The sequence below is a fragment of the Aquarana catesbeiana genome, linkage group LG08 (assembly GCF_042186555.1).
Source record: "Aquarana catesbeiana isolate 2022-GZ linkage group LG08, ASM4218655v1, whole genome shotgun sequence".
NCBI lineage: Eukaryota > Metazoa > Chordata > Amphibia > Anura > Ranidae > Aquarana > Aquarana catesbeiana.
This window is the reverse complement of record NC_133331.1, coordinates 300,879,699-301,021,692: the sequence shown is the minus strand read 5'-3', so window position 1 is coordinate 301,021,692 and position 141,994 is coordinate 300,879,699. Positions and strand designations below refer to the sequence as shown.

At 42.8% G+C, this 141,994-nt stretch overlaps 3 protein-coding genes and 1 pseudogene across 3 annotated transcripts; all 4 read right to left on the bottom strand.

Annotated features, from left to right (window-relative positions):
* Nucleotides 1-32,560: 32,560 nt before the first annotated feature.
* LOC141104965 (uncharacterized) lies at nucleotides 32,561-56,659 on the bottom strand. Its single transcript, XM_073594775.1, is given in 7 exon segments — nucleotides 32,561-35,012; nucleotides 35,015-36,414; nucleotides 51,815-53,524; nucleotides 55,182-55,305; nucleotides 55,390-55,560; nucleotides 55,691-55,810; nucleotides 56,419-56,659. Coding segments are annotated over 6 exon segments (3,618 nt in total). The 5' UTR covers nucleotides 55,787-55,810; nucleotides 56,419-56,659; the 3' UTR covers nucleotides 32,561-34,895.
* LOC141104920 (uncharacterized) lies at nucleotides 38,079-40,119 on the bottom strand. Its single transcript, XM_073594725.1, has 5 exons — nucleotides 40,026-40,119; nucleotides 39,479-39,598; nucleotides 39,180-39,350; nucleotides 38,896-39,093; nucleotides 38,079-38,783 (listed from the first exon to the last, which is right to left on the bottom strand). The coding sequence occupies exons 2-5, from the start codon at nucleotides 39,560-39,562 to the stop codon at nucleotides 38,499-38,501; spliced, it is 738 nt and encodes a 245-aa protein (XP_073450826.1). The 5' UTR covers nucleotides 39,563-39,598; nucleotides 40,026-40,119; the 3' UTR covers nucleotides 38,079-38,498.
* A 10,126-nt stretch (nucleotides 56,660-66,785) lies between the features above and the next one.
* On the bottom strand, nucleotides 66,786-81,824 carry LOC141104922 (uncharacterized). The gene is made up of 5 exons (XM_073594728.1): nucleotides 81,580-81,824; nucleotides 76,536-76,689; nucleotides 72,805-72,924; nucleotides 72,504-72,674; nucleotides 66,786-68,728 (listed from the first exon to the last, which is right to left on the bottom strand). The coding sequence occupies exon 5, from the start codon at nucleotides 68,382-68,384 to the stop codon at nucleotides 67,665-67,667; it is 720 nt and encodes a 239-aa protein (XP_073450829.1). The 5' UTR covers nucleotides 68,385-68,728; nucleotides 72,504-72,674; nucleotides 72,805-72,924; nucleotides 76,536-76,689; nucleotides 81,580-81,824; the 3' UTR covers nucleotides 66,786-67,664.
* A 5,549-nt stretch (nucleotides 81,825-87,373) lies between these two features.
* Nucleotides 87,374-138,055, bottom strand: LOC141106862 (uncharacterized; annotated as a pseudogene).
* Nucleotides 138,056-141,994: the final 3,939 nt, after the last annotated feature.

Sequence of the window (141,994 nt, the reverse complement as noted above, 5' to 3'; positions counted from 1 at the left end):
CTGTTCATAATGAGCAGAGGAGGTGTGCAGAGTTGGGAACTCCCTGGAGGACTGGTGGGAACCCTCATAATGGATATTGGAGGTCTGCAGGGTTTACAGGAGGTGTGCATTATAGCAGGAATCCTTCATAATGAGCACAGGAGGAGTGCAGAGTTGGAACCCCCCTGGAAGGCTTGTTGGAACCCTCATAATGGGCACAGGAGGTGTGCAGAATTGGGAACGCCCTGGAGGACTGGTGAGAATCCTCATAATGGGCACAGGAGGTGTGCAGAGTTGGAACCCCCCTGGAAGGCTGGTTGGAACCCTCATAATGGGCACAGGAGGTGTGCAGAATTGGGAACGCCCTGGAGAACTGGTGGGAACCCTCATAATGAGCACAGGAGGTGTGCAGAATTGGGAACGCCCTGGAGAACTGGTGGGAACCCTCATAATGGGCACAGGAGGTGTGCAGAGTTGACAGGAGATTTGCATTATGGCAGGAATCCTTCATAGTTGGCACAGGATGTGTGCAGAGCCAGGATGCAGGGACGTAAAGGGATGGTGGGATAGGGTAACCAGATGTCCCCAATTTCAAGAGGCTGACCCCAGCTAAAATGTGTCCCCAATATTGTGCCTTTTTTAAAAACAGCATCAACAATTCGGGCTGTGTGTAAATTTAACTAGGAACTATTGCTGCTTTCTCATTGTTTTTTGGAGAAGGAAGGAAGGGGAGGGTGCGTGCATTACCACCCAGCTGCTCCCAGCCACCACACCAGTCCCAGTGTCACCGGACCAGTATAAGCCAGCAACAGTGCTCCTGCTAGCTGTCACACCAGTGCTAGTGTCTTTAGACCATTGCAAGCCAGAAACAGAGTTCATGATCACCACCACACCTGTACTGTGTTACGAGACCAGTGCAGCCAGTAACAGTGTTCCTGATTGTCCCCACACTAGTTTAAGTGTCCCTAGACCAGTGCAACCAGCAACAGTGTTCTTGGTTACTGGCACACAAGCCCCAGTGTCACCAGACCAGTTCAGCCAGCAACAGTGTTCCTGTAGCCCATAGCCAGTAGCCCAAATGAGTGCAGCCAACAGTGTTCCTGATCATGGCCTCACATTGTGGCCAGACAAGTTTAAACCAACAACAGTGTTCCTGATAACAACCACACCAGCAGCCATCAACAGTGTTCCTGAGTGCTGCCACATAATAGCCAGTAGCCCAAATGAATGCTGCTAACAACAGTGTTCCTGATTGGAACCATACCCGTCCCATTGACATCAGACCAATGAAGCCAGCAACAGTGTTCCTAATTGCTGCCACATCAGTCCCAGTGTTGTCAGACCAGTGCAGCCAGCAAGAGTGTCCTTAAAGACAGCAAAACCAGTTCCAATGTTATCAGACCAGTTTACGTCAATAACAGTTTTCTTGGTCTCTATCCATGCCAGTGTTAGTGTTGCCAATCCAGTGTAAGCCAGCAATAGTGTTCCTGGTCACTGCCACACCACAATGTCCCAAGATGAGTGCAGTCAGCAACACTGCTCCTGATCACCGCCAGACTTGTGTAGTGTTGCGTCTGCCTGTATTGACCCTGGACTGTTTATTGACCACATTTTTGCCTACTGCCTGGATCAATCCTTTGCCTGTTTGCTTAGCACATCTCTGCCTGCCACCTGAACTGAACCATTTGCACCTCCCACTGACTAAGTTCCTGAGACACCAATCCCAGCCACCCCCTGCAGAAAACTGCACTTCTGGAACCACACCCTCTGTTCAGCCTCCTGTACTTCCTGGCCAGTAAACATAGCATTCCTGGTGGCCACGGACCAGCAGGCTAAGTTTGCTTGGATTATAGGTATGAGGTGATGCTACACTAAGATATATTCCCTGAGAATTCATACAGAAGCGACCATTGCAGTACACTGTTTTTGATACAATTGATTGATTTTTGTGATACACAGACACAATGTCCAGTAAATAATCAGTCCAAACATAGGAAAAGTCTCACACATGTAGTATCCTCATACTCATCAGGAGTAGCAGAATATGTTTTGGGGTGAAATTCCAGGTATGCTTATGCTGTGAGAATGATCTTATTACACTGACAACTTTGTATAAAAAATACATTTTCATTTTCTTTCTGCATTTTCCACAAATTTGTGGCAAAAAATGAAATCTTCAAAAGACTCACCATGCCTCTTAAAAAATATCTTGGGGTATTCACTCTCTAAAATGTGGTAATTCTGTGGTTGTTTCTACTGTCCTTGTACTCCAAGGCCTCAAAAATATGAGAGATATTCAGGAAATTAAATGCCTAATTATGCCCTTTGCTAGTCTAAAGGTGCTCTATGGATTTTGAGCCCCTGCCAGGAAACTAATAAAGCTGCTGTTCATTCTCACGCAGCTAATGTTCATGAACAATTTAGGGAATGGCACCAAGCTGCTTATTTAAAGGAGGTCTTGATGTGTCCTAATTGCTGGATGTTATTCTGTTTCCCTGTGACCCGTGTTCATGTTTTAGCTGAGACTTCTAGCTGCTGAAGTCTCAGCTGACTGCTGCTCCTGGCCTTGCTCTGTGGATTCTAAATACTGACCTCAGCTCATCACTGACTACTCTTTGCTTGCTTCCCTGGTACTGACCCCGTTTTGCTGCTGGACCTCGCTCTGCCTGCTTCCCTGGTACTGAGCTCAGCCTGTTACCTGACTATGCTTCTCTCTGCCTTACCACGTATGACCCTGGCTCATCGTGACTATGTCTCTGTCTCTGGTAGTTACCTGTTACCTAGCTATCGGCTCTTGTTCTTCTTTGAGCTTTGTACCTGTAACCCCATTCAGGGGTGCTCAGAACAGAGCCACAAGGGAAGGCCGCTTGTTAGCACAGCCTCCAACCAAAATATGTAACAGCCCCTCTATGCTCGAGAAAAGTAGTAGATGGTGTTTTTGGGGTGCAATTTTAAGTATGTCTATGCTGCGTTGTAGGAAAAGCTTATAAGTTGACAACCTTTTGTAAAAAAACAAATATTATTTTCTTTATTTTACAAAATAGTGTGACAATAAATGAAATATTCCAAAGACTCACCTTGCCTCTTGAAAAAACATTTTTGGTGTTTGCTTTCCAAAATGTGGTCATTCTGTGGGTGCTCCAGGACCTCCAAAATGTAATATGTTGTAAGGGAATCAGATGCATAATTAATGCCCCTTGCATTACATGGTTAGGCCTGAAAAGGTCAGTTTATTGTCAGTTTCCTAAGCTCTGAAAAGATCTCACACATTCGGTGTCACCATGCTCAGGAGGAGTAGCAGAATATGTTTTGGGTGAAATTCTAAGTGTGCCTATGCTGTGTGGTAAAAATATCTAGACAATATATAGAAACATTAAATACTCATAAAACTCATGTTACCTCTTCAAAAATACTGTGGGGTGTTTACTCTCCAAAATGGGGAGATTTTGTGGGTTGTTACGGACCCCCGTCTTCAACAGGATTATGTCTGCCGTATATGCTTCTTTTGCCTGGTACCAGAAGACGCTTTGCTACATTGAGCCGACCGGCTTACTTTTTTTACTTGATTATTATTATTATTATTATTATACAGTATTTATATAGCGCCAACAGTTTACGTAGCGCTTTACAACTTGAGGGTAGACAGTACAAATACAATACAATTTGATACAGTAGGAATCAGAGGGCCCTGCTCCTTAGAGCTTACAATCTAAGAGGGGAGGTCAAGAGATACAAGAGGTAATAACTGTGGGTGATGTGCTGATTGAGAAGATAAATGTACAGTTGTTAGGTGGGGGCCAGATAGGCTTCTCTGAAGAGATGAGTTTTCAGGGATCGTCTGAAAGTGGATAAAGTAGGAGAAAAACGGACGGATTGGGGTAGAGCATTCCAGAGGATGGGGGAGGCTCTGGAGAAGTCCTGAAGGCGAGCATGGGATGAGGTGACAAGGGTGTTCGAGAGCAGGAGGTCTTGGGAGGAGCGAAGAGAACGATTAGGTTGGTATTTTGTGACTAGGTTAGAGATGTAGCTAGGGGCCAAGTTGTGGATGGCTTTGTAAGTTATAGTTAGTATCTTGAATTTAATTCGGTGACTGAGTGGCAGCCAATGGAGGGATTGGCAGAGGGGTGTAGCAGACGCTGAGCGGTTTGTGTGGTGGATGAGTCTGGCCGCAGCGTTCATGATGGACTGAAGTGGGGATAGCCTATTTAGAGGTAAACCAATGAGGAGGGAGTTGCAGTAGTCAAGGCGGGAGATGACCAGGGAGTGGATTAGAAGCTTTGTGGTGTCGATGGTTAGGAAGGGGCGTATCTTGGAGATGTTGCGAAGACAGAGGCGGCAAGCTTTGGATAGTGATAGAATGTGGGGTCGAAAGGTTAGTTCAGAGTCCAGGATTACACCTAGGACCTTGGCGTGGGGAGATGGGTTGATAGTTGAGCCGTTGATCTTGACAGGGAGATCAGGGGAAGTGGCACCTGAGGGAGGAAATATCATGAGCTCGGTTTTGGATAGGTTGAGTTTGAGAAAGTGATGTGACATCCAGGCTGATATGTCTGCTAATAAGTTGGTAATGCGTGAGGAGACAGGTGGAGAGAGCTGGGGGGTGGAGAGATAGATTTGGGTGTCATCAGCGTAGAGATGATATTTAAAGCCGTGGGAGGCAATCAACTGACCCAAGGAGGTGGTGTAGATTGAGAAAAGGAGAGGTCCGAGAACAGAACCTTGGGGGACCCCAACGGAAAAAGGAAGAGGAGAGGAGGAAGTAGAGTTGTAAGTGACACTGAAGGAGCGGTGGGATAGGTAGGATGAGAACCAGCGAAGAGTACAGTCACGGAGACCAAAGGAGTGGAGTTTTTCGAGGAGGAGGGGGTGGTCCACTGTGTCAAAGGCAGCAGAGAGATCCAGGAGAAGTAGTACAGAATAGTGTCCGTTGGCTTTAGCCATTAGTAGGTCATTTGAGAGTTTAAGGAGAGCAGTTTCCGTGGAGTGTTGAGGGCGAAAACCGGACTGAAGGGGATCAAGAAGTTTATTCATGGTCAGATGGTCACTTAATCGGTTGTAGACCAGTCTTTCAAGAAGTTTGGAGGAGAAGGAGAGTAAGGAGATGGGACGTAAGTTGTTGAGATTGGTGGGATCCAGTGAGGGCTTTTTTAGTATGGGGGTGACTAGCGCATGTTTTAGAGAGTTTGGGAAGATGCCACAAGAGAGGGAGAGGTTGAAAATGTGAGTTAGAGAGCGTAGAATTGAGTCAGAGGGTGAGCATAGCATTTGCGAGGGAACAGGATCCAGGGGGCAAGTGGTTAGATGAGTGCTAGATAAAAGTTTAGCAACCTCAGTAGTAGTAGCAGGGTTGAATGAGGGAAGTAATGACTGTATCTGTGGACATGGGGTGTTGCATGGGGGGGGTTTTTGCGCATTGGCGATCTCCTCATGAATTGTATCAATCTTAGTTTTGAAGTGATTGGCAATCTCCTGGGCGGTGATTGAGTTGGTGGGTGGAGGCAGTGGAGGACAGAGTAGAGTGTTGAAGGTAGAGAAGAGTTGACGTGGACTGGATGAGAAGGTGTTGATGAGTGTGATAAAGTAGGTCTGTTTGGCAGTGTGAAGGCAGGAGTAGTATTTTAGGAGGGCAGATTTATATTGTGTGAAGTCTTCCTGGGTCTTAGTCTTATGCCACAGGCGCTCAAGAGCGCGGCTACGTTTTCTGAGACTTCTGGTGTCATCTGTTTGCCAGGGTTGTAGCAGTCGGGGCCTAATTCTGCGTGTAGTGAGGGGGGCCAGCTTGTCTAGGGAGGAGGACAGTGAGCTGTTGTAAATGAAAGTAGCTAGGTTGGGGCAGGACAGGGGGGAGATTTTGTCATAGAGGTGATCAGTAGCAGAGTAGAGAAGAGAAGGGTTGAGGTGGCGAAGGTTTCTGCGTGTAACTGTTGGGCGGTTGGAGGGAGAAGAGGTGGAAGACAAGGAGAGAGCAAAACTAATAAGGTGGTGATCAGAGAGTGGGAGTGGATTGTTGGAAAGGTTGCACGGAGTGCACAGATAGGAGAAGGCAAGGTCAAGGGTGTTGCCGTTGGAGTGGGTAGGAGCCTGTATCCATTGCTTCAGGTCAAGCGATGAGGTTAGACTGAGAAGTTTAGAAGTAATAGTAGTGTTAGTGTTGACAGGGATGTTGAAGTCCCCAAGAATAATTGTGGGGATTTCAGAAGAGAGAAAGTAGGGTAGCCAGGCAGAGAAGTCATCAAGAAAGGCTGATACCGGTCCAGGGGGCCGGTAGATGACAGCAATTCTTAGAGAAATGGGAGAGAAAAGACGAATGCAATGTGCCTCAAAAGAGGAGAGTGTCAGAGAGGGAGGTGGGTGAAGAACCTGATAGGTGCTGCATGGGGCTAGAAGGATTCCCACTCCACCTCCCTTCCGTCCACTTGGTCTGGGGGAGTGAGTCCAGAGAAGGCCCCCATGGGAGATGGAAGCAGGAGAAATAGTGTCCGATTCATGAAGCCAGGTTTCAGTAATGGCAAGAAGGTTAAAGGAATTTGTGATGAAGAGGTCGTGGAGGGCGGTGAGTTTGTTGCAGACAGAACGTGCATTCCACAGGGCACAGGAAAAGGGGGGGCTGGTTTTGGAAAGAGGAATATGGACCAAGTTCTGTGGGTTGCGGCTCCTGCCAGAGGGTGTAGGGGAATGGGAGCGTTGGGCAAAGACAGATGATGGTGGCCCAGGGTTTGGGGATATGTCACCAGAGATTAGGAGAAGCAGGAGGGTGAGGGAGGTAATGTGGGACTGTGATTTATGTGAAGGGGCATGTCTCAGAGTACTGGAGGTTTTATCAGTGTATGGATGTAGAATGAGCGAGAGTTGGTAAGAGCAGTAGTAGGGGGAAGACAGAAGGCAGGGTGATATGTATAAGCAGGTGGGTGGAGAGGGGGGGTGAAGGTAAGAGAGTTTGAGGAGAGAGGACAGGAGTGTCAGAAGCAGTGGTAGAGAGTGCATGTTACAGAGTGGAAGGAGAGCTTAATAGAGAGACAGGGTCACCTGCAGTCTGTTAGCTGCTTTCCAGTGCAGATTGCTGTATTTGTTTGCTTCGTGCAATCGCTGAAGTGCAGAGAATGAAGTGCATAACACTTGTAGAAAGAAACACTTAGAGATAGAAGCCTTAAGGATAGAAGCCCCTGCAATGTGCTCCCCAGCAATGTGCTACCCCCTTAAGGATGCTCAAATATATACTGTTATAAGGGTGGGGTTGAAGTTCGTTAATTAATCATGAGTGACTATAAGAGTGCCTAGCAATCAAAGTGAACTTTTTGCTTCAAAAGTCAGAATAGCAAGAGGCCAAGACAAGATCAACACATAAAACTTAGGTAAGACAGTTCAGAAAAACAAATAATGTCATGGTTGTTCGCACAGGGCAACAGATAGAGAAGGCCACATACCAGAGAGACACACACACACAGAGACAGCAAGCAGATCCCAATTGCAGTTAACGGTGGAAGATGTGGATGAGCTGACACATACCAGAGAGACACACACACACAGAGACAGCAAGCAGATCCCAATTGCAGTTAACGGTGGAAGATGTGGATGAGCTGACACATACCAGAGAGACACACACACACAGAGACAGCAAGCAGATCCCAATTGCAGTTAACGGTGGAAGATGTGGATGAGCTGACACATACCTGTAAAGAGACAGAAGGAATGATCAGGTGAGGCAGAACTTAGTGCAGAGAATGAAGTGCATAACACTTGTAGAAAGAAACACTTAGAGATAGAAGCCTTAAGGATAGAAGCCCCTGCAATGTGCTCCCCAGCAATGTGCTACCCCCTTAAGGATGCTCAAATATATACTGTTATAAGGGTGGGGTTGAAGTTCGTTAATTAATCATGAGTGACTATAAGAGTGCCTAGCAATCAAAGTGAACTTTTTGCTTCAAAAGTCAGAATAGCAAGAGGCCAAGACAAGATCAACACATAAAACTTAGGTAAGACAGTTCAGAAAAACAAATAATGTCATGGTTGTTCGCACAGGGCAACAGATAGAGAAGGCCACATACCAGAGAGACACACACACACAGAGACAGCAAGCAGATCCCAATTGCAGTTAACGGTGGAAGATGTGGATGAGCTGACACATACCAGAGAGACACACACACACAGAGACAGCAAGCAGATCCCAATTGCAGTTAACGGTGGAAGATGTGGATGAGCTGACACATACCAGAGAGACACACACACACAGAGACAGCAAGCAGATCCCAATTGCAGTTAACGGTGGAAGATGTGGATGAGCTGACACATACCTGTAAAGAGACAGAAGGAATGATCAGGTGAGGCAGAACTTAGTGCAGAGAATGAAGTGCATAACACTTGTAGAAAGAAACACTTAGAGATAGAAGCCTTAAGGATAGAAGCCCCTGCAATGTGCTCCCCAGCAATGTGCTACCCCCTTAAGGATGCTCAAATATATACTGTTATAAGGGTGGGGTTGAAGTTCGTTAATTAATCATGAGTGACTATAAGAGTGCCTAGCAATCAAAGTGAACTTTTTGCTTCAAAAGTCAGAATAGCAAGAGGCCAAGACAAGATCAACACATAAAACTTAGGTAAGACAGTTCAGAAAAACAAATAATGTCATGGTTGTTCGCACAGGGCAACAGATAGAGAAGGCCACATACCAGAGAGACACACACACACAGAGACAGCAAGCAGATCCCAATTGCAGTTAACGGTGGAAGATGTGGATGAGCTGACACATACCTGTAAAGAGACAGAAGGAATGATCAGGTGAGGCAGAACTTAGTGCAGAGAATGAAGTGCATAACACTTGTAGAAAGAAACACTTAGAGATAGAAGCCTTAAGGATAGAAGCCCCTGCAATGTGCTCCCCAGCAATGTGCTACCCCCTTAAGGATGCTCAAATATATACTGTTATAAGGGTGGGGTTGAAGTTCGTTAATTAATCATGAGTGACTATAAGAGTGCCTAGCAATCAAAGTGAACTTTTTGCTTCAAAAGTCAGAATAGCAAGAGGCCAAGACAAGATCAACACATAAAACTTAGGTAAGACAGTTCAGAAAAACAAATAATGTCATGGTTGTTCGCACAGGGCAACAGATAGAGAAGGCCACATACCAGAGAGACACACACACACAGAGACAGCAAGCAGATCCCAATTGCAGTTAACGGTGGAAGATGTGGATGAGCTGACACATACCAGAGAGACACACACACACAGAGACAGCAAGCAGATCCCAATTGCAGTTAACGGTGGAAGATGTGGATGAGCTGACACATACCTGTAAAGAGACAGAAGGAATGATCAGGTGAGGCAGAACTTAGTGCAGAGAATGAAGTGCATAACACTTGTAGAAAGAAACACTTAGAGATAGAAGCCTTAAGGATAGAAGCCCCTGCAATGTGCTCCCCAGCAATGTGCTACCCCCTTAAGGATGCTCAAATATATACTGTTATAAGGGTGGGGTTGAAGTTCGTTAATTAATCATGAGTGACTATAAGAGTGCCTAGCAATCAAAGTGAACTTTTTGCTTCAAAAGTCAGAATAGCAAGAGGCCAAGACAAGATCAACACATAAAACTTAGGTAAGACAGTTCAGAAAAACAAATAATGTCATGGTTGTTCGCACAGGGCAACAGATAGAGAAGGCCACATACCAGAGAGACACACACACACAGAGACAGCAAGCAGATCCCAATTGCAGTTAACGGTGGAAGATGTGGATGAGCTGACACATACCAGAGAGACACACACACACAGAGACAGCAAGCAGATCCCAATTGCAGTTAACGGTGGAAGATGTGGATGAGCTGACACATACCAGAGAGACACACACACACAGAGACAGCAAGCAGATCCCAATTGCAGTTAACGGTGGAAGATGTGGATGAGCTGACACATACCTGTAAAGAGACAGAAGGAATGATCAGGTGAGGCAGAACTTAGTGCAGAGAATGAAGTGCATAACACTTGTAGAAAGAAACACTTAGAGATAGAAGCCTTAAGGATAGAAGCCCCTGCAATGTGCTCCCCAGCAATGTGCTACCCCCTTAAGGATGCTCAAATATATACTGTTATAAGGGTGGGGTTGAAGTTCGTTAATTAATCATGAGTGACTATAAGAGTGCCTAGCAATCAAAGTGAACTTTTTGCTTCAAAAGTCAGAATAGCAAGAGGCCAAGACAAGATCAACACATAAAACTTAGGTAAGACAGTTCAGAAAAACAAATAATGTCATGGTTGTTCGCACAGGGCAACAGATAGAGAAGGCCACATACCAGAGAGACACACACACACAGAGACAGCAAGCAGATCCCAATTGCAGTTAACGGTGGAAGATGTGGATGAGCTGACACATACCTGTAAAGAGACAGAAGGAATGATCAGGTGAGGCAGAACTTAGTGCAGAGAATGAAGTGCATAACACTTGTAGAAAGAAACACTTAGAGATAGAAGCCTTAAGGATAGAAGCCCCTGCAATGTGCTCCCCAGCAATGTGCTACCCCCTTAAGGATGCTCAAATATATACTGTTATAAGGGTGGGGTTGAAGTTCGTTAATTAATCATGAGTGACTATAAGAGTGCCTAGCAATCAAAGTGAACTTTTTGCTTCAAAAGTCAGAATAGCAAGAGGCCAAGACAAGATCAACACATAAAACTTAGGTAAGACAGTTCAGAAAAACAAATAATGTCATGGTTGTTCGCACAGGGCAACAGATAGAGAAGGCCACATACCAGAGAGACACACACACACAGAGACAGCAAGCAGATCCCAATTGCAGTTAACGGTGGAAGATGTGGATGAGCTGACACATACCAGAGAGACACACACACACAGAGACAGCAAGCAGATCCCAATTGCAGTTAACGGTGGAAGATGTGGATGAGCTGACACATACCTGTAAAGAGACAGAAGGAATGATCAGGTGAGGCAGAACTTAGTGCAGAGAATGAAGTGCATAACACTTGTAGAAAGAAACACTTAGAGATAGAAGCCTTAAGGATAGAAGCCCCTGCAATGTGCTCCCCAGCAATGTGCTACCCCCTTAAGGATGCTCAAATATATACTGTTATAAGGGTGGGGTTGAAGTTCGTTAATTAATCATGAGTGACTATAAGAGTGCCTAGCAATCAAAGTGAACTTTTTGCTTCAAAAGTCAGAATAGCAAGAGGCCAAGACAAGATCAACACATAAAACTTAGGTAAGACAGTTCAGAAAAACAAATAATGTCATGGTTGTTCGCACAGGGCAACAGATAGAGAAGGCCACATACCAGAGAGACACACACACACAGAGACAGCAAGCAGATCCCAATTGCAGTTAACGGTGGAAGATGTGGATGAGCTGACACATACCAGAGAGACACACACACACAGAGACAGCAAGCAGATCCCAATTGCAGTTAACGGTGGAAGATGTGGATGAGCTGACACATACCTGTAAAGAGACAGAAGGAATGATCAGGTGAGGCAGAACTTAGTGCAGAGAATGAAGTGCATAACACTTGTAGAAAGAAACACTTAGAGATAGAAGCCTTAAGGATAGAAGCCCCTGCAATGTGCTCCCCAGCAATGTGCTACCCCCTTAAGGATGCTCAAATATATACTGTTATAAGGGTGGGGTTGAAGTTCGTTAATTAATCATGAGTGACTATAAGAGTGCCTAGCAATCAAAGTGAACTTTTTGCTTCAAAAGTCAGAATAGCAAGAGGCCAAGACAAGATCAACACATAAAACTTAGGTAAGACAGTTCAGAAAAACAAATAATGTCATGGTTGTTCGCACAGGGCAACAGATAGAGAAGGCCACATACCAGAGAGACACACACACACAGAGACAGCAAGCAGATCCCAATTGCAGTTAACGGTGGAAGATGTGGATGAGCTGACACATACCTGTAAAGAGACAGAAGGAATGATCAGGTGAGGCAGAACTTAGTGCAGAGAATGAAGTGCATAACACTTGTAGAAAGAAACACTTAGAGATAGAAGCCTTAAGGATAGAAGCCCCTGCAATGTGCTCCCCAGCAATGTGCTACCCCCTTAAGGATGCTCAAATATATACTGTTATAAGGGTGGGGTTGAAGTTCGTTAATTAATCATGAGTGACTATAAGAGTGCCTAGCAATCAAAGTGAACTTTTTGCTTCAAAAGTCAGAATAGCAAGAGGCCAAGACAAGATCAACACATAAAACTTAGGTAAGACAGTTCAGAAAAACAAATAATGTCATGGTTGTTCGCACAGGGCAACAGATAGAGAAGGCCACATACCAGAGAGACACACACACACAGAGACAGCAAGCAGATCCCAATTGCAGTTAACGGTGGAAGATGTGGATGAGCTGACACATACCTGTAAAGAGACAGAAGGAATGATCAGGTGAGGCAGAACTTAGTGCAGAGAATGAAGTGCATAACACTTGTAGAAAGAAACACTTAGAGATAGAAGCCTTAAGGATAGAAGCCCCTGCAATGTGCTCCCCAGCAATGTGCTACCCCCTTAAGGATGCTCAAATATATACTGTTATAAGGGTGGGGTTGAAGTTCGTTAATTAATCATGAGTGACTATAAGAGTGCCTAGCAATCAAAGTGAACTTTTTGCTTCAAAAGTCAGAATAGCAAGAGGCCAAGACAAGATCAACACATAAAACTTAGGTAAGACAGTTCAGAAAAACAAATAATGTCATGGTTGTTCGCACAGGGCAACAGATAGAGAAGGCCACATACCAGAGAGACACACACACACAGAGACAGCAAGCAGATCCCAATTGCAGTTAACGGTGGAAGATGTGGATGAGCTGACACATACCAGAGAGACACACACACACAGAGACAGCAAGCAGATCCCAATTGCAGTTAACGGTGGAAGATGTGGATGAGCTGACACATACCTGTAAAGAGACAGAAGGAATGATCAGGTGAGGCAGAACTTAGTGCAGAGAATGAAGTGCATAACACTTGTAGAAAGAAACACTTAGAGATAGAAGCCTTAAGGATAGAAGCCCCTGCAATGTGCTCCCCAGCAATGTGCTACCCCCTTAAGGATGCTCAAATATATACTGTTATAAGGGTGGGGTTGAAGTTCGTTAATTAATCATGAGTGACTATAAGAGTGCCTAGCAATCAAAGTGAACTTTTTGCTTCAAAAGTCAGAATAGCAAGAGGCCAAGACAAGATCAACACATAAAACTTAGGTAAGACAGTTCAGAAAAACAAATAATGTCATGGTTGTTCGCACAGGGCAACAGATAGAGAAGGCCACATACCAGAGAGACACACACACACAGAGACAGCAAGCAGATCCCAATTGCAGTTAACGGTGGAAGATGTGGATGAGCTGACACATACCAGAGAGACACACACACACAGAGACAGCAAGCAGATCCCAATTGCAGTTAACGGTGGAAGATGTGGATGAGCTGACACATACCTGTAAAGAGACAGAAGGAATGATCAGGTGAGGCAGAACTTAGTGCAGAGAATGAAGTGCATAACACTTGTAGAAAGAAACACTTAGAGATAGAAGCCTTAAGGATAGAAGCCCCTGCAATGTGCTCCCCAGCAATGTGCTACCCCCTTAAGGATGCTCAAATATATACTGTTATAAGGGTGGGGTTGAAGTTCGTTAATTAATCATGAGTGACTATAAGAGTGCCTAGCAATCAAAGTGAACTTTTTGCTTCAAAAGTCAGAATAGCAAGAGGCCAAGACAAGATCAACACATAAAACTTAGGTAAGACAGTTCAGAAAAACAAATAATGTCATGGTTGTTCGCACAGGGCAACAGATAGAGAAGGCCACATACCAGAGAGACACACACACACAGAGACAGCAAGCAGATCCCAATTGCAGTTAACGGTGGAAGATGTGGATGAGCTGACACATACCAGAGAGACACACACACACAGAGACAGCAAGCAGATCCCAATTGCAGTTAACGGTGGAAGATGTGGATGAGCTGACACATACCTGTAAAGAGACAGAAGGAATGATCAGGTGAGGCAGAACTTAGTGCAGAGAATGAAGTGCATAACACTTGTAGAAAGAAACACTTAGAGATAGAAGCCTTAAGGATAGAAGCCCCTGCAATGTGCTCCCCAGCAATGTGCTACCCCCTTAAGGATGCTCAAATATATACTGTTATAAGGGTGGGGTTGAAGTTCGTTAATTAATCATGAGTGACTATAAGAGTGCCTAGCAATCAAAGTGAACTTTTTGCTTCAAAAGTCAGAATAGCAAGAGGCCAAGACAAGATCAACACATAAAACTTAGGTAAGACAGTTCAGAAAAACAAATAATGTCATGGTTGTTCGCACAGGGCAACAGATAGAGAAGGCCACATACCAGAGAGACACACACACACAGAGACAGCAAGCAGATCCCAATTGCAGTTAACGGTGGAAGATGTGGATGAGCTGACACATACCTGTAAAGAGACAGAAGGAATGATCAGGTGAGGCAGAACTTAGTGCAGAGAATGAAGTGCATAACACTTGTAGAAAGAAACACTTAGAGATAGAAGCCTTAAGGATAGAAGCCCCTGCAATGTGCTCCCCAGCAATGTGCTACCCCCTTAAGGATGCTCAAATATATACTGTTATAAGGGTGGGGTTGAAGTTCGTTAATTAATCATGAGTGACTATAAGAGTGCCTAGCAATCAAAGTGAACTTTTTGCTTCAAAAGTCAGAATAGCAAGAGGCCAAGACAAGATCAACACATAAAACTTAGGTAAGACAGTTCAGAAAAACAAATAATGTCATGGTTGTTCGCACAGGGCAACAGATAGAGAAGGCCACATACCAGAGAGACACACACACACAGAGACAGCAAGCAGATCCCAATTGCAGTTAACGGTGGAAGATGTGGATGAGCTGACACATACCAGAGAGACACACACACACAGAGACAGCAAGCAGATCCCAATTGCAGTTAACGGTGGAAGATGTGGATGAGCTGACACATACCTGTAAAGAGACAGAAGGAATGATCAGGTGAGGCAGAACTTAGTGCAGAGAATGAAGTGCATAACACTTGTAGAAAGAAACACTTAGAGATAGAAGCCTTAAGGATAGAAGCCCCTGCAATGTGCTCCCCAGCAATGTGCTACCCCCTTAAGGATGCTCAAATATATACTGTTATAAGGGTGGGGTTGAAGTTCGTTAATTAATCATGAGTGACTATAAGAGTGCCTAGCAATCAAAGTGAACTTTTTGCTTCAAAAGTCAGAATAGCAAGAGGCCAAGACAAGATCAACACATAAAACTTAGGTAAGACAGTTCAGAAAAACAAATAATGTCATGGTTGTTCGCACAGGGCAACAGATAGAGAAGGCCACATACCAGAGAGACACACACACACAGAGACAGCAAGCAGATCCCAATTGCAGTTAACGGTGGAAGATGTGGATGAGCTGACACATACCTGTAAAGAGACAGAAGGAATGATCAGGTGAGGCAGAACTTAGTGCAGAGAATGAAGTGCATAACACTTGTAGAAAGAAACACTTAGAGATAGAAGCCTTAAGGATAGAAGCCCCTGCAATGTGCTCCCCAGCAATGTGCTACCCCCTTAAGGATGCTCAAATATATACTGTTATAAGGGTGGGGTTGAAGTTCGTTAATTAATCATGAGTGACTATAAGAGTGCCTAGCAATCAAAGTGAACTTTTTGCTTCAAAAGTCAGAATAGCAAGAGGCCAAGACAAGATCAACACATAAAACTTAGGTAAGACAGTTCAGAAAAACAAATAATGTCATGGTTGTTCGCACAGGGCAACAGATAGAGAAGGCCACATACCAGAGAGACACACACACACAGAGACAGCAAGCAGATCCCAATTGCAGTTAACGGTGGAAGATGTGGATGAGCTGACACATACCAGAGAGACACACACACACAGAGACAGCAAGCAGATCCCAATTGCAGTTAACGGTGGAAGATGTGGATGAGCTGACACATACCTGTAAAGAGACAGAAGGAATGATCAGGTGAGGCAGAACTTAGTGCAGAGAATGAAGTGCATAACACTTGTAGAAAGAAACACTTAGAGATAGAAGCCTTAAGGATAGAAGCCCCTGCAATGTGCTCCCCAGCAATGTGCTACCCCCTTAAGGATGCTCAAATATATACTGTTATAAGGGTGGGGTTGAAGTTCGTTAATTAATCATGAGTGACTATAAGAGTGCCTAGCAATCAAAGTGAACTTTTTGCTTCAAAAGTCAGAATAGCAAGAGGCCAAGACAAGATCAACACATAAAACTTAGGTAAGACAGTTCAGAAAAACAAATAATGTCATGGTTGTTCGCACAGGGCAACAGATAGAGAAGGCCACATACCAGAGAGACACACACACACAGAGACAGCAAGCAGATCCCAATTGCAGTTAACGGTGGAAGATGTGGATGAGCTGACACATACCTGTAAAGAGACAGAAGGAATGATCAGGTGAGGCAGAACTTAGTGCAGAGAATGAAGTGCATAACACTTGTAGAAAGAAACACTTAGAGATAGAAGCCTTAAGGATAGAAGCCCCTGCAATGTGCTCCCCAGCAATGTGCTACCCCCTTAAGGATGCTCAAATATATACTGTTATAAGGGTGGGGTTGAAGTTCGTTAATTAATCATGAGTGACTATAAGAGTGCCTAGCAATCAAAGTGAACTTTTTGCTTCAAAAGTCAGAATAGCAAGAGGCCAAGACAAGATCAACACATAAAACTTAGGTAAGACAGTTCAGAAAAACAAATAATGTCATGGTTGTTCGCACAGGGCAACAGATAGAGAAGGCCACATACCAGAGAGACACACACACACAGAGACAGCAAGCAGATCCCAATTGCAGTTAACGGTGGAAGATGTGGATGAGCTGACACATACCTGTAAAGAGACAGAAGGAATGATCAGGTGAGGCAGAACTTAGTGCAGAGAATGAAGTGCATAACACTTGTAGAAAGAAACACTTAGAGATAGAAGCCTTAAGGATAGAAGCCCCTGCAATGTGCTCCCCAGCAATGTGCTACCCCCTTAAGGATGCTCAAATATATACTGTTATAAGGGTGGGGTTGAAGTTCGTTAATTAATCATGAGTGACTATAAGAGTGCCTAGCAATCAAAGTGAACTTTTTGCTTCAAAAGTCAGAATAGCAAGAGGCCAAGACAAGATCAACACATAAAACTTAGGTAAGACAGTTCAGAAAAACAAATAATGTCATGGTTGTTCGCACAGGGCAACAGATAGAGAAGGCCACATACCAGAGAGACACACACACACAGAGACAGCAAGCAGATCCCAATTGCAGTTAACGGTGGAAGATGTGGATGAGCTGACACATACCAGAGAGACACACACACACAGAGACAGCAAGCAGATCCCAATTGCAGTTAACGGTGGAAGATGTGGATGAGCTGACACATACCTGTAAAGAGACAGAAGGAATGATCAGGTGAGGCAGAACTTAGTGCAGAGAATGAAGTGCATAACACTTGTAGAAAGAAACACTTAGAGATAGAAGCCTTAAGGATAGAAGCCCCTGCAATGTGCTCCCCAGCAATGTGCTACCCCCTTAAGGATGCTCAAATATATACTGTTATAAGGGTGGGGTTGAAGTTCGTTAATTAATCATGAGTGACTATAAGAGTGCCTAGCAATCAAAGTGAACTTTTTGCTTCAAAAGTCAGAATAGCAAGAGGCCAAGACAAGATCAACACATAAAACTTAGGTAAGACAGTTCAGAAAAACAAATAATGTCATGGTTGTTCGCACAGGGCAACAGATAGAGAAGGCCACATACCAGAGAGACACACACACACAGAGACAGCAAGCAGATCCCAATTGCAGTTAACGGTGGAAGATGTGGATGAGCTGACACATACCTGTAAAGAGACAGAAGGAATGATCAGGTGAGGCAGAACTTAGTGCAGAGAATGAAGTGCATAACACTTGTAGAAAGAAACACTTAGAGATAGAAGCCTTAAGGATAGAAGCCCCTGCAATGTGCTCCCCAGCAATGTGCTACCCCCTTAAGGATGCTCAAATATATACTGTTATAAGGGTGGGGTTGAAGTTCGTTAATTAATCATGAGTGACTATAAGAGTGCCTAGCAATCAAAGTGAACTTTTTGCTTCAAAAGTCAGAATAGCAAGAGGCCAAGACAAGATCAACACATAAAACTTAGGTAAGACAGTTCAGAAAAACAAATAATGTCATGGTTGTTCGCACAGGGCAACAGATAGAGAAGGCCACATACCAGAGAGACACACACACACAGAGACAGCAAGCAGATCCCAATTGCAGTTAACGGTGGAAGATGTGGATGAGCTGACACATACCAGAGAGACACACACACACAGAGACAGCAAGCAGATCCCAATTGCAGTTAACGGTGGAAGATGTGGATGAGCTGACACATACCTGTAAAGAGACAGAAGGAATGATCAGGTGAGGCAGAACTTAGTGCAGAGAATGAAGTGCATAACACTTGTAGAAAGAAACACTTAGAGATAGAAGCCTTAAGGATAGAAGCCCCTGCAATGTGCTCCCCAGCAATGTGCTACCCCCTTAAGGATGCTCAAATATATACTGTTATAAGGGTGGGGTTGAAGTTCGTTAATTAATCATGAGTGACTATAAGAGTGCCTAGCAATCAAAGTGAACTTTTTGCTTCAAAAGTCAGAATAGCAAGAGGCCAAGACAAGATCAACACATAAAACTTAGGTAAGACAGTTCAGAAAAACAAATAATGTCATGGTTGTTCGCACAGGGCAACAGATAGAGAAGGCCACATACCAGAGAGACACACACACACAGAGACAGCAAGCAGATCCCAATTGCAGTTAACGGTGGAAGATGTGGATGAGCTGACACATACCAGAGAGACACACACACACAGAGACAGCAAGCAGATCCCAATTGCAGTTAACGGTGGAAGATGTGGATGAGCTGACACATACCTGTAAAGAGACAGAAGGAATGATCAGGTGAGGCAGAACTTAGTGCAGAGAATGAAGTGCATAACACTTGTAGAAAGAAACACTTAGAGATAGAAGCCTTAAGGATAGAAGCCCCTGCAATGTGCTCCCCAGCAATGTGCTACCCCCTTAAGGATGCTCAAATATATACTGTTATAAGGGTGGGGTTGAAGTTCGTTAATTAATCATGAGTGACTATAAGAGTGCCTAGCAATCAAAGTGAACTTTTTGCTTCAAAAGTCAGAATAGCAAGAGGCCAAGACAAGATCAACACATAAAACTTAGGTAAGACAGTTCAGAAAAACAAATAATGTCATGGTTGTTCGCACAGGGCAACAGATAGAGAAGGCCACATACCAGAGAGACACACACACACAGAGACAGCAAGCAGATCCCAATTGCAGTTAACGGTGGAAGATGTGGATGAGCTGACACATACCTGTAAAGAGACAGAAGGAATGATCAGGTGAGGCAGAACTTAGTGCAGAGAATGAAGTGCATAACACTTGTAGAAAGAAACACTTAGAGATAGAAGCCTTAAGGATAGAAGCCCCTGCAATGTGCTCCCCAGCAATGTGCTACCCCCTTAAGGATGCTCAAATATATACTGTTATAAGGGTGGGGTTGAAGTTCGTTAATTAATCATGAGTGACTATAAGAGTGCCTAGCAATCAAAGTGAACTTTTTGCTTCAAAAGTCAGAATAGCAAGAGGCCAAGACAAGATCAACACATAAAACTTAGGTAAGACAGTTCAGAAAAACAAATAATGTCATGGTTGTTCGCACAGGGCAACAGATAGAGAAGGCCACATACCAGAGAGACACACACACACAGAGACAGCAAGCAGATCCCAATTGCAGTTAACGGTGGAAGATGTGGATGAGCTGACACATACCAGAGAGACACACACACACAGAGACAGCAAGCAGATCCCAATTGCAGTTAACGGTGGAAGATGTGGATGAGCTGACACATACCTGTAAAGAGACAGAAGGAATGATCAGGTGAGGCAGAACTTAGTGCAGAGAATGAAGTGCATAACACTTGTAGAAAGAAACACTTAGAGATAGAAGCCTTAAGGATAGAAGCCCCTGCAATGTGCTCCCCAGCAATGTGCTACCCCCTTAAGGATGCTCAAATATATACTGTTATAAGGGTGGGGTTGAAGTTCGTTAATTAATCATGAGTGACTATAAGAGTGCCTAGCAATCAAAGTGAACTTTTTGCTTCAAAAGTCAGAATAGCAAGAGGCCAAGACAAGATCAACACATAAAACTTAGGTAAGACAGTTCAGAAAAACAAATAATGTCATGGTTGTTCGCACAGGGCAACAGATAGAGAAGGCCACATACCAGAGAGACACACACACACAGAGACAGCAAGCAGATCCCAATTGCAGTTAACGGTGGAAGATGTGGATGAGCTGACACATACCTGTAAAGAGACAGAAGGAATGATCAGGTGAGGCAGAACTTAGTGCAGAGAATGAAGTGCATAACACTTGTAGAAAGAAACACTTAGAGATAGAAGCCTTAAGGATAGAAGCCCCTGCAATGTGCTCCCCAGCAATGTGCTACCCCCTTAAGGATGCTCAAATATATACTGTTATAAGGGTGGGGTTGAAGTTCGTTAATTAATCATGAGTGACTATAAGAGTGCCTAGCAATCAAAGTGAACTTTTTGCTTCAAAAGTCAGAATAGCAAGAGGCCAAGACAAGATCAACACATAAAACTTAGGTAAGACAGTTCAGAAAAACAAATAATGTCATGGTTGTTCGCACAGGGCAACAGATAGAGAAGGCCACATACCAGAGAGACACACACACACAGAGACAGCAAGCAGATCCCAATTGCAGTTAACGGTGGAAGATGTGGATGAGCTGACACATACCTGTAAAGAGACAGAAGGAATGATCAGGTGAGGCAGAACTTAGTGCAGAGAATGAAGTGCATAACACTTGTAGAAAGAAACACTTAGAGATAGAAGCCTTAAGGATAGAAGCCCCTGCAATGTGCTCCCCAGCAATGTGCTACCCCCTTAAGGATGCTCAAATATATACTGTTATAAGGGTGGGGTTGAAGTTCGTTAATTAATCATGAGTGACTATAAGAGTGCCTAGCAATCAAAGTGAACTTTTTGCTTCAAAAGTCAGAATAGCAAGAGGCCAAGACAAGATCAACACATAAAACTTAGGTAAGACAGTTCAGAAAAACAAATAATGTCATGGTTGTTCGCACAGGGCAACAGATAGAGAAGGCCACATACCAGAGAGACACACACACACAGAGACAGCAAGCAGATCCCAATTGCAGTTAACGGTGGAAGATGTGGATGAGCTGACACATACCTGTAAAGAGACAGAAGGAATGATCAGGTGAGGCAGAACTTAGTGCAGAGAATGAAGTGCATAACACTTGTAGAAAGAAACACTTAGAGATAGAAGCCTTAAGGATAGAAGCCCCTGCAATGTGCTCCCCAGCAATGTGCTACCCCCTTAAGGATGCTCAAATATATACTGTTATAAGGGTGGGGTTGAAGTTCGTTAATTAATCATGAGTGACTATAAGAGTGCCTAGCAATCAAAGTGAACTTTTTGCTTCAAAAGTCAGAATAGCAAGAGGCCAAGACAAGATCAACACATAAAACTTAGGTAAGACAGTTCAGAAAAACAAATAATGTCATGGTTGTTCGCACAGGGCAACAGATAGAGAAGGCCACATACCAGAGAGACACACACACACAGAGACAGCAAGCAGATCCCAATTGCAGTTAACGGTGGAAGATGTGGATGAGCTGACACATACCAGAGAGACACACACACACAGAGACAGCAAGCAGATCCCAATTGCAGTTAACGGTGGAAGATGTGGATGAGCTGACACATACCTGTAAAGAGACAGAAGGAATGATCAGGTGAGGCAGAACTTAGTGCAGAGAATGAAGTGCATAACACTTGTAGAAAGAAACACTTAGAGATAGAAGCCTTAAGGATAGAAGCCCCTGCAATGTGCTCCCCAGCAATGTGCTACCCCCTTAAGGATGCTCAAATATATACTGTTATAAGGGTGGGGTTGAAGTTCGTTAATTAATCATGAGTGACTATAAGAGTGCCTAGCAATCAAAGTGAACTTTTTGCTTCAAAAGTCAGAATAGCAAGAGGCCAAGACAAGATCAACACATAAAACTTAGGTAAGACAGTTCAGAAAAACAAATAATGTCATGGTTGTTCGCACAGGGCAACAGATAGAGAAGGCCACATACCAGAGAGACACACACACACAGAGACAGCAAGCAGATCCCAATTGCAGTTAACGGTGGAAGATGTGGATGAGCTGACACATACCAGAGAGACACACACACACAGAGACAGCAAGCAGATCCCAATTGCAGTTAACGGTGGAAGATGTGGATGAGCTGACACATACCTGTAAAGAGACAGAAGGAATGATCAGGTGAGGCAGAACTTAGTGCAGAGAATGAAGTGCATAACACTTGTAGAAAGAAACACTTAGAGATAGAAGCCTTAAGGATAGAAGCCCCTGCAATGTGCTCCCCAGCAATGTGCTACCCCCTTAAGGATGCTCAAATATATACTGTTATAAGGGTGGGGTTGAAGTTCGTTAATTAATCATGAGTGACTATAAGAGTGCCTAGCAATCAAAGTGAACTTTTTGCTTCAAAAGTCAGAATAGCAAGAGGCCAAGACAAGATCAACACATAAAACTTAGGTAAGACAGTTCAGAAAAACAAATAATGTCATGGTTGTTCGCACAGGGCAACAGATAGAGAAGGCCACATACCAGAGAGACACACACACACAGAGACAGCAAGCAGATCCCAATTGCAGTTAACGGTGGAAGATGTGGATGAGCTGACACATACCTGTAAAGAGACAGAAGGAATGATCAGGTGAGGCAGAACTTAGTGCAGAGAATGAAGTGCATAACACTTGTAGAAAGAAACACTTAGAGATAGAAGCCTTAAGGATAGAAGCCCCTGCAATGTGCTCCCCAGCAATGTGCTACCCCCTTAAGGATGCTCAAATATATACTGTTATAAGGGTGGGGTTGAAGTTCGTTAATTAATCATGAGTGACTATAAGAGTGCCTAGCAATCAAAGTGAACTTTTTGCTTCAAAAGTCAGAATAGCAAGAGGCCAAGACAAGATCAACACATAAAACTTAGGTAAGACAGTTCAGAAAAACAAATAATGTCATGGTTGTTCGCACAGGGCAACAGATAGAGAAGGCCACATACCAGAGAGACACACACACACAGAGACAGCAAGCAGATCCCAATTGCAGTTAACGGTGGAAGATGTGGATGAGCTGACACATACCAGAGAGACACACACACACAGAGACAGCAAGCAGATCCCAATTGCAGTTAACGGTGGAAGATGTGGATGAGCTGACACATACCTGTAAAGAGACAGAAGGAATGATCAGGTGAGGCAGAACTTAGTGCAGAGAATGAAGTGCATAACACTTGTAGAAAGAAACACTTAGAGATAGAAGCCTTAAGGATAGAAGCCCCTGCAATGTGCTCCCCAGCAATGTGCTACCCCCTTAAGGATGCTCAAATATATACTGTTATAAGGGTGGGGTTGAAGTTCGTTAATTAATCATGAGTGACTATAAGAGTGCCTAGCAATCAAAGTGAACTTTTTGCTTCAAAAGTCAGAATAGCAAGAGGCCAAGACAAGATCAACACATAAAACTTAGGTAAGACAGTTCAGAAAAACAAATAATGTCATGGTTGTTCGCACAGGGCAACAGATAGAGAAGGCCACATACCAGAGAGACACACACACACAGAGACAGCAAGCAGATCCCAATTGCAGTTAACGGTGGAAGATGTGGATGAGCTGACACATACCTGTAAAGAGACAGAAGGAATGATCAGGTGAGGCAGAACTTAGTGCAGAGAATGAAGTGCATAACACTTGTAGAAAGAAACACTTAGAGATAGAAGCCTTAAGGATAGAAGCCCCTGCAATGTGCTCCCCAGCAATGTGCTACCCCCTTAAGGATGCTCAAATATATACTGTTATAAGGGTGGGGTTGAAGTTCGTTAATTAATCATGAGTGACTATAAGAGTGCCTAGCAATCAAAGTGAACTTTTTGCTTCAAAAGTCAGAATAGCAAGAGGCCAAGACAAGATCAACACATAAAACTTAGGTAAGACAGTTCAGAAAAACAAATAATGTCATGGTTGTTCGCACAGGGCAACAGATAGAGAAGGCCACATACCAGAGAGACACACACACACAGAGACAGCAAGCAGATCCCAATTGCAGTTAACGGTGGAAGATGTGGATGAGCTGACACATACCAGAGAGACACACACACACAGAGACAGCAAGCAGATCCCAATTGCAGTTAACGGTGGAAGATGTGGATGAGCTGACACATACCTGTAAAGAGACAGAAGGAATGATCAGGTGAGGCAGAACTTAGTGCAGAGAATGAAGTGCATAACACTTGTAGAAAGAAACACTTAGAGATAGAAGCCTTAAGGATAGAAGCCCCTGCAATGTGCTCCCCAGCAATGTGCTACCCCCTTAAGGATGCTCAAATATATACTGTTATAAGGGTGGGGTTGAAGTTCGTTAATTAATCATGAGTGACTATAAGAGTGCCTAGCAATCAAAGTGAACTTTTTGCTTCAAAAGTCAGAATAGCAAGAGGCCAAGACAAGATCAACACATAAAACTTAGGTAAGACAGTTCAGAAAAACAAATAATGTCATGGTTGTTCGCACAGGGCAACAGATAGAGAAGGCCACATACCAGAGAGACACACACACACAGAGACAGCAAGCAGATCCCAATTGCAGTTAACGGTGGAAGATGTGGATGAGCTGACACATACCTGTAAAGAGACAGAAGGAATGATCAGGTGAGGCAGAACTTAGTGCAGAGAATGAAGTGCATAACACTTGTAGAAAGAAACACTTAGAGATAGAAGCCTTAAGGATAGAAGCCCCTGCAATGTGCTCCCCAGCAATGTGCTACCCCCTTAAGGATGCTCAAATATATACTGTTATAAGGGTGGGGTTGAAGTTCGTTAATTAATCATGAGTGACTATAAGAGTGCCTAGCAATCAAAGTGAACTTTTTGCTTCAAAAGTCAGAATAGCAAGAGGCCAAGACAAGATCAACACATAAAACTTAGGTAAGACAGTTCAGAAAAACAAATAATGTCATGGTTGTTCGCACAGGGCAACAGATAGAGAAGGCCACATACCAGAGAGACACACACACACAGAGACAGCAAGCAGATCCCAATTGCAGTTAACGGTGGAAGATGTGGATGAGCTGACACATACCAGAGAGACACACACACACAGAGACAGCAAGCAGATCCCAATTGCAGTTAACGGTGGAAGATGTGGATGAGCTGACACATACCTGTAAAGAGACAGAAGGAATGATCAGGTGAGGCAGAACTTAGTGCAGAGAATGAAGTGCATAACACTTGTAGAAAGAAACACTTAGAGATAGAAGCCTTAAGGATAGAAGCCCCTGCAATGTGCTCCCCAGCAATGTGCTACCCCCTTAAGGATGCTCAAATATATACTGTTATAAGGGTGGGGTTGAAGTTCGTTAATTAATCATGAGTGACTATAAGAGTGCCTAGCAATCAAAGTGAACTTTTTGCTTCAAAAGTCAGAATAGCAAGAGGCCAAGACAAGATCAACACATAAAACTTAGGTAAGACAGTTCAGAAAAACAAATAATGTCATGGTTGTTCGCACAGGGCAACAGATAGAGAAGGCCACATACCAGAGAGACACACACACACAGAGACAGCAAGCAGATCCCAATTGCAGTTAACGGTGGAAGATGTGGATGAGCTGACACATACCTGTAAAGAGACAGAAGGAATGATCAGGTGAGGCAGAACTTAGTGCAGAGAATGAAGTGCATAACACTTGTAGAAAGAAACACTTAGAGATAGAAGCCTTAAGGATAGAAGCCCCTGCAATGTGCTCCCCAGCAATGTGCTACCCCCTTAAGGATGCTCAAATATATACTGTTATAAGGGTGGGGTTGAAGTTCGTTAATTAATCATGAGTGACTATAAGAGTGCCTAGCAATCAAAGTGAACTTTTTGCTTCAAAAGTCAGAATAGCAAGAGGCCAAGACAAGATCAACACATAAAACTTAGGTAAGACAGTTCAGAAAAACAAATAATGTCATGGTTGTTCGCACAGGGCAACAGATAGAGAAGGCCACATACCAGAGAGACACACACACACAGAGACAGCAAGCAGATCCCAATTGCAGTTAACGGTGGAAGATGTGGATGAGCTGACACATACCAGAGAGACACACACACACAGAGACAGCAAGCAGATCCCAATTGCAGTTAACGGTGGAAGATGTGGATGAGCTGACACATACCTGTAAAGAGACAGAAGGAATGATCAGGTGAGGCAGAACTTAGTGCAGAGAATGAAGTGCATAACACTTGTAGAAAGAAACACTTAGAGATAGAAGCCTTAAGGATAGAAGCCCCTGCAATGTGCTCCCCAGCAATGTGCTACCCCCTTAAGGATGCTCAAATATATACTGTTATAAGGGTGGGGTTGAAGTTCGTTAATTAATCATGAGTGACTATAAGAGTGCCTAGCAATCAAAGTGAACTTTTTGCTTCAAAAGTCAGAATAGCAAGAGGCCAAGACAAGATCAACACATAAAACTTAGGTAAGACAGTTCAGAAAAACAAATAATGTCATGGTTGTTCGCACAGGGCAACAGATAGAGAAGGCCACATACCAGAGAGACACACACACACAGAGACAGCAAGCAGATCCCAATTGCAGTTAACGGTGGAAGATGTGGATGAGCTGACACATACCTGTAAAGAGACAGAAGGAATGATCAGGTGAGGCAGAACTTAGTGCAGAGAATGAAGTGCATAACACTTGTAGAAAGAAACACTTAGAGATAGAAGCCTTAAGGATAGAAGCCCCTGCAATGTGCTCCCCAGCAATGTGCTACCCCCTTAAGGATGCTCAAATATATACTGTTATAAGGGTGGGGTTGAAGTTCGTTAATTAATCATGAGTGACTATAAGAGTGCCTAGCAATCAAAGTGAACTTTTTGCTTCAAAAGTCAGAATAGCAAGAGGCCAAGACAAGATCAACACATAAAACTTAGGTAAGACAGTTCAGAAAAACAAATAATGTCATGGTTGTTCGCACAGGGCAACAGATAGAGAAGGCCACATACCAGAGAGACACACACACACAGAGACAGCAAGCAGATCCCAATTGCAGTTAACGGTGGAAGATGTGGATGAGCTGACACATACCAGAGAGACACACACACACAGAGACAGCAAGCAGATCCCAATTGCAGTTAACGGTGGAAGATGTGGATGAGCTGACACATACCTGTAAAGAGACAGAAGGAATGATCAGGTGAGGCAGAACTTAGTGCAGAGAATGAAGTGCATAACACTTGTAGAAAGAAACACTTAGAGATAGAAGCCTTAAGGATAGAAGCCCCTGCAATGTGCTCCCCAGCAATGTGCTACCCCCTTAAGGATGCTCAAATATATACTGTTATAAGGGTGGGGTTGAAGTTCGTTAATTAATCATGAGTGACTATAAGAGTGCCTAGCAATCAAAGTGAACTTTTTGCTTCAAAAGTCAGAATAGCAAGAGGCCAAGACAAGATCAACACATAAAACTTAGGTAAGACAGTTCAGAAAAACAAATAATGTCATGGTTGTTCGCACAGGGCAACAGATAGAGAAGGCCACATACCAGAGAGACACACACACACAGAGACAGCAAGCAGATCCCAATTGCAGTTAACGGTGGAAGATGTGGATGAGCTGACACATACCAGAGAGACACACACACACAGAGACAGCAAGCAGATCCCAATTGCAGTTAACGGTGGAAGATGTGGATGAGCTGACACATACCTGTAAAGAGACAGAAGGAATGATCAGGTGAGGCAGAACTTAGTGCAGAGAATGAAGTGCATAACACTTGTAGAAAGAAACACTTAGAGATAGAAGCCTTAAGGATAGAAGCCCCTGCAATGTGCTCCCCAGCAATGTGCTACCCCCTTAAGGATGCTCAAATATATACTGTTATAAGGGTGGGGTTGAAGTTCGTTAATTAATCATGAGTGACTATAAGAGTGCCTAGCAATCAAAGTGAACTTTTTGCTTCAAAAGTCAGAATAGCAAGAGGCCAAGACAAGATCAACACATAAAACTTAGGTAAGACAGTTCAGAAAAACAAATAATGTCATGGTTGTTCGCACAGGGCAACAGATAGAGAAGGCCACATACCAGAGAGACACACACACACAGAGACAGCAAGCAGATCCCAATTGCAGTTAACGGTGGAAGATGTGGATGAGCTGACACATACCAGAGAGACACACACACACAGAGACAGCAAGCAGATCCCAATTGCAGTTAACGGTGGAAGATGTGGATGAGCTGACACATACCTGTAAAGAGACAGAAGGAATGATCAGGTGAGGCAGAACTTAGTGCAGAGAATGAAGTGCATAACACTTGTAGAAAGAAACACTTAGAGATAGAAGCCTTAAGGATAGAAGCCCCTGCAATGTGCTCCCCAGCAATGTGCTACCCCCTTAAGGATGCTCAAATATATACTGTTATAAGGGTGGGGTTGAAGTTCGTTAATTAATCATGAGTGACTATAAGAGTGCCTAGCAATCAAAGTGAACTTTTTGCTTCAAAAGTCAGAATAGCAAGAGGCCAAGACAAGATCAACACATAAAACTTAGGTAAGACAGTTCAGAAAAACAAATAATGTCATGGTTGTTCGCACAGGGCAACAGATAGAGAAGGCCACATACCAGAGAGACACACACACACAGAGACAGCAAGCAGATCCCAATTGCAGTTAACGGTGGAAGATGTGGATGAGCTGACACATACCAGAGAGACACACACACACAGAGACAGCAAGCAGATCCCAATTGCAGTTAACGGTGGAAGATGTGGATGAGCTGACACATACCTGTAAAGAGACAGAAGGAATGATCAGGTGAGGCAGAACTTAGTGCAGAGAATGAAGTGCATAACACTTGTAGAAAGAAACACTTAGAGATAGAAGCCTTAAGGATAGAAGCCCCTGCAATGTGCTCCCCAGCAATGTGCTACCCCCTTAAGGATGCTCAAATATATACTGTTATAAGGGTGGGGTTGAAGTTCGTTAATTAATCATGAGTGACTATAAGAGTGCCTAGCAATCAAAGTGAACTTTTTGCTTCAAAAGTCAGAATAGCAAGAGGCCAAGACAAGATCAACACATAAAACTTAGGTAAGACAGTTCAGAAAAACAAATAATGTCATGGTTGTTCGCACAGGGCAACAGATAGAGAAGGCCACATACCAGAGAGACACACACACACAGAGACAGCAAGCAGATCCCAATTGCAGTTAACGGTGGAAGATGTGGATGAGCTGACACATACCAGAGAGACACACACACACAGAGACAGCAAGCAGATCCCAATTGCAGTTAACGGTGGAAGATGTGGATGAGCTGACACATACCTGTAAAGAGACAGAAGGAATGATCAGGTGAGGCAGAACTTAGTGCAGAGAATGAAGTGCATAACACTTGTAGAAAGAAACACTTAGAGATAGAAGCCTTAAGGATAGAAGCCCCTGCAATGTGCTCCCCAGCAATGTGCTACCCCCTTAAGGATGCTCAAATATATACTGTTATAAGGGTGGGGTTGAAGTTCGTTAATTAATCATGAGTGACTATAAGAGTGCCTAGCAATCAAAGTGAACTTTTTGCTTCAAAAGTCAGAATAGCAAGAGGCCAAGACAAGATCAACACATAAAACTTAGGTAAGACAGTTCAGAAAAACAAATAATGTCATGGTTGTTCGCACAGGGCAACAGATAGAGAAGGCCACATACCAGAGAGACACACACACACAGAGACAGCAAGCAGATCCCAATTGCAGTTAACGGTGGAAGATGTGGATGAGCTGACACATACCAGAGAGACACACACACACAGAGACAGCAAGCAGATCCCAATTGCAGTTAACGGTGGAAGATGTGGATGAGCTGACACATACCAGAGAGACACACACACAGAGACAGCAAGCAGATCCCAATTGCAGTTAACGGTGGAAGATGTGGATGAGCTGACACATACCAGAGAGACACACACACACAGAGACAGCAAGCAGATCCCAATTGCAGTTAACGGTGGAAGATGTGGATGAGCTGACACATAACAGAGAGACACACACACACAGAGACAGCAAGCAGATCCCAATTGCAGTTAACGGTGGAAGATGTGGATGAGCTGACACATACCTGTAAAGAGACAGAAGGAATGATCAGGTGAGGCAGAACTTAGTGCAGAGAATGAAGTGCATAACACTTGTAGAAAGAAACACTTAGAGGAAGAAGCCTTAAGGATAGAAGCCCCTGCAATGTGCTCCCCAGCAATGATGTAAGTGCAATTCATTTATTTAACAAATATACACTTAAGGATTTATACTATGGAAGCCTTATCTCTTTTTGGGGCTCATATGCGATCGGGCCTCGTCTGGGAGGTGGAGGCTTGACAGCGTGATTCCCCTGGATGATTAAAGTCCCTGGCTGGGTATATAACCACAAGCGTGAAAGACCTCCCTTAACAGGAGGTCATGAAGAGCTGGAAAGCAGCCATCTTCATGAGGTGGAGACTTTTTTTGAAATTCACAATTCTGGTCACAGTATAAAGCATTGTGGGATTCGTTGGACACTTTATGGACTTTTTCTGTCGAATGTGTTCACGATTTTGCATTATTTTCCTATTTTAATCTAATTTAACGCAACTTACTTTGGATATATTTGATGTGTGCTGTGCATATCTCACAGGAAAGTTGCTGCTTTGTTTATATCACTCAATTTTTATTCACCCATTGTTGGATTTTTTGACAGCGCAGTATTACCCTTTTTTCTATTAAGCTCTGAAACTATTAAGCTTCATTCTTTCAACACAAACCACACATATAGGACCCTGGATAACAGGAGTAAAAGGAAATGCTGAGTCCAGTGTGGTTGTAGGCTGACCCTGACTGGGGTTCTCGGTCACCTTGTGGCCCTAAAAGACACAGGGTGACTTACACATAGGAGGGGCCGGAGGAGCTGGACAACGAGTTTTCAGAACTGTCTAAGGCAGGCTGGGTTCCACAAGCCCCCCCACCCAAAGTGACTCCCGTCACATGGGTGTTTTACTGTACTGGTGTTTCAGGGCCTCCAAACACAAGTTAGGTAGTAAAAAAATGAGATGCCTAATTTTTGCCTCTTGAAAGCTTGAAGGTACTCCTTGGATTTTGGGCCTCTCTATGCAACAAGACTGCAAAAAAAGTCTTCTATATGTGGTACCCCCATGCTCAGGAGGAATAGCATCTTCTAAATATGCCCATGCTGTTTGAAATATATCTTGTTAATTGACAGCTGTATGTAAAATAATTTTATTTCATCTTCTTTATTTTCTCAAAACTTGTGGCAAAAAGTGTTTTAAAGACTCACCATACTTCCAAATAAATATGATGGAGGGTGTACTTTGCAAAAGTGGGTCGGTTTTGGGGTGTTTCCACTGTTCTGTAACTTTAGAGCCTCAAGAAATGTTATAGGTAGTCAGGAAATTAGATGCATAATTTATGCCCCTTGAAAGTGTAAAGGTGCTCCTTGGATTTTGAGCCCCTCTATGCATAAAGGCAACAAAAAAGTTTTACGCATGTTGTAGAGCAGAAGAATGTGTTTTGGTGTATAATTTTAAGTATGTCTATGCTGTAAGTAAGAAATAACTTGTTAAAATGACAACTTTGTGAAATCAAATCAAAATGTATTTACTTTCCTCATTTTCCAAAAAAATTGTGGCAAAAAATTTGCAACTTCCAAAACACTCACCATGTCTCTAACTAAAGACTGGGATGTACACTTTCCAAAAATAGGTCGTTTGGTGGGTATTTGTACTGTCCTGGCATTTTAGGGCCTTAGGAAATGAAATAGACAGTCAGAACCTCAGGATTGATCAATTTTCAGAAATTTATATCATAGTTTTTATGCCCCGTACACACGGTTTGACTTTCCGACGTAAAATGTGCGATCGGAGCTTGTTGTTGGAAATTACGACCGTGTGTAGGCTCCATTGGACAGTTTCCATCGGAATTTCTGTCGCACAAAATTTGAGATCTGGTTCTCAAATTTTCCGACAACAAAATCCGTTTGCGCAAATTCCGATCGTGTGTACACAATTCCAATGCACAAAGTGCCACGCATGCTCAGAATCAAGTAGAAGAGCAGCACTGGCTATTGAACTTCATTTTTCTTGGCTCGTCATACGTGTTGTAAGTCACCGCGTTCTTGACGTTCGGAATTTCCGACCAACTTTGTGTGACCGTGTGTATGCAAGACAAGTTTGAGCCAACATCCGTCGTAAAAAATCCATGGATTTTGTTGTCGGAATGTCCGATTATTGTCCGATCCTGTGTACGGGCATAAGACTTAAAACTGTCACATAAACTAAATAATACACACTGATTTGTTTTTTTTTAATTTTATAAAAGAAATGTAGCAGAATACGTTTTGAAGAAGGATGATTTATTTGCAAAGCTTTATAACAGAAACTACAGGAAAGATATTTACAGGCTTTGTTTTCAACAAACACTTACACTGTGCATTATGGCTGCATAAAAGAGATAGGCTGGCAGTGAAATTTTTTAAAGTTTACCTTGCCACTAATAGCGGCAGGAGGGTGGGGGGGTGGAGGCAGCTCACACACTCACACAGGAGCTGACAGGCAGGGGGAGGGTGGGAGAGGAGAGCAGTTAAAGATGGAGGCACGTAAACTGACCACGGTAATCAGGGCTCAGCAGCCCTGATACAACCACTTTAACCGCTTGCCGACCACCCGCCGCAGTTGTACTGCAGCAGGTTGGCTCGGCTGCATGAATCGCCGTCATTGTACGTCGGGCGCGTACACGGCGATTTGTTGGCGTGCACGCATGCCCATTCACTAGCAGGGGAGCCAACCAGCGCGTCCGGTGGACTCGATGTCCACTGGCCACCCGGGATCGCTCCAGAGACAGGCAGAATGAGAGACAGGCAGAACGGGGATCTGTCATTGTAAACAAACAGATCCCCAGTTCTGTTAGGGTGGAGAGAAAGATTGTTCCTAGTGATTAGGAACAGCGTTCTCTCTCCTCCTCCAGTCAGCCCAGCCCCCATACAGTTAGAAATACCTCCTTAGGGAACACACTTAACCCCTTGATCGCCCCCCAGTGTTAACCCCTTCCCTGCCAGTGACATTTATACAGTAATCAGTGGCTAGTTTTAGCGCTGATCGCTGTATAAATGTCAATGGTCCCAAAAAAGTATCAAAAGTGTAAGATCTGTCCGCCGTAATGTCGCAGTCCCGCTAAAAGTTGCAGATCACCGCCATTACTAGTAAAAAAAATAATAATAATAAAAATGCCATAAATCTATTCCCCATTTTGTAGACGCTATAACTTTTGCGCAAACCAATCAATATACACTTATTGCGATTTTTATTACCAAAAATATGTAGAATACATATCGGCCTAAACTGAGGAAAAAATCAGCTTTTTAAAAAAAAAATTGGACATATTTATTATAGCAAAAAGTACAAAATAGTGTTTTTTTTTCAAAATTGTCGCTCTTTTTTTGTTTATAGCGCAAAAGAAAAAAACGCAGAGATGATCAAATACCACCAAGAGAGAGCTCTATTTGTGGGAAAAAAAGGACGTCATTTTTATTTGGGTGCAGCGTCGCATGACCGCGCAATTGTCAGTTAAAGTGACGTAATGCCGTATCGCAAAAAAACGCCTGGTCATTGAGCAGCCAAATCTTCCTGGGCTGAAGTGGTTAAAAAAATATATATATATATATATTGTTTTAATGTTTATTTTATTTTTGTATTTTTACACTTTCCCTTTACATTTTTTTTATCACTTTTATTTCTATTACAAGGAATGTAAACATCCCTTGTAATAGGAATAGGGCATTACAGGTCCTCTTTATGGAGAGATCTGAGGTCTATAAGTCCCCACATCTCTCCTCTATACTGGAAAGCCTGAGATTAAAAAATAAAAATAAAAAAAACCACTCAGGCCTCCCAGCAAAGAAAAAGGCAGTGTTTAAATCTGTCATGATGTCACTTCCGACCTCCAAGGGTCATAGAGATGGCCGGAAAGTATCTGGTCCACAGCCAGCTCTATGGTAAACGATCGCCGCCAGCGGATTCATTATCCGGCTCCCCGATCGCACAGGCCAGCCGGGAGAAGCGTCAGAGTGTGGCGTGAGGGAGGGGGACGTCCCCTTTTGCCACCTGTAAATGCAATCAAACGGCTAAACAGCCGCTATGATTGCTTTTACTTTTCAGGAAATCGCCGGCTGAAGAAAAAAAAAAAGATATCTGAATGACGCCTGTAGCTGCGCCCATCATCCGGATATCTCCACTCAAAGTCCCCGACGTCATATGACAGCCTACGGGCAGGAAGTGCGTTATCTCTTTTGGGTGGACTGACTCTCGAAATTCTCCATAGTGATTAGAGAAATCTGAGAACAGAGTATTGGAAAGTGCGGAGCGTTCTTGTTTATTATAGAAAATCAGAATGAGTGATTAACAAACCATAAAAACAAAGCTACAATCTACATCCAATCTTCTATAACTGAAGAACATAAACTAGAAAATATAATAATTATTGGATGGACCAATGAAAAGCCGACTTCTTCTGTGAGACATCAAAAGAGCGATAATGTACAGGAACCAATAAGAAGTGTTGTCCATGTATTGTCATATCTGGTCATGTATTAGCACAGTTTAGTTGTATGGTGCGGTCTGTGTGAGTGCGGGACTGAGTCATCTCTGTATGTTTAGAGGGTCATATTACTAGAATTCAATTCCAGGCGCCCCAAACCAAAGTGTACCGAAAAATAATATTGTTACCCTTCCCCCAACACATCATGAACATGACAAAGGTTGTTAGCGTGTGTGAATTCTCTGGTGTGCAACAAGTGATTTTTTGCGACGGAAACATTTCCCGCACTCCGAACATGAATAAGGACGCTCACCTGTGTGAGTTCTCTGGTGTTTAACAAGGTCTCCTTTATAATTGAAGGATTTCCCGCACTCTGAACATGAATAAGGACGCTCACCCGTGTGTGTTCTCTGGTGTTTAACAAGGTCTCCTTTATCAATGAAGGATTTCCCGCACTCTGAACATGAATACGGACGCTCACCTGTGTGAGTTCTCTGGTGTAAAACAAGATTTCCTTTATGAATGAAAGATTTCCCGCACTCTAAACATGAATAAGGACGCTCACCCGTGTGAATTTTCTGGTGTCTAAGCAGACTAGTGTTCCGATTGAAACATTTGCCACACTCAAGGCATGAAAAGGGGCGCTCCCCTGTGTGATTTCTCCAGTGTACAAGAAGGTCTCCTTTCTGAATGAAAAATTTCCCGCACTCTGAACAAGAAAAGGGACGCTCACCTGTGTGAATTTTTTGGTGTAAAACGAGGTGTCTTTTTTCAATGAAAGATTTACCACATTCTGAACATAAATAAGGACGCTCATCCATGTGAATTTTCTGGTGTTTAACAAGGTTTCCTTTATCTGTGAAAGATTTCCCGCACTCTGAACATGAAAAGGGATGCTCACCTGTGTGAGTTCTCTGGTGTCTAACAAGGTTTCCTTTAAAAGTGAAAGATTTCCCGCACTCTGAACATGAATAGGGACGCTCACCTGTGTGAGTTCTCTGGTGTTTACGAAGATCTTTATTCATAATAAAAGATTTTCCGCACTCTGGACACAGATAGGGACGCTCACCCGTGTGAATTCTCTGGTGGTTACGAAGATCTTTATTCATAATAAAAGATTTCCCGCACTCTGAACACGAATATGGACGCTCACCTGTGTGAATTTTCTGGTGTTTAACAAGGTTTCCTTTATCAATGAAAGATTTCCCGCACTCTGAACACAAATATGGACACTCACCTGTGTGAGTCTTCTGGTGTGTAACAAGGGAAGATTTCTGATTGAAACATGCCCCGCACTCTGAACAGGTATAGGGACGCTCACCCGTGTGAGTTCTTTGGTGTCTATTCAGTTTTCCTTTCTGACTGAAGCATTTCCCGCACTCTGAACATGAATAGGGACGTTCACCTGTGTGAATTTTCTGATGAGTTAGAAGGTCTCCATTATGAATGAAGCATTTTCCGCACTCTGAACATAAATAGGGACGTTCACCTGTATGAATTCTCTGGTGTTTTAGAAGGCTTCCATTATGAATGAAACATTTCCCGCACTCTGAACATGAATAAGGACGTTCACCAGTGTGAATTTTCTTGTGCCTAACAAGTAACCATTTTTTTGTAAACAATTTCCCGCACTCTGAACATGACAATGAACTCTCTTCTGTGTGAACTCCTTCATGGCTTGAAGAAGATTCCTTAGGAATAGAAGGATCTATTGAAGTATCTGTACTGTGAGATCCTATAGTCTTGGTGTGTGATCCATCAGAAGATTCCTCAGGATTAGAGGGATCCATTGATCTCCCCAATTGGGAAGGTCTGGGATGTATATTTGGAGTAACGGGATTTCCTCCTGGAGAATATTGTACAATGTTATTATCTTCTGCTTTATAATCTGGAGATACAATGAGATGTTCCTCAGAGGTATTCCGGACATTGTGTCCACCTGTTGAGAAACAATTTAACATTAAATGTTATAACCTTCCATTCAGGAGTCATATAGGTTGGTCCAGCACCAAATAATTTATAAGAGCTCTGGCATGGATTTGGGGGCAATTAAAAGAGAAAAATATGAATACAAACCAAGCGAAAGTGTCCAGAGCTCCAAACACAAAGTACACAGTGCTATGTCTCTTCTGTTCTCGTGTGCAAAATTCTCTTCGAGTTTAATAAAAATGTTCTCAGTGCTCCACACCACCCGCTATCCTCCACCTTCACATCAGAGAACTCACCGGAATTCTATGATCCCTCTCTTACCAATGGGTCATTAAGCCCTTGTATCCCCAAGGAGAAGATCATCAAGGACCACCACCTCTATACTACATCTCCAGTTATCTCATATCATACCTGCCGGTATCTTCTCACCTCAGATCCATCACAGCCTCTGACACATCAACAAAGATGGCAGCTCTGTAAGGTGACCGAAAGGGGAGGAGCTGCACTACTGTCAATGATAGGTCGAGAAGGTGGTCCTGGATGATCTTCCCCTTGATGGATACAAGCTCTTAATGACCCACTGGTAACCAAAGAGTCCTGGAATTACAGTTGGTTCTCTGATGTGAAGGTGGAGGATAGCGGGTGGTGTAGAGCACTGAGAACATTTTTATTAATCTCTGGAAGAGAATTTTGCATGAGAGAAGAGACATAGAACTGTGCACGTTGTGTTTGGAGCGCTGGACAGTTTCTAATTTGTATATTGAAGCGCTTTCAAGTTGGAAATTGAGAAAGGAGATAGACCTTCCTCCACCTCATTTCTGGAAAACATGATGACATAATGAATAATGGAGATGGAGGATGCAGTGCACAGAAGAAGTATGGAGTGATACTCAGAAGAAAGGAAGTGATGTGCAGGAGGAGAAATGAAGGGATGTATATACAGGATGTATATAAAGTCCCAACTGTTGATGTTGTGATTCCATGGACATCTCATATGTCCCCATCCCTATCCAAGTTCATTCTCCCTCAATAAAATAACAAAAACAAAGAGCAAGGACTGCTTTCATGTCTCTGGATGAATGACAGGTGTGTGCCTGGCTGGGACAGGGTGACAGAAGGACCACATACTCAGCAGCTCCTACCGGGGGGGGGGGGGGGGGGGGGGGGTACCGCTACACTGAAAAATGGAGATGGACCTTTCATATGGTGTACAGTATCTCTTCCTCATTTGTTGGGCACAATACACAGGATACATTGGGTGGTGGGGTGGGCACATCGAGGATGTTCTTGCTGTTGACAGTTAAGGTTTCTCAGTATTTCCTTTACAGAAGGATGTGATGATCTCTATTTTGTACATGAGAAGCAAACTTTGTGTCTAACTAAATAGTGTAAATAAATAAAGAAAACCTATGTATATGGAAGGGGTTTCTTGTTTTTAGAGCTGTGTGGATGAGGGATAGTCTCATTCTAGATGAATATACACATGAATATATATGAGAGATGGTGTGATCTTCCTGTGTGGAATCCCGGGAATACAGAGGACGGGGACATCTCTCTGGTGGGTTCCCATTACTGGGTCCATCTGTAGGAAACACACACACTGACTGAATACATTGTTTCTATGTGTTTATCAGATGATGGGGGATCTAGGTGGACCCTCCGTACTGCTCTCTCCTTTACAATAAAGTCTCCTCTTACCCGGTGATGTGAGGGGCGGCTGATTCTCCATCATGATGTCCTTGTAGAGATCCTTGTGTCCTTCTAAATACTCCCACTCCTCCATGGAGAAATAGACAGTGACATCCTGACACCTTATAGGAACCTGACACACACAATGATACAGTCACCATCCAGAGACATCCCTTGTCTGTTACTGGATAATGTCCCAGAATTCTCACCACCGCTCACCTCTCCTGTCAGCAGCTCAGTGATCTTGTTGGTGACTTCTAGAATCTTCTTCTCATTTTTCTGTAGGGTTAGGAGGGGTGGTGGATGCATGGTGATGGGGTCTTGTCTTTCTCTTTGTCTTGTGGACAAGCGGTGACTTCTCCTTCTTATATTATTCTCAATAGATGACTTCATAACTACAGTACAGTCCTGTAATAAACATCAATTATTAGTATATCAGAATCCTCCTCACCTAACAGGGCAGGTCTGTGTTTTATTAATAGAGTTAAGAATGATTAAACACTCCCAGAATCCTCCTCACCTCTCCAGTCAGTAGATAGATGATCTCCAGTGTGAATATTAATATCCCATTATGGAGATTATTTTTTTTCATATTTACATCATTGAGAAGCTGTTGATTCTCCATCATGACGTCCTTGTAGAGATCTTTGTGTCCTTCTAAATACTCCCACTCCTCCATGGAGAAATAGATAGTGACATCCTGACACCTTATAGGAACCTGACACACACAATGATACAGTCACCATCCAGACACATCCCTTGTCTGTTACTGGATAATGTCCCAGAATTCCCGGCACCACTCACCTCTCCTGTCAGCAGATCAATGATCTTCTTAGTGGCTTCTAGAATCTTCTTGGCACTGGTTACCTCTGTTGTCAGGCAGTGAGGTGGAGCCACTGTGATGGGTGATGTCCTGTGAAGACGACTGCTGGGTGTTAATGGATCACCAGATATTTTTCTCACGACTTCATAATCCTATGTAAAGAGAAAGTAACAATTATCACTACAGACCTCCCAGAATCCTCCTCACCTCTCCTGTCAGTTCTGCGTTTTATTCATAGAGATAAGAGTGATGTCATGTGACCTCCCAGAATCCTCCTCACCTCTCCGGTCAGCAGGTAGATGATCTCCAGGGTGAGGTCCAATATCCTTTCAGTCATGTGATTTTGGCCCGTCTCCATCCTCATTTATGTGGTTATATGATCTATACAGGACTCTCTTCTCTGTAGACAGATAATAAACTGAGAATTATCTGGACTGTAATGGGATGAAAAATGTATGCACAGAGTTCCACCACAGTTCTGACATCGTAAATTGCCTTTAAATAACAACTCCTACCAAAATATTTCATTTTAGGCTTATAATGACTGGGGAAGAGTTAGGACTTCTTTCTTTCACTTCCTATACAGCATGTATCTAAGTCTATAAACCAGAGGCTCTGGATGGACAGTTGGATAAATGGCTCTATATTTAGGATGTATCTGGTCTATAAACCAGAGGCTCTGGATGGACAGTTGATATGTAACTGTGTACATATTATAATTGTGCAGAAGCATCTGCTGAATTTAAAGGACATTTCAGTGACTATGGAAGAAGAGGATGGACATGACGGGGGGTTACTAGATATAAATGTAAAACAATTCTTATAACCTCCTCTGCTGCCGAGTGAAAGAATAGCTCCCTCTATTTCCGGCAAATGTTGCTCTCTCTACGAACTTCCTGTCTGTGGATGATATCACTTCCTGTCTGTATCTTCTATCACTTCCTGTCTCTGCGTTCCACTGACAGTAAGTGAGTTCACCACCTTGTGGATAAAACACAAACTGCAGCTGGTGTTTTTAAATACTTTACAGCAGACATCCACAGAAGATCTGTACTTAGTTCTTCTGCGTGTATATTTTTTTTTATTGAATTGTCTACTTTTATGTGAACATTAAATAAATATAGTTTTATTCATAATAAATAGTAATGTATGGTACCTTTAAAAGTCCTGTGGCTTATACAGAGTTGCGTATTTTAAGCTTTAGGATGGAATTTGCTTATTAGCTCAATGGCACCAGGCTTCACAGTATATTTTTACCCAAGTATGACATACAGATTACAACAAAAACTATATCCTGAAATTATGCCAGATACACAAAACGTCTTTGGCGTGTAAGATTTTGCAGAAAAACTTTTTCTTAGGGAGTTATTGTTCCTGGTTACTAGCACACAAGCCAGAGTGTCACCAGACCAGTGCAGCCAGCAACAGCATTCTTGATCATGGCCACACAAGTCCCAGTGTCACCAGACCAGTTTAAACCAGCAACAGTGTTCCTGATTGCCACCATACTAGTCCCATTGACATCAGACCAATGAAGCCAGCAACAGTGTTCCTGATTAGGGATGAGCCGAACACCCCCTGGTTCGGTTCGCACCAGAACCTGCGAACGGACCGAAAGTTCACGTGAAATTTAGAACCCCAATAAAGTCTATGGGACTCGAACGTTTGAAATCAAAAGTGCTAATTTTAAAGGCTAATATGCATGGTATTGTCCTAAAAAGGGTTTGGGGACCAGGGTCCTGCCCCAGGGGACATATATCAATGCAAAAAAAAGTTTTAAAAATGGCCTTTTTTCGGGAGCAGTGATTTTAATGATGCTTAAAGTGAAAAAAAAAAAAAGTGAAATATTCCTTTAAATATCGTACCTGGGGAGTGTCTATAGTATGTCTGTAAAGTGGCACATGTTTCCCGTGCTTAGAACAGTCCCTGCACAAAATGACATTTAAAACTGCTTGCGGCTTTAATGTAATGTCGGGTTCCGGCAATATGGATGAAAATCAGTGAGACAAACGGCATGGGTACCCCCCCCCCCCCAGTCCATTACCAGGCCCTTTGGGTCTTGCATGGAAATTAAGGGGAACCCCGCACCCAAATTAAAAAAAGGAAAGGTGTGGGGCCCCCAGGCCCTATATACTCTGAACAGCAGTATACAGGCGGTGCAAACAAGACAGGGACTGTAGGTTTGTTGTTAAGTAGAATCTGTTTGTAATTTTGAACTGGTACATTTATAAAGTGTAGCTCGAGCCAAAAAATCTATTTTTAAGCGTTTTGGAAAACATGGGGAAGGGTTATCACCCCTGTAACATTTGTTTTGCTCTCTGTGCACCTCTTCAGAAGATTTCACCTCACTTTCTGTCCCAATGACAAACGTTTTTTGAAAATTTGGGGTTTATAGTGAAACAAGGATTGGTAATAAAGCATCAGTGGAGAGGAGACACGTTTTTCCCATATTAACTCTTACAGGAGAGAATTTCCCTTCCTAGGGGTAGATTTCCTCCCACTTCCTGTTGTCTCCTTCCGTTTGCAAGTAGGAGTCATTTGAAAATTGGATGTTTGAAAGTAGGGGCCTGCCCTATATACTCTGCAGAAATTGGGGCCTTAGGTGTTGGTGTTGCCACAACACTGTAAGTCCTCACAGTTACTCTTGGTGGGTGCAGGAACGGGCCCTGCTGTGAAATATTAGATCAAGAATTGTAATTACATGCCATTGTTGAACAGGGGCAGAAAAATTGGGCCTTAGGCCCTGGTGCCACAACACTGCAACCCCTCACAGATGCTATAGTTGGAGTGCAGGAATGAGCCCTGCTGCAAAGTATTGCATCAAAAATTGTAATTACATGCCCCTGTTAAACAGGGGCTGAAAAACTGGGCCTTAGGCACTGGTGCTGGTGCCACAACACTGCAACCCCTCACAGATACTCTAGTTGAGCGCAGCAACGAACCCTCCTGCAAAATATTGCATCAAAAATTGTAATTACACGCACAGGGGCTGAAAAATTGGGCCTTAGCCACTGGTGGCGGCGCCCGGAACCAAAAATGTTCTTACAAACTATGAGCATGATCATTGAGGAGGAAGAGGATAATCACTCAGCCTAACAGGATAGTCACTCAGCATCAGCATAGGCTTGAAGGGATCTGACATTTAAAAAAAAATTATTCGGTTACATCAGCATCAGGTGCTTGGTAGCTGGTGGTGATCCAAGACTGATTCTTTTTTATGAAGGTCAGTCGATCGACCGAGTCGGTGGACAGGCGCACCCTGTGATCGGTTACAAAGCCTCCAGCAGCACTGAATGTGCGTTCCGAAAGAACGCTGGATGCAGGACAGGCCAGTAGCTCAGTTGCATACTGTGCAAGCTCTGGCCAGTGATCCATCCTCAAAACCCAGTAACCCAGAGGATTTTCGGTGGAAAAGGTGTCCAAGTCAGATCTTGCCCCTAGGTATTCCTGCACCATGTAAAACAGACACTGGTGATGGTTGCTGGAACCGATTATACCTTGGGGCTGCGGACTAAAAAATTGTCTGAACGCATCAGTCAGACGGCCACCTTCTCCACTGCTCCTTCTTTGACTGACCGAAGCCTCAGCAACACGTTGTCCAGGAACAGGAGTTTGTAACCTCCCAGTCTCTGGGAACGCATTGCACAGACCTTTCTGCAAGGCCTCCCGAAGATGTTTCATCCTCTGCTTGCTCTGCGACGGCAAGATAAGGTCCGCAACCTTTCCCTTGTAACGTGGATCAAGATGGGTTGCCAGCCAGTATTGATCCCTCTCCTTGATACCACGAATAGGAGGATCCTTCCGCAGGCTTTGCAGGATCAGGGAGGCCATGCAGTGTAGGTTTGCTGAGGTATTCTGTCCGGAGTCCTCTGGGTCACTAAGGACGACATGATCTGCAGCCACCTCCTCCCAGCCACGTACAAGTCCATGGGTTTCTTCAGACTGTAAATGATCCCTTGAAGACTGCTGCTGATGCTGAGTGCCAGGCTCCACCTCCATGCTGACACAATCCTCCTCCTCCTCGTCCTCTTTCTGTGTGATTGGTGGGCACGCAGGAACACTGTCTGGATAAAGGGGGCCTTGAGAGCTAAGGAAGTCCTCCTCTTCCTGCCTCTGTTCTGCCTCAAGTGCCCTGTCCATTATTCCACGCAGCGTGTGCTCCAACAGGTGGACAAGAGGGACAGTGTCACTGATGCATGCACTGTCACTGCTCACCATCCTCGTAGCCTCCTCAAATGGTGACAGGACAGTGCATGCATCCCTGATCGTGGCCCACTGGCATGGGGAAAAAAAACAAGCTCCCTTGACCCTGTCCTGGTGCCATAGTCACACAGGTACTTATTGATGGCCCTCTGCTGCGTGTGCAGCCGCTGCAGCATGGCCAACGTTGAGTTCCACCTGGTGGGCATGTCACAGACTAGGCGGTTCTTGGGCAGGTTAAATTCCTTTTGGAGGTCTGCCAGCCGAGCACTGGCATTATATGACCGGCGGAAATACACACAGACTTTCCTGGCCTGCCCCAGGACATCCTGTAAGCCCGGGTACCTGCCCAAGAACCGCTGCACCACCATGTTAAGGACGTGAGCCAAAGAGGGCACATGGGTCAGTTGTCCTGTCAGTTGTCCTGTCGGAGGGCGGAGAGAAGGTTGGTGCCATTGTCACAAACCATCATTCCTGCCTTAAGCTGGCATGGCATCAACCACCCTCTGAGCCTGCCCCTGCAGATCTGACAGAATCTCTGCCCCAGTGTGGCTCCTGTTCCCCAAGCACACCAGCTCAAGCACCGCATCTTTTGGCCTGCGTACTTGCGTAGCCCCTTGAATGCCTATGGAGCACCGCTGGTTCCAAGGACAAAGCACAGGAAGAGGCCTTGGAGGAAGAAGAAGAGGAGGGGGTGGAGGAGAGAGGTGTGTCAGAATCACCAGTAGTAGCATTTTGGAGGCGTGGTGGCGGAACAACCTCCAACACTACTGCACCTTGTCCTGCATCCTTCCCAGCTGCCAGCAGAGTCACCCAATGCGCCGTGAAAGGTAGGTAACGTCCCTGTCCATGCCTGCTGGACCATGAGTCAGCGGTAATAGGCAACTTACCGCTGACCGCCCTGTCCAGCGAGGCAAAGACATTGCCTTCCACATGCCGGTAGAGAGCCGGAATCGCCTTCCATGAGAAAAAGTGGCGTTTGGGAACCTGCCACTGAGGAACCGCACATTCCACAAACTCACGGAAGGGGGCAGAGTCTACCAACTGAAAAGCCAGCAGCTGAACTGTGCTAGCAATTTAGCCAAGCTAGCATTCAACCGCTGGGCATGTGGATGGCTGGGAGTGAACTTCTTTCGGAGGTGCAGCAGCTGGGGCAGGGAAATTTGCCTGGTACAATCTGACATCGGTGTACCGATAGCAGATTGCCCGCAAGTACTTGACTGTGGCACACCTAATTCTACACCTTCATTCCTCTCAGTGCAGGTCTCAGAGAGGACTGAAGGTATAGTGGGGTTGGAGATCCCAGCTGATGAGGAGCAAGGAGAGGTCCTCTTTGTTCTTTGGTGTGGGTCTTCTAGGTACGCTTGCCAACTATCTACTTGGCAGGTCGACATATGTCTGGTCAAGCATGTGGTGCCCAAGCGGGTGATGTTTTGGCCACGCAAGATAAGTTTGAGACATATGTTGCAAATAGCATCGGTGCGATCTGATGCATTCGTCTCAAAAAACTCCTACACCAAAGAACTTTTGGAATAACGTGCAGAGACACAGCGCCCTGCACATGCGGAGCTCTGCGGTGTGATGCAGTGGTTGTGCTGCCCTTAAGCTGGGCCCTAGAGGGCATCCTGCCTCGTTGCTGATGTGCCTCCTCCTCCTCCTCCCTCCTATCAGGCACCCACATGGAGTAAGTGACCTCATCATCCCCTCCCTCCTCATCACTGGAGCAAATCTGGCAGTATCCTGCAGCTGGGGGAACATGACTGCCAGATTGCTGTCCTTCCTGGGCACCCCCTCTCTCTGGGCTCACGTTACTGCCTTCCTCTAGCTGAGTACCATCATTGGAGCCTTCAAAATGCTGGGCATTCTCCTGGAGCATGTACCCAACACTGTGGTCAAACAGTTCGGGGGACATCTCAGGAGGACATGGTGGGGCTAGGGAAGGAGTGACTGATGCCATTGAGCCGAGGGAAGAGGCCGTGTTGGCAGCTGCTTTGCCAGACAAAGTAGATTAAACTGGGGAAAGGGTATGGGGAAGGGAACAAGGAGCATTATGAGGTGGCCAGATTGAGGTGACCACAAGGTTAATGATAAACTACTGCTGTAACCATAATAATACGAAAAAGAAAAAGAGCACCCAGTCCTAGTGTCTGGGTAAGGGGTTACCTTAGCAAAGCTTCCTAATAATCAATCAGTAGTTGGCTGAGTTGCCAGAAAGTTAAATAGTTCACTTTATTTGAGTAGTTAAAAAACATTAAACATTAGGCAACACACTTAATTAAAACGTTGAATTATTAAACACAGTAGGGCCAAAAGGGCCCTATTACTGCGACTACAGTTTAGTAATAGGCCTGACACAACAAACAAAAGACGCACTAAACAAAACAAAAAACAATACATACAACAGATGACAGCGCCCGGACGCCGTAAGGATTTTGCTAGTAGTTGGCTGGTAACGGGTGATCAAATTAATGTCACCAATTTAGTATCTGTTATTTGGTGTTAAAGTTCACATTTTGGCCAAAAGATACCAGTCAGCAGCAAGAAAAATCCTTTTAGGGATAGGTGGGAATGGTGGTGGGGGAACAAATGGGATGGTTATTAACTACTGCCGGCTTCACTAGAAGTGCTAAGCACTGAAGTTACAAAGCTTTTGGTAGAAATTAGAAAGCAGTAGGGGTCCATATGATGATGATCAGATCCTGGGCATATTTATGAGAGGATTAGTTAAATAAGATGCGGTAAATGAATAATTGTCCTTTGAGCAGTTTAGGTAAAAGTCATTAATATTAGTATAGTGGGTATAGAGGGTATTCTCAAGTATATACGAATATGAAATCTACCAAACTTAACTCAGTTGAATGGAGGTATTAGACTTTACCATTTGTTGCATCAGTTGTCCTCTAAGATCCGCTCTGGATTGTTCATTCAGAAATGCTGCCCACCTGGTGAGAGGGAGTGCTGATGAGAGGATGCGGCTCCGATGCAGACAGCATCAACTGGAGGGACGGCGGGATCGTGGATTGTGAAGCCGCGGTCGCTACCTCCTAGTCTGGGTGAGAGAGGATGAGGAGGATGAGGACGGCTTTGTCATCCACTCTACCAAGTCTTCCGCATGTTGTGGCTCAACACGGCCAGCTACCGAAAAAAAGGCCAAGTGTGTCCCACGGCCATGTGCTGATGAGGATGCACCGTGTCCACGACCAGCACTGTTGCCTCTAGACTCAGAGCCTGCTTGCCCTCTTTTATTGGCTTGTGACTGTCTGCCTCTCCTTGTTGGCCTTCCAGACATACTAATGGCTTGCAGTGAGATGTAGCTGCAAAAAGCTGGGATGTATATAAATACTGATACTGCAGCTAGCAGAATCAACTGCCTGCCTGTAGTATTATTAGTATGAGAACACCAGCAATTGTCTTCAGGTAGCTTTAGGTGCACACTGTGCAGAGGACACAGTACACTAACTGTAAATACTGCAGCTACCTGCCTGTGGTAATAATAGGATCAGAACAACATCAATTGTCTTCAGGTAGCTTTAGGTGCACAGTGTGCAGAGGATGCAATACACTAACTGTAAATACTGCAGCTGCCTGCCTGTGGTACTAATAGGATCAGAAGAACACCACCAATTGTCTTCAGGTAGCTTTAGGTGCACACTGTGCAGAGGACGCAGTACACTAACTGTAAATACTACAGCTGCCTGCCTGTGGTATTAATAGGATCAGAACAACAGCAATTGTCTTCAGGTGGCTTTAGGTGCACACTGTGCAGAGGACGCACTACACTAACTGTAAATACTGCAGCTGCCTGCCTGTGGTACTAATAGGATCAGAAGAACACCACCAATTTTCTTCAGGTAGCTTTAGGTGCACACTGTGCAGAGGACACAGTACACTAACTGTAAATACTGCAGCTGCCTGCCTGTGGTACTAATAGGACCAGAAGAACACCACCAATTTTCTTCAGGTAGCTTTAGGTGCACACTGTGCAGAGGACGCACTACACTATCTGTAAATACTGCAGCTGCCTGCAGTACTAATAGGACCAGAAGAACACCACCAATTTTCTTCAGGTAGATTTAGGTGCACACTGTGCAGAGGATGCACTACACTAACTGTAAATACTGCAGCTGCCTGCGGTACTAATAGGACCAGAAGAACACCACCAATTTTCTTCAGGTAGCTTTAGGTGCACACTGTGCAGAGGACACACTACACTAACTGTAAATAGTGCAGCTGCCTGCCTGTGGTACTAATAGGATCAGAAGAACACCAGCAATTTTTTTCAGGTAGCTGTAAATACTGTAAAAACACCTGCCTGCCTGTCAGTAGGAAGGGAATAACAGGAATGCATCTAGCTAAACTGAATACAGTGTATATGTATATATGCAACACCTAGGATACATATATATATATATATATATATATATATATATATATATATACACACAATACACTGTCAGTGCAGCTAACTGACTCACCTGCCTACTCTACTGTATCTAACTTAAATCAAATGACACTGTCTCTCTCTCTATCTCTCTCTCAACGCCGGAACACACTACACAGGGCCGACGTGCAGGCGGCCTTGTATAGTGTGGGGCGTGTACTAAACCCCCTGAGCCATAATTGGCCACAGCCACCCTGGCTTTGGCCAATTACGGCTCTCTGTACAGATGGTGCTGTGATTGGCCAAGCATGCGGGTCATAGTGCATGCTTGGCCAATCATCAGCCAGCAATGCACTGCGATGCCACAGTGAATTATGGGCTGTGACGCGCCACTCGAATTTGGAGCAAATGGCCCATATCGTTCGCAATTTGACAAATGGTCGAACATGCTCATCCCTATTCCGGATTGCTGCCACACCAGTCTCAGTGTTGCCAGACTAGTTTAAGCCAGCAACAGTTCCTGATCACCGCCACACCAGTCCCAGTGACACCAGACCAGTGAAGCCAGCAAGAGTGTCCTTAATGGCAGCAAAACTAGTTCCAATGTTATCAGACCAGTTTAAGTCAGTAACTGTGTTCTTGGGCTCTATCCACTGCCACACCAATGACAATCTCACAAGATTAGTGCAGTCAGCAACACTGCTCCTGATCACCGCCAGACCAGTGCAGTGTTGCGTCTGCCGGTACTGACCCTGGGCTGTTTATTGACCACATTTTTGCCTGCTGCCTGGATCAATCCTTTGCCTGTTGTTAGCACATCTTGGCCTGCCGCCTGAACTGAACCATTTGCACCTCCTACTGACTAAGTTCCTGAGACACCAGTTCCAGCCACCCCCTGAAGCAAACTGCACTTCTGGAACCACAGGGACTCTTTTGCTCACACTCTGTTTAGCCACTTGTACTTTCTGGCCAGTGAACATAGCATTCCTGGTGGCCACGGACCAGCAGGTTAGGTTTGCTTGGCTAATAGGTATGAGGTGATGCAACACTTAGCTATATTCCCTGACAACTAATACATAAGCAACCATTACAGTATACTGTTTTGATACAATTGATTGATTTTTCTGATACACAAGACACAATGGGAGTTATTTATTAAAACTGCAAGGTGCAAAATCTGGTGCAGCTTTGCATAGAAAACAACCAGCTTCCAGGTTTTATTGTCAAAGCTTAATTGAACAAGCTGAAGTTAGAGCTAGAAGCTAGAGCTAGCTGATTGTCCACCATGCACAGCTGCACCAGATTCTGAGTGCTCCAGTTTTAGTAAATCTCCCCCAGTGCCTTGTGCTCCAAGGCCTCCAAAATAGGATAGGCAGTCACAAAAAAATGCCTAAATATGCCCTTTGCTAGTCTAAGGGTGCTCTTTGGATTTTGGGTCCCTGCCAGGAATTTAATACAGCTAATGTTCATTCTGATGCAGCTAATGCTCATGCACATGTTTCAGCATGCAGATGAGCTTGGGCCAGTAACCAACATGCACTGACATGTCAACATATTTGCGTGAGCCAGCTTACACATGCCCAGTCTTGGGAATGGTGCCAAGCTGCTTATTTAAAGGAGGTCTTGATGTGTCCTAATCACTGGATGTTCTTCAGCTTCCCTGTGACCTGTGTTCCTGCTTTTGCTGAAACTTCTAGCAGCTGACCCAGCTTGCTCCTGACCTTGCTCTGTGGATTCTAGATACTGACCTCAGCTTGTCACTGACTACTCTTCACCTGCTTCCCTGGTACTGAACCAGGTTTGCTGCTGGACCTCGCTCTGCCTGCTTCACTGGTACTGACCTCAGCCTGCTACCTGACTATGATTCTCTTTGCCTTACCATGTATAACCCTGGCTCACCATGACAATGTCTCTGTCTCTGGCGGTTACCTATTACCTAGCTATCGACTCCTGTTCTTCTTTGAGCCATGGACCTCTGTCACCCCATTGATTCTCATCAGCTCAGCCTCCAACCAAAGTATGTGACAGCCCATCTATGCTCGCTAGATTTTGTGGGTGTTTACCTGTACTAGTGTTCCAGGGCCTCCAAACATAAGATAGGTAGTAAAAAAATTAGATGCCTAATTTTTGCCGCTTGAAGGTGCTCCTTGAATTTTGGGCCCCCCTATGCGACTAGAGTGCAAAAAAGTTTCCTATACATGGTATCCCCATGCTCAGGAGGAATAGCAACTTCTAAATATGCCAATGCTGTTTGAAATATATCTTGGTAATTGACAGCTGTATGTAAAAAAATTAGATTTAATCTTTTTTATTTTCCACGTTGCAGAATTGGGTCAGTTTTGGGGTGTTTCCACCGTTCTGCAACTTTAGAGCCTCAAGAAATGTTATAGGTAGTCAAGAACATAGATGCAGAACTTATGCCCCTAGAAAGCCCAAAGGTGCTCCTTGGATTTTGGGCCCCTCTTTACATAATAGCAGCAAAAAAGAATGTGTTTTGGTGTATAATTGTAATGCCCCGTACACACGGTCGGATTTTCCGATGGAAAATGTCCGATCGGAGCGTGTTGTCGGAAATTCCGACCGTGTGTGGGCTCCATCGGACATTTTCCATCGGATTTTCCGACACACAAAGTTGGAGAGCATGAGATAAAATTTTCCAAGAACAAAATCCGTTGTCGGAAATTCCGATCGTGTGCACACAAATTCGACGGACAAAGTGCCACGCATGCTCAGAATAAATAAAGAGATGAAAGCTATTGGCCACTGCCCCGTTTATAGTCCCGACGTACATGTTTTACGTCACCGCGTTTAAAACGATCGGATTTTCCGACAACTTTGTGTGACCGTGTGTATGCAAGACAAGTTTGAGCCAACATCCATTGGAAAAAATCCTAGGATTTTGTTGAATGTCCGAACAAAGTCCGACCGTGTGTACGCCCTATAAGTATGTCTATGCTGTAAGTGAGATAATAACTTGTTAAAATGACAACTTTGTGAAATAAAATCAAAATTTCCCCAAATTTGTGGTGAAAAATTAAACTTTCAAAAAACTCACCATGTCTCTTACTAAAGACTATGGGGTGTACACTTTCCAAAAACAGGTAATTTGGTGGGTACTTGTACTTGCATTTTAGGGCCTCAGGAAACGAGATAAACCTCAGGATTGATCAATTTTCAGAAATTTATATCATAGTTCTTAGACATAAAACTGTCACACAGACAAAATAATACCCACTGATTTGTTTTTGTTTTTTTTATTTTATAAAAGAAATGTAGAAGAATACATTTTGAAGAAAGATGATTTATTTGCAAAGCTTTATAACAGAAACTACAGGAAAGGTTTTCTTTTTAGGAATAGGGCATTACAGGTCCTCTTTACAGAGAGATCTGGGGTCTTTAAGTTCCCACATCTCTCCTCTATGCTGGAAAGCCTGGGATAAAAAAAAAAAAAAAACGATTTCAGGCTCTCAGCAAAAACAATAGCAGTGTTTACATCTGCTGTCATCAGAAATGACGTTGTTTCCAGCCTCCGAGCGTCATAGAGATGGTCCCCAGCCAGCTCTGTGGTAAACCACAGAGGCCAGCAGATTCATTCTCCAGCTCCCTGGTCACACGGCCCAGCCAGGAGAAGCACCGGAGGGTGGCGGGAGGGAGGGGGACATTCCCTTTAGCCACCTGTAAAAGCAATCAAACGGCTAAACAGCAGCTATGATTGCTTTTACTTTTCAGGAAATCACTGGCTGAAAAAAAAAAGGATATCTGAATAACACCTGTAGCTGCGCCCATCATCCAGATATCTCCACATAAAGTCCCCGACGTCATATGATGGCCTACGGGCAGGAAGTGCGTTATCTCTTTTGGGTGAACTGACTCTTGAAATTCTCCATAGTGATTAGAGAAATCTGAGAGCAGAGTATTGGAAAGTGCGGAGCGTTCTTGTTTATTATAGAAAATCAGAATTAGTGATTGTCAAACAATAATTCTATTACTAGAATTAAATTCCAAGACATCATGAATATGAAAAAGGTTATTAGCGTGTGTGAATTTTCTGGTGTCTAACAAGTGATTTTTTGCGACTGAAACATTTTCCGCACTCTGAGCATGAATAAGGACGCTCAGCAGTGTGACTTATCTGATGTTTATTAAGGTCTCCCTTAGCAATGAAAGATTTTCTGCACTCTGAACATGAATAAGGACGCTCAGCAGTGTGACTTATCTGATGTTTAGCAAGGTCTCCTTTATCAATGAAAGATTTCCCGCACTCTGAACATGAATAAGGATGCTTGCCTGTGTGAGTTCTCTGGTGTTTACCAAGGTCTCCTTTATCAATGAAAGATTTCCCGCACTCTGAACATAAATAAGGACGCTCACCTGTGTGAATTCTCTGGTGTCTAAGCAGACTAGTGTTCCGATTGAAACATTTGCCACACTCTAGGCATGAAAATGGACGCTCATCTGTGTGAATTTTCTGGTGTTTAACAAGGCTTCCTTTATCAGTGAAAGATTTCCTACACTCTGAACATGAAAAGGGACGATCACCCGTGTGAATTCTCTGGTGTCTGATAAGGCTTCCTTTAAAAGTGAAAGATTTCCCGCATTCTGAACATGAATAGGGACGCTCACCCGTGTGAATTCTCTGGTGTTTATTAAGTTCTCTTTTCGTAATAAAAGACTTCCCGCACTCTGAACACAAATATGGACGCTCACCCGTGTGAGTTCTTTGGTGTTTAACAAGGCTTCCTTTATCAATGAAACATTTCCCGCACTCTGAACACAAACATGGACGCTCACCTGTGTGAGTCTTCTGGTGTGTAACAAGGGAATATTTCTGATTGAAACATGCCCCGCACTCTGAACAAAAATAGGGACGCTCACCCGTGTGAATTCTTTGGTGTCTGATAAGTTTTGCTTTGTGACTGAAGCATTTCCCACACATTGAACATGAATAGGGATATTCACCTGTGTGACTTCTCTGGTGTATAACAAGGTTGCTATTATTAATGAAACATTTCCCGCACTCTGAACATGAATAGGGACGTTCACCTGTGTGTCTTCTCTGGTGTATAACAAGGTCTCTACTATTAATGAAACATTTCCAGCACTCTGAACATGAATAGGGACGTTCACTTGTGTGACCTCTCTGATGTCTTAGAAAGTCTCCATTATGAATGAAAGATTTCCCGCACTCTGAACATGAATAGGGACGTTCACCTGTGTGTCTTCTCTGGTGTATAACAAGGTCTCTACTATTAATGAAACATTTCCAGCACTCTGAACATGAATAGGGACGTTCACTTGTGTGACCTCTCTGATGTCTTAGAAAGTCTCCATTATGAATGAAAGATTTCCCGCACTCTGAACATGAATAGGGACGCTCACCAGTGTGATTTTTCTTGTGCCTAACAAGTAACCATTTTTTTGCAAACAATTTCCCACACTCTGAACATGACAATGAACTCTCTTCTGTGGGAACTCCTTCATGGCTTAAAGAAGATTCCTTGGGAATAGAAGGATCTATTGAAGTATCTGTACTGTGAGATCCTATAGTCTTGGTATGTGATCCATCAGAAGATTCCTCAGGATTAGAGGGATCCATTGATCTCCCCAATTGGGAAGGTCTGGGATGTATATTTGGAGTAACGGAATTTCCTCCTGAAGAATATTGTACAATGTTATTATCTTCTGCTTTATAATCTGGAGATACAATGAGATGTTCCTCAGAGGTATTCCGGACATTGTGTCCACCTGTTGAGAAACAATTTAACATTAAATGTTATACCTTCCGTTCAGGAGTCATTTATGTTGGTCCGTCACCAAATAATTTATAAGAGCTCTGGCATTGATTTGGGGGCAATTAGAAGAGAAAAATATGAATACAAACCAAGTGAAAGTGTCCAGCGCTCCAAACACAAAGTGCACAGTGCTATGTCTCTTCTGTTCTCGTGTGCAAAATTCTCCATCAGAGTTTAACAGAGTTTTCTCAGTGCTCCACACCACCCGCTATCCTCATTATCATGTATCCCATTAAGCCCTTGTATCCCCCAAGGGGAAGATCATCCAGGACCACCACCTCTCCAGTTATCTCATAGCATACCTGCCGGTATCTTCTCACCTCAGGTCCATTACAGACTCTGATACATCAACAAAGATGGTTGCCATGCCCTCACCTTCTGCAGCGCTCTCCACCAATCAGCACATAGAATAACGCAAATAACAGAAAGCACCTCCATCAGCTCTGTAAGGTGACCAAAAGGGTAGGAGCCGCACTGCTGTCAATGATGACATCAATAAGGTGGTCCTGGAGGATCTTCCCCTTGATGGATACAAGCTCTTAAATGACACAATGGTAACTGAAGAGTCATGGAATTACAGTGAGGTCTCTGATGTGAAGGTGGAGGATAGCGGGTGGTGTGGAGTACTGAGAGCATTTTTATTCATCTCTGCAAGAGAATTTTGCATGAGAGAAGAGACATAGAACTGTGCACGTTGTGTTTGGAGCACTGGACAGTTTCTTATTTGTATATTGAAGCGCTTTTCAAGTTGGAAATTGATAAAGGAGATGGACTTTCCTCCACCTCATTTCTGGAAAACATGATGACATAATGAATAATGGAGATGGACCCTTCATATGGTATACAGTATCTCCTCCTCATTTGTTGGGAATATGACATTATATTGAGGAATGGAGATGGACCTTTCATATAGTGTCCAGTGTCTCCTTCTCATTTGTTGAGAACATGACATTACACCTATATTGAGGAATGGAGATGGACCTTTCATACGGTGTACAGTATCTCCACCTCATTTGTTAGGAACATGACATTTTAATGAAGAATGGAGGTGGACCTTTCATCTGGTGTACAGCATCTCCTCCTGATTTGTTGGAAATATGATTTTATATTGGGGAGTGGAGATGGACCTTTCATATGGTGTACAGTATATCCACTTCATTTGTTGGGCACAATACACAGGATACATTGGTTGGTGGGGTGGGTACATGATGTTATTGCTGTTGACAGTTAAGGTTTCTCAGTATTTCCTTTAGAGAAGAATGTAATGATCTCAATTTTGTACATGAGAAGCAAACTTTGTGTGTAACTAAATAAAGAAAACCTCTGTATATAGAAGGGGTTTCTTGTTTTTAGAGCTGTGTGGATGAGGGATAGTCTCATTTTAGATCAATATACACATGAATATAAATGAGATGGTGTGATCTTCCTGTGTGGAATCCCGGGAATACAAAGGATGAGGACATCTCTCTGGTGGGTTCCCATTACTGGATCCATCTGTAGGAAACACACACACCGACTGAATACATTGTTTCTATGTCTCAATCAGATGATGGGGGATTTAGGTGGACCCTCCGTACTGCTCTCTCCTTTACAATAAAGTCTCTTCTTACCCAGTGATGTGAGGGGCGGCTGATTCTCCATCATGACGTCCTTGTAGAGATCCTTGTGTCCTTCTAAATACTCCCACTCCTCCATGGAGAAATAGACAGTGACATCATGACACCTTATAGGAACCTGACACACACAATGATACAGTCACCATCGAGACTTCCCTTGTCTGTTACTGGATAATGTCCCAGAATTCCCAGCACCGCTCACCTCTCCTGTCAGCAGATCAATGATCTTGTTGGTGACTTCTAGAATCTTCTTGACACTGGTTACCTCTGTTGTCAGGCAGTGAGGTGGAGGCACTGTGATGGGTGATGTCCTGTAAAGATGACTGCTGGGTGTTAACGGATCGCCAGATATTTTTCTCACTACTTTATAATCCTGTGTATAGAGAGAAAGTAACAATTATCACTACAGACTTCCCAGAATCCTCCTCACCTCTCCGGTCAGGTCTGTGTTTTATTCATAGAGATAAGAATGTTGTCATGTGACCTCCCAGAATCCTCCTCACCTCTCCGGTCAGCAGGTAGATGATCTCCAGGGTGAGGTCCAATATCCTTTCAGTCATGTGATTTTGGCCCGTCTCCATCTTCATTGATGTGGTCATGTGATCTATACAGGACTCTCCTCTCTGTAGACGGATGATAAACTGAAAATTATCTGGACTGTACTGGGATGAAAAATGTCTGCACAGAGTTCCGACATCCTAAATTCCCTTTAAATAACAACTCCTACCAAATCTTCCATTTTAGGCTTGAAACGGCTGGGGAAGAATTAGGACTTTTTTCTTTCACTTCCTGTCCAGTATTTATCGAAGTCTATAAACCAGAGGCTCTGGATGGACAGTTGGATAAATGGCTCTATATTTAGGATGTATCTGGTCTATAAAGCAGAGGATCTGGATGGACAGTTGGATAAATGGTTCTATATTTAGGATGTATCTGGTCTATAAACCAGAGGCTCTGGATGGACAGCTGAATACATGGCTCTATATATAGGATGTATCTGATCTACAAACCAGAGGCTCTGGAGTAAAACTTTAATAAATGTCTCTATATTTAGGATGTATTTGATCTATAAACCAGAGGCTCTGGATGGACAGTTGGATATGTAACTCTGTACATATTATAATAGTGTAAAAGCATCTGCTGTATTTAAAGGACATCTCAGTGACTATGGAGGAAGAGGATGGACATGACGGGGGCTTACTGGATATAAATGTAAAACAATTCTTATTACCTCCTCTGCTACCGAGTGAAGGAATATCTCCCTCTATTTCCAGCAAACGTTGCTCTCTCTATGAACTTCCTGTCTGTGGATGACATCACTTCCTGTCTGTAGCTTCTATCACTTCCATTCTCTGCGTTCCACTGACAATACGTGAGTTTACCACCTTGTGGATAAAATACAAACTGCAGAGGGTGTTTTCCACAGAAGATTTTAGTTCTTTTGTGTGTATGTGTTTTTTTATTAAATTGTCTACTTTTATGTGACCATTAAATAGATACTGTTTTATCCATAATAAATACTCATGTAAATAGTAATGTATGGTACCTTTAAAAGTCCTGTGGCTTATACAGAGTTGCTTTTTTTAAGCTTCAGGATGGAATTTGCTCATTAGCTCAATTATCTCAAACTTTATAATATATTTTTTATTTTTGTAATTTTATTTTGTGATAAGCCTTATTTAAAGTCCCATGGTCAGAATTTTTGTTTGTATGTATACTATAGGGATGGAGGCATGTTACGGTGGTGCTGTCAGATCACAATCTTGTTATGTCTATACTTGACAACTGAGAGTCTTTTTCCAATACATTTAGATGTATATTTTGGTACAATTTTGAGGTTAACTCCTTTAGTAACAATTACTAAGGTTTCCAATAAAGGGATACTGCTCAATTCTAGTCTCTGTTCCTTGAACTGTGTTATTAATGCATGCCTTAACTGTAGATACTGAGAATCCAAATTCATCCTTTAAAGCGGTTGTATACCCGCTGACACTTTTTATTTTATATACCCCTGTAAGGCAAAAGGCATAATGAGCTAGTATGCACCGCATACTAGCTCATTATGAAATGCTTACCTTAGAACGAGGTGTCGGTATCTTACCTGGTCCACGCCGAGGTAGCTGACATGTTGCCTCGGCGTGTCTTCCGGGTATCGCGGCTCCAGCGCTGTGAGTGGCTGGAGCCGCAATGTCACCACTCCCGCGCATGCGCGCGGGAGATTTCTTTCTTGGCAAGGTCCGGCAACTGCCGGGCCTTCAGCCGAGAATCCCCTGTGCGCATGCGCCTCTGCAGTCAGCGGCTCATAGCAAGGGGAATACCTCCTAAACCGTACAGGTTTAGGAGATATTTTTTTTACCTACAGGTAAGCCTTATTATAGGCTTACCTGTAGGTAAAAGTTAAAAAATAGACTATACAACCGCTTTAAATCTGAGTCCTGAAATGTCCTCAAGACCCCTGCTGTATATAGCTGTGATAGTCTAACCACCCCCTTCTGTTTCCAATTGAAAAAATTCTCCAACCTCTCAAGCTCCGGCAGCTTTACATTATTCCAAATAGGTGTAAACTCATTACATCCCGAATACTGTAGTATTGATCTTGTAGTATTCCATACCTTCAGCAGCAACTTTGCCGAAGAGCATTGGTCCTCTCCCCCCAGTGACTCTGCTTCTAATGTCTCTATCAGGGATGTATGTGGGGTACAAGCAGGGCTGGACTGGGACAAAAATTTGGCCCTGGACTTCATCCAGACCGGCCCACTTTAATTTTGCAAACACACACAAAAACAGTATATAAACTATACGCAATTGCGCAAAAAATCTCTGCTCTGCAGCCCAGAGAAGGAGAGGCCTCCAGAAGTGTCCTGTTCACATATTTCTAGGGAGATATCAGTTCATTGGTGGATGAGCACTTCAGCAGAGCTCTCAGCCAACCCAGCAATGATTCCCCAAGCAGTGCTGCTGCCAAGAATGCCAGTACTGCCACTGGTCACTGATGAATTAATGTACTGCCACTGGTCACTGATGAATTAATGTACTGCCACTGGTCACTGATGAATGAATGTACTGCCACTGGTCACTGATGAATTAATGGCTGACCAGTGGTCAGTCATTATTTCATCAGTGACCAGTGGCAGTACATCCATTCATCATCAGTGATCATGACCAGCAGTGACAGTACATTAATTCATCAGTGACCATGACTACCAGTGGCAGTACATTAATTCATCAGTGACCATGACCAGTGGCCGCAAATTCATTCATCAGTGACCATGACCAGCAGTGGCACTAGTAAATTCATTCATCAGTTACCGTGACCAGTGGCAGTAAATTAATTCACCAGTGGCAATAAATTATTAATCATTTACCAAGACCAGTGGCATTAAATTAATCATTTACCGTGACCAGTGAAATTAAATTATTCATCAATTACCATGACCAGTGGCATTAAATTACTAATCAGTTACCATGACTAGTGATATTAAATTATTAATCAGTTACCATCACCAGTGACATAACATTACTAATCAGTTACCGCAGTTACCGTGACCAGTGACATTAAATTATTCATCAATTACCATGACCAGTGACATTAAATTATTCATCAATTACCATGACCAGTGACATTAAATTACTAATCAGTTATCGTGACCAGTGGCATTAAATTATTCATCAATTACCGTGACCAGTGGCATTAAATTATTCATCAATTACCATGACCAGTGACATTAAATTATCCATCAATTACCATGACCAGTGGCATTAAATTACTAATCAGTTATCGTGACCAGTGGCATTAAATTATTCATCAATTACCATGACTAGTGGCATTAAATTACTAATCAGTTATCGTGACCAGTGGCATTAAATTATTCATCAATTACCATGACCAGTGACATTAAATTACTAATCAGTTATCGTGACCAGTGGCATTAAATTATTCATCAATTACCATGACCAGTGACATTAAATTAATAATTGACCAGTGGCATTAAATTAATAATTGACCAGTGGCAATAAATTATTCATCAGTTACCGTGGTCAGCGGCATTAAATTAATAATTGACCAGTGGCATTAAATTAATATTAATGCCACTGTAGCATTAATATTAATTTAATGCCACTGGTCAATTATTAATTTAATGCCACTGGCCATGGTAACTGATGAATAATTTAACCATGACCAGTGGCAGTACATTTATAGTACAGATTTACCCCTCCCCCCCTCCATGCTGCATATTCAGTTACTTACTAATTACTATTGTTATTAGTAAAGTTATTACTATAGTGCTGCTTACTTGAATGATGACACTATAGCCTTGGTCTCTGTCACTGTACTTGCTGGTGGTGGCTGCCTGCAACTTGGTCTGGTATGGTTCTGACCCGATTCCGAATCCTCCTCCTCGGCCTCGGCTCCTCTAGGTTGCAGACTTGCAGCCAGGCTTGCTTTGCTACGCCCTGGCTCCGCCTCCTCCTATGTCCCCAGGCCGCCTCCGCCCTCCGTCCGTGAGTGACGTCACGGCACCGGGACAAAGAGGCCGCCCAAATGGCTATATTGTTAGCTGTTAGGGGGAGTGCCTGGGGGAGTGATAATGCCTGTTTTTTTGTGACGCCGGCCCGCCCGCCGAGTGCAGGAGCGGAGCCGCCCGGCGCCCGGTGATGCTCGGACGGAGAGAGACAGTGACACAGTCACTGTCTGACAGTCAGAGTCATTGGTGTAGTGGCCCGCTGCCAATCTGCCCACCGGGAATCTCCCGGTAGTCCCGATGGCCAGCACAGGCCTGGGTACAAGCCAGTATCGTTCGTGAGTTATAGCTCGTAGTAGAGTTACCCGCCTCCCAGCCACCCCCCTGTTGTAACTGAGCTGCCAGAAAATAACTCCAGGGGTGCGGCACAGCCAAACCCCCTATGTCTCTCGGCAACTACACTCCAGGTATCCATATTGGAGAGTTATGCAAAACGCATAAAAGTTGAGGCAACCATACCATTTTTATCAAGCTACAATGACCCAACACTGACAGAGGAAGACGATTCCATATACCACATTTTGCTCGAAATGCCCTTATCAGGGGCTCCAGATTTTGTAACCACTTACAGACCACCCACCATCAAAATACAGTGGTACTTTGAAGAGGGATATTGTTGTTATGGCAGCAGATAGCTGCCATTACCCCAGTATCCTCTTTTTCAGCGGGTGTTCCGCTTTCAGATAAAAGTGGTCTCTGCGGCGGATTCGCAGAGAGATCACTTTCACCGTGCTCCAGTGCCCTCTGCCACTTACCGGAGCGACAGAGTGGATCACGTCTTCTTACGTGTTAAGTATGGAGCTGACTGAGGGGAAGATGGCCCCTACCCGGCTTCATACCACTGCAGGGCGGAAGCAATGTCAAAACGTCACCTCCGCCCATAGCTCTTAAAGAGAGTTTTTTTTTTTCAAATTACATTTGTTTTTATTTTTTATTGCATTTAAGTGTAAATATGAGATCTGAGGTCTTTTTGACCCCAGATCTCATATTTAAGTAGTCCCGCCATGCTTTTGGGATGTTTACATTCCTTGTAATAGGAATAAAAATGACACAATTTTTTTTAAAGAACAGTGTAAAAAGAAAAAAAAAAAGGTAAACTAAATAAGAAAAAAAAAATTCTTAACTCGCCCCGTCCCGCTGAACTTGCGTGCAGAATCGAACGCATTTGCGAGTAGCGCCCGCATATGAAAACAGTGTTCAAACCACACATGTGAGGTATCGCCGTGATCGTTAGAGCGAGAGCAATAATTCTAGCCCTAGGCTTTTTCTGTAACTCAAAACATGCAACCTGTATAATTTTTTAAACGTTGCCTATGGAGATTTTTAAGGGTAAAAGTTTGTCGCCATTCCATGAGCCGACGCAATTTTGAAGTGTGACATGTTGGGTATCAATTTACTTGGCGTAACATCATCTTTCACAATATAAAAAAAAAGATTGGGCTAACTTTAATGTTGTCTTATTTTTTAATTTAAAAAAAGTGCACTTGTAAGACCGCTGAGCAAATACAGTGTGGCAAAAAGTATTGCAATGACCGCCATTTTATTCTCTAGGGTGTTAGAAAAAAATATATATAATGTCTGGGGGTTCTAAGTAATTTTCAAGCAAAAAAAACTGTATTTAACTTGTAAACAACAAGTTTGAAAAATAGACCCGGTCTTAAAGTGGTTAATATATACAGCTTGGGGTTTACCGTTACATTTATACACAAGTATTAAAAGCTTTCCACTCCTTGTGTCTGGCACTCTCCGGAAGCCCCTGTGCTACTCCATCCACCAAGAGGACAGATTTCTCCCAGTTAATAGAGAGCCCAGAGAACAAGCCAAATCTTTTTATTATATCCATTACTGCTGTCAATGATTGTCTCATATCTCCTAAAAACAGGGGGATATCATCCGCGTATAGCAAAATCTTTTCCTCATCCACCCCCCTTCTAAAGCCCCATATATCCCCCGCTGCTCTAATAGCTATAGCCAGCGGTTCCACCGCCAGGGCAAAAAGCAGGGGTGATAAAGGACACCCCTGCTTCATCCCCTGGGTCAGCGGAAAGTATTCAGTGACTTCATTCAGTGACCTCATTGATTCTCATTTTCATTCTTGGACCCATATACAACAATTTTACCCATTTTATAAACACAGGGCCAATGTTAAAAGCCGACAGGGCATCCCACAAGTACTGCCACTCGACACTGTCAAAGGCTTTGACAGCGTTGAGTGACAGCACGGCTCTTGAACCCAACTTGTCTGATGGAATTTGTAGATTCAAGAATAATCTCCTGATATTTAATGATGTCGACCTACCAGGGATAAAGCCACATTGGTCAGGGTGGATTTATGTATGGATTATTTTACTTAATCTACTCGCTAGTACTTTCGCCAGTATTTTGACGTCTGTTCAAAGCAGAGAGATCAGTCTATATGCCGCGGGTTGTATTGGATCTCTCCCCTCTTTTTGGTATAACTATAATTGTAGCTTCTGTCATAGATGCCGGCAGTTCTCCCTTTTTCAATGCCCCATTTAACAGCTCTAATAGTTTAGGCAACATTATCTCTCCGTAGTCACTGTAAATCTCGTTTGGAAATCCATCTGGACCTGGTATCTTATGGTTAGGTGATTCTAGTATCGCCTTTTGTAGTTCTTCAATGGTAATCAGGGGTTTCCAACAATTGCCCTATCATTTTCTGACAGGTGTGGAATGGTTAAGCCCTGCATAAAACCCGTCATTTCTCTGTCTACCTCTCCCACCTTAGACCTATATAAATCAGAGTAATAGTTTTTTTGGTGGACATAGAGGAGCCCTGAGACCTTGCCAGAAGGGCCAGCATGTGCCCAGTACTTTCTCACTCCTCATAATGGGCTTGCTTTAGAAAAAAACCTTCCATTCTCAACTTTCTTCAGGGATTCGGTACAGCTGTTGTGCCTCAGTCCAGTTAGCTAGATTATGGTTTGGCGATGGATCGTTTTCCATATCAGTCACTCTCCCAATTATTTCCGTTTCCCAGGCCTTAGTAGACTTCCTCCTAGAAATCAGTTGGATTATAATTCCTCTCAAATAGGCTTTAGTAGTGTCCCATATATCACCTTGTTTTGCTGAGGTTCTATTATAATCCAAAAATTCCCAGAGTTTATCCAGCATATGTTCTTTAGGGGTAATTAACTGCAGCCAAAAAGGATTAACTCTCCACTCTCTCCCTTCCCACCGTTTTCCTAATCTTAATGTCAGGACTAAAGGGGAGTGGTCCAACAGTCCTCTAGCCTCATATCTAATGTCTGTTACCAATGGGATAAGAGCATCATACCCTACTGCCATATGGATCCTAGAAAGCAAAGAGTGTGTATCTGAGTAACATGAAGAAATTTGTATCGCTGGGTGGCATTCCAGCCAAATACCCTTCCCGCCAAATACTCTCCTCTCCTAACAGAACAGGGATTTGTGTGTTTACTGAGAGTGGCTATGGCCACTCCCTCAGGATAGTCTGGTCTATCTCAAGGATATCTTCCAAAGACTCACCTTGCCTCTTTTTTGGTGTTTGCTTTCCAAAATGTGGTCATTCTGTCTCCAAAATGTGATATGTTGTAAGGTAATCCGATGCATAATTTATGCCCCTTGCAAACCTGAAGGTGTTCCTTGGATTTTGGGCCTCTATACGTGGTTAGGCCCTGGAAAGGTCAGTTTATTGTCAGTTTCCTAGGCGCTGAATAGGTCTCACACATGTGGTGTCCCCATGCTCAGGTTGAGTAGAATAATGTGCTTTGGGTGAAATTCTAAGTGTGCCTATGCTGTGTGGTAGAAAGATCTTATTAATTTACAACTGTGTAAAAAAGAATTCAATTTTCTTGCCACATTTTTCAAAAAAATGTGACAGAAAAATGAAATACTCATAAAACTTATGTTGCCTCTTCAAAAATACTGTTGGGTGTTTACTATCCAAACTGGGGAGGTTTTGTGGGTTTTGTACTCTAGTGGTGTTCCAGGGCCTCCAAACACAAGATAGGTAGTAAAAAAATGAGATGCCTAATTTTTGCCTGAAAGCTCCTTTGATTTTGGACCCCTATGCGACTAGACTGCAAAGAAGTTTTCTATATGCGGTATCCCCATGCTCAGAAGGAATAGCGTCTTCTAAATATGCCCATGCTGTTTGAAATATATCTTGGTAATTAACAGCTGTTTTAAAAAAAAAAAATGATTTCGTATTCTTTATTTTCCACTTTGCAAAATTGGGTCAGTTTTGCGGTGTTTCCACTGCTCTGCAAATGTAGAGCCTCAAGAATTGTCATAAGTAGTCAGGAAAATAGATGCGTAATTTATGCCCCTAGAAAGCCCAAAGGTGCTCCTTGGATTTTGGGCCCCTCTATGCATAAAAGCAGCAAAAACGTATCACACATGTGGTACCCTCATACTGGGGAAAAGCAGAAGAACGTGTTTGGTGTATAATTTTAGGTATGTCCGTGTTGTAAGTGAGAAATAGCTTTGTGAAATAAAATCACATTTTTTTTACTTTCTTCATATTTCAAAAAATGTTATTTTCTGACGAAAAATTACAACTTTAACAAAACTCACCATCACTAAAGACTTTGGGGTGTACACTTTCAAAAATAGGTCATTTTGGTGGGTATTTGTACTGTCCCAGGATTTTAGGGCCACAGGAAATGAGATAGGCCGTCAGAACCTCAGGACTGACATTGTTTAACATTTACATTACCACTAATAGCGGCAGGAGAGGGGGGCCTGAGACGGCTCACACACACAGGAGTTGACAGGCAGGGGGAGGGGGGAAAGAGGAGAGCAGCGAGTGATTGAGGCACATATATTGACCACCGTAATCAGAGCTCAGCAGCCATGATTACCGTGGTCAGCACACAGAGGGGGACACAGGAACTGGCAGGATCAACCAAGTTTTTTATAGCTTAGAGTGGGACAGATTAGTCATTACAAGCACTGTGCTGTTTAATCTGCTATAAGGGAACAGGAGCTCTTTTTTTTTAGGGTTACAACCCCTTTAACCACTTGCCACCCAGGCCAATTCTAACATTTCTCTCCTACATGTAAAAATCATAATTTTCTTGCTAGAAAATTATTAAGAACCCCCAAACGTTATATATTTTTTTTAGCAGAGACCCTAGCAAATAAAATGGCAGTTGCTTCAATTTGTTATGGTATTTGCGCAGCAATTTTTCAAACACAATTTTGTTGGAAAAATATCACTTTAATGAATAAAAAAATAAAAAATATATTATTTACCCCAATTTTTTAGTGTTATGTAAAAGATGATGTTATGCTGAGTAAATAGATATCTAACATGTCACGCTTTAAAACTGTGGAATAGCGCCAAACTTCGGTACTTAAAAATCTCCATAGGCTACTCTTTACAAATTCTTACTGTTCACCAGTTTGGAGTTACAGAGGAGGTCTAGTGCTAGATTTATTGCTCTCGCTCCAACATTTGTGATGCTACCTAACGTGTGGTTTGAACGCCATTTACGTATGCGGACGTGACCTATTTATGTGTTCGCTTCTGTGTGCGGGAACAGGGGACAGGGCTGCTTTAAAAAAAAAGAAAATATGTATTTTATTTTTTTATTTTTACACTTTCCCTTGACATTTTTTTTTTGATCACTTTTATTTCTATTACAAGGAATGTAAACATCCCTTGTACTAGGGATAGGGCATTACAGGTCTTCTTTACGGAGAGATCTGGGGTCTATATGTCCCCACATCTCTCCTCTATGGTGGAAAGCCTGAGATAAAAAAAAAAAAAAAAAAAATCGATCTCAGGCTTCCAGCAAAAACAATAGCAGTGTTTACATCTGCTGGCACCAGAAGTGACGTCGCTTCCAGCCTCCCAGGGTCATAGAGATGGTCCCCAACCAGCTCTATGGTAAACTGCTGAGGCCAGCGGATTCATTCTCCAGCTCCCCGATCACAAGAGCAAGCCGGGAGAAGCACTGGAGTGTGGCGGGAGGGGGACATTCCCTTTATATATACTGTATTTATTGGCGTATAACACTCACTTTTTTACCATGAAAATCGGGTGCAAATAGCGTGTGCGTGTTATAATATACTTCAATTTTAGCTGCCTCGGAGGGGACAAGGAGGGGGGCCAGACGAGCGCTGTCAGATTACATACAGCGAGAATCTCCTGTTTACTTGGCAGCCTCTGTAATAGGAAGTCCCGTCTCCTGGGCCGCCATTGGACCACTGTTCTGTCTATCATAGGAGATTCTCTTTGTATGTAATCTGTCGGCGCTCGTCCCACCCCCTCCCTGTCCACTCTAGGCTGCAGGTGCACGTCAATCAGGCTGCACTGATGGCAATGGTGAGGCTGCTGTATTGAAGGCAATCGTGAGGCTGTATTGATGTGGATTGATGAGGCTGCAGATGGGCACTGACCCTTATTTTGCTCCAAAGTGCCTTATTTAAAATTTTAGTTTTTTTCCAGAAACTTCCCTCTTAAAATGAATGTGCGTGTTATGCGCCTGTGCGTGTTATACGCCGATAAATACGGGTATATATAAACTGTGCAGCTGTAATGTAAAATGTAAACATAAATCCAATAAACTATATATAGCAAAGTTATCTATAACACCTATGCATTAAAAGGAATATATAAATCAAAAGTGTTCGTGCTCCGTGATATTGCACTCAGTCCTCAATGAAAAAACTAAAAACTAAACAACAATAGTCCATATAAAAAATAAAGTGCTCGTACTCCGTGAATATCAATTAATCCTTGATGAAGTATTTAAACCAAACAGCAAAAGTCCATAGTAACATCAGTCATGTGATAATAGGTGTCTTCATGCCTGGTACACACAAAACCCCCACCGGGTGTTCCCTCACCTTAAGGGCTAAAATAATAAGCCTGTATTAGATAGCAGTAGCCTGCAGAGATCCTCCTTTGCTTCCTTTATCCTATGCGGGTTTGTGGAACACTAATATAGAACACAGGACACCTGCTCCTTCCGACGATAAACCAGCTCAGAGGTCTCTATTTTCTCCTGGTATGTTTCAGAAAATCTCCTCATACATCACATGTGGAAAATGACAGAGGCATGCTATAGCGTGATACCGTTTAAAACTTTTTTAATTGCACATAAAACTCCACATATATACAACTCACATTTAAAATAAATAAAAATGCCTTTTAAAGTGCTATAGTGCTGAGGGGGGATAGAGTCACCTGTGATCTGGCTCTGCAGCCTCGGTTTTCACGGCGTTCCCCCGTCCTATGTCAGTTCTCCTGCACTTCCTTGTACCTCTCTCGTCAGCCAATCAAGCGCCTCCTACCGGTTTCGTCACTCTTGTGACTTCCTCTGGGAAGAAGATATCTGAATGATGCCTGTAGCTGCACCCATCATTCAGATATCTCCACTCAAAGTCCCCGATGTCATATGACGTCCTACGGGCAGGCAGTGGTTCTCTCTTTTGGGTGGACTGACTCTTAAAATTCTCCATAGTGATTACAGAAAATTGAGAACAGAGTATTGGAAAGTGCGAAGCATTCTTGTTTATTTTAGACAATCAGAATTAGTGATTAACAAACAATAAAAACAAAGCTAGAATCTACATCAAATCTTCTATAACTGAAGAACATAAACTATAAAATGTAATAATTATTGGATGGACCAATGAAAAGCCGACTTCTTCTGTGAGACATCAAAAGTTCAATAATGTACAGGAACCAATAAGAAGTGTTGTCCATGTATTGTCCTATCTGGCCATGTATTAGCACAGATTAGTTGAAAGGTGCGGTCTGTGTGAGTGCGGGACCGAGTCAGCACTGTATGTTTAGTGGGTCATATTACTAGAATTCAATTCCAGACGGCCTAAACCAAAGTGTACCCAAAAAAAAAATATTGTTACCCCTCCCCCAAGATATCATGAACATGAAAAAGGTTGTTAGCGTGTGTGACTTCTCTGATGTCTGACCAGGTCTACTTTATAAATTAAACATTTACTCTGAACATGAATAAGGACGTTCACCTGTGTGAGTTCTCTGGTGTCTGAGCAGACTATTGTTCCGAATGAAACAATTCCCGCACTCTGAACAAGAAAAGGGACGCTCACCAATGTGAGTTCTTTGGTGTAAAACGAGGTCTCTTTTTTCAATGAAAGATTTCCCGCACTCTGAACATGAAAAAGGACGCTCATCCGTATGAATTTTCTGGTGTTTACCAAGGTTTCCTTTATCAGCGAAATTTCCCACACTCTGAACATGAATAGGGATGCTCACCTGTGTGAATTCTCTGGTGTTTATGAAGGTCTTTATTCGTAATAAAAGATTTCCCGCAATCTGAACACAAATATGGACGATCACCGTGTGAGTCTTCTGGTGTGCGACAAGGATACATTTCTGATTGAAACATGCCCCGCACTCTGAACAGGAATAGGGACGCTCACCCGTGTGAGTTCTTTGGTGTCTAATAAGTTTTCCTTTCTCAATGAAGCATTTCTCGCACTCTGAACATGAATAGGGACGTTCACCTGTGTGACTTATCTGGTGTATAACAAGGTCTCTATTATGAAAGAAACATTTCCCGCACTCTGAGCATGAATAGAGACGTTCTCCTGTGTGAATTATCTGGTGTTTTAGAAGATTTTTATTATAAATGAAACATTTCCCGAACTCTGAACATGAATAGGGACGCTCACCAGTGGGAATTTTCTTGTGCATAAGAAGTGACCATTTTTTTGCAAACAATTTCCCACACTCTGAACATGACAATTAACTCTCTTCTGTGGGAATTCCGTCATGGCTTAAAGAAGGTTCCTTGGGAATAGATGGATCTATTGAAGTATCTGTACTGTGAGCTCCTATATTCTTGGTGTGTGATCCGTCAGAAGATTCCTCAGGATTAGAGGGATCCATTGATCTCCCCAATTGGGAAGGTCAGGGATGTATATTTGGAGTAACGGGATTTCCTCCCAGAGAATATTGTACAATGTTATTATCTTCTGCTTTATAATCTAGAGATACAATGAGATGTTCCTCAGAGGTATTCCGGACATTGTGTCCACCTGTTGCAAAACAATTTAACATTAAATGTTACAACCTTCAATTCAGGAATCATATATGTTGGTCCATCACCAAATAATTTATAAGAGCTCTGGCATGGATTTGGGGGCATTTAGAAGAGAAAAATATGGATAAAAACCAAGCAAAAGTGTCCAGCGCTCCAAACCCAAAGTGCACAGTGCTATGTCTCTTCTGTTTTTGTGTGCAAAGTTCTCTGACAGAGTTCAATAAAAATGCTCTCAGTGCTCCGCACTACTCGCTATCCTCCACTTTCACATCAGAGAACTCACCGGAATTCTATGATCCCTCTCTTACTAATGGGTCATTAAGCCCTTGTATCCCCCAAGGGGAAGATCATCCAGGACCACCACCTCTATACTACATCTCCAGTTATCTCATATCATACCTGCCGGTATTTTCTCACCTCAGATCCATCCCAGACTCTGAGACATCAACAAAGATGGCTGCCATGCCATCACCTTCTGCAGCGCTCTCCACCAATCAGCACATAGAATAAGGCCAATGACAGAAAGCCCCTACAACAGCTCTGTAAGGTGATTGAAAGGAGAGGAGCCGCAGTGCTGTCAAGGATGATGTTGAGAAGGTGGTCCTGGATGATCTTCCCCTTGATGGATACAAGCTCTTATTGACCCATTGGTAACCGAAGAGTCATGGAATTACGGTCAGTTCTCTGATGTGAAGGTGAAGTATAGCAGGTGGGGTGGAACATTTTTATTAATCTCTGGAAGAGAATTTTGCATGAGAGGAGAGAAGAGACATAGAACTGTGCACGTTGTGTTTGGAACGCTGGACAGTTTCTTATTTGTATATTGAAGCGCTTTCAAGTTAGAAATTGAGAAAGGAGATGGACCTTCCTCCACCTCATTTCTGGAAAACATGATGACATAATGAATAATGGATATGAAACCTTCATATGGTGTCCAGTACCTCCTTCTCATTTGTTTGAAACATGACATTATATTGAGGAATGGACATGGACCTTTCATATGATATACAGTATCTCCACTTCATTTGTTGGGCACAATATACAGGATACATTGGGTAATGGGGTGGGTACATCGAGGATGTTCTTGCTGTTGACAGTTAAGGTTTCTCAGTATTTACTTTACAGAAGGATGTGATGATCTCTATTTTGTACATGAGAAGCAAACTTTGTGTGTAACTAAATAAAGAAAACCTCTGTATATAGAAGGGGTTTCTTGTTTTTACAGCTGTGTGGATGAGGGATAGTCTCATTCTAGATGAATATACACAGGTATATAAATGAGGGATGGTGTGCTGTTCCTGTGTGGAATCCTAGGAATACAGAGGACAGGGACATCTCTCTGGTGGGTTCCCATTACTGGATCCATTTGTAGGAAACACACACACTGACTGAATACATTGTTTTGATGTGTTTATCAGATGATGGGGGATCTAGGTGGACCCTCCGTACTGCTCTCGCCTTTACAATAAAGTCTCCTCTTAACCGGTGATGTGAGAGGTAGCTGATTCTGCATCATGACGTCCTTGTAGAGATCCTTGTGTCCTTCTAAATACTCCCACTCCTCCATGGCAGTGCTGGGACAAGGCCATTTGGTGCCCAGGGCAAAGATGGCAAACTGCGCCCCCCCCCCCCATTTTTAAGAAAGAATCAATGTAATTTCAAAACAAGGATATACTTAAAACAATACAAATTCAATTAGGTTTAATGCGATAGAAACAGAGTTCACTCACACCTTTTAATTATATGTACAGTCAGGTCCATAAATATTGGGACATTGACACAATTCTAATCTATTTGGCTCTATACACCACCACATTGGATTCCACCACTGGTCCACAGTGGGAGGATTCCCCCTTCCACCTGGAATGTGTAGATGGGGGAATTGGAACATTCTTTTTTTTCATTCAACCTAATAGTTGAATGAAAAAAGTGATCAATGTATGGGCAGCCCAAGAGCTAACACTAAGATAGTTTAACCTCTTGACATCCACGCTATAGCTGAATGACGGCCACAGCGCGGACCTGAATTTCCGGGAGTGCACGTGCCCTGTGCCCGCTGTGATCACCGAGTCACTGAGTCCCGATCCCCTTACAATGTGATCAGCTGTCAGCCAATGACAGCTGATCACATGATCAAAAGAAAAGCTCTGTGATCGTTTTTTTTTTCTCCTCACGCTGACAGTGCGAGGAGAAAAAAAAGCTGATCACCGGCTCATCTGCAAGGGACATCGGTCCCGAAGAGGAAGAGGCAATTATGCCTCATCTGTGCCACCTGCCATTGCCACCTACTTATGCCCATGAGTGCCACCTATCAATGCCCACAAGTGCCACCTATCAATGCCACCTAGCAGTGCTGCCTATCAGTGTAACTGATCAGTGCCCATTATTGCCACCCATCAGTGCCACCTCATCAGCGTACATCAATGAAGGAGAAAAATTACCTGTTTTAAAATTTTATAACATAATATAATAACATTTTTTTTTTTTTTTAATTCGGTCTTTTTACATTTTTTTTTAACAATAAATAAAAACGCAGAGGTGATCAAATACCACCAAAAGAAAGCTCTATTTGTGGGGAAAAAATGATAAAAGTACAGTGTTGTATGATCGCGCAGTTGTCATTCAAAGTGCGCCAGCGCTGAAAGCTGAAAATTGGTCTGGATAGGAGGGGTGTTTAAGTGCCCAGTAAGCAAGTGGTTAAATCTCAGCTGTTTCCGTGAGAACTGGCTGAGATTAAAACCATTAATGGGCAGGCTGAAAGTACCAAGTTGATTGATCAAATTGGGTACAACCAGCCTGCCAGATACTCTATGATTATCACTAGCGGTTGCAATATCTGCTAGTGATAATCACTGTTTGTGGGGACAATACAATTGCTCAGCAGAAGGGATTCCCTGTCAGCACTGACTGAACTGACAGGGGAATCGTGTCAATTTCTTTCCGGAAATCTGTGGTTACTGGAAAGAAATTTGTACCATCTAATGTCTAACTGAAAGTGAAAGTTAGTGAATATCTTGAAAGAACATGAGGGGGAGGACAGATGGGGGATGGAGATAAGGACAGTTCAGTGATCACTGTGTACTGCAGTGTGCACATGACTCACCCAGGTCCAGGCTGGAAGCTCAGGCATCTTTGGCACACAGGATTGTGCAGCTTTTCATATCTCCCGCCCCCACACATCCCTTCTCTTCAGATACATCTGCACATCGGGGATAGTGTGGGCGGGGCGGGAAGTCACTGGAGGAGCAGAGGTGGGAGGAGCTGTATTCCTCCCCTGATCTCCCGTCAGTGAGGGGGAGGTGATGGTTCGCTGGGCTGTGTAAGTGTCACAGACACTACAGAGATGCAGCCACGGTCTCAGCATTTACAGACTGATTCTCCTGTCCTACAGACAGGAGAAATCAGTCTGTTTCTTCACAGTTAGCAAGATAATGGGAGGCTTGTCCGCCCCTCCCTCTGCTGGTTCAATCCCTCCTGAACTCGCTCTCCTCCCTGCCAATGAGGGGGAGGGAGCAGATCGGTCGGAGCGGCTCTCATATTATGCTCAGTCAGCGAGCAGAGGGAGGGGGAGAAATCCGCCCCCTCTCACACTCCGCCCAGGGCACCCGCCCCTCTCGCCCACCCCTTGTACTGGCCCTGCTCCATGGAGAAATAGACAGTGACATCCTGACACCTTATAGGAACCTGACACACACAATGATACAGTCACCATCCAGACACATCCCTTGACTGTTAATGGATAATGTCCCAGAATTCCAGACACCGCTCACCTCTCCTGTCAGCAGCTCCATCATCTTCTTGATGACTTCTAGGATCTTCTTGGCACTGGTTACCTCTGTTGTCAGGCAGTGAGGTGGAGGCACTGTGATGGGTGATGTCCTGAGAAGACGACTGCTGGGTGTTAACAGATCACCAGATATTTTTCTCACTACTTTATAATCCTATGTATAGAGAGAAAATAACAATTATCACTACAGACATAGCAGAATCCTCCTCATCTCTCTGGTCAGGTCTGGGTTTTATTCATAGAGATAAGAATGCTGTCATGTGACCTCTTAGAATCTTCCTCACCTCTCCGGTCAGCAGGTAGATGATATCCAGGGTGAGGTCCAATATTCTTTCAGTCGTGTGATTTTTGCCTTTCTCCGTCTTCATTGATGTGGTCATGTGATCTACACAGGACTTTCCTCTCTGTAGACAGATAATAAACTGAGAATTATTTGGACTGTACTGGGATGAAAAATGTCTGCACAGAGTTCTGACATTTTAAATTCCATTCAAATAACAACTCCTACCAAAATCTTTCATTTTAGGCTCAAAATAACTGGGGAAGAGTTAGGACTTTTTTCTTTCACTTCCTGTCCACCATTTATCTAAGTCTATAAACCAGAAGCTCTGGGTGGATAGTTGAATAAATGTCTCTATATTTAGGATGTACCTGGTCTATAAACTATTGGCTCTGGATTGGCAGTTGAATAAATGTCTCTATATTTAGGATGTATCTGATCTATAAACCAGAGGCTCTGGATGGACAGTTGGAATTGGTTCTCTATTTGGGATGTATCTGGTCTATAAACCAGAGGCTCTGGATTGACAGTTGAATAAATGGCTCTATATTTAAGATGTATCTGATCTATAAACCAGAGGCTCTGGATGAACAGTTGGAATTGGTTCTATATTTAGGATGTATCTGGTCTATAAACCAGAGGCTCTGGATGGACAGTTGAATAAATGGCTCTATATTTAAGATGTATCTGATCGATAAACCAGAGGCTCTGGATGGACAGTTGGATAAATGACTCTATGTTTAGTATGTACTTGGTCTATAAACCAGAGGCTCTGGATTGGCAGTTGAATAAATGTCTCTATATTTAGGATGCATCTGATCTATAAACCAGAGGCTCTGGATGGACAGTTGGAATTGGTTCTATATTTAGGATGTATCTGGTCTATAAACCAGAGGCTGTGGATGGACAGTTGAATAAATGGCATTATATATAGGATGTATCTGACCTATAAACCAGAGGCTTTGGATGGACAGTTGGATAAATGGTTCTATATTTAGAATATATCTGGTCTATAAACCAGAGGCTCTGGATGGACAGTTGGATAAATTGCTCTATATTTAGGATGTATCCAGTCTACAAACCAGAGGCTCTGGATGTACAGTTGGATAAATGGTTCTATATTTAAGATGTATCTGATCTATAAACCAGAGGCTCTGGATGGACAGCTGGAATTGGTTCCCTATTTAGGATGTATCTGGTCTATAAACCAAAGGCTCTGGATGGACAGTTGAATAAATGGCTCAATATTTAAGATGTATCTGATCTATAAACCAGAGGCTCTGGATGGACAGTTGGAATTGGTTCTATATTTAGGATGTATCTGGTCTATAAACCAGAGGCTCTGGATGGACAGTTGAATAAATGGCTCTATATTTAAGATGTATCTGATCTATAAACCAGAGGCTCTGGGTGGACAGTTAGATAAATGACTCTATGTTTAGTATGTACTTGGTCTATAAACCAGAGGCTCTGGATTGGCAGTTGAATAAATGTCTCTATATTTAGGATGCATCTGATCTATAAACCAGAGGCTATGGATGGACAGTTGGATAAATGGTTCTATATTTAGAATATATCTGGTCTATAAACCAGAGGCTCTGGAGTAAAACATTGATAAATGGCTCTATATATAGGATGTATCTGGTCTACAAACCAAAGGCTCTGGATGTACAGTTGGATAAATGTCTCTATATTTAGGATGTATCCGGTCTACAAACCAGAGGCTCTGGATTGACAGTTGGATAAATTGCTCTATATTTAGGATGTATCCAGTCTACAAACCAGAGGCTCTGGATGTACAGTTGGATAAATTGCTCTATATTTAGGATGTATCCGATCTATAAACCAGAGGCTCTGGATGGACAGTTGGAATTGGCTCTATATTTAGGATGTATCTGATCTATAAACCAGAGGCTCTGGATAGACAGTTGGATAAATGGCTCTATATTTAGGATGTACTTGGTCTATAAACCAGAGGCTCTGGATTGGCAGTTGAATAAATGTCTCTATATTTAGGATGTATCTGATCTATAAACCAGAGGCTCTGGATGGACAGTTGAATAAATGGTTCTATATTTATAATGTATCTGGGCTATAAACCAGTGACTCTGGAGTAAAACTTTGATAAATGGCTATATTTAGGATGTATCTGATCTATAAACCAGAGGCTCTGGATGGACAGTTAGATAAATTGCGTTATATTTAGGATGTATCTGGTCTACAAACCAGAGGCTCTGGATGTACAGTTGGATAAATGGCTCTATATTTAGGATGTATCCGGTCTACAGTCCAGAGGCTCTGGATGGACAGTTGGATAAATTGCTCTATATTTAGGATGTATCCAGTCTACAAACCAGAGGCTCTGGATGTACAATTGGATAAATGGTTCTATATTTAGGATGTATATGGTCTATAAACCAGAGGCTCCAGATGGACAGTTGGATAAATGGCTCTATATTTAGGATGTATCTGGTCTGAAAACCAGAGGCTCTGGATGTACAGTTGGATAAATGGCTCTATATTTAGGATGTATCTGGTCTACAAACCAGAGGCTCCATATGGGCATTTGGATAAATTGCTCTCTATTTAGGATGTATTCAGTCTACAAACCAGAGGCTCTGGACGTACAGTTGGTTAAATGGTTCTATATTTAGGATGCATCCGGTCTACAAACCAGAGGCTCTGGATGGACAGTTGGATAAATTGCTCTATATTTAGGATGTATCCAGTTTACAAACCAGAGGCTCTGGATGTACAATTGGATAAATGGTGCTATATTTAGGATGCATCTGGTCTATACACCAGAGGTTCTGGATGAACAGTTGAATAAATATCTCTATATTTAGGATGTGTCTGGTCTATAAACCAGAGGCTCTAGATGGACAGTTAAATAAATGGCTGTATATTTAGCATATACCTGGTCTATAAACCAGAGGCTCTGGATTGGCAGTTGAATAAATGGCTCTATATTTAGGATGTATCTGATCTATAAACCAGAGGCTCTGGATGGACAGTTGAATAAATTGCTCTATATTTAGGATGTATGCGGTCTACAAACCAGAGGCTCTGGATGGACAGTTGGATAAATTGCTCTATATTTAGAATGTATCCAGTCTACAAACCAGAGGCTCTGGATGTACAGTTGGATAAATGGTTCTATATTTAGAATGTATCTGGTCTATAAACCAGAGGCTCCAGATGGACAGTTGGATAAATGGCTTTATATTTAGGATGCATCTGGTCTATAAACCAGGAGGTCTGGATGGACAATTGGATAGATGGCTCTAAATTTAGGATTAAGGATGAGCTCAGGCGTGTTCGCAAACAGCAAGTGCAGAGCACGCCAGGAAGTTGGCACTGCACAGCGCTAATCACAGGCAGTGAGACATTTCCCGATCTCTGCAACCGCGCATTTGGGACAATGTCCCACTGCTTGTGATTAGCGCACTGCAATGCTGACTTCCTGGCGGGCTCTACACATGCTGTTTGCGAACACACCTGAGCTCATCTTTATTTAGGATGTATTTGGTCTATAAACCAGAGGCTCCAGATGGACAGTTGGATAAATATCTCTATTTTTAGGATGTATCTTATCTATAAACCAGAGGCTCTGGATGGACAGTTGTATATGTAACTCTGTACATATTATAATAGTGTAGAAGCATCTGCTGTATTTAAAGGACATCTCAGTGACTATGGAGGAAGAGGCAATAAATGTCAAACAATTCTTATTACCTCCTCTGCTGCCGAGTGAAGGAATATCTCCCTCTACTTCCTGCAAACATTGCTCTCTCTATGAACTTCCTTATTGTGGATGACATCACTTCCTGTCTGTATCTTCTATCACTTCCTGTCTCTGCGTTCCACTGACAATACGCGAGTTCACCATCTGTGGATAAAACAAAAACTGCAGCTGGTGTTTTTAAATTCTTTACAGCCAACATCCACAGAAGATCTGTACTTAGTTCTTCTGTATGTATGTTTTTTATTGAATTGTCTACATTTATGTGACCATTAAATAATTATAGTTTTATCCATAATAAATAGTAAAGTATGGTAAAAGTTAAAAAGTCCTGTGGCTTATACAGAGTTTCGTATTTTAAGCTTCAGGATGGAATTTGCTCATTAGCCCAAACTTCGTAATATATTTTCTATTTTTGTAATTTTATTTTGTGATGAGCCTCATTTAAAGTCCCATGACCAGAACTTTTGTTTGTATGTATACTATAAGGATGGAGGCATGTTAAGGTGGCGTGTCGCGATCACGTTCTTCTTATGTCTATGCACATTGGGTGGAAGACTCCCTGGTCTCCTGTGATCGGCCAAACCACCATTATATGTTTTTTCATTATACATTATATATTTTCTTTCATGCTGGTTTCGATTTCATTCCAGATTCCTGGTCTATAAACTATTGGCTCTGGATTGGCAGTTGAATAAATGTCTCTATATTTAGGATGTATCTGATCTATAAACCAGAGGCTCTGGATGGACAGTTGGAATTGGTTCTCTATTTAGGATGTATCTGGTCTATAAACCAGAGGCTCTGGATTGACAGTTGAATAAATGGCTCTATATTTAAGATGTATCTGATCTATAAACCAGAGGCTCTGGATGAACAGTTGGAATTGGTTCTATATTTAGGATGTATCTGGTCTATAAACCAGAGGCTCTGGATGGACAGTTGAATAAATGGCTCTATATTTAAGATGTATCTGATCGATAAACCAGAGGCTCTGGATGGACAGTTGGATAAATGACTATGTTTAGTATGTACTTGGTCTATAAACCAGAGGCTCTGGATTGGCATTTGAATAAATGTCTCTATATTTAGGATGCATCTGATCTATAAACCAAAGGCTCTGGATGGACAGTTGGAATTGGTTCTATATTTAGGATGTATCTGGTCTATAAACCAGAGGCTCTGGATGGACAGTTGGATAAATGGTTCTATATTTAGACTATATCTGGTCTATAAACCAGAGGCTCTGGAGTAAAACATTGATAAATGGCTCTATATATAGGATGTATCTGGTCTACAAACCAAAGGCTCTGGATGTACAGTTGGATAAATGGCTCTATATTTAGGATGTATCCGGTCTACAAACCAGAGGCTCTGGATGGACAGTTGGATAAATTGCTGTATATTTAGGATGTATCCAGTCTACAAACCAGAGGCTCTGGATGTACAGTTGGATAAATGGTTCTATATTTAAGATGTATCTGATCTATAAACCAGAGGCTCTGGATGGACAGCTGGAATTGGTTCCCTATTTAGGATGTATCTGGTCTATAAACCAAAGGCTCTGGATGGACAGTTGAATAAATGGCTCTATATTTAAGATGTATCTGATCTATAAACCGGAGGCTCTGGATGGACAGTTGGAATTGGTTCTATATTTAGGATGTATCTGGTCTATAAACCAGAGGCTCTGGATGGACAGTTGAATAAATGGCTCTATATTTAAGATGTATCTGATCTATAAACCAGAGGCTCTGGATGGACAGTTAGATAAATGACTCTATGTTTAGTATGTACTTGGTCTATAAACCAGAGGCTCTGGATTGGCAGTTGAATAAATGTCTCTATATTTAGGATGCATCTGATCTATAAACCAGAGGCTCTGGATGGACAGTTGGAATTGGTTCTATATTTAGGATGTATCTGGTCTATAAACCAGAGGCTGTGGATGGACAGTTGAATAAATGGCATTATATATAGGATGTATCTGACCTATAAACCAGAGGCTTTGGATGGACAGTTGGATAAATGGTTCTATATTTAGAATATATCTGGTCTATAAACCAGAGGCTCTGGAGTAAAACATTGATAAATGGCTCTATATATAGGATGTATCTGGTCTACAAACCAAAGGCTCTGGATGTACAGTTGGATAAATGGCTCTATATTTAGGATGTATCCAGTCTACAAACCAGAGGCTCTGGATGGACAGTTGGATAAATTGCTCTATATTTAGGATGTATCCAGTCTACAAACCAGAGGCTCTGGATGTACAGTTGGATAAATGGTTCTATATTTAAGATGTATCTGATCTATAAACCAGAGGCTCTGGATGGACAGCTGGAATTGGTTCCCTATTTAGGATGTATCTGGTCTATAAACCAAAGGCTCTGGATGGACAGTTGAATAAATGGCTCTATATTTAAGATGTATCTGATCTATAAACCAGAGGCTCTGGATGGACAGTTAGATAAATGACTCTATGTTTAGTATGTACTTGGTCTATAAACCAGAGGCTCTGGATTGGCAGTTGAATAAATGGCATTATATATAGGATGTATCTGACCTATAAACCAGAGGCTTTGGATGGACAGTTGGATAAATGGCTCTATATTTAGAATATATCTGGTCTATAAACCAGAGGCTCTGGAGTAAAACATTGATAAATGGCTCTATATTTAGGATGTATCCGTCTACAAACCAGAGGCTCTGGATTGATAGTTGGATAAATTGCTCTATATTTAGGATGTATTCAGTCTGCAAACCAGAGGCTCTGGATGTACAGTTGGATAAATGGTTCTATATTTAGGATGTATCTGGTCTATAAACCAGAGGCTCCAGATGGACAGTTGGATAAATGGCTCTATATTTAGGATGCATCTGGTCTATAAACCAGAGGCTCTGGATGGACAGTTGAATACATGGCTATATATTTAGGATGCACCTGGTCTATAAACCAGAGGCTCTGGATTGGCGGTTGAATAAATGGCTGTATATTTAGGATGTATCCGATCTATAAACCAGAGGCTCTGGATGGACAGTTGGAATTGGCTCTATATTTAGGATGTATCTGATCTATAAACCAGAGACTCTGGATGGACAGTTGGATAAATGACTCTATATTTAGGATGTACCTGGTCTATAAACCAGAGGCTCTGGATTGGCAGTTGAATAAATGTCTCTATATTTAGGATGTATCTGATCTATAAACCAGAGGCTCTGGATGGACAGTTGAATAAATGGTTCTATATTTATAATGTATCTGGGCTATAAACCAGAGACTCTGCAGTAAAACTTTGATAAATGGCTATATTTAGGATGTATCTGATCTATAAACCAGAGGCTCTGGATGGACAGTTGGATAAATTGCGTTATATTTAGGATGTATCTGGTCTACAAACCAGAGGCTCTGGATGTACAGTTGGATAAATGGCTCTATATTTAGGATGTATCCGGTCTACAGTCCAGAGGCTCTGGATGGACAGTTGGATAAATTGCTCTATATTTAGGATGTATCCAGTCTACAAACCAGAGGCTCTGGATGTACAATTGGATAAATGGTTCTATATTTAGGATGTATATGGTCTATAAACAGAGGCTCCAGATGGACAGTTGGATAAATGGTTCTATATTTAGGATGTATCTGGTCTGAAAACCAGAGGCTCTGGATGTACAGTTGGATAAATGGCTCTATATTTAGGATGTATCCGGTCTACAAACCAGAGGCTCCATATGGGCATTTGGATAAATTGCTCTCTATTTAGGATGTATTCAGTCTACAAACCAGAGGCTCTGGATGTACAGTTGGTTAAATGGTTCTATATTTAGGATGCATCCGGTCTACAAACCAGAGGCTCTGGATGGACAGTTGGATAAATTGCTCTATATTTAGGATGTATCCAGTTTAAAAACCAGAGGCTCTGGATGTACAGTTGGATAAATGGTGCTATATTTAGGATGTATCTGGTCTATACACCAGAGGTTCTGGATGAACAGTTGAATAAATATCTCTATATTTAGGATGTGTCTGGTCTATAAACCAGAGGCTCTAGATGGACAGTTAAATAAATGGCTGTATATTTAGCATATACCTGGTCTACAAACCAGAGGCTCTGGATTGGCAGTTGAATAAATTGCTCTATATTTAGGATGTATCTGATCTATAAACCAGAGGCTCTGGATGGACAGTTGAATAAATTGCTCTGTATTTTGAATGTATCTGGGCTACAAACCAGAGGCTCTGGATCTACAGTTGGATAAATGGCTCTATATTTAGGATGTATGCGGTCTACAAACCAGAGGCTCTGGATGGACAGTTGGATAAATTGCTCTATATTTAGAATGTATCCAGTCTACAAACCAGAGGCTCTGGATGTACAGTTGGATAAATGGTTCTATATTTAGAATGTATCTGGTCTATAAACCAGAGGCTCCAGATGGACAGTTGGATAAATGGCTCTATATTTAGGATGTATCTGGTCTATAAACCAGAGGCTCTGGATGGACAGTTGGATACATGGTTCTATATTTAGGATGTATCTGGTCTATAAACCAGGAGGTCTGGATGGACAATTGGATAGATGGCTCTAAATTTAGGATTAAGGATGAGCTCAGGCGTGTTCGCAAACAGCACGTGCAGAGCCCGCCAGGAAGTTGGCACTGCACAGCGCTAATCACAGCCAGTGAGACATTTCCCAATCTCTGCAGCCGCGCATTTGGGACAATGTCCCACTGCTTGTGATTAGCGCACTGCAATGCTGACTTCCTGGCGGGCTCTACACATGCTGTTTGCGAACACACCTGAGCTCATCTTTATTTAGGATGTATTTGGTCTATAAACCAGAGGCTCCAGATGGACAGTTGGATAAATATCTCTATTTTTAGGATGTATCTTATCTATAAACCAGAGGCTCTGGATGGACAGTTGTATATGTAACTCTGTACATATTATAATAGTGTAGAAGCATCTGCTGTATTTAAAGGACATCTCAGTGACTATGGAGGAAGAGGCAATAAATGTCAAACAATTCTTATTACCTCCTCTGCTGCCGAGTGAAGGAATATCTCCCTCTACTTCCTGCAAACATTGCTCTCTCTATGAACTTCCTTTCTGTGGATGACATCACTTCCTGTCTGTATCTTCTATCACTTCCTGTCTCTGCGTTCCACTGACAATACGCGAGTTCACCATCTGTGGATAAAACAAAAACTGCAGCTGGTGTTTTTAAATTCTTTACAGCCAACATCCACAGAAGATCTGTACTTAGTTCTTCTGTATGTATGTTTTTTATTGAATTGTCTACATTTATGTGACCATTAAATAATTATAGTTTTATCCATAATAAATAGTAAAGTATGGTAAAAGTTAAAAAGTCCTGTGGCTTATACAGAGTTTCGTATTTTAAGCTACAGGATGGAATTTGCTCATTAGCCCAAACTTCGTAATATATTTTCTATTTTTGTAATTTTATTTTGTGATAAGCCTCATTTAAAGTCCCATGCCCAGAACTTTTGTTTGTATATATACTATAGGGATGGAGGCATGTTACGGTGGCGCTGTCAGATCACGTTCTTCTTATGTCTATGCACATTGGGTGGAAGACTCCCTGGTCTCCTGTGATCGGCCAAACCACCATTATATGTTTTTTCATTATACATTATATATTTTCCTTCATGCTGGTTTCGATTTCATTTCAGTTTTCTTTTTAATTTTCATAGAACCTATCATACAGTTTTTGCAACTTTGGTTAACATCTCTCAGCTCCACGATGGGTGGGGGTTTGTCATGTCTCTGTCCTATTCCCGGGGTTGCGATGCACGGCATGACTTCCCCTCCCATTCCCCATTTGGGTGCAGGTGGGGAATGCCCTCCTGTGCATGCAGACACGTCCCGCTAGTGATGTCTTTTGACGCTGCGATGCTGGCGTGGCTGTGTACCATCTGACGCCTGGGATAGGTGGATGAGGACGCATCCTTGCCTGATCCTCATTGGCATCCAGCATGACGCTAGCGGGGCCCCGCCCGGTCTCATGGGTATTTAACCAGACCTGGCCAGCACACGTGTTTCTGCACTTCCCACCAGACAAACACATCTATCCAGTTCCCACACGGAGTCACAACAGTGTTTTTTGTTTGGGTGAGTTATGTGTTTTTTTACACACACTTTTACACACATTTTTGATCTTTTTTCACAGCCAGTGGTCTTTTGACTTTTGTGACTCGTATTTATTTTCACATTCACTTTACCATCTTTCCCCAGGATGTCCAGTGATGGCACTGTTCATCAGTTTATTTTTTCTTTCTTTTTGACATTTTTTTCTTTTTCATCCCATCTACATCTTCACGGCTGTCCTTGGTCAGTTGGAGCACATTTGTCAGACAAATATACACTGTTTGTTATATCTACCCATACTCACCCACATATTTTTTATTATGTTTTTTCAGACCAGTGTTGATCAGATGTGCTTTTCTGCTTCCCATACATTGATCACCTCTCCCCCTAGCCGGTTCCTGTGCTGTTCCCCTGGTTCGGGGGGGATGTCCCTGCCTTAGCCCCAGGTCAGACTTTGTCATTGGCAACCCTCACATCCATCTTGTAGGCTGGATTTTTATTCTGAGCTGACATGTGAGTATCAGACTTCTGGCCTCTGTCATATCATTTTTTCAGAAAATATCTCATACTGTTCCCCTCACTTTTCTCTGGTAGTCCAATTATACGAACATTGTTCCTCGTTAGCCGGTTCTCCACATCCTCCAGTCTATCATTTTGTCTATCAACTGTGATAAGGATAACTTAGGTTGTTATTATTATTATTATACAGGATTTATATAGCGCCGACAGTTTACGCAGCGCTTTACAACAACAATTAGGGCAGACAGTACAAGTACAATACAATTCAATACAGGAGGAATCAGAGGGCCCTGCTCGTTAGAGCTTACAATCTAGGAGGGAGTTGTATTTTTTCCAATATTTTTAGACAAATTATGTGCAAACCACCCCAGCTTATTAGCTATTTCCATACTTTTATCTTTTACCGTCTTTTGTGGTTGTGTACTGGAGGCATCCTGTGATGCTGATGTATTTCCCTTTTTTCTTGTCATAGTTCCCAACCCTGTCCCCAGGAATAGCCTAAGTACAGACTCTATTCCCCAAACCATTTTTTGCATTGCTCAAATATAGCTAAGTGTACAATGCAGAGAGGAACAAAAAAAAGGCCAAAAATTAAGTTTATCACTTATCTGATCCGCTGACAAGTGTGGAGGCCATAGGTAGTCAGGGAGACAGACCAGGAGAGTGTACCAGATTTCTTATCACCAACAAAAGAAAATGAGCTAGAGGCAGCAAGGGTCAGTATCATGAAGAGAAGAAAACAAATACCATGTCTTTAGCAACAGGTAAGAGAAGACTACAGGGAATCATCATCCGGGCTAAGACAAGCCCATGCCTGCTGTGGATCCCAGATTAGGATCAGACAAAGGGCATGAACACTCAGCAGGGACAGAGAGGAGCCAAGGGAAGCCGGGCAGTACTGTCAAGAGCCGACCAGGGGCAAAGAGGGCTGGTAGAAGCCGAGGGAGGTCAGAGCTTGGCCGAGCCCTGAGGTACCCATCACACGCTCATCCCCCACGAGCCGAATCTCCCCTGGGTTCCTCCATCTACAGCCGAGTGTCATCCAGCCTATCTTCCTCAGGCACGAAGGTGCACAGAGATTTCCAAAAGATCTATTGCTAATCAGCCGGGGCCAGGGGAGTTTGAAGCTGCTCAGCATCCATGGTCTCCGAAACTCCAGAACACCACTTCTCCTCGTGCCCTCTGCCGCCGGCAAAGTACACCAGCTATGGCCACTCAACCAGGATACTCCAGTCTATCTCCAGGATGGAGGAGCCCTAGGTGAGCTATTCACGCCTGTTTACATTGGCGTCAGGACACGACCACAATCGTCAAGCTGCTTATTTAAAAGAGGTCTTGATGTGTCCTAATCGCTGGAAGTTCTTCACCTTCCTTGTGACCAGTGTTCCTGCTTTTGCTGAGACTTCTAGCTGCTGACCCAGCTTGCTCCTGACCTTGCTCTGTGGATTCTAGATACTGACCTCAGCTCATCACTGACTACTCTTTACCTGCTTCCCTGGTACTGACCCTGGTTTGCTGCTGGACCTCGCTCTGCCTGCTTCCCTGGTACTGACCTCAGCCTGCTACCTGACTATGCTTCTCTTTGCCTTACCATGTATGACCCTGGCTCACCATGACTATGTCTCTGGCAGTTACCTGTTACCTAGCTATCGGCTCCTGTTCTTCTTTGAGCCTTGGACCTCTGTCACCCCATTCAGGGGTGCTCAGAACAGAGCCACAAGGGAAGCCCTCTCGTCAGCTCAGCCTCCAACCAAAGTATGTGACAGCCCCTCTATGCTCGTGAGAAGTAATAGATAGTGTTTTTGGGGTGCAATTTTAAGTCTGTCTAAGCTGTGTGGTAGGAATAGCTTATAAATTGACAACTTATTGTAAAAAACAAATATTTTCTTTATTTTACAAAAATGTCTGGCAATACATTAAATATTCCAAAGACTTACCTTGCCTCTTGAAAAATAATTTTTGGTGTTTGTTTTTCAAAATGTGGTCATTCTGCATACATAATTTATGCCCCTTGCAAACCTGAAGGTGCTCCTTGGATTTTGGGCCTCTGTACACGTGGTTAGGCCCTGAAAAGGTCAGTTTATTGTCAGGTTCCTAGGCTCTAAAAAGTTCTCACACATGTGGTATCCCCATGCTCAGGAGGAGTAGCAGAATGTGTTTTGGGTGAAATTCAAAGTGTGCCTATGATGTGTGGTAGAAATATCTTATTAATTTACAACTTTGTGTAAAAAAAATTCAGTTTTCTTGCCGCTGAACTGGGGAGATTTTGTGGGTGTTATACTCTACTGGTGTTCCAGTGCCTCCAAACACAAGATAGGTAGTAAACAAATGAATGCCTAAATTTTGCCTCTTGAAAGCTTGAAGGTGCTCCTTCGATTTTGCCCCCCCCCCCCCCATGCGACAAGGCTGCAAAAAAAGTCTCTTATATGTGGTATCCTCATGCTCAGGAGGAATAGCGTCTTCTAAATAAGCCCATGCTGTTTGAAATATATCTTCCTAATTGACAGCTGTATGTAAAAAAATTTGATTTCATCTTCTTTATTTTCCACTTTGGGTCAGTTTTGGGGTGTTTCCATTGTTCTGCAAATTTAGAGCCTCAAGAAATGTTATATGTAGTCAGGAAAATGCGTAATTTATGCCCCTAGAAAGTCCAAAGGTGCTCCTTGGATTTTGGGCCCCTCTATGCAGAAAAGCAGAAAAAAAGTATCACATATGTGGTATCCCCATACTGGGGAAGAGCAGAAGAATGTATTTTGTGTATAATTTTAAGTATGTCCATGCTGTAAGTGAAAAATAACTTGTTAAAATGACTACTTTCCTCATTTTCCAAAAATTTGTGGCAAAAAATTTCAACTTTCAAAAAACTCACCATGTCTCTTACTAAAGACTTTCCAAAAATAGATCATTTGGTGGGTACTGTCCTGGCATTTTAGGGCCTCAGGAAACGAGATAGGCTGTCAGAACCTCAGGATTGATCAATTTTCAGAAATGTATATCATTCTATATATCATTATATATCATTCGTTCTTAGACTAAAAACTGTCAGACTAAATAAGACACACTGATTTGTTTTTATTTTATTTTATAAAAGAAATATAGCAGAAAACATTTTGAAGAAGGATGACTTATTTGCAAAGCTTTATAACAGAAACTATGGGAAACTGTTTTATTTCCCTTTACAGAGCAAACATGGTAAAAAAAATAGCAATAACACACAGTGTAAGCATTTGATGAAAAGGAAGCCTGTAAATACCCCAGTTTTCAAACCTCTTCAGGCCGGTCACGTGACTCCCATCTGCTCTCCTACTCCATCTACAGGCTACAGTGGGAGATCTACCTCTGTTGTCAGCAAGGGAGGTCACATAACTGGCATGCTGACTGCTCAGCCCTTCCCGCTGTAGCCCTTAGATGGGGGAGGAGAGTGGCTGGGAGTCACATGACTGGACTGAAGAGCTCTAAAAAAGGTATTTACAGGCTTTGTTTTCAACAAACACTTACACTGTGCATTATTGCTACATAAAAGAGAGGGGCTGCCGGTGACATTTTTTAACATTTACATTACCACTAATAGCTGCGAGGGGGGGGGCGTATACGGCTCACACACACAGGAGTTGACAGGCAGGGGGAGGGGGAGAAGATAAGAGCAGCGGATGATTGAGGCACATAAACTGACCACAGTAAAGGAAGGGGAAAGAGGGAAAAAAGGGGGATAATGGGACTTTATATGAAACACTCATCAGGAGCAGCTGTACACTGGAAGTATCTATAATAAAATGTAAATTGACCGTAAATGATAGTTACTAAAATAGGAAGAGAAGGAGCAGAAAACCGATGGTCCTAACACTCTTACCTGTGAGTAAAATCAAGGCAAAAAAGACACAGATAATGTTATTTTCAATTGGAGGCACTGTGGGAGAAGCATCCCCCCTTTTACATTATATTATAATGTTTTTTCACAGAAGCCCTATGGGCTCATATCCAATATCATACACTACCATAGCTTCTGATGATGGGGGATTCCTTCTTATGAGTTCATTCACCAATGGCTCTTGCCAGTTTGCAGCCACAGTGCTATCACCTCAGTTCCAAGGGGAATGCTTCTCCCACAGTGCCTCCAATTGATAATAACATTATCTATGCCTTTTTTGCCTTGATTCTACCCATAGGTAAGAGTGTTAGGATCATAGGTTTTCTGTTCCCTCTCTTCCTATTTTAGTAACTATCATTTACAGTCAATTTACATTTTAATATAGATACTTCCAGTGTACAGCTGATCCTGATGAGTGGAAATTATCCGTGAAACGCGTCAAGCTCTTACTGCTGCTATGTCACAGCAATCATGCATCTATCATGGGTTTTTATCTTGCTTGAATCATGAATCAATTATACATTGCTTATCATGTTTGTACTTATTTGGGCACACTGCCATTCTATTATGAATTATGTTATGTTATACTATGCAAACATTTTTAATATTATGTGATTTACCAATCAGTTTATTATAATTCTGTATGTTACTTACTGGGTTAATATTTTATTGCCTTGCATTGCGCTCATCTGTACTATTAAATATTGTATTTACTAATATTGATTGATTCATTCCACCCTAGTGTTGTGTTTCATATAAAGTCCCATTATCCCCCTTTTCCCCCCTTTCCCCTTCTTTTACAAATAACAGGGATGGAGATATATGTACTATTATAGTTGTTGCCTCATATAAAGTCCTAACATTCTTTTTTCTTTACACATGACCACAGTAATCAGGGCTCAGCAGCCATGATTACCGTGGTCAGCAGACAGAGGGGGAGACAGGAACTGGCAGGATCAACCAAGTTTTTTACAGCTTGGAGTGGGGAAGATTAGACATTACAAGCATTGTGGTGTTTAATCTGCTATAAGGGAACATGAGCTTTTTTTTTTTTTTTTTTTTTTTTTTTTAGGGTTACAACCACTTGCCACCCAGGCCAATTCTTTCATTTCTCTCCTACATAAAAAAAAATTGCTTATTTTAGCAGAGACCCTAGCGAAAAAAATGGCAGTTGTTTCAATTTGTTATGGCGCACGGTATTTGCACAGCAATTTTTCAAACACATTTTTTTGGAAACTGAAGAACATAAACTATAAAAATTTTTAATTATTGGATGGACCAACGAAAAGCCGGCTTCTTCAGTGAAACATCTAAAAAGCGATAATGTACAGGAACCAATAAGAAGTGCTGTCCATGTATTGTTATATCTGGCCATGTATTAGCACAGTTTAGTTGTATGGTGCAATCTGTGTGAGTGCGGGACAGAGTCATCTCTGTATGTTTAGTGGGACATATTACTAGAATTCAATTCCAGGCGCCCCAAACCAAAGTGTACCTGAAAAATAATATTGTTACCCCTCCCCCAACACATCATGAACATGACAAAGGTTGTTAGCTTGTGTGAATTTTCTGGTGTCTGACCAGGTCTCCTTTATAAATGAAAGATTTCCCGCACTCTGAACATGAAAAAAGACGCTCACCTGTGTGAGTTCTCTGGTGTTGAACAAGGTTTCCTTTGTAAATGAAAGATTTCCTGCACTCTGAACATGAATAAGGACGCTCACCTGTGTGAGTTCTCTGATGTCTAAGCAGACTATTGTTCCGAATGAAACATTTGCCACACTCAAGGCATGAAAAGGGACGCTCACCCGTGTGACTTCTCTGGTGTGCAAGAAGTTCTCCTTTCCGACTTAAAAATTTTCCGCACTCTGAACAAGAAAAAGGACGCTCATCCATATGAATTTTCTGGTGTTTAACAAGGTTTCCTTTATCAGGGAAAGATTTCCCGCACTCTGAACATGAATAGGGACGCTCATCCATATGAATTTTCTGGTGTTTAACAAGGTTTCCTTTACCAGTGAAAGATTTCCCGCACTCTGAGCATGAATAGGGACGCTCACCTGTGTGAATTCTCTGGTGTTGATGAAGGTCTTCTTTCGTAATAAAAGATTTCCTGCAATCTGAACATGAATAAGGACGCTCACCTGTGTGAGTTCTCTGGTGTTTAACAAGGTTTCCTTTATCAATGAAAGATTTTCCGCACTCTGAACACAAATATGGACACTCACCTGTGTGAGTCTTCTGATGTTTAACAAGGGTAGATTTCTGATTGAAACATGCCCCGCACTCTGAACAGGAATAGGGGCGCTCACCCGTGTGAGTTCTTTGGTGTCTAATAAGTTTTCCTTTCTGAATGAAGCATTTCTCACACTCTGAACATGAGTAGGGACGTTCACCTGTGTGACTTCTTTGGTGTATAACAAGGTCTCTATTATGAAAGAAACATTTCCCGCACTCTGAACATGAATAGGGACGTTCTCCTGTGTGACCTCTCTGGTGTTTTAGAAGGTCTCCGTTATGAATGAAACATTTCCCACACTCTGAACATGACAATGAACTCTCTTCTGTGTGAACTCCTTCATGGCTTAAAGAAGATTCCTCAGGAATAGATGGATCTATTGAAGTATCTGTACTTTGAGATCCTATAGTCTTGGTGTGGGATCCATCAGAAGATTCCTCAGGATTAGAGGAATCCATTGATCTCCCCAATTGGTAAGGTCTGGGATGTATATTTGGAGTAATGGGATTTCCTCCTGGAGAATATTGTACAATGTTATTATCTTCTGCTTTATAATCTGGAGATACAATACGATGTTCCTCAGAGGTATTCCGGACATTGTGTCCACCTGTTGAGAAACAATTTAACATTAAATGTTATAACCTTCCATTCATTTGTCATTGGTCCAGCACCTAATAATTTATAAGAGCTCTGGCATGGATTTGGGGGTAATTAGAAGAGAAAAATATGAATACAAACCAAGCGAAAAGGTCCAGCGCTCCAAACACAAAGTGCACAGTGCTATGTCTCTTCTGTTCTCGTGTGCAAAATTCTCTTCTAGAGTTTATAAAAAAGCTCTCAGTGCTCCACACCACCTGCTATCCTCCACCTTCACATCAGAGAACTCACCAGAATTATACGACCCTTCATTTACCAATGTATCCCCCAAGGGGAAGATCATCCAGGGCTACCCCCTCTATACTACCTCTCCAGTTATCTCACATCATACCTGCCGGTATCTTCCCACCTCAAGTCCATCACAGACTCCAATACATCAACAAAGATGGCTGCCATGCCATCACCTTCTGCAGTGCTCTCAACCAATCAGCACATAGAATAAAACCAATGACAGAAAGCACCTATGATAGCTCTGTAAGGTGACTGAAAGGGGAGGAGCCGCAGTGCTGTCAATGATGACATCGAGAAGGTGGTCCTGGATGATCTTCCCCGGAAGAGAATTTTGCATGAGAGAAGAGAAGAGACATAGAACTGTGCACGTTGTGTTTGGACTGCTGGACGGTTTCTTATTTGTATATTGAAGCGCTTTCAAGATGGAAATTGACAAAGGAGATGGACCTTCCTCCACCTCATTTCTGGAAAACATGATGACATAATGAATAATGGAGAATGACCTTTAATATGGTGTACAGTAGCTCCATTTCATTTGTTGGGCACAATACACAGGATACATTGGGTGGTGGGGTGGTTATATCGATGATGTTCTTGCTGTTGACAGTAAAGGTTTCTCAGTATTTCTTTTACAGAAGGATGTGAGTATCTCTATTTTGTACATGAGAAGCAAACTTTGTAACTAAATAAAGAAAACCACTGTATATAGAAGGGGTGCCTTTTTTTTAGAGCTGTGTGGATGAGGGATAGTCTTGTTCTAGATGACTATACCCAATATATATAAATGAGGGATGGTGTGATCTTCCTGTGTGGAATCCTGGGAATACAGAGGATGGGAAAATCTCTCTGGTGGGTTCCCATTACTGGATCAATCTGTAGGAAACACAAACACACTGACTGAATACATTGTTTCTATGTGTTTATCAGATGATGGGGGATCTAGGTGGACCCTCCGTACTGTTCTCTCCTTTACAATAAAGTCTCCTCTTACCCGGTGATATGAGGGGCGGCTGATTCTCCAACATGACGTCAATGTAGAAATCCTTGTGTCCTTCTAAATACTCCCACTCCTCCATGGAGAAATAGACAGTGACATCCTGACACCTTATAGGAACCTGACACACACAATGATACAGTCACCATCCAGACCCATCCCTTGTCTGTTACTGGATAATGTCCTAGAATTCTCACCTCTCCTGTCAGCAGCTCAGTGATCTTGTTGGTGACATCTAGAATCTTCTTCTTATTATTTTTTTGTAGGGTTAGGAAGGGTGGTGGATGCATGGTGATGGGGCCTTGTCTTTCTCTTTGTCTTGTGAACAAGTGGTGACTTCTCCTTCCTATATTATTCTCATTAGATGAATTCATAATTACAGTACAGTCCTGTAATATACATCAATTAATAGTATCAGAACCCTCCTCACCTAACAAGGCAGGTCTGTGTTTTAGTAATAAAGTTAGGAATGATTAAACACTCCCAGAATCCTCCTCACCTCTCCAGTCAGGCAACGGATGATCTCCAACGCGAGTATTAATATCCCATTATGGAGATTGTTTTTTTCTATATTTACATAATTGAGAAGCTGTTGATTCTCCATCATGACATCCTTGTAGAGATCCTTGTGTCCTTCTAAATACTCCCACTCCTCCATAGAGAAATAGACAGTGACATCCTGACACCTTATAGGAACCTGACACACACAATGATACAGTCACCATCCAGACACATCCCTTGTCTGTTACTGGATAATGTCCCAGAATTCCCAGCACCACTCACCTCTCCTGTCAGCAGCTCCTCCATCTTCTTGATGACGTCTAGGATTTTCTTGGCTCTGGTTACCTCTGTTGTCAGGCAGTGAGGTGGAGGCACTGTGATGGATGATGTCCTGTGAAGACGGATGCTGGGTGTTAATGGATCACCAGATATTTTTCTCACTACTTTATAATCCTGTGTAAAGAGAGAAAGTGACAAATTTTACTACAGACTTCCCATAATCCTCCTCACCTCTCCGGTCAGGTCTGTGTTTTATTAATAGAGATAAGAGTGATGTCATGTGACCTCCCAGAATCCTCCTCACCTCTCCGGTCAGCAGATAAATGATCTCCAGGGTGAGGTCCAATATCCTTTCAGTCATGTGATTTTGACCCGTCTCCATCTTCATTGATGTGGTCATGTGATCTATACAGGACTCTCCTCTCTGTAGACGGATAATAAACTGAGAATTATCTGGATGGGGGGCAGGAGACGGAGCCTAGCGGAGCAGACATGCATTGTTAGAGATCCACACTGCTGAGGAGAGAAGAGAAGGACAAAGCGGAGCCTGCAGGCTCAAAAGGTATCCATTTGAACCTTTTTGCCCCAGGGAACAAACTGTGAAAGTTTGGGCAGGAAATATGGTACTGGGAGGAAACCGTGGCAGAAATAAAAATCACCTCACAAAGAGCTCACAGGCACTCACTGCAGCTGAAGCAGCTCCAGTCACCTCACAAGATACAGCATCAGGGCGCTCTCACAGACAGAAAATGTCACAGCAAGACTCTCCATTTGAGTCAGATACAGAACAAATCCTCTCACAAACTTCTCCACAAGCCTCCTCAGTATCCCCAGTAATATTATTACAATTTGAAAAGATGCTTCATAAGACTTTAAAACAAACCTCAGACCAAATAACAAAAAGCCTAACCAAAGAAATAAGAGAGCTGGGAAACCGCACCGCAGCCTTAGAAATAAAAATGGATGAAATTGAAATTACAACCCAAGAAAATATAACAGAATTGGAACAATTAAAAAAAGAGAATTTAATACTTCAAACTAAGCTCGAAGATTACGAAAATAGAGCCAGACGTTCAAACTTGCGCATAAGGGGAATACCTGAAACTGTGACAGACCTGCAATCTACTATTACTGCTCTATTACAAGAACTAAAGCCAGATATCCCTATTGAACGTTTAGAACTGGACAGAGTACACAGAGCCCTCACAGCCAAAAAGAAAGATGGACCCCCACGTGATATAATCACAAAATTTCATTATTACAGAACGAAAGAACAAATACTAATTGCTGCAAGAGAAAAAAAGGAACTTAATTTTCAAGGACACAATTATCACATTTTTGCTGACCTATCCCAACTTACTATTACTAAAAGACGATCCATGAAACCCCAACTAATGGAACTGCAACACCACAACATTATGTATCAATGGGGCTTCCCCTTTTCAGTCAGATTTAACTACCAAGGTACAATTTACAGAAGCAGATCAGCAGATGAACTACAACAAACCCTTTTAAAATTAATTCTGACAGAACCCACAAGCAGCAACACTCCCACACGCAGAAGAATGGCATCATCTTCACCTTCAGGCAGCACACAGAAAATTTCAGAACAAAATGGGAATCATCATTCTCACAAAAGAGGCCGTTATGCCACATCATCCATGGACCAAGAAGATTCAATGGACTGACATCCTAATTCCTGATATCTCTTCATTTATTATACTAAGAGATGGTTCTCTATAAAAAACCTATATTTATAACTGAATGTAACTGCATTCTGATAGTCACACACTGTGTGGGATCATGTTACATTCCAGTTATATTTCTTATTACTTCTGATTCATATAGCCTTAGAATATATAAGTGAAATTAGGAAATTCTTGTTCAGTTATATATTATCAGGTAATAACAATAGATTTATTACTTTTTAGGACAAATATGTTCAATAATCCAGAAGTAATGGAAGCTTTTTCTTTCTTTTCTTAAAACAAATATATTATTACCTAACTAGTTCCTAGCACTATGTTTTTGTTTATTCTAATCTGAAGCAATACAACCTCAATTTTATGAGTTAACATATCTAAACAGTTACATATGAATAAAATATGTAATTGTTTACTCTAAAAGGGTTAAAATCCCAAAATAATTCAAACTATCTTCATCAATACCAAAGTTATTAACAGTACCTTTCTAACTGAATTATTTAGCCTAGGGCAAGACTAACCATATACAACCACCCTGGAATAAATAATTTCAACAAAAACTATATTCTGCACTCCAATTAATGAAACATCATTTTGATGTCTTTTGACATAGCACTTCTCTCCTGTAAGCAGAAGATCCGTGTACCCCCATTAGCCCTCCTCATTCTCCCAACCATATTATGTGGGAGTGTGACGAAGGCACTTATTCCCCTGAGAGAGATATTTATTCTCTTTCACGGGTAAATTGTGATTACTTGCAAAAAATAATTTATACAATGTATCATCTAATCTCATATGTTTTTTGTTTACTCTTTACTCCAGAATTCACTGGTTTCTTTTCTATCTATTCATCTCTTCAGTCCACACAGGTTGATCTGCGCAGTCAGCTCTGCATAACAAAAAGTAAGTCAAAACTATTTGATCTATTGCCATGGCACCACTGAATATACTTTCCCTGAATGTTCAGGGAATAAATGTCCCTCAAAAAAGGACCAAAGCCTTCCGTACTTTCCATAACAAGAAGGCTCACATAGTATGCCTCCAAGAAACACACTTCACCAAAGATTCTACTCCAAAATATATTTCTCCTTTTTATCAACAAATTTACACGGCTTCTGCCTGTACCAAGCAAAGGGGAACTCTAATTGCATTTCACCGATCCACACCATTCACCTTATCATCAGAAATTAAAGACCCAGAAGGTAGATACCTGATACTCATGGGTTATATAATGGATACAGCAATCACGGTGATTTCCTACTACGCTCCTAACAAACAACCTACACCATTCCTCTCACATATATTACAAGTGATTAATACACACAAAATAGGAACAGTGATAATGTGTGAGGATTCAAACCAGGTCCTCCTCCCATTTCTAGATAAATCACCTTTTACACCATCCAAAATAACCTCTAGATTACCTTTTTCTCAACTTCTTTCCAAATACAATCTGGTAGATTCTTGGAGAGAAAGTAACCCAATGAAAAAGAAATTCACTTATTTCTCGCACCCTCATCAAACCTTCACCAGAATAGATCATATTTTTCTAACAATAGGAATGATACCAGAAATTATTGCATCAGATATAATTCCGATTCCATGGTCTGACCATAATGCAGTATACACTACTATAGCCTCAGCCATACCAAAAGCGCATGACCCAACGTGGTACTTACCGGACATAATGCTCAAACACCCACTACATCAGATGGCCATTGAACAAGCTTTAAAGGAATACATATCAATTAATAATACAACAGACACCTCCCCAATAACACTGTGGGAAGCTCATAAGCCTGTCTTGCGTGGTACAATACAAAGACAAATGGCACTATTTAAACGGGAACGCAAAAATCTAGCAAAAAAACTAGAACTCAATTTTAATGCAGCCTACATATCATTTCAAGATAATCCATCTCAGAGTACAAAATCTCATCTGGAAAAATCTAGATTGGAATACGATCTATTTCTCACTGAGTCAGTAGATAAATCCCTCAAACGCTCCAAACACAATTTCTACATGAATACAAACAAACCAGGTACATATTTGGCTCGGGCATTAAATTCAACTAACAAATCTTTCAAACCAATACGTTTGAAATTATCAAAAAATGTTTACACTTGTAATCCAGTTAAAATAGTCCATAAATTTCACTCACATCTCGCAACTTTATACAAGACAAACAATGAATTTAATCCTACAGAGGCTGAATCCTTTTTCTCAAAAATAACCTTACCTGAGTTATCTCAGAATCAAAAAAGCAGTTTGGATGAGCCTATAACTATAGATGAAGTTGCTAACGCCATAAAAGACCTAAAACTTAACAAAAGACCAGGCCCAGACGGCTACTCGGCTTTATACTATAAAACATTCTCAGAAATACTCTCTCCCATTCTCACTGAAACTTTTAACAAACTTCTAGAAACACTAATGGCAATTGTTTGTATGATCCCAAAACCCCTTTCTGATGATACTTCCTGTGTGAATTATCGGCCTATCTCTCTGTTAAACCTCGATATTAAATTATTAGCAAAAATAATAGCAAAACGCCTCAATAGCATTATAGGAAAATTAATACATAGAGATCAAGTAGGCTTCATGCCAAATAGACAGGCAGGCGATAATATACGCAGGGCAGTGTTATTGGCACATATTGCTAAACAACGGAAAATCCCTTTATGTTTTCTATCTCTCGATATTAAGAGGGCATTTGACACAGTATCCTGGCAATATATGCAATATTCATTACAAAAATAGGGTTTTGGACCCCACTTTTTAACATAGATCAAAGCATTATATAATAAACCCAAAGCCTATATAAAATATGCTGGATACAAAGCTGAAGCCTTTAATATCGAAAGAGGTACCCGACAGGGTTGCCTATTATCTCCCTTATTATTTGCCCTTATACTCGAACCCATGGCCCAATACATCAGAACAAACCAAACTATAACTGGCATTGAAGTAGGAGGTATTACACACAAACTATGTATATTTGCAGACGATATATTACTTTTTCTATCATCACCACAGGTCTCTGGTCCTAACTTAATACCAGCTCTTGATGGATTTGCAGCCCTATCCGGCCTTATGATTAATCCTAAGAAATGCCCAGTGCTTAATATTTCACTCACAAACATGGAATTGATCCCGGCTAGGGCTGCACTCCCATTCACATGGGCAGAAAAATCAATCCCATATCTTGGAATTCATTTAACAGCATCTCATTCTGACTTATTCTCAACCAATTATCCTCCTGTATTAAGACAGATCACAAATCTAATAAAACAATGGTCGCAACTTCCTTTATCCTGGATAGGGAAGATTAATGCAATCAAAATGACTATTCTACCCAAATTGCTTTATCTATTCAGAGTCCTCCCTATTCCAATTCCTTCCTATTTTTTGAGAATAGTACAAAAAAGAGCAACTTCGTTTATATGGGGCTCTTCTAAACCATGTATACCTATACACACACTACATCTTCCCAAAAATAAAGGAGGCCTGGGATACCCTAATTTTACTAACTACTACAGAGCAGCACATTTGGCCAGTCTGTCCAAATACCATGCAAAACAGGAAATCCCATTATGGGTATTTATAGAGGCTTCAGAAAATGACCCTCTATTAATATCAAATTTATTATGGCTTGATCCTAAAGACCGCTTTAAAATTCATAATCCCATAACTAAACACTTCTTATCTCTCTGGGATAAACTAAAAACCAAATATCAGTTACAATCTCCACACAATCCTCTCCTTTCTTTTATAAGAAATCCGGCCTTTTATCCGGCATGGATCTACCCAAATTCTTTTAAAGCTTGGACAACATCAGGCATTCAGACACTAAATGACTTCATAGCATCTAAATCATTCCTTTCATTCCCATCGCTTAGAGAAAAATATGATCTACCAAACTCTGAGATATTTAGATATCTCCAAATCAAAAATTTCTATACACCATTCCTAAAGGGGGATACACCATTATCCCAATTATCCATTTTTGAATCAATCTGTACAAAAGATCCATTTGCTAAAGGTACAATTTCATCACTTTATAATCAATTATATGGAGTAGCAAATCTTAATAGACCCTCTTATGTTCAGAGGTGGGAGGAGGACCTGGGACGAACTTTAGAAGACACGAACTGGTCTAACATATGGCTCACATCTAAGTCATCTTCACCCAACATCTTAGCACTGGAGACAAATTATAAAGTCCTAACTCGCTGGTACCTTGTACCCGCTAGAGTGGCAAAATATTCACCTAATACCTCAGCTCTTTGTTTTTGAGGATGCCCAGAAATAGGCACATATTTACACATATGGTGGACGTGCCCAGTAATCCAAACCTTCTGGAAGGAAGTCTTCGTGATTGCATCTAAAATATTAAAAAAAATAATACAACCAGATCCATATTTAACTTTACTTAATCTAAAACCGGAATGGTTAACACTCTCTCAATTCAAACTTATGATCCAACTAATAACGGCTGCAAAACAAACAGTGGCCAAGGCATGGAAATCTCCTACATTGGTACTAGCAGAAACAATTCACAGAATGAATAATACAATGTCCCATGCTAAGATGGTAGCCATCGATCAAAATCAAATTCCAAAATTTGAAAAACTTTGGCATCCTTGGATAAAACAACAGTTCCTGTCAAACTTCAATGACTCTGTCCTGTTGCCATGGTAACAGATTAAATGACTTACAGAGACACCAATTCTAAGGCTTCAAAGAGAACTAAAAAGAATAATAAACTGACGAGCGGGACAACCTTGTGGACCATACCTCTACCTTTCAACCCTTTTTCTTCTTTCTCTTTCCTTTTCTCCACCTTACGATTAAAGCTCATTATCAGAATTTATTTGACCTATATACACTCTACTTGTAAACAATATGTATAGTAGGTATAAATCATTTAAATACCTACAAATGTAACTAAGGAAATTATATATATCTTTAATTTAGGTTTACGTGAACCTGATGTTTAATATTTGAAATTTCATGATATTTACCTATATAAACCCTACTGTAAAACAATGAGCTTACTTTATAGATCCTTGTAAACTTACTTTATGTATCTTTATAACATTGTATACTCAATAAACTTCTTTTGACAAGGAGAATTATCTGGACTGTACTAGGATGAATAATGTCTGCACAGAGTTCCTCCATAGTTCGTAAATTCCCTTTAAATAACAACTCCTACCAAAATATTTCCTTTTAGGGTTGCAATGACTGGGGAAGAGTTAGGACTTTTTTCTCTCACTTCTTGTCCAGCATTTATCTAAGTCTATAGACCAGAGGCTTTGGATAGACAGTTGGATAAATGGCTGTATATTTACGACGTATCTGGTTTATAAAACAGGGGCTCTGGGTGGACAGTTAGATATGTAACTGTGTACATATTATAACAGTGTAGCAGTATCTCCTGAATTTAAAGGACATCTCAATGTCTATGGAGGAAAAGGACGTACATGACGGGTGCTTACTGGATATAAATGGAAAACATTTCTTATTACCTACTCTGCTGCCGTTTGAAGGAATATCTCCGTCTATTTCCTGCTAACGTTATCTGTATGAACTTCCTGTCTGTGGATGACATCACTTCCTGTTTGTGGATGACATCACTTCCCATCCCTGCATTCCACTGATAATAAGTTAGTTCACCACCTTGTGGATAAAATACAAACTGCAGCTGGTGTTTTTTTAATATTTTAACATCCGACATCCACAGAAGATCTGTACTTCTCCAAGATGTTTGCAATAACCTACCTGCCGAGTTCCTTCAAAAACTCTGTACAAGTCTACCTAGAATTTGATGCTGGTTTGAAGGCAAAGGGTGGTCACACCAAATATGGATTGGATTTGGATTTCTCTTCTGTTCATTCACTTTCCAATTTGCTCATCTAAAAAAAATAACCTATTAACACTTCTATTTCTGAAAGCATTCTTCTTTTCCGCCTTTTTTTTTTAGAACTGCCTATACATTTTGCCAGGGCTTTTTTTCTTAGAAAATAGGTGAAGGAACTCAACCACAACCCCCTAAAACTCCCCTCCTCCCAGGGGTGCGTTATGGGCAGAGTTCTTGGTTGTGCTTGGTACATAGTACAGAGTTTAGGGGTGCACTATGTGCAGAGTTCTGGGGTACGCTTGGTACATAGTACAGAGTTTAGGGATGCACTACATGCAGAGTTTGGGGGTGTACTATGTACATAGTGCAGAATTCAGGCTTGTGCTGCCTGAACAGGAGGTGGTGGAACTTTTTTTATTGAATTGACTACTTTTATGTGACCATTAAATATATATAGTATTATTCATAATAAATAGTAATGCATGGTACCTTTAAAAGTCCTATGGTTTATACAGAGTTGCAAGCTTCAGGATGGAATTTGCTCATTAGCTGAATCGCGCCAAGCTCTACATTTGAACCCAAGTATGGCATACATATTACAACAAAAACTTTGAAAAAACTATATCCTTAAATTATGTCAGATACACAAAATGACTTTGGCGTGTAAGATTTTGCAGAAAAACATTGTCATATATTGTCATATATTTTAGATGTTTGCTTTGGGTGGGTTCTTTTCTGTCCTATCATTGTCTGTAGATTATTCATGGAAAAAGGCTGTGTGCAGAGACAGATGTGTAGGTGTTATGGGAACCTTTCATAATGGGCACAGGAGGTGTGCAGAGTTTACAGGAAGTGTGCATTATGGCAGGAACCCTTCACAATGGGCACAGGAGGTGTGCAGAGCCAGGATAAAGAGATGTACAGCGATGGTGGGATAGGCTAACCAGACGTCTTTAATTTAAAGAGGCTTCCCCCAGCTAAAATTTGTCCCAAATGTTGTCCCATTTTAGAAAACAGCAACAACAGTTTGGGTTGTGTGTAAGTCTAACTAAGAACTACGGCTGTTCTCTCAGTGGTTCTTGTAGAATGAAGGAAGGGGAGGGGTGCATGCATTATCACCCAGCTGCTCCCAACTACAACACTAGTCCAAGTGTCACTAGACTAGTGTTAGTGTCTTCAGACCATTGCAAGCCTGCAACAGTCTTCATGATCACACCATGCCCACCATGTTACAAGACCGGTGCAGCCCTCGACAGCATTCCTAATTGCCACCACACCAGTTCAAATGTAACCAGACCAGTGCAGCAAGCAACAGTGAACCTGATCATGGCCATACAAGTCCCAGTGTCACCAGACCAGTATAAACCAGCAACTGTGTTTCTGATCACCATCACACATGTCCCAGTGTCACCAGACCAGTCTAAGCCAGCAACAGTGTCCCTGATTACCACCACACCAGCAGTCAGCTGCTACATCAGATCCAGCAGCTCAAATGAGTGCAGTCAACAACAGTGTTCCTGATTGCCACCATACCGGTCCCATTGACATCAGACCAGTGAAGCCAGCAACATTGTTCCTGATTGCTTCCACACCTGTCCCAGTGTTTCCAGACTAGTTTAAGCCAGAAACAGTTCTGATCACTGCCACACCATTCCCAGTGTCACCAGGCCAGTGCAGCCAGCAAAAGTGTCCTTAATTAAAGCAAAACCAGTTCCAGCGTTATCAGACCAGTATAAGTCAGTAGCACTGTTCTTGGTCTCTAGTCACGCCAGTGTTTCCAGACCAGTGTAAACCAGCAATAGTGTTCCTGATCACTGCCACACCAATGGCAATATCAGAAGATTAGTGCAGCCAGCAACAATGTTCCTGATCACCGCCACATAAGTGCAGTGTTGTGTCTGCCTGCACTGAACCTGCTTGTTTATAGACCACATTTCTGCTTGGTCCCTGGACCAATTCTTTGCCTGTTTGCTTACCACACCTCTGCCTGCTGCCTTAACTAAACCATCTGCATGTCCCACTGATGCCCCTAAAGTCCCTGAGACACCAATCCCAGCCATCCCCTGTAAAAAACTGCAGTTCTGGAACCACAGGGACTCTTTTGCTCACCCTCTGTTCAGTGAACTTAGCATTCCTGGTGGCCTGGCAGCCATGGACCAGCAGGCTAGGTGTGCTTGGCTTATAGGTATGAGGTGATGGTTCACTAAGCTAAATTCTCTGACAACTCATACAGAAGCGACCATTGCAGTACACCATTTTTCATACATTTGATTGATTTTTGTGATACACAAGACACAATGTTAGGGACATAATCAATACAAACACCGGCAGAGTCTCACACATGTGGTATCCTCATACTCGGCAGAAGTAGCAGAATTATTTTTGGGGTGAAATTCTAGGTATGCCTATGCTGCATGTGAGAATAATCATATTAAACTGAAAACTTTGTGTAAAAAAATACATTTTCATTTTCTTTCTACATTTTCCAAACATTTGTGGCAAAAACAATGAAATCTTTAAAAGAGTCACCATGCCTCTTAAAAATATCTTGGAGTGTTTACTTTCTAAAATGTGGTCATTTTGTGGGTGCTCAAAAGTCCTGGTGCTCCAGGGCCTCCAAAATATGATAGTCAGGAAATGTGATGCCTAATTTATGCCCTTTGCAAGTCTAAAGGTGCTGTTTGGATTTTGGGCCTCAAAAACCCAGGAAACTCATACAGCTGATGTTCATTCTCATGTAGCTAATGCTCGTGCACATGTTCCAGCATACAAACAAGCTTGGGCCAGTAACCAACATGCACTATCATGTTGACGCATCTGCGTGCACTAGCACGCATCAGTGTTCACCCACACCTAATCTTGGTAATGGTGCCAAGCTGCCTATTTAAAGGAGGTCCTGATGTGTGCTAATCGCTGGATGTTCTTCGGCTTTCCTCTGACCTGTGTTCTTGCTTTTGCTGAGACTTCTAGTTGCTGACTCGGGTTGCTCCTGACCTTGCTCTGTGGATTCTAGATACCGACCTCAGCTCACCACTGACTACGTTCTGCCTGCTTCTCTGGTACTGACCGCAGTCTGCTACCTGACTATGCTCCTCTCTGCCTTACTGTGAATGACCCTGGCTCACCGTGACTATGTCTCTGTCTCTGGCAGTCACCTGTTATCTAGCTATAAACTCCCATGCTTCTTTGAGCCTTCTACCTCTGTTACCACATTCAGGAGTAATCGGAACAGAGCCACAATGGAAGCCCTCTCATCAGCTTGGCCTCCAAGCAAGGTATGTGACACCCCTCTATGCGCTATGCTGCGTAAAAGTCCTACACATATGGTATCCCCATGCTCAGGAGAAGTAAAATGTGTTTTTTTGGGTGTAATTTTAAGCATGTCTATGCTGTGTGGTAGAAATAGCTTATTAATTGACAACTTTTTTAAAAAACAAATATTATTTTCTTTATTTTACAAAAATGTGTGACAATAAATTAAAAAGACTCACCTTGCTTCTTGAAAATTAATGTTTGGTATTTTCTTTCCAAAATGTGGTCATTCTGTGGGTGCTCCAGGGCTTCCAAAATGTGATATGTTGTAAGGTAATCAGATGCATAATTTATGCCCCTTGCAAACCTGAAGGTGCTCTTTGCATTTTGAGCCTCTGTATTTGGTTAGGCTCTGAAAAGGTCAGTTTATTGTCAGTTTCCTAGGCTCTAAAAAAGGTCTCACACATGTGGTGTGGCTACTCAGGAGGAGTAGCAGAATGTGTTTTGAGTACTGTATGGTAGAAATATTTTATTAAGTTACAACAATTTTCTTGCCAAATTTTCCAAAAACATGTGGCAGAAAAATGAAACATTCATAAAACTCATGTTGCCTCTTCAAAAATACCATGGGGTGTTTACTCCAAAATGGGGAGATTTGTGGGTGTTTTTACTGTACTGGTGCTCCAGGGCCTCCAAACACAAGATAGGTAGTCAAAAAATGAGATGCCTAATTTAAGCCTATTGAAAGCTTGAAGGCACTCCTTGGATTTTGGGCCCCTCTATGTGACCACACTGCAAAAATAATCTCCTATATGTGGTATCCCCATGCTCAGGAGGAATAGCAGAGTGTTTAATTTTTTGGGGAAGGATTAAATATGCCCATGCTGTTTGAAAAATATCTTGTTACTTGACAGCTGTATGTAAAAAAAATAATTTTCCAAAACCTTGTGGCAAAAAAGTGTTTTTAAAGACTCACCATACCTCCAAATAAATATGCTGGAGGGTGTACTTAGCAAAATTGGGTAAATTTTGGGGTGTTTCAACTGTTCCGTAACGTTAGAGCCTCAAGAAATGTTAAACATAGTCAGAAAGTTAGATTTATTTAAATTTATATCCCCTAGAAAGCCTGAAGGTGCTCCTTGGATTTTGGGTCCCTCTATGCATAAAAGCAGCAAAAAACTCACACATGTGGTATTCTCGTACTGAGGAAGAGCAGAAGAATGTGTTTCGGGGTGTAATTTTAAGTATGTCCATGCTGTAAGTGAGAAATAAATAGTTAAAATCACAACTTTGTGAAATAAAATAAAATTTTATTTACTTTCTTAATTTTCCCCAAATTTGTGGTGAAAAATGACAATTTCCAAAAAACTCACCATGTCTCTTACTAAATACTTTGTGGTGTACACTTTCCAAAAATAGGTCATTTGGTGGGTACTTGTACTGTCCTGTCATTTTAGGACCTCAGGAAACGAGATAAGCCATCAGAACCTCAGGACTGATCGATTTTCAGAAATTTCTATCATAGTTTTTAGACTGTAAAACTGTCACACAGACTAAATAATACATACTGTTTTTTTTTATTATCTTAGAAAAGAAATACAGCAGAATACATTTTGAAGAAAGATGATTTATTTGCAACAGAAAATTACAGCGTAAACAAAAACAAAACCAAAAGAAAGCGTTATCTGTCTTAACTGCTTGCCAACCAGGCCAATTCTGACATTTCTCTCCTACATCTCTCCTACATGTAAAATCATAATTTTCTTGCTAGAAAATTACTCAGAGCTCTAAAACATTATATACATATATATATATATATATATATATATATATATATATATATATATATATATATATATATATATATATATATATATATATATATATATATATTTTAATATTTTAGCAGAGACCCTAGCAAATAAAATAGCAATTTGTTATTTCACATGGTATTTGCGCAGCAATTTTTCAAAGCAATTTTTTGGAGGAAAAATTCACTTTAATGAATAAACCAAACCCCAAAAAAAACACATTATTAACCCCAATTTTTTTGTATAATGTGAAAAATAATGGTACGCCGAGTAGATAGATACCTAATATGTCACGCTTTAAAATTGCGCACACTCGTGGAATGGCGCTAAACTTTTGTACTTAAAAATCTCCATAGGCTAAGCTTTAATTTTTTAGAGAGGAGGTCTTGCGCTAGAATTATTGCTATCGCTCTAAAGTTCATGGCGATACCTCACATGTGTGGGTTGAATGGCATTTACTTATGCGGGCACGACATACGTATTGTTTTTTATATTTTTGATTCTATCTTTTTAATCTTTCCCTTTCATTTTTTTTTGATTACTTTTATTCCTTTTAAAATTAATGTAAAGATCCCCTGTAATAAGAACAGGGCATGACAGCTCCTCTTTACAGAGAGATCTGAGGTCTATAAGTCCCCACATCTCTCCTCTGTGCTGGAAAGCCTGAGTAAAAAAAAAAATCCCAGGCTTTCCGGCAAAAAAATGGCAATGTTTCTATCTGCCGGCTCCAGGAAGTGATGTCAGGACGTCGCTATCAGCCTCTGAGGGTCATAGAGAGGGTCGGGGAACATCTGGTCCACGGCCAGCTCTATGGTAAACCGCTACCACCGACAGAATCATTCTCCGACTCCCCGATCACCGGAGGCCATGTATTGTCATATCTGGCCATGTCTTAACACAGTTTAGTTGTATGGTGCTATCTTTGTGAGTGCGGGACCGAGTCAGCACTGTATTTTTAGTGGGTCATATTACTAGAATTCAATTCCAGGCGCCCCAAACCAAAGTGTACCCGAAAAATGAATATGAAAAAGGTGATTGAAAAAATGAAATGAAAATGAAAAAAATGATTGTTGCCCCGCTACCCAAAATATGAATTTGAAAAAGGTTGTTAGCTTGTGTGAATTTTCTGGTGTGCAACAAGTGATATTTTGTGATAAAAACATTTCCTGCACCCTGCACATGATTAAGGACGCTCACCTGTGTGAGTTCTCTGGTGTTTAACGAAATATCGTTTTGCTATGAAAGATTTTCCGCACTCTAAACATGAGTAAGGACGCTCACCCGTGTGAATTTTCTGGTGATTGACAAAGGTTCCTTTATCATTGAAAGATTTTCCGCACTCTGAACATGAATAAGGAAGGTCACCCGTGTGAATTCTCTGGTGTTTAACAAGGTTTCCTTTATCATTGAAAGATTTTCCGCACTCTGAACATAAAAAAGGACGCTCACCCGTGTGAATTCTCTGGTGTTTAACAAGTTTTCCATTATCAAAGAAAGATTTGCCGCACTCTGAACATGAAAAAGGGCGCTCATCCGTGTGAATTCTCTGGTGTATAACAAGGTCTCCTTTATAAATGAAAGATTTCCCGCACTCTGAGCATGAATAAGGAAGCTCACCCGTGTGACTTCTCTGGTGTTTAACAAGGCCTCCTTTATAAATGAAAGATTTCCCGCACTCTGAACATGAATATGGATGCTCACCTGTGTGACTTCTCTGGTGCTTAACAAGGCCTCCTTTATGAATGAAAGATTTCCCGCACTCTGAACATGAATAAGGACGCTCACCCGTGTGAATTCTCTGGTGTTTAACAAGGCCTCCTTTATCATTGAAAGATTTTCCACACTCAGAACATGAAAAGGGATGCTCACCAGTGTGAATTCTCTGGTGGTTAACAAGGTCTCCTTTATAAATGAAAGATTTCCCGCACTCTGAACATGAATAAGGACGCTCACCAGTGTGAATTCTTTGGTGATTAACAAGGTTTCGTTTATCATTGAAAGATTTTCCACACTCTGAACACAAATAAGGACGCTCACCTGTGTGAATTCTCTGATGTATTAAAAGGTCTCCATTATAAAGGAAACATTTCCCACACTCTGAACATGAATAGGGACACTCACTCGTGTGAGTTCTTTGGTGCCTAACAAATTTTCCTTTAAGAATGAAAGATTTCCCACACTCTGAACATGAATAGGGGCGTTCGCCCGTGTGAATTTTCTGGTGTCTTAGAAGGAGTCCATTAGAAACAAAACATTTCCCGCACTCTGAACATGAATAGGGACGTTCACCTGTGTGAATTCTCTGATGTATTAGAAGGTCTCCATTATAAAGGAAACATTTCCCACACTCTGAACACGAATAGGGACACTCACTCGTGTGAGTTCTTTGGTGTCTAATAAGTTTTCCTTTCTCAATGAAGCATTTCCCGCACTCTGAACATGAGTAGGGACTCACATCTACGTGGTGATATTTCTGGTGTCGAAGAAGGTTTTGTTTCTGACTGAAACATTTCCCGCACTCTGAACATGAATATGGACGTTCACCTGTGTGAATTCTCTGATGATTTAGAAGATCTCTATTATTAATGAAATATTTCCCGCACTCTGAACATGAATAGGGACATTCACCAGTGTGAATTTTCTTGTGCCTAAGAAGTGTCCATTTTTTTGTAAACAATTTCCCACACACTGAACATGACAATGAACTCTCTTCTGTGTGAACTCCTTCATGGCTTGAAGAAGATTCCTTGGGAATAGAAGGATCTATTGAAGTATCTGTACTGTGAGATCCTATAGTCTTGGTGTGGGATTCATCAGAAGATTCCTCAGGATTAGAGGGATCCATTGATCTCCCCAATTGGGAAGGTCTGGGATGTATATTTGGAGTAACGGGATTTCCTCCTGGAGAATATTGTACAATGTTATTATCTTCTGCATTATAATCTGGAGATACAATGAGATGTTCCTCAGAGGTATTCCGGACATTGTGTCCACCTGTTGAGAAACAATTTAACATTAAATGTTATAACCTTCCATTCAGGAGTCATATAGGTTGGTCCATCACCAAATAATTTATAAGAGCTCTGGCATGGATTTGGGGGCAATTAGAAGAGAAAAATATGAATACAAACCAAGCGAAAGTGTCCAGCGCTCCAAACACAAAGTGCACAGTGCTATGTCTCTTCTGTTCTTGTGTGCAAAATTCTCTTCTAGAGTTTAATAAAAATGTTCTCAGTGCTCCACACTACCCGTTATCCTACACCTCCACATCAGAGAACTCACCGGAATTCTACGACCCTTCTCTTACCAATGGGTCATTAAGCCCTTGTATCCCCCAAGGGGAGGATCATCCAGGACCACCATCTCTATACTACCTCTCCAGTTGTCTCATACCATACCTGCCAGTATCTTCTCACCTCAGATCCATCACAGACTCTGAAACATCAACAAAGATGGCTACCATGCCATCACCTTCTGCAGCGCTCTCCACCAATCAACACATAGAATACCGCCAACGTCAGAGAGCAATTCCAACAGCTCTGCAAGGTGACCGAATGGGGAGGAGCCGCACTGCTGTCGATGATGACATTGAGAAGGTGGTCCTGCATGGATACAAGCTCTTAATGACCCATTGGTAAGTGAGGGGTCCTGGAATTCCGGTCAGTTCTCTGATGTGAAGATGGGGGATAGGGGGTGGTGTGGAGCACTGAGAGCATTTTTATTAATTTCTGGATGAGAATTTTGCACAAAAAAACAGAAGAGACATAGCACTGTGCACGTTGTGTTTGTAGCGCTGGACAGTTTCTTTTTGATATATTGAAGCGCTTTCATATTGCAAATTGAGAAAGGAATGGGCCTTCCTCCACCTCATTTATTGAAAACATGATGACATAATGAATTTGAATGAATGCATTAAAGAGGATGTAAACCCTGATGAGTTTACTTCCTCTTTGTTTCCCTGCAAAAGGTAAAGCATAATGGGCTACTATGCATCGCATAGTAGCCCATTATGTGTCACTTACCTGACAAGGGAGCCTGCGATGTCACCGCTGTCCCTTCTCCTACGAAGTGTCCATCTTCTTTCCGGGTATCGCGGCTCCGGCGCTGTGATTGGCCGGAGCCGCGATGACGTCACCCCCGCGCATGATCGCCATTAGAGATGGCACGCTCAGTGCGCCTGCGCGCTGTTGTCTGTGGCGCATGCGCCGTAGACATCGGTGCCTGTCTTTTGGAAATATCTCCTAAACCATGTAGGTTTAGGAGATATTTCTTGCACCTACAGGTAAGCCTTAATCTAGGCTTACCTGTAGGTAAAAGTGGTCTGTAAGGGTTTACAACCACTTTAAGAGCATTTTAAATAAGGGCATTAGCCAATGCATCCCAATGGGAAATAAATTTAAAAGAGCGAACAAAAGTCTTGGATGGCTTAACTCCAATGTAAAAATGCATATAAAAGTAAAGGAGAAGGCCTTCAAAAAATACAAGGTTGAGGGATCATCATCAGCATTCAGACTTTATAAAGAATGCAATAAGAAATGTAAGGGTGCAATTAGGGCGGCTAAGATGGAACACGAAAGACACATAGCGGTGGAGAGCAAAAAAAATCCCAAGAAATTCTTTAAGTATGTAAACAGTAAAAAAGGAGGACAGACCATATTGGCCCCATAAAGAATGAGAAAGGACATCTGGTTACAAAGGATGGGGAGATGGCGAAGGTATTGAATTTATTCTTCTCCTCAGTCTTCACGAGGGAATTGATGGGCTTCAATAACCAAAATTGCTGTGTTTATCCTCGGGACACATCACAGGAAGCACCTCCATGGTAAACAGAGGACAGAATTAAAATTAGACTTGGGAAACTTAACATTAATAAATCACTGGGACCGGATGGCTTGCACCCGAGGGTACTTAGGGAACTTAGTCAAGTAATTGCCAGACCATTGTTTCTAATTTTTACTGACCAGCTGATTGGAGAAAAGCCAATGTAGCACCAATATTTAAAAAGGGCCCAAAATACATCCCTGGGAATTACAGACCAGTTAGCCTAACATCAATAGTATGCAAGCTCTTGGAGGGGATGATAAGGGACTATATATAAGATTTTAGTAATGAGAGCGATATCATTAGCAGTAATCGGCATGGATTCATGAAGATTCGTTCTTGCCAAACCAATCTATTAACCTTCTATGAGGAGGTGAGTTGCCATCTAGATAAAGGAAGGCCCGTAGACGTGGTGTATCTGGATTTTCCAAAAGCATTTGACACAGTTCCCCATAAATGTTTACTGTACAAAATAAGGTCCGTTGGCATGGACCGTAGGGTGAGTACATGGATTGAAAACTGGCTACAAGGGCGAGTTCAGAGGGTGGTGATAAATGGGGAGTACTCAGAATGGTCAGGGGTGGGTAGTGGGGTCCCCCAGGCTTTTGTGCTGGGACCAATCCTGTTTAATTTGTTCATAAACGACCTGGAGGATGGGGTAAACAGTTCAATCTCTGTATTTGAGGACGATACTAAGCTAAGCAGGGCAATAACTTCTCTGCAGGATGTGGAAACCTTGCAAAAAGATCTGAACAAATTAATGGGGTGGGCAACTACATGGCAAATGAGGTTTAATGTAGAAAAATAATGCATTTGGATGGCAAAAATATGAATACAATCTATACTCTGGGGGGAGAACCTCTGGGGGAATCTAGGATGGAAAAGGACCTGGGGGTCATAGTAGATTATAGGTTTAGCAATGGCATGCAATGCCAAGCTGCTGCTAACAAAGCAAACAGAATATTGGCATTAAAAAGGGGATCAACTCCAGAGATAAAACGATAATTCTCCCGCTCTACAAGACTCTGGTCCGGCCGCACCTGGAGTATGCTGTCAAGTTTTGGGCACCAGTCCTCAGGAAGGATGTACTGGAAATGGAGCGAGTACAAAGAAGGGCAACAAAGCTAATAAAGGGTCTGGAGGATATTAGTTATGAAGAAAGGTTGCGAGCACTGAACTTATTGTCTCTGGAGAAGAGACACTTGAGGGGGATATGATTTCAATTTATAAATACCGTACTGGTGACCCCACAATAGGAATAAAACTTTTTTGCGGAAGGGAGTTTAACAAGACACATGGCCACTCATTAAAATTAGAAGAAAAGACCTTAACCTTAAACTACATAGATAGTTCTTTACTGTAATGCCGTGTACACACGGTCGGAATTTCCCACAACAAATGTTTGATGTGAGCTTGTTGTCGGAAATTCCGACCGTGTGTAGGTTCCATCTGACATTTCCGTCAGAATTTCTGACAAACAAAATTTGAAATGTGGATCTCAAATTATCCGACAACAAAATCCGTTCTTGTAAATTCCGATCGTGGGTACACAATTCCGACGCACAAAATTCCGCGCATGCTCGGAATCAAGCAGAAGAGCCGCACTGGCTATTGAACTTCATTTTTCTCGGCTCGTCATACGTGTTGTACGTCACCGTGTTCTTGATGTTTGGAATTTCCAACAACATTTGTGTGACCGTGTGTATGCAAGACAAGTTTGAGCCAACATCCTTTGGAGAAAAATCCACGGTTTTGTTGTTGGAAAATCCTATTGTGTGTACAGGGCATAAGAGCGGCAAGGATGTGGAATTCCCTTCCACAGGCGGTGCTATCTCCTCCTCATTTGTTGGGAACATGAAGTTATATTGAGGAATGGAGATGGACCTTTCATATGGTGTACAGTATCTCCTCCTCATTTGTTGGGAACATGACGTTATATTGAGGAATGGAGATGGACCTTTCATATGGTGTACAGCATCTCCTCCTCATTTGTGTCAGGGCTGGGCTCAGCCCTCCCTTCTCAGAGCTCTAGTGCTCAGCTGTTGGTTAATTGCCTGTACTCTTCATTCCACAGTGACTCACCTGGTCTTCATTTCCTATTGGTCTGCTAGCCCTGCTGGCTATTAAAACTGCCTGGATCAGATCTGCTATGCCTTCGGCTTGTCAACATATCCGTATAGTCTCTGCTGTGTTTTCCTGTTAAAGACTTTTGACTGGCTGACTTCCCTTTTGGTTCCTGATCTTATTTGTTGCCTCTACTACGCTGATCTCTGGATTGCTGTTTCACTGGCTTGTTCTCCACCCCCTCTCACTGGCTTGTTCTGACTACCCGCTCTGGTTACTGAACCCTGGCTACGTTTTGACTACGTTTGCTCTGTTTGTACTATTTTACCATTTTATTAAAAAGTGTGATTTTTACTGCACTTCTATCTAAGTCTGATTTATAGTTACTGACAATTTGTTGGGCACAATATTCATGATACATTGGATAGTGGGGTGGGTACATTGATGATGTTCTTGCTGACGACAGTTAGGATTTCTCAGGATTTCCTTTACAGAAGGATGTATCTCTATTTTGTACATGAGCAGCAAATTTTGTGTGTAATTAAGTTAAAAAAACCCCTCTGTATATGGAAGGGATGCCTTGTTTTTAGAGCTGTGCAGATGAGGGATAGTCTTGTTCTAGATGACTATACCCATGTATATAAATTAGGGATGGTGTGATCTTCCTGTGTGGTATCCCGGGAATACAGAGGATGGAGACATCTCTCTGGTGGGTTCCCATTACTGGATCCATCTGTAGGAAACACACACATTGACTGAATACATTGTTTCTATGTGTTTATAAGATGATGGGGGATCTAGGTGGACCCTCCGTACTGCTCTCTCCTTTACAATAAAGTCTCCTCTTACCCGGTGATGTGAGGGGCGGCTGATTCTCCATCATGATGTCCTTGTAGAGATCCTTGTGTCCTTCTAAATACTCCCACTCCTCCATGGAGAAATAGACAGTGACATCCTGACACCTTATAGGAACCTGACACACACAATGATACAGTCACCATCCAGACACATCCCTTGTCTGTTACTGGATAATGTCCCAGAATTCACCGCTCACCTCTCCTGTCAGAAGCTCCATCATCTTGCTGGTGACTTCTAAAATCTTCTGCTCATTATTTTTTTGTAGGGTTAGAATGGGTGGTGCATGCATGGTGATGGGGCCTTGTCTTGTGGACAAGTGGTGACTTATCCCTTTTATGTTATTCTCAATGGATGACTTCATAACTACAGTACAGTCCTGTAATATACATCAATTATTAGCATATCAGACTCATCCTCCCCTGACAAGGCAGGTCTGTGTTTTAATAAAAGAGTTAAGAATTATTAAACACTCCCAGAATCCTCCTCACCTCTCCAGTCAGTAGACAGACGATCTCCAGCGTAAGTAAAATCCAATTATGGAGATTATTGTTTTTCATATTTACGTAATTGAGAAGCTGTTTATTCTCCATCATGACGTCCATGTAGAGATCCTTGTGTCCTTCTAAATACTCCCACTCCTCCATGGAGAAATAGACAGTGACATCCTGACACCTTATAGGAACCTGACACACACAATGATACAGTCACCATCCAGACACATCCCTTGTCTGTTACTGGATAATGTCCCAGAATTCCCAGCACCGCTCACCTCTCCTGTCAGCAGCTCAGTGATCTTCTTGGTCACTTCTAGAATCTTCTTGGCACTGGTTACCTCTGTTGTCAGGCAGTGAGGTGGAGGCACTGTGATGGGTGATGTCCTGAGAAGACGACTGCTGGGTGTTAATGGTTCACCAGATATTTTTCTCACTACTTTATAATCCTGTGTATAGAGAGAAAGTAACAATTATCACTACAGACTTCCCAGAATCTTCCTCACCTTTCTGGTCATGTCTGTGTTTTTTTCTGGTGATGTCATGTGATTTCCAAGAGTCCTCCTCACCTCTCCGGTCAGCAGGTAGATGATCTCCAGGGCGAGGTCCAATATCCTTTCAGTTGTGTGATTTTGGCCTGTCTCCATCTTCATTGATGTGGTCATGTGATCTATACAGGACTCTCCTCTCTGTAGACGGATAATAAACTGAGAATTATCTGGACTGTACTGGGATGAAAAATGTCTGCACAGAGTTCCTCCTTAGTTTGTACATCGTAAATTGCCTTTAAATAACAACTACCAAAATCTTTCATTTTAGGCTTGAAATGAGTGGGGAAGAGTTAGGACTTCTTTCTTTCACTTCCTGTCCATTATGTATCTAATTCTATAACACAGAGGCTTTGGATGGACAGTTCAATAAATGGCTCTAAAGTTAGGATGTATCTGGTTTATAAACCAGAGGCTCTGGATGGACAGTTGGATAATTGGCTCCATATTTAGGATGTATTGGATCAATAAACCAGAGGCTCTGGATGGACAGTTGGATAAATGGTTCTATATTTAGGATGTATCTGGTCTAAAAACCAGAGGCTCTGGATGGACAGTTGGATAAACGGTTCTATATTTAGGATGTATCCCGTCTGTAAACCAGAGGCTTTGGATTGACGGTTGAATAAATGGCTCTATATTTAGGATGTATCTCGTCTATAAATCAGAAGCCTTGGATGGACAGTGGGATATGTAACTGTGTACATATTATAATAGTGTAGATGCATCTGCTGAATTTAAAGGCCATCTCAGTGACTATGGAGAAAGGGGATTACTAGATATAAATATAAAACAATTCTTATTACCTCCTCTGCTGCCGGGTGAAGGAATATCTCTCTCTACTTCCTGCAAACATGGCTCTCTTTAACAAATTCCCGTCTGTAGATGACATCACTTCCTGTCTGTATCTTCTATCACTTCCCGCCTCTGTATTCCACTGACAATAAGTGAGTTCACCACCTTGTGGATAAAATACTAACTGCAGCCAGTGTTTTTAAATACTTTAACAGCCGACATGCACAGAAGATCTTCAAAAACTGTGTACAAGTCTACCTAGAATAATTGATGTTAGTTTGAAGGAAAAGGGCGGTCACATCAAATATGGATTGGATTTGGATTTCTCCTCTGTTCATTTACTTTCCATTTTGTTCATTTATAAAAAATAAACTATTAACACTTCTATTTCTGAAAGCATTCTTCATTTACAGCATTTTTATTTCAGAACTGCCTATACATTTTGCACATTACTGCATATCTATAGTGAACAGCATTGTGTATGTTTTATTGAATTGACTTTTTTATGTGACCATTTAATATATATTATATTCAGTGTCTACATTAGGTGTATTTTGTGAGGAAATCTCCTCTTTTTGTTTATGAAATCAAATAACTCCATTGCTGTTGGGTGTAATTGTGAAAAGCACTGTGCTTTTCACAATTACACTCATTAAATATATATAGTTTTAGTCATAATAAATAGTAATGCATGGGACCTGTAAAAGTCCTGTGGTTTATCCAGAGTTGCGTATTTCAAGCTTCGGGATGGAATTTGCTCATTAGCTCGATGGTGCCAGGCCTTACATTTGTACCCAAGTATGACATACAGATTACAACAAAAACTTTGCAAAAACTACATCCTTAAATTATGCAAGATACACAAAAAGTCTTCAGCTTTTACAATTTTGCATAAAAATATTTTCTTAGGGAGTTATTTTAGATATTTGCTTTGGGTGGGTTCTTTTCTGTCCTGTCACTGTCTGTAGATTTTTAAAGAGTTTTATTTATAAAAATGGCTGTGTGCAGAGACAGATGTGTAGGGATTATGGAACCCATTCATAATGAGCACAGGAGATGTGCAGAGTTGGGACCCCCCTGGAGAACTGGTGGGAACCCTCATAATGGACATTGGAGGTCTGCAGAGTTTACAGGAGGTGCGCATTATGGCAGGAACCTTTCATAATGGGCACAGGAGGTGTACAGAGTTGAGACCCCCCTGGAGGACTGCTGGGATAACTCTTATAATGGACGTGTAAGACAAAGACAATTCCATAGCTCAACTCACCAACCAGTCTGCTGACCAACCAAATTAGCCTGTCTAACCGTCTGTTAAAAGCAGGGGTTTAGTTAGCACACATTTGCAAACGCATGTGAAAGCTGCAAGGCCTCGTCAAGGCACCCTGTATTACTTGCAGTCCTAACACTACTAAATTTATAAGTGTCTCCACAGTGGAAGCACATGCATTAAATGGATAGGTGTGAGACAGGTGAGCCTGGAGGCGGCCCAAGCCCCCTTAAAGGGACAGGAGCACACTGGACACCCAGCAAGAGCACAATGGCAGCAAAGGTGTCCAGTGTGTCCCCGACCCACATTTACGAACAGTAACAAAACACTGGCCACCGCCCACACCCATAACTGGCCTTCACAGTAAGGAGCACATGGAGGGCATATACATGTAAGACAAAGACAATTCCATAGCTCAACTCGGGTCGGGGACACACTGGACACCTTTGCTGCCATTGTGCTCTTGCTGGGTGTCCAGTGTCCATGGACATTAGAAGTGTGCAGAGTTTAAAGGAGGAGTAGATTATGGCAGGGATCCTTCATAATGAGCAGAGGAGGTGTGTAGAGTTGGGACCCCACTGGAGGACTGGTGGGAACCCTCATAATGAGCACAGAAGGTGTGCAGAATTGGGACCCCTCTTGAGGACTAGTGGGAACCCTAATAATGAGCACAGGCGGTGTGTCGAGTTGGGATCCCCCTGGAGGACTAGTCGGAACCCTCATAATGGGCACAGGAGGAATGTAGAGTTGAGAACCCCCTGGAGGACTGGTGGGAACCCTCATAATGGACAACAGTGTTCCTGATTGCTGCAACACCAGCCCCAGTGTTGCCAGACTAGTTTAAGACAGCAACAGTTCCTGATCACTGTCACACCAGTCCCAGTGTCACCAGGCCAGGGCGACCAGCAAAAGTATCCTTAATTGTAGCAAAACCAGTCCCAGTGTTATCAGACCAGTATAAGTCAGTAACAGTCTTCCTGGTCTCTAGCCACACCAGTGCCTATGTTTCCAGACCATTGTAAGCCAGCAATATTGTTCCTGATCACTGTCACACCAATGACAATGTTAGTAGATTAATGCAGCCAGCAACAACCTTCCTAATCGCCAGGAACCAAGGCCTCCAAAATATAATAGGTAGTCTGGAAATTAAATGGCTAGTTATGCCCTTTGCAAGTCTAAAGGTGCTCTTTGGATTTTGGGCCCTTACCAGGAAACTAATACAGCTGGAGTTCATCATACATGCTCGTGCACATGTTTCAACATACAGAGGAACTTGGGCCACTAACCAACATGCACTGACATGTCGACCCTTACACAGCCCAATCTTGGGAATGGTGCCAAGATGTCTTGATGTGTGCTAATCACTGGATGTTCTTCAGCTTCCCTGTGACCTTTGTTCACCCAGCTTGCTCCTGACCTTGCTAGATATTGAGCTTGGCTCATCACTGACTATGCTTTGCCTGCTTTCCTGGTCCTGACCCCAGTTTGCTACTGGACCTTGCTCTGCCTGCATTCCTGGTACTGATCTCAGCCTGCTACCTGACTATGCTTCTCTCTGCCTTACCATGTATGACCCTGGCTCATTGTGACTATGTCTCTGTCTCTGGCAGTTACCTATCTGTTGGCTGCCGCACTTCTTTCTGTTACAATAGGCTCCCATGCTTCTTTGAGCCTTGTACCTCTGTCACCCCATTCAGGGGTGCTCAGAACAGAGCCACAATGGAGGCCTTATGGTCAGCTCAGCCTCCAACCAAAGTATGTGACAGCCCCTCTATGCTCACAAGAAGTAGTACATGGTGTTTTGGGGGTGCAATTTTAAGTATGTCTATGATGTGTGGTAGGAATAGCTTATACATAGCTTATACATTGACAACTTTTTGTAAAAAACAAATATTATTTTCTTTATTTTACAAAAATGTGTGACAATGAATGAAATATTTAAAAGACTCACCTCTTGCCTCTTAAAAAAAATTTTTGGTGTTTGCTTTCCAAAAACTGGTCATTCTGTGGGTGCTCCAGGGCCTCCAAAATGTGATATGTTAAGTAATCTTATGCATAATTTATGCCTCTTGCAAACCTAAAGGTGCTCCTTGGATTTTGGGCCTCTGTATGTGGTTAGGTCCTGAAAAGGTCAGTTTGTCAGTTTCCTAGGCTCCGAAAAGTTCTCACACATGTGGTGTCCCCATACTCAAGAGGAGTAGCAGAATGCGTTTTGGGTGAAATTTTAAGTATGCCTATACTATGTGGTAGAAATAGCTTAATAATTTACAACAATTTTCTTGCTGAATTTTCCAAAAACATGTGGCAGAAAAATGAAATATTCATAAAACTCATGTTGCCTCTTCAAAAATACTGTGGGGTGTTTTGGGTGTTTTTACTGCACTGGTGCTCCAGGGCATCCAAACATAAGATAGGTAGTCAAAAAATGAGATGCCTAATTTATGCCTGTTGAAAGCTTGAAGGTGCTCCTTGGATTTTGGGCCCCTCGATGTGACTAGCCTGCATAAAAAAATCTCCTATATGTGGTATCCCCATGCTCAGGAGGAATAGCAGAGTGTTTTTTTTTGGAGGGGGGGGGTAAATTCTAAATATGCCCATGCTGTTTGAAAAATATCTTGTTAATTGACAGCTATATATAAAAAAATAAAAATTCTTCAGTTTACAAAAACTTGTGTCAGAAATGTTTTATAGACTCACCATACCTCCAAATAAATATGCTGGGGTGTATTTTGCAAAATTGGGTCAGTTTTGGGGTGTTTCAACTGTTCTGTAACTTTAGAGCCTCAAGAAATGTTAAACATAGTCAGAAAGTTAGATGTGCAATTTATGCCCCTAGAAAGCCTGAAAGTGCTCCTTGGATTTTGGGCCCCTCTATGCATAAAAGAAGCAAAAAACTCACACATGTGGTATTCTCATACTATGCTGTAAGTGAGAAATAAATTGATTAAAAGACAAATTTGTGAAATGAAATCAAATTTTACTTACTTTTTTAATTTTCCCCAAATTTGTGTCGAAAAATTACAACTTCCAAAAAACTCACTGTGTTTCTTACTAAATACTTTGTGGTGTACACTTTCCAAAAATAGGTCATTTGGGGGGTATTTGTACTGTCTTCGAATTTTAGAGCCCCAGGAAATGAGAGGCCGTCAGAACCTCAGGACTGATCAATTTTCAGAAATTTATATCATAGTTTTTAGACTCTAAAACTGTCACACAGACTAAATAATACACACTGATTTGTTTTTTTTTATTTTAGAAAAGAAATGTAGCAGAATATATTTGAAAGAAAGATGATTTATTTGCAAAGTTTTAAAACAGAAACTGAAGGAAACTGTTTTTTTTTCTTTACAGAGAACAAAAACACAACCAAAAGAAAACTTTATCTGTCTTAACTGCTTGCCACCCAGGCCAATAAGGAACATTAATCTCCTACATGTAAAAATCATAATTTTCTTGCTAGAAAATTACTCAGAACTCCAAAACATTATATATATATATATATATATATATATATATATATTTTTTAGCAGAGACCCTAGCAAATAAAATAGCGATCATTGAAATTTGTTATGTCACATGGTATTTAAGCAGCAATTTTTCAAAGCAATTTTTTGGAGGAAAAATTCACTTTAATGAATAAACCCCCACCCCCAAAAAAACCCCACATTATTAACCCCAATTTTTTTGTATAATGTGAAAGATGATGGTACGCCGACTAAATAGATACCTAATATGTCACGCTTTAAATTGCGCCAGATATGGCGCACTCGTGGAATGGCGCTAATTTTTGGTACTTAAGAATCTACATAGGCTAAGCTTTCATTTTTTACAGAGGAGGTCTTGCGCTAGAATTATTGCTCTCGCTCTAAAGTTCATGGCGATACCTCACATGTGTGGTTTGAATGGCGTTTACTTATGCGGGCGCGACCTACGTATGCGTTCACTTCTGCGTGCAAGCACGAGGGGACGGGGGCACCTAAAAAAAAATTTTTATTGTTTCTTTTATTTTTGATTTTATTTTTTTTATCACTTTTATTCCTTTTAAAATTAATGTAAACATTCCTTGTAATAGGAACAGGGCATGGCTGCTCCTCCTTACAGAGAGATCTGAGGTCTATAAGTCCCCACATCTCTCCTCTGTGCTGGAAAGCCTGAGATCAAAAAAAATCTCAGGCTTTCCGGCAAAAAAACAGCAATGTTTATATCTGCTGGCTCCGGGAAGTGATGTCATGACGTCGCTTCCAGCCTCCGAGGGTCATAGAGATGGCCAGGGAACATCTGGTCCACGGCCAGCTCTATGGTAAACCACTGCCGCCGGCAGAATCATTCTCCAACTCCCCGATCGTGCAGGCAATCCAGGAGAAGCACCGGAGGCCATGTATTGTCATATCTGGCCATGTATTAACACAGTTTAGTTGTATGGTACGGTCTGTGTGAGTGCGGGACCGAGTCAGCACTGTATGTTTAGTGGGTCATATTAAAAGAATTCACTTCCAGGCACCCTAAACCAAAGTGTACCCAAAAAAAAAATTATTTTTGCCCCGCCCCAAAATATGAATATGAAAAAGGTTGTTAGCTTGTGTGAATTTTCTGGTGTGCAACAAGTGATATTTTGTGATAAAAACATTTCCCGCACCTTGCACATGATTAAGGACGCTCACCAGTGTGAGTTCTCTGGTGTTTAACAAAATATCGTTTTGCTATGAAAGATTTTCCACACTCTAAACATGAGTAAGGACGCTCACCCGTGTGAATTCTCTGGTGATTGACAAAGGTATCTTTAGCATTGAAAGATTTTCCACACTCTGAACATGAAAAAGGGCGCTCATCCGTGTGAATTCTCTGGTGTCTAACAAGGTTTCCTTTATCATTGAAAGATTTTCCGCACTTTGAACATGAAAAAGGGCGCTCATCCGTGTGAATTCTCTGGTGTCTAACAAGGTCTCCTTTATTAATGAAAGATTTCCCGCACTCTGAACATGAAAAGGGACGTTCACCTGTGTGAATTATCTGGTGTTTAAGAAGCTTTCCTTTACCAATGAAAGATTTCCCGCACTCTGAACATGAAAAGGGACGTTCACCTGTGTGAATTCTCTGGTGATTAACATGGTCTCTTTTATAAATAAAAGATTTCCCGCACTCTGAACATGAATAAGGACGCTCACCTGTGTGAATTCTTTGGTGATTAACAAGGTCTCCTTTATAAATAAAAGATTTCCCGCACTCTGAACATGAATAAGGACGCTCACCAGTGTGAATTCTTTGGTGATTAACAAGTTCTCCTTTATAATTGAAATATTTCCCGCACTCTGAACACGAATAAGGACGCTCACCATTGTGAATTCTTTGGTGATTAACAAGGTTTGTTTTATCATTAAAAAATTTCCCGCACTCTGAACATGAATAGGAGCGTTCGCCCGTGTGAATTTTCTGGTGTCTAAGAAGGAGTCCATTACAAATAAAACGTTTCCCACACTCTGAACATGAATAGGGACGTTCACCTGTGTGAATTCTCTGATGTATTATAAGTTCTCCGTTATAAAAGAAACATTTCTCGCACTCTGAACACGAATAGGGACGCTCACCTGCGTGAATTTTCTTGTGCCTAAGAAGTAACCGTTTTTTTGCAAACAATTTCCCACACTCAGAACATGACAATGAACTCTCTCCTGTGGGAACTCCTTCATGGCTTGAAGAAGATCTCTTGGGAATAGAAGGATCTATTGAAGTATCTGTACTGTGAGATCCTATAGTCTTGGTGTGTGATCCATCAGAAGATTCCTCAGGATTAGAGGGATCCATTGATCTCCCCAATTGGGAAGGTCTGGGATGTATATTTGGAGTAACGGGATTTCCTCCTGGAGAATATTGTACAATGTTATTATCTTCTGCATTATAATCTGGAGATACAATGAGATGTTCCTCAGAGGTATTCCGGACATTGTGTCCACCTGTTGAGAAACAATTTAACATTAAATGTTATAACCTTCCATTCAGGAGTCATATATGTTGGCCCATCACCAAATAATTTATAAGAGCTCTGGCATGGATTTGGGGGCAATTAGAAGAGAAAAATATGAATACAAACCAAGTGAAAGTGTCCAGCGCTCCAAACACAAAGTGCACAGTGCTATTTATGTTTCTTCTGTTCTTTTCCAGAGTTTAATAAAAATGTTCTCAGTGCTCCACACCACCCGCTATCCTCCACCTTCACATCGGAGAACTCACCGGAATTCTATGACCCTTCTCTTACCAATGGGTCATTAAGCCCTTGTATCCCTCAAGGGTAGGATCATCCAGGACCACCATCTCTATACTACCTCTCCAGTTGTCTCATACCATACCTGCCGGTATCTTCTCACCTCAGATCCATCCCAGACTCTGAAACATCAACAAAGACGGCTGCCATGCCATCACCTTCTGCAGCGCTCTCCACCAATCAGCACATAGAACACCGCTTCAGGCAAAAAATGGACACAACCGGATCAAGGTGCTAATCCCGGCTCATCACCGTAGGCAATATCAAGAAGAGAAGAAAAGAGAAGAAAAGATCGATCGCACACTTGGATCCAAAAGATGCTGTAGAAATGTCTTTATTGTCATTAGCCAGACAAAAATTGCAATGATGATCAGTTGACTCGTTTCACGCGAAAAGAACCGTGCTTGTTCACAACAATTGAAATGCTCACAATACAAGCTATTTAAAAGGCGTATATCAAATCAAACACCTAACACAAAACACCTGTAGTTAAAGAGCAATCAACACAAAACTTCACCGACATAAAAACATTTCTTAAATGCTAAAACATCTGATCATAAAATGGTCAAAACAAAAATAGATAATGTAAACATGTAAGCAAGAAATGTATTCAAAACAAAAAAAGATAAATTAGCGAAAAAACATGTTTGTATACCAATTAAAAAAACACATATATCACTGTATAACAAATGAAGTCTAATTGTGTGATTTAATGCTTATTATTAAAGACTTCTTAAAAACTGTTGAAGGATAAGAAGGAAATAATGAAATACTAAACCATATAGATGATGGTAAGGATGTGCATACACATGAAAATCAACCATGTCCACATATATAAATCATGTGGAGGCAAAGTATTGTGTATATAATGCATCGCATATTGCATCAAATATTCCACACAGGACCACCCTAGAAACCATTCAATGTTTATCCAATTTACCTTTCTATTTAAATCACTTACAGGCGTTTTTCAGGTGCTTTAGCGTTAAAAAAAGGGCCTGTAAAGCGCCTGAAAGAAGCCTCATCTGCAATCCCAATGTGAAAGCCCGAGCCCTTTCACACTGCCAGTGCCCGAAAAACGCTGGTAAAGCGCTGCTTAAGACCCCTTTCACACTGGGGCGTTTTTCAGGCGTTTTTCGGGCGCTGGCAGTGTGAAAGGGCTCGGGCCATCGGCGCACCCAGCCTGGTGGCAAAAATACGGCGCTGTCCTGAAAGACTCCTGGAAAAGCATGTTACCGGTAAATAACTCAGTTTTTCCCTGTTCGTCTTTCAGGACAGCACCATAGACAGGATAAGGAAGCACCTTACCTTAGGGTGGGACTACTGCCTGCAGTACTTTATGCCCAAAAGCCCGGTCTTTTGCTGACAGCAGGTCCAACCTGTAATGCTTCACGAACGTGTCAAAACTGGACCACGTTGCAGCCCTACAGATCTGCTCTGGAGAAAATAAGCCTGAATAATAGCTAATCTCAACCATCTGGCTATTGTACGCCTAGAGGCTTTGGATCCTTTCCTTGCCCCTGAGAATAACACAAAAAAGGAATCAGATTTCCTAGACTGTTTTGTACTATCTAAGTACTGAAGGACGCACCTTCTAACGTCCAATTTATGAAAAATATGTTCCTGTTCCCTCACAGGATTTGAACAGAAGGTAGGCAAAATAATTTCTTGGCCTCTATGAAATCTAGAGGCCACCTTTTTTTTTTTTTTAATTGGAAAACCAACTTTATTGAAAAGTATATGCATGGTACATAAATCAGTAGAAGCCAACATGGCCAAAACAGTAGTACATACATAAACACATTGAAGTATCTGTGTGACATAAGGCGAGATACCCATCAGGGGTGGAACCAGTACTTAATAAAGAACAGGAGAGAGAAGAGGAAAAAAAAGGGGGGGGGAGGGGAAGGGGGGGGTTAGGGATAAAGATATCAAGTACATGTTTCACCATCTGCTAACGACCCTCTCATACTTAAGCGGACACCCTCTATGTACATAGATCAGCTTCTTGTATGGAAGAGTATCGTTAATCCCTTTTTTCCAACACTGGATTGTAGGGGGCAGGGCCTGCATCCAATTGCGAGCCACTACTTTTCTCGCCATGAATAGCGTCTCATGTACAAAGGTGCGGAGGGGTTTGTCAGCGTCTAAATCCGGTAGCAGACCGAGCAGGCACCTCTTTAGGTCTAGGGTAGCAGGAGAGCCCATTTGGTCGTGCAGGAAACTAACCACCTATATCCATTACGCTTGTATAGTTGGACAGGACCATATGAGGTGACAGAGAGAGCCTGGGGTGTGGTCACATAGGCGGCACCCTGGGTTGTACGTGGGTTTGTAACGCGATATCCTCTGAGGGGTCAGATACGTCCTATGTATAATATATAACTGCGTGAGGCGGTCTGACAGTTTGGGGGAAACTCTTTTTACAGCCTCCAAAATTTCATCCCAATCCTCATTCTCAATCGCTCCAACAGCCACCTCCCATCTAGTCTTGGCAGTATAGGCCAATGCTGTGGTACTAGGGAGGCGGATGGCGGAGTATAGGGTAGAAATGAGTTTGGCTGGTTCAGTACCTGTGACTGTGTCTACAATAGAGGGGACTACCAGGGATGGATTGGTGCCAGTAAACTGGGTTTGTATAGCGTGGCGGAGTTGTAAATATCTGAAGAGAAGGCAATTGGGGAGGGAAAATTCGTCCTTTAGCGCTTGGAATGTTTTAAGTCCCACAGTGGTCATGATCTGGTGTATGTACAGGATCCCATGGCGTATCCACGCCGCCGGGTCTGGAATAGACAATAATTTGGGTAAGTGTGTGTTGAACCGTAGGGGGGTATGAGAGTGGACCTGTGGGGTCTCGAGTTTTTGTAGTGCCACCCGCAATACCCTGCTTTGTGTTGGGAGGAGCGTCTTGTCAATGGGGCTCTAAGGACTGACTGAAGTGGGGTATAGGCTGGGTCACCAGGGCGCTCACAGAGTAGTAGTTGGTGTCTCGGTAGCTCGTTTTTGTCAAAATGATAGAAATGGGACAGTTAGGAGGCAAGATAATAGTCTTGAAAATCTGGAAGAGCGGCTCCTCCCATTATCACTGGGTTCTTCAGGATTCTCCAAGATCATTTGTGTCTGCTGTGGCCCCATATAAACTAATTAAGAATGGATTCAATTATTTTGAAGAATTTTTGTGGCCACACCAAGTAGAGTATCTTTGGGAGGAGTATCATTTTAACTAAACGAATGTGTCCCATGACACCCAAAGGTAATCTAGCCCAAGTCTGTGTCTTGGTTTTGATTAGAGTATGCAGAGGTTCAATATTCAAGAGTGTGTAGTCTGTGAGCGATCTGGTGACTTGTACTCCAAGGTACTTGATCAGGGAGACCCTTGGGAGAGTCAGAGGAGGGGACGTGGATGGGGGAAGGAAGTGGTCAATCGGAAAGATCTGGGATTCTGACCAGTTGATACTCAGACCTGAGTGGCTACCGATCCGTTCTATGGAGTGTAGGGCTGGAACGAGAGAGGGACCCGAGTCCGCTAGGTAAAGGAGCGTGTCGTCGGCATACATTTCGATCTTTTCTTCCAGACTCCCTATCTTAAGGCCTCGGATGCTAGTGTCTGCACGAATCATGATGGCCAATGGCTCCACAGCCAATGCGTACAGCATGGGGGAAAGAGGGCAGCCTTGTCGGGTCCCTCTCTCTAGCAGGAATTGGTCGGAAAGCCAGCCGTTCATGAACACCTTGGGGATTAATATAGGAGCTGAACCGAACAAATAAAGTTAGGGCCGAATCCAAATCCCGAGAGGCACTCCCACAGGTAATTCCACTCCACGGAATTGAAGGCCTTGGTGGCATTCAGAGCCAACATGACCCTCAAGCCGATTTCATCATGGGACCCCTGAATGTTCATGAATAGGCGGCGAATATTCATAGCTAAGTTTTTCCCTGGCATAAAACCTGTCTGGTCAGGGTGGATCAGTGACAGAATGACCTGGTTAAGGCGTGAAGCTAAAATCTTAGCTAGTATTTTGATATCTACCTGTAGTAAGGAGATAGGTCTATATGATTCCGAGTATTTAGGGTCCTTATCGGGCTTGGGGATTACTACAATTTGAGCTTCTCTCATAGAGGGGGGCAGGATTCCCGAATCAAATATGGATTTGTACAGGTCGTAGAGTTTAGGGGTTAGAATTTCAGTATGTGGCATAAAATTCAAGTGGTAGGCCGTCCAATCCAGGGGCCTTAGATGTGGCCAGACAGGAGATAGCCTCGGAAATGTCCTCCTTAGTAATAGGGGCCTCCAGGAGTTCAAGTTTGTCGTTGGTCAATCTGGGGAATTTAACTCCCGCTAAGTAGTCCCTGATATCTTGGGGAGTGTGAGTGACTCGGGAAGTGTAGATTGTACGGTAGAATCTCCATAATTCCTCCACCACTTGTTGCGGGTCAGTGATGTTGTTCCCCTGCGGGTCGACCAATGACACCACCACTGGGGGGGCACGAGTCTAGATGGGCGAGATACGCAAGTAGTTTGCCCGGTCTTCCTCCATACTCAAATACCCTTTGTCTATAGAAAAAGATGCGTTGCTTAGCTTTTTCAATGTGCAGTTGAGAGACCTGTCGTGTCTGAATCTTAAGATTGCTGGCGGTGCTGGGTGAGGGGTCCCGATGGAATGCCTCCTCCAGCACCTGTAGGTGTTCTGCAGCCTGCTGGACAATGAGTTTCGATGATCGTTTTAGTCTATTGATACGCGTGGAGAGCAAGGAACGGGCGTGAAGCTTAAACATCTCCCACACCATGTCGTACGTCTAGAGGCCACCTTTGACAAAAAGGCCGATCGGTTTTAAAAATCACACGGTCTGGGAAAACCTAAAAAAAAAGGTGCCCTAATAGACACTCACTCTCCTTGCCATAGTGATTGCCCCCAAAAACACTGTTTTGAGGGTGATCAATTTTAATGTGCAGGTCTCCAATGGCTCAAATTGTTCTCCCGTGAGGGCCTGTAAAACTAAAGACAGATCCCACAATGGGAAGGGGGAGACTGACTGGTCTCTGTCTGCTTAAGGCTTTAAAAAACCTGGCTATCCATGGATCTGTTGCTAGCTGTTTTTCCAGGAAAACGCTCAAAGCAGATACCTGTCCTTTCAGGGTGCTAAGGGCTAACCCTTTGTCCGCCCCCTGACTGCAGAAATTCTAACACCGCTACGGAGCTGCGTACATCGAAGGAACTTTCTGTGCACCAGCTATTGAAACGTTTCCACACTTTTAGGTAGATAGCTTGCGTCTCCCTTGTTCTGCAACTTAGAAGGGTCGTCACTAAACGATCCGAGAAACCTTTACCCCTCAGCAATTCCTCCTCAGTAGCCAAGCTACGAGGTTCCACCGTTCTACCTGAGGACAACAGATTGGTCCTTGAGAAAGAAGATCTTCCTAGACTGGCAGAATCCAGGGGGGTTCCACCGCCAGGCCCTTCAAGATGGAGAACCATGGCCTCCTGGGCCAATGTGGCGCGATCAGAAGGAGAGTTGTGCTCTCCAACTGGAACTTTCTCAGTACTGCTGGAATCAGTACAGGAGGGGGGAAGGCATAGCACCTGGAGAAACGCCAGCTCTGAGCTAGTGCGTCCACTCCAAGCGCCCCGTCTCATCTGTTCAGAGAGAAGAAGAGACAGGTCTTTGTGTTTTCCCACGAAGAGGTCCACACATGGCACCCCCCACTTCCAAGTGACTGCCTCAAAGACGTCCTGATTCAAAACACAGTCTCCTTCCCTCAGCATTTTCCTGCTGAGGAAATCTGCTACCTTGTTTTGTTCCCCCTTCAAATGTACCGCCGATAGGAATAGAATGTTTGCTTCGGCCCACCTGGCGATGGTTTCCGCCAGGACCCACAGGGATTTGCTTTTGGTACCTCCCTGCCTGTTGATATAGGCTACCACTGAGGAGTTGTCCGATCGGACTCGCACATGCTGTCCCTGGAGTTCTCTCTGAAAGGCTCTGAGCGCCAAGGTTATAGCTCTCAGTTCCCTCCAGTTCGAGGACTTCTTTGCGTCCTTTGTCAGCCAGGTACCCTGTACCATTCGGGAATCTAGATACGCACCCCAACCTGTGCCGCTCGCAATGGTCCTGACAGTCCTGGAATCTGGTAAGTCAGCACAGCACAGGAATGGTGGGAGCCCCTCATAATGAGCACAGCAGGGGTACAGCCCCAGGAGGAAGTCAGCACAGCACAGGGATGGTGGGAGCCCCTCATAATGAGCACAGCAGGGGTACAAACCCAGGAAGTCATCACAGCACAGGAATGGTGGGAGCCCCCTCATATTTTGCACAGCAGGGGTACAAACCCAGGAAGTCAGCACAGCACAGGGATGGTGGGAGCCCCCTCATAATGAGCACAGTAGGGGTACAAACCCAGGAAGTCAGCACAGCACAGGGATGGTGGGAGCCCCTCATAACGAGCATAATGAGTCCGACAACTGCCATATTGAGAAAAGTACGTTTTGCTTTTTAAATTCATCATAACGAACGTTTGTAAAACGAACCTAACGAAAATTCGTATTTCGTACGAATCCAAATTGAATTTCGGACACGAATTACGAAATGCGAATTAATGGCTAATACGAAATGGAACGGAACGAAAAGAAACAAATTTATTGACGGCACACATGTCTATAAGGCCCTCCTTGCTGAATTAGATAAGGCTGCAGATCTTGCGGACATGTGCACCGATTCGGCCAAGGCGTCCGCAAGATAACCACCCCCTTAAGGAGCATGGGAAAAGAAGACAGGATCGCTTCTTTAGACGTTCCTGCTTCGATATGCGCTTTAATTTGTGTCAGCCAATGTTCCATGTTCTGGGCCACCACTGTGGCTGCCATGGCGGGCTTGAGTTTCCCCAGTGATGATTCCCATGATTTTTTTAGGAGTGAGTCCATCCTCTTGTCCATGGGGTCTGAAAGCGCCCCCATGTCCTCAAAGGCCAGGTCAGTATGCCTGGAGACTTGTGAAAAGGCTGCGCCTAGTTTAGGAGAATTATTCCATACTAGCGCCTCCTCTTCTGCAAAGGGAAACCTTTGTTTCAGAGTTCTTGAAAAGAAAGGTTTACTTTCAGGGTCTTGCCACTCCTTTTTGATGGCATCGACCAAGACATTTTGGACCGGAAACACCCTCTTTTTATGCTCCCCTAGGCCCTTATACATCTGGTCGTGGAGCGACAACTTCTTCCTTTCCTCCTGGATTCCCAGAGTGGTATGGATAGCTCCTAAGAGCTCCTCCAATTCCTCCAGAGAAAGCTTGTAGCGAGAGGCTCTTGTGGATTCCCCATTCACTTCCTCTCCCTCTGACTCCCCTTGGGAATCTGAAGAAACGCTGTCTGGCTCCTCCTCAATTTCCTCTCTGGAGCCTCCTGGATTCTCTATGCTCACCGAGGGAGCATCCGTTAAGCTTGGTGCACTGCTCTGCTGTGCTGGTTGAGGGTTAACCTGGGGCTGTGGCATCTGAAAGCTAGAAAAAAGTGTCTTAAAAGACTGAACGGTGCTAGAAAGCTCCTTGACGGACGCTGGTAGACCCGTACATTGTTCCGCTGACTGTTCCCTCACTAACCCCTCTATGCACTCCCTACAGAGTGCCTTGGTCCAAGATTCCCCCCCATCGTGACTCTGCATGAAGGACATTTTTTCTTGGAATTATGGGGTGACTTGACTTTATCCGTGGCCTTGCTCTGAAATACAGATCCAAAAAAAAAAAGAGCAGTCAGAAAAGCCCATCCTGACCGCCAGCACTTCACACAGAGGGCCACCAGGGGTGCTCTTCCCAGGACCAACCACCACCAGGGTCCTAGTTGCAACCATTCTTCCCCCCACCACCAAGGGGGAAAAACACCCATGGAGCTTACACGAAAAGGGTAAGGGAACACCACCCCAGGGTTCCTCTTACCTTTGAGTGGCTGTTGCTGGATTCTCCAGGAGCAGTTTGAGAAGCCTCCGCTTCCGACATTTCCCGCTGAGGATCGGTGGTCTCCTTTGCCTCCGTGCGCTTTCCCCACAGCAGTAATGAGGCCGCACCAGCCCGATGCACAGCTCGCTTTCAAATCCAGAGGCCGGAAACGAAGTCGCGGGTCAGATGGAAGTACTGACCCTCGCCGGAACTGACGTCACCTGCCATCCGACCCAGCGCTCGGAGCTCCATCGCTGGCTGCACAGTGCAGGGTGGTCTCAGTGTACTTCCGCCATGCCCCACTGAGCAGAAGAAAGCGGACCCCTCCAGACTTACTGCTTCCCCAAGAGAAGCTGGATGCGCGCGAGACACAGTCATCCAGGTACCCGGGCTCACTAGCCTCTCAGACTGCAGAGTAGAAGAGAGGGAGAAAGAGAGACCTTGGTCCCCCCCCTCAGAAAACGATTGGCCTCAGCCTCCCCGGCTGTTTAGCCCTTGGCCCCTTAGCTGTGTCTCCCCACCAGAGGAAACTCTAGAACTGAGGGGCCGGCGGGACGGTGAGGCTTAAATCTTGAAGTGTAAGGTGGTGTTTCCTGAGATGGAAGGAGCCAAGGTCTCTCTATGGTGCTGTCCTGAAAGACAAACAGGGGAAAAAAATGTATCCTCTGACATAGCAAGGAATTGTGAAGCAAGGGTAAAAAAACACCCCTACATACCCTCATTTACCTATGATTTGCACACCAACATCCAAAGTATTACCTTCATGAAATTGATTAAAATGTTTGGCTGCATTGATGGAGAATTTCTTTTTAATTCTATATATATATAGATATATATATCTATATATATATCTATATATATATTACTGGAACCTATCTCCGAGGCGTCTTGTGGTGCGATCGATGTACTGTACATTACAGAGGGTACATGTAATGAGATATATTACATAACAGGTATTGCAGTTGTAAAAAGATGTTCAATTATGTTGTTTACCATTATTGTCTGAACATAGAACATTCCCCTTAGTAATATATGCACAGCAGGAACACACAGTCCCACCACAACTAGAATCGCCCTTGCAATGCAACCGAGTGTGTGACTTGATTTTATTTGATTCAAAAGCACTCGGTGAGAGATAATTTCCCAAAGTGGGAGCACGTCTGGAAACAAAATCTCCTCTTTTTTTTTCTTCACCTAATACTTTTATTACTACAGAACCACTACCCTTCATCCACCACCAGTGTGGACATACCATCCAATGGGGACTTCTGTGTGTGTCTGGCTTCCCCCCCTCTTTTGAGCTCTTCCCTCAGCTCCCGGACCTGACTCAGTTGATGGCCCCGTGACTGCGGACCTTATAGAGTTCACACTCCTTCGGCATGTGAGTATCCATTTAGGGTTAGTGGCTTTTTGCCTCACCCATATGCATATTTTTCTTTTTTCACAATGCATATTGTATTTCATCTACTCAGAATACCCTCCTTATTTCCTATTTTTAGATTCTGGTGCTAAATCGCCCCTGTATAGTGTTTTGATACACGAAACGCGTTGGGCTTACGACATGCACCAAATAATTACCTTTTTTGCTAGGTCCACAAACCAACAAGCTTTTACTTATTTACTTTGTGATTTTGTGCATTTTAATGGATGTTTCACCTTTTAAGGCTATCTGCCCTGCATCAATTAGGGGCTTGTTATTAGGTTTACAATGTATCAATCAGGATGTATCTGTATATGACTTGACAGTCAAACCCACACTGGGACTATTATCATGTCACTATGTATCAATAAAATGGTTTGATTTAATGGTGACTGACTCGCTGGCCTCATTTGCCCACCTCACTCAAAGTCCCAACCTTCCTGTTTCTCATTTGTTATACAGTGATATATGTGATTTATATTGGTATAAATACATGTTTTTTTTCGCTCCTTTCTCTATTTTTGTTTTTGTTTTGAATATATTTCTTGCTTACATTTTTGCATTATCTATTTTTGTTTTGACTATTTTATGATCAGATGTTTTAGCATTTAAGAAATGTTTTTATGTCGGTGAAGTTTTGTGTTGATTTCACTACAGGTGTTTTGTGTTAGGTGTTTGATTTGATATACACCTTTAAACAGCTTGTATTGTGAGCATTTCAATTGTTGTGAACAAGCACAGTTCTTTTCGCGTGAAACGCGTCGACTGATCATCATTGCAATTTTCATCTGGCTCATGACAATAAAGAAATTTCTACAGCATCTTTTGGATTCAAGTGTGCGATAAATCTTTTCTTCTCTTCTTGACAAAGTGCTATGTCTCTTCTGTTCTTGTGTGCAAAATTCTCTTCCAGAGTTTAATAGAAATGCTCTCAGGGCTCCGCACCACCCGCTATCCTCCACCTCCACATCGGAGAACTCACCGGAATTCCTCCACAGACAAGAATGCCCGGCTCGACCCCGCCCCTGCGACACTGAATTTGATTGACAGCAGTGGGAGCCAATGGCTGCGCTGCTATCAATCTATCCAATCAAGAGCTGGGACCCCGTGGAGAGAGGGACACGGTGTCCCCACTAAACAGATGAAGCGGCTCAGGTAAGTAAAACGTGGGGGGGGGCTGGGTGGCCAGTGACTGCCAGGTGTTTTTTCACCTTAATGCATAGGATGCAATAAAGGTGAAAAAAACACGAGGGTTTACAACCCCTTTAAGCCCTTGTATCCCCCAAGGGGAAGATCATCCAGGAACCCCACCTCTATACTACCTCTCCAGTTATCTCATACCATACCAGCCGGTATCTTCTCACCTCAGATCCATCCCAGACTCTGAAACATCAACAAAGATGGCTGCCATGCCATCACCTTCTGCAGCTCTCTCCACCAATTAGCACATAGAATACCGCCAATGTCAGAGAGCAACTCCAACAGCTCTGCAATGTGACCGAATGAGGAGGAGCCACACTGCTGTCAATGATAGGTCAAGAAGGTGGTCTTGGATGATCTTCCCCTTGATGGATACAAGCTCTTAATGACCCATTAGTAAGTGAGGAGTCATGGAATTACGGTCAGTTCTCCGATGTGAAGGTGGAGAATAGCGGGTGGTGTGGAGCACTGAAAGCATTTTTATTAATTTCTGGATGAGAATTTTGCACAAGAAAACAGAGGAGACATAGCACTGTGCACTTTGTGTGTGGAGCACTGGACAGTTTTTTTTGGGGAATATTGAAGTACTTTCATGTTGGAAATTGAGAAAAGAGATGGACCTTCCTCCACCTCACTTCTTGAAAACATGATGACATAATGAATAATGGAGATGGACCTTTCATATGGTGTACAGCAATGTTTCTCAACTCCAGTCCTCAACTACACCCAACAGGTCATGTTTTCAGGACTTCCCTCAGACGAAACGGCTGTGGTAATTACTATGGCAGTGAAACTGATCAAATCGCCTGTGCAAAATAAAGCCTGAAAACATGACCTGGTACTTGAGGACTGGAGTTGAGAAACATTGGTGTACAGTATCCCCTCATTTGTTGGGAACATGACATTATATTGAGGAATGGAGATAAACCTTTCATATGGTGTACAGTATCTCCTCCTCATTTGTTGGGCACAATATACATGATACATTGGGTGGTGGGGTGGTTACATCCATGATGTTCTTGCTGTTGACAGTTAAGGTTTCTCAGTATTTCCTTTACACAAGGATGTGATGATCTCTATTTTGTACACGAGCAGCAAACTTTGTGTGTAATTAAAAAAAAAAAACTCTTTATATGGAAGAGGTGCCTTGTGTTTAGAGCTGTGTGGATGAGGGATAGTCTTGTTCTAGATGACTATACCCAATATATATAAATTAGGGATGGTGTGGTCTTCCTGTGGGAATGAGGAGAATACAGAGGATTTGGACATCTCTCTGGTGGGTTCCCATTACTGGATCCATCTGCAGGAAACACACACACACTGACTGAATACATTGTTTCTATGTGTTTATCAGATAATGGGGGATCTAGGTGGACCCTCCGTACTGCTCTCTCCTTTACAATAATGTCTTCTCTTACCCAGTGATGTGAGGGGCGGCTGATTCTCCATCATGATGTCCTTGTAGAGATTCTTGTGTCCTTCTAAATACTCCCACTCCTCCATGGAGAAATAGACAGTGACATCCTGACACCTTATAGGAACCTGACACACACAATGATACAGTCACCATCCAGACACATCCCTTGTCTGTTACTGGATAATGTCCCAGAATTCCCAGCACCGCTCACCTCTCCTGTCAGCAGCTCCATCATCTTGTTGGTGACTTCTAGGATCTTCTGCTCATTAGTTTTCTGTAGAGTTAGGAGGGGTGGTGGATGCATGGTGATGGGGTCTTGTCTTTCTCTTTGTCTTGTGAACAAGCGGTGACTTCTCCTTCTTATATTATTCTCAATAGATGACTTCATAACTACAGTACAGTCCTGTAATATACATCAATTATTAGTATATCAGAATCCTCCTCACCTAACAAGGCAGGTCTATGTTTTATTAATAGAGTTAGAAATGATTAAACACTCCCAGAATCCTCCTCACCTCTCCAGTCAGTAGACAGATGATCTCCAGCGTGAGTGTTAATAACCCATTATGGAGATTTTTTTTTTTCATATTTACATAATTGAGAAGCTGTTGATTCTCCATCATGACGTCCTTGTAGAGATCCTTGTGTCCTTCTAAATACTCCCACTCCTCCATGGAGAAATAGATAGTGACATCCTGACACCTTATAGGAACCTGACACACACAATGATACAGTCACCATCCAGACACATCCCTTGTCTGTTACTGGATAATGTCCCAGAATTCCCGGCACCGCTCACCTCTCCTGTCAGCAGATCAATGATCTTCTTGATGACTTCTAGAACCTTCTTGGCACTGGTTACCTCTGTTGTCAGGCAGCGAGGTGGAGGCACTGTGATGGGTGATGTCCTGTGAAGACGGCTGCTTGATGTTAATGAATTACCAGACATTCTTCTCACTACTTCATAATCCTGTGTAAAGAGAACCAGTAACAATTATCATTACAGACTTCCCAGAATCCTCCTCACCTCTCTAGTCAGGTCTGTGTTTTATTCATAGAGATAAGAGTGATATCATGCGACATCCCAGAATCCTCCTCACCTCTCCGGTCAGCAGGTAGATGATCTCCAGGGTGAGGTCCAATATCCTCTCAGTCATGTGATTTTGGCCCATCTCCATCCTCACTGATGTGGTCATGTGATCTATACAAGACTCTCCTCTCTGTAGACGAATAATAAACTGAAAATTATCTGGGCTGTACTGAGACGAAAAATGTCTGCACAGAGTTCCTCCATAGTTCGGACAACATAAATTCCCTTTAAATAACAACCCCTACCAAAATCTTCCATTTTAGGCTTGGCATGACTGGGAAAGAGTTAGGACTTCTTTCTTTCACTTTCTGTACATTATGTATCTAAGCCTATAAACCAGAGGCTCTGGGTTGACAGTTGGATAAATGGTTCTATATTTAGGATGTATCTGGTCTATAAACCAGAGGCTCTGGAGTAAAACTTGTATAAATGGTTCTATATTTAAAATGTATCTTCATTATAAACCAGAGGCTTTGGATGGACAGTTGGATAAATGTCTCTATATTTAGGATGTATCTGGAGTATAAACCAGAGGCTCTGGATGGACAGTTTGATAAATGGTTCTATATTTATAATGTATATGGTCTATAAACCAGAGGCTCTGGATGGACAGTTTGATAAATGGTTCTATATTTATGCTGTATCTGGTCTAGGGTTGTCACCTTTTCTTCAAGCCAAACCCGAACATTTTAGTGGTGCACGGCACTGCGCTTGCTTAACTCAACCCATTCATCTGAATGGGGCTGCGCTACAACCGTGCACAATGCACATGACTACAGCACAGTGGCATGGGTTTTTATTGATTTAAAAAAGGTGATGAGGAGGCAACTTAACTCTTCTTCACCACCTGTCAATACCTTCAAAACATGATCCACTATGGTGTCCTGCGACTCCGTTTACACTTGTGGTTGGGGGACAGTAAAAATTAGAGCTGTTTTTAACTGCTACCCAACCATTCCCCTTAAGCTGAAAAGGCAGCAGAGTGGGATGTACACTTGCCACTGCCAAAATGTTTTGCATCACAGTGCAGGCAGAGTGACAGGGAGGGAGACAGGCAGAGTGACCGCGAGGGGGACAGGCAGAGTGACAGGAGGGGACAGGCAGAGTGACAGGGAGGAGGGGACAGGCAGAGTGACAGGGAGGGGGACAGGCAGAGTGACAGGAGGGGACAGGCAGAGTGACATGGAGGGAGACAGGCAGAGTGACAGGGAGGGGGGCAGGCAGAGTGACAGGAGGGGGCAGGCAGAGTGACAGGAGGGGACAGGCAGAGTGACAGGGAGGGGGGCAGGCAGAGTGACAGGGAGGGGGGCAGGCAGAGTGACAGGAGGGGGCAGGCAGAGTGACAGGAGGGGGCAGGCAGAGTGACAGGGAGGAGGGGACAGGCAGAGTGACAGGGAGGAGGGGACAGGCAGAGTGACAGGGAGGAGAGGACAGGCAGAGTGAAAGGAGGGGACAGGCAGAGTGACAGGGAGGGAGACAGGCAGAGTGACAGGGAGGAGGGGACAGGCAGAGTGACAGGCAGAGTGACAGGGAGGGGGGCAGGCAGAGTGACGGGAGGGGGGCAGGCAGAGTGACAGGAGGGGACAGGCAGAGTGACAGGAAGGGGGACAGGCAGAGTGACAGGGAGGAGGGGACAGGCAGAGTGACAGGGAGGAGGGGACAGGCAGAGTGACAGGGAGGAGGGGACAGGCAGAGTGACAGGGAGGAGGGGACAGGCAGAGTGACAGGAGACAGGGAGAGTGACAGGAAGGGGGACAGGCAGAGTGACAGGAGGGGACAGGCAGAGTGACAGAAGGGGACAGGCAGAGTGACAGAAGGGGACAGGCAGAGTGACAGCGAGGGGGACAGGCAGAGTGACAGGAGGGGACAGGCAGAGTGACAGGGAGGAGGGGACAGGCAGAGTGACAGGGAGGGGGACAGGCAGAGTGACAGGGAGGGGACAGGCAGAGTGACAGGGAGGGGGGCAGGCAGAGTGACATGGAGGGGGGCAGGCAGAGTGACAGGAGGGGACAGGCAGAGTGACAGGGAGGGGGGCAGGCAGAGTGACATGGAGGGGGGCAGGCAGAGTGACAGGAGGGGACAGGCAGAGTGACAGGGAGGGGGGCAGGCAGAGTGACATGGAGGGGGGCAGGCAGAGTGACAGGGAGGGGGACAGGCAGAGTGACATGGAGGGGGGCAGGAGGACATGTGGAGGGGACACACTGTTCTCGCTCATATACAGGACACTGTGTGTTATGCTGGCACCGGCCCTGACTCCTAAACATATAACACAGAGGTGATAGCAAAGAATCCTAAGAATTCCCCCCTCTCCCCCCTCCCTCCTCAGGTCAGTGTTTTTCTTCCCCAGCCCAGTATTGTGGATGTAGCTGATTCTGTGGCTGGTCTCCTGCACGGTCTGTTCCCGGTTAGCTGTCTGTGTGATAAACTACATACTGTACACGCTGATCGGCCGATCATGGAGCTCCCATCCCCGATCCAGTGCGCTCCTCCAATTCTCCACTGACACCCACACACTGACAGGGCACTTCTGGCCAGACTCTTTATTCTATAGCAGTCTCCTCCTCTGTAAAGTTGTCCAGGGTTCGAGTGCCCTCAGTGTATGTCGGGCACCTCTTCTCCTCCTGTAGGATCCTCCTGTGCATTGTCAGAGACAGTCATGTGAGCTGCTCTTCCCGGCAATTACCTTCCCCAGCGGATACTATAGAAGCGGGGTCGGGACTGATTAAATTGTCTGAACAACTGTATTAGGATAAGAACCTGTAGTAATATTCCTGCCCGTCCCCCAGCTGAACAAATGGAGCTCTGAGCCACAGTGCGGTCTGGATCATGTGTCCGGGTTCCAGGCAGCAGGAGCCCCGGACACGTGATTCAAAATTACTCTAAACCCATACTTTCCGGGTGAATCCCGGACAGGTGGCAACCCTAATCTGGTCTATAATTCAGAGGCTCTGGATGGACAATTGGATAAATGGTTCTATATTTAGGATGTATCTGGTCTATAAACAAGAGGCTCTGGATGGACAGTTGGAAAAACGGTTCTATATTTAGGATGTATCCGGTCTATAAACCAGAGGCCTTGGATGGACAATTGGATATGTAACTGTGTACATATTATAAGCATCTGCTGAATTTAAAGGCCATCTCAGTGACTATGGAGAAAGAGGATGGACATGACGGGGGTTACTGGATTTAAATGTAAAACGCATCTCGTTACCTCCTCTGCTGCCGGGTGAAGGAATATCTCCCTCTACTTTTGCAAACGTTGCTCTCTCTTGCAACTTCCTGTCTGTAGATGACATCACTTCCTGTCTGTAGATGACATCACTTCCTGTCTGTAACTTCCATCACTTCCCGTCTCTGCATTCCACTGACAATCCACAAGTTCACCACCTTGTGGATAAAATACAAACTGCAGCCAGTGTTTTTTTAAATATTTTAACAGCCGACATCCACAGAAGATCTGTACTTGGTTCTCCAAGATGTTTGGGACAACCTACCTGCTGAGTTCCTTCAAAAGCTGTGTGCAAGTCTACCTAGAAGAATTGATGCTGGTTGGAGGGCAAAGGGCGGTCACACCAAATAAGGATTAGATTTGGATTTCTCTTCTGTTCATTTACTTTAAATTTTGTTCACTGATAACAATAAACTATTAACACTTCTATTTCTGAAAGCATTCTTCATCTACAGCATTTTATTTCAGAACTGCCCATACATTTTGCACATTACTGCATATCTATAGTGAACAGCATTGTGTACGTTGATTTTATTGAATTGTCTACTTTATATATATAGTTTGCTCATTAGCTCAATGGTGCCAGGCCTTACATTTGTATCCAAGTATGACATACAGATTACAACAAAAACTTTGCAAAAACGACATCCTTAAATTATGCCAGATACACAAAAAGTCTTCAGCGTGTAAGATTTTACACAAAAACTTTATTTTAGATATTTGCTTTGGGTGGGTTCTTTTCTGTCCTGTCACTGTCTGTAGATTTTTAAAGAGTTTTATTTATAAAAATGGCTGTGTGCAGAGACGGATGTGTAGGAATTATGGAACCCATTCATATTGAGCACAGGAGGTGTGCAGATTTGGGACCCCCCTGGAGGACTGGTGGGAACCCTCATAATGAACATTGGAGGTGTGCAGAGTTTAACCACTTAACGACCACCTCACGCCGATGTACGTCGGCAGAATGGCACGGGCAGGCAGAATCACGTACATAAACGTGATCTGCTTCCCGCGGGCGGGGGGTCCTATCGGACCCCCCCCGGTGCCTGAGGCGGTCAGCTATTGTACAGCGGTGATCGGAGATGAGGGGGAGACCATCCGTTCGTGGCCCCCCCCTCGCGATCGCCGACGGCCAATAGAATCATTCCTCTGCTGCTGTATGCTAAACAGCAGCAAAGGAAATGATGTAATCTCTCCTCAGCTCGGTATTTTCCGTTCCGGCGCCGAGGAGAGAAGACTTCAATGTGAGTGCACAAACACTACACACACAGTAGAACATGCCTGGCACACAAAACACCCCCATTTACCCCCCCGATCACCCCCCAATCACTCCTCCCCCCCCGTCACACTGACACCAAGCAGTTTTTTTTTTTCTGATTACTGCATGGTGTCAGTTTGTGACAGTTACTGTGTTAGGGCAGTTACTGTTAGCCCCCTTTAGGTCTAGGGTACCCCCCTAACCCCCCCTAATAAAGTTTTAACCCCTTGATCACCCCCTGTCGCCAGTATCGCTAAGCGATCATTTTTCTGATCGCTGTATTAGTGTCACTGGTGACGCTAGTTAGGGAGGCAAATATTTAGGTTCGCCGTCAGCGTTTTATAGCGACAGGGACCCCCATATACTACAGAATAAATGTTTTAACCCCTTAATTGCCCCCTAGTTAACCCTTTCACCACTGATCACCGTATAACTGTTACGGGTGACGCTGGTTAGTTCGTTTATTTTTTATAGTGTCAGGGCACCCGCCGTTTATTACCGAATAAAGGTTTAGCCCCCTGATCACCTGGCAGTGATATGCGTCGCCCCAGGCAGCGTCACATTAGCGCCAGTACCGCTAACACCCACGCACGCAGCATACGCCTCCCTTACTGGTATAGTATCTGAATGGATCAATATCTGATCCGATCAGATCTATACTAGCGTCCCCAGCAGTTTAGGGTTCCCAAAAACGCAGTGTTAGTGGGATCAGCCCAGATACCTGCTAGCACCTGCGTTTTGCCCCTCCGCCCAGCCCAGCCCAGCCCACCCAAGTGCAGTATCGATCGATCACTGTCACTTACACAACACTAAACACATAACTGCAGCGTTCGCAGAGTCAGGCCTGATCCCTGCGATCGCTAACAGTTTTTTTGGTAGCATTTTGGTGAACTGGCAAGCACCAGCCCCAGGCAGCATCAGGTTAGAGCCAGTACCGCTAACACCCACGCACGCACCGTACACTTCCCTTAGTGGTATAGTATCTGATCGGATCAATATCTGATACGATCAGATCTATACTAGCGTCCCCAGCAGTTTAGGGTTCCCAAAAACGCAGTGTTAGAGGAATCAGCCCAGATACCTGCTAGCACCTGCGTTTTGCCCCTCCGCCCAGCCCACCCAAGTGCAGTATCGATCGATCACTGTCACTTACAAAACACTAAACACATAACTGCAGCATTCGCAGAGTCAGGCCTGATCCCTGCGATCGCTAACAGTTTTTTTGGTAGCGTTTTGGTGAACTGGCAAGCACCAGCCCCAGGCAGCGTCAGGTTAGCGCCAGTACCGCTAACACTCACGCACGCACCGTACACCTCCCTTAGTGGTATAGTATCTGAACGGATCAATATCTGATCCGATCAGATCTATACTAGCGTCCCCAGTAGTTTAGGGTTCCCAAAAACGCAGTGTTAGCGGGATCAGTCCAGATACCTGCTAGCACCTGCGTTTTGCCCCTCCGCCCGGCCCAGCCCACCCAAGTGCAGTATCGATCGATCACTGTCACTTACAAAACACTAAACGCATAACTGCAGCGTTCGCAGAGTCAGGCCTGATCCCTGCGATCACTAACAGTTTTTTTGGTAGCGTTTTGGTGAACTGCCAAGCGCCACCGGCCTAGTACACCCCGGTCGTAGTCAAACCAGCACTGCAGTAACACTTGGTGACGTGGCGAGTCCCATAAGTGCAGTTCAAGCTGGTGAGGTGGCAAGCACAAGTAGTGTCCCGCTGCCACCAAGAATAAGACAAACAGGCCCGTCGTGCCCATAGTGCCCTTCCTGCTGCATTCGCCAATCCTAATTGGGAACCCACCACTTCTGCAGCGCCCGTACTTCCCCCATTCACATCCCCAACCAAATGCAGTCAGCTGCATGAGAGGCATTTTCTTTATGTCCTCCCAAGTACCCCTACCCAACGAACCCCCCCAAAAAAGATGTTGTGTCTGCAGCAAGCGTGGATATAGGCATGACACCCGCAATTATTGTCCCTTCTGTCCTGACAATCCTGGTTTTTGCATTGGTGAATGTTTTGAACGCTACCATTCACTAGTTGAGTATTAGCATAGGGTACAGCATTGCACAGATTAGGCACACTTTCACAGGGTCTCCCAAGATGCCATTGCATTTTGAGAGACCCGAACCTGGAACCGGTTACAGTTATAAAAGTTAGTTACAAAAAAAGTGTAAAAAAAAAAAATATATATATATAAAATTTAAAAAAATAGTTGTCGTTTTATTGTTCTCTCTCTCTCTATTCTCTCTCTCTATTGTTCTGCTCTTTTTTACTGTATTCTATTCTGCAATGTTTTATTGTTATTATGTTTTATCATGTTTGCTTTTCAGGTATGCAATTTTTTATACTTTACCGTTTACTATGTTTTATTGTTAACCATTTTTTTGTCTTCAGGTACGCCATTCACGACTTTGAGTGGTTATACCAGAATGATGCCTGCAGGTTTAGGTATCATCTTGGTATCATTCTTTTCAGCCAGCGGTCGGCTTTCATGTAAAAGCAATCCTAGGGACTAATTAGCCTCTAGACTGCTTTTACAAGCCGTGGGAGGGAATGCCCCCCCCACCATCTTCCGTGTTTTTCTCTGGCTCTCCTGTCTCAACAGGGAACCTGAGAATGCAGCCAGTGATTCAGCCAGCTGACCATAGAGCTGATTAGAGACCAGAGTCTCTCCAAACATCTCTATGGCCTAAGAAACCGGAAGCTACGAGCATTTCATGACTTAGATTTCGCCGGATGTAAACAGCGCCATTGGGAAATTGGGAAAGCATTT

Coding starts and splice junctions, on each gene's coding strand:
- LOC141104920 (XM_073594725.1), bottom strand. CDS start 39,562: ATGAGGATGGAGACGGGCCAAAATCACATGACTGAAAGGATATTGGAC. Junction 39,351..39,478: donor TCTACCTGCTGACCGGAGAG/GTGAGGAGGATT, acceptor CTCTTTACATAG/GATTATGAAGTCGTGAGAAA. Junction 38,784..38,895: donor TCTATCTACTGACTGGAGAG/GTGAGGAGGATT, acceptor TGTTTATTACAG/GACTGTACTGTAGTTATGAA.
- LOC141104922 (XM_073594728.1), bottom strand. CDS start 68,384: ATGCACAAGAAAATTCCCACTGGTGAGCGTCCCTATTCATGTTCAGAG.